Below are 144,179 nucleotides of genomic sequence, written 5' to 3' on the forward strand. Positions count from 1 at the left end.
AGTGAAAAGCTTTGCGGACCACACAAAATTGACCGCAACCCCACAGTCTCCACTGCGCACCGCACGAACCTCACGCGGACCGCACTGGCCCTTTTGCGGTCGCACACGATTTCTCGCGGACCGCACTAGCGGGTTCAGAGACCTGCAAATTTCTCTGAACATGCAACAACTGTGTTTTTAGACCTAAGGCATCCCGGAACCTACCTAAAACTCACCCGAGCCCCCGGGGCTCCTAACCAAACATACGTACTAACTCAATAACATCATACGAATTTATCCGTGCGATCAAATCGCCAAAATAACCTCAATACCAACGAATTAAACCTCAAAATCAAAGAATTTCTCTCAAACTCCGTCAAGTATCAATTTTAGCAATTTTAGCAATTTAAGTCTGAATCACGTCAAATTCGATTCCGGGCGTACGCCCAAGTCCATATTTTCCTATGGACCCTCCGGGACCGTCGAATCACGGATTTGGGTCCGTTTACCCAAAATATTGACCGAAGTCAACTAATTCATTTTATAACCAAATTTTATCATTTTTCACAGAATTTCATATTTAAGCTTTCTGGCTACGCGCCCGGACTATGCATGCAAATTGAGGTGACTCTAAATGAGGTTTTCAATGCCTCAAAACACAGAATTTCGCTTTTAAACAAGTGATGACCTTTTTGGGACATCATACTATGCTATTATTACACAGATTAAAGCTATAAATCATGGAAATTAAGGGTGAAAATTGGGGAAACTAGGGCTTGGAAACTTAGACCTTTGATTGGGGATTTGAAGGACCATTTCATATTGGATTTTAGAAATTTTGATATGTATGAACTCGTGATGAGATAAGGAATACGTTGATGTAAAAATTATCGAATTCTGAGACGTGGGCCCGGGGGTCGGGTTTTGGTAATTTTGGGATTTGTGTCATATTTTTATTATTTTGCTTGGGCTTCGTTTCCTTAGCCTATTTTGATGCTGCGATTTTGATTTTGGATAGACTCGACGCGAGTGGAGGCCAATTCGAGGGGCAAAGGTGTCACGAGCTAGAGATTTGATCGGTTCGAGGTGAGTAATGATTGTAAATGTTGTCCTGAGGGTATGAAACCCCGGATTTCACATCGGTGTGCTATATTGAGGCTATGCTCACGCTACATGACGAGCGTGGGGTCATGCACTGTTGGGGATTGAGACCTAGTCCATCCTGAATGATTGTTTTATCGCATATTTGACTGAAAATTATTTGCTATCATCATGTTTTGGGCTAAATGCCATATTTGGGCCTCGTGCCAACTATTTGAACCCTTAGGGGATTTTTACTTGTATTTCCTCACTGTTTTGACTTTATACTTGAACTCAGTCATGTTATATTTCATTGTTTTCGTACTTATCCATGTTTACTATGTTTTAAATACTTAAATGATCTTTTAAATGATAATTGAGCTGAGAATCACTGTTTTACTGTTGCCTGAGGGGCTTGTGAGGATTTTGACTGAGTAAGGCCGAGGGCCTATATTGTGAGGAAACATTTGATACTGATTATGAGGCCGAGGGCCTGAGATATGTATTCCATGAGGTGTCTTGATTGATACGAGGCTGAGGGCCTAGTGATGATGCCACGAGGTGGCTTGATATTGCGCTTGGGCCGTAAGGGGCCCTTCTAGGAGTCTATACACACCCAGTGAGCGCGGGTACCCATTGTGATATGAGATTGAGCCCTAGGGGCTAGTATTGTTCTGAGATGTTGCCCGAGGGGCTGATACTGTTCTGAGATGTTGCCCAAAGGGCGAAGTCGTTGATACTGTGCCCGAGGGATGAACCTTTATGTGTTTATTTTTTATAATTGATTGTCAATTACCTGCTTAATGGTAGAAAAAGGCTTTTCAGGAAGTAAATTTGAGTTAAAGGATTTTACCTATCTTTCACTGGTTTACTATTTTAAAAGGGTTTTCACTGCTTCATTATAGCATGCTGTTGTGCCTTACATGATTTCATGCTTTCAGTCTTTATTTATGATTATTACTCACTGAGTTGGAGTACCCACTTTACTCCGTGCACCCTATGTGCAGATTCAGGCGTATCTGGTCCCACTCCCGAGTGCTGATCATTCCGGCTCAGGCGGATCCGAGGGGTCTCTAGGTAGCTGTTGGCATTCGTAGCCAGGAGCTCTTCCCTATGTTACTTCTTCATATTCTTAGTTCCTGTATTAAATCTGCAGTTTGATTTGTAGTATTCCGGATTCTTTAGATACTCATGACTAGTGACACCACAGTATTGGGTTGTGCTGGGTTATTTTCCGCGAATTATGCTATTATCTGTTAACTTTGGATTATCTTATCATGCTTTAGATTTATTTCTTATGGTTTAACTGTTAATAATTGGATATGGGAAGTGTCGGCTGGCCTTGTCTTCACGAGATGCGCCATCACGACCGGGTTCGGATTTAGGGTCGTGACAAAAAACTTGCAATTAATTTTCATAGCTATCTCTTACAAACTTCATAAATCCTTCAAGGTTCGGAGGAAGTTCCGTTGGTGGTGGCAGAAAAGTAGCTTGTTTATCGCCACTTCCATTATTAGACGAAGCAGCATCCTCAGCAAGTTCAGCTAGCATTTCTTCATATGTTTCGTCTATCTCTGGTTGTGATTCAGCAAGTCAAATTTTTTTCTTTTTGAACGGATCCAATCTCTGAAAAGTACTGATTTTTCCAAGCTATCCCTCATAGACTATCTATGGTCACCTATTTGAAGTCTTGCTTGACTAAAAGCGCTCTCCGATGCCACTGTTGAATCTTGAATTATTAAAATATCTCGGGTTATCCTTGAAAGGACAGAAAAGTATTTTTCTTTGTCCTTCCACCGTTGCAAAATATCAATGGTGACGTCGGAATTCACTTCCTCGAACCTTTGCGACAAGTAAACTTCAAGCTCATTTTGTTGTGAAAAATTATTACTAATAGGACTAAAAAAATACTATCACGACCCCAAATACCGGTCGTGATGGCGCCTATCACAATACTAAGCAAGCCAACAAATCAACTAACCACGACCCATTTTCCATAAAGACTTAAGCCATTTTCTAACACAAGTTTTAAATACTGTAGTCATTATAAGCGTTAAAACAATAGAAATATGCGGAAGGTCAAAATAACAATAACTACATAGCCCCAACAATCTGGTGTCACGAGTCTAGAGTCTCTAATACAAGTCTGAATATCTAAACATCAATAGTCCAGGAAATGCGGAAAGATAATAAGATAAGAGGGAGAGAACAGGGCTGCGAACGCCATGCAGCTACCTTGAAGTCTCCGTCAAATACTGAAACAGCCGAAAGCCCTCACTCGGCCGCCCGGGCACCTGGATCTGCACACAAGGTGTAGGGAGTAACGTGATTACGCCAACTCAGTAAGTAACTAGAGTAAATAAGGACTGAAAGCAGTGACGAGCAGTTAAAAAAAAACTACATAACTGGATAATCAATAGAATATCCGGTCATCTTTACAGTTTAAAATCAGTTTTCGTTATAAAATCACATTTCTAGTTTAAACATTTGGAATCAAATACTTAGCGGTATATCAAACAAAGGATAATTTAAAAGAAGAGTAAAATTAGTGAAAACATCATAACGAGGCCTCTCGGGCAAGGAATCACTCAAAATATGGCCCCTCGGGCAGCCTCTCAGTCACTCGTGACTCGACTCTTATCACACAGTACTCACTCTCAGCACTCGACTTATTAGTATCTCATAATAATAGAAATCATAGTACCTGCTGCGGCGTGCAGCCCGATCCATATATAATAGTCGATTACGCTCACTGGGGGTGTACAGACTCCGGAAGGGCTCCTACAGCCCAAGCGTCATATTGCTGCGAAGCGCAGCCTGATCCAATATATATATATCGCTGCGGCGTGCAGCCCGATCCATATAAGTATCGCTTCAACGTGCAGCCCGATCCATAATATATACATATCATATCCTCACTATTAGGTTCTCAACCTCTCTTAGTCATTAACCTCACAGCCTCTCGGGCACAACAATAGAACTTAGGGATCTCAGCCCAAATAGTCCTCACAATTAAGACTAAAGGGATAAAACCTGTTTTAACATTTGAACAGGTAAAACATGACTGAGGATATGTTTTTAGCAAGTAAAGTGAGGAAAAACAGTCAAAATGCCCCTAAGGGTTTCTACAGATCGGCACAAGGCCCCAAGCATGGCATACAACCCATAATACAGTATAAATGACTGAAATAAGGGATAATATAAGATTTTCAAATCAAATACGCGGCTTAATAGTCGCTACGGGACGGACCATGTCACAATCCCTACCGGTGCACGCCCACACGCTCGTCACCTAGCATGTGCGTCACCATATTTATCAAAAACAAGTCAAATACCGAGGTTTTATACCCTCAGTTCCAGATTTACAATGGTTACTTACCTTAAACCAGTGAAAAACTACTCCGCGATGCCTTTACCCCTCGAATCGGCCTCCACGCGCGTCGAATCTATCCAAAATCAGAACGAGGACGTCAAAATATGCCAAGGGAACGAAGCTCAAGCGAAAACAATCAAAAAATACCAAAAATCTCGAAATTGGCCAAACCCGACTCCCGGGCCCATGTCTCAAAATTCAGAAATTTTTACATCAATAGATTCCTCGTCTCCCCACGAGTTCATACATATCAAGAACACTAAAATTGGAGTCCAAATGTCCCCTCAAATTCTCATTTAAAGTCTCTTAATCTCAAGCCCTAATTCCTCAATTTTAGGCTTAGATTCCATGATTTTCTAGGTAGAATTCACATAATATTGACTTTTAAGTCCGAAAATCTTACCTCCCAACGATTCCCCTTGAATCCCCCTTCAATCTCCTTCAAAAATCTCCCAAAATGGCCAACTATGGAGGAAATGAGCCCTAAAATCGCGGACTAGACGAGTTATAAACATTCTGCCCAGGTCTTAATTTCCTTCTTCGCGAACGCGGTAAAACCCTCACGTTCGCGAAGCACAAACTTACTTTGACCAACTTTTCCTCTATGCGAACACGACATGATCATCGAGAACGTGATGCTTCCTCTACCTTACCCTTCGCGAACGCGCTCACCATTCCGAGAACGCGATGAACACTTGACCTCAACTCATCTGACCCAAATTCCCCTACGCGATCGCGAAGACCTTCTCGCGAATGCGATGCACCACTTCCCAGCCCTCCGCGAATGCAAAGCCCTTCTCGCGAACGCGAAGGATTAATCATTGCCTTCCTCCACTGCCTCTTCGCGAACACGAGGCTCCACTCACGAACACGAAGGGTAAAATCTCTACAACAGCTGAACAGATTTTCTGCAATTTCCTAACTCCAAAAAAGATCCGATAGACCACCCGAAACTCACCCGAGGCCCCCGAGACCTCAACCAAAGGCACCAAAACATCTTAAAACCTTATTCAAACTTGTTCCAATCATCAAAACACCTCAAAAAATATCAAATCACCCAGAACATATCGGATTCAAGCCTAAATTTCTAAAATCTTAAAAAACCCAACCAAACCACGTCCGAATGACCTGAAATTTTGCACACACATCCCAAATAACACAACGAAGCTACTGCAACTCTCGGAATTCCATTCCGACCCCTATATCAAAATCTCGCCTATCAACCGGAAATCGCCAAAATCTCAACTTCGCAAATTCAAGATTAAATCTACTACGAACCTCCAAAATTCATTCCGATCACGCTCCTAAGTTACAAATCACCTCCCAAAGCTAACCTAACCATAGGAACTCACATCCGAGCCCTCTAACACATAAGTCAACATCCGGTTGACTTTTTCAACTCAAACTTCCTTAAAAGAGACTAAGTGTCTCAAACCTTACCAAAATCATTCCGGACTCGATCCGACCAACCCGATACTACAATACACGGATAACGAAGCATAAAAAAGCATAAATGGGGGAAACAGAGCGGTAATTCATGAGACGACTGGCCAGGTCGTCACATCCTCCCCAACTTAAACAATTGTTCGTCCGCAAATGAATTAAGAAACATACTTGAAGCCTCAAACAAGTGAGGATATCTGCTATGTATCTCCCGCTCGGTCTCCCACATAGCCTCCTCCACGAGCCAACCGCTCCACTGCACTTTTACTGAAGCTATATCCTTTGACCTCAACTTTCGAACCTACCGACCCAAAATAGCTGCTGGCTCCATATCATAAGTTAAATCATCATCCAACTGAATTGTGCTGAAATCCAGAACATGAGACGGGTCCCCAATATACTGCCAGAGCATAGAAACATGAAATATCGGATGCACACTCGACAAGCTAGGTGACAAAGCAAGCTCATAAGCCACCTCCCCAATCCTTCGAAGCACCTCAAAAGGCCCAATAAACCACGAACTCAATTTCCTTTTCTTCCCAAATCACATAACACCCTTCATGGGTGAAACCTTTAGTAGGACCTTCTCACCAACCGTATAGGACACATCTCGAACCTTCCTGTCAGCATATCTCGAACCTTCCTGTCTCCTGAATCACCTTCACCTTCTCCAACGCATCCTGCACCAAATCAGTCCCCAATAGCCTAGCCTCACCGGGCTCAAACCAACCAACTGGAGATCTACACCGCCTCCCATACAGAGCCTCATATAGAGCCATCTAAATACTCGACTGGTAGCTGTTGTTATAAGCAAACTCTGTAAGCGGTAGAAGCTCATCCCATAACCCTCCGAAGTCAATGACACAAGCACACAACATGTCCTCCAATATCTGAATAGCGCGCTCGGACTGCCCGTCCATTTGAGGATGAAAAGTTGTGCTCAACTCCACCTGAGTGCCCAACTCTCTATGCACGACCCTCCAAAACTACGAAGTAAACTGAGTACCACTATCTGAAATGATGGAAATCGGAACACCATGCAAGCGAACAATCTCCCGGATATAGATCTCTGCCAACCGCTCTAAATAATAGGTAGTACACACAAGAATGAAGTGCGCGGACTTGGTCAGCCGATCCACAATCACCCAAAATAGCATCGAACATCTTCAAAGTACGTGGAAGTCCAACAATAAAGTCCATAGTGATCCTCTCCCACTTCCACTCAGGAATAACCATCTACTAGAGCAAGCCACCCGATCTCTGATACTCATATTTCACTTGCTGACAATTGAGACGCTGAGCTACGAACCCCACAATATCTTTCTTCATCCTTCTCCACCAATTTTGCTACCTCAAATCCTAATACATCTTTGCGGCACCCGGATGAATGGAATACCGCGAGCTATGGGCCTCCTCTAGAATCAACTCCCGAAGCCCATCCACATTGGGCACACAAATCTGGCCCTGCATCCTCAACACCCCATCATCACTAATGGTCACATCTCTACCATCATCATGCTGAACTCTGTCCCTAAGGACAAGTAAATGCGGATCATCATACTGGCGCTCTCTGATGCGATCATATAAGGAAGACCGAGACACCACACAAGCCAATATCCGATTGGGCTCCGAAATATCTAACCTCACAAACTGATTGGCCAAGGCCTAAACATCAATTGCAAGAGGTCTCTCCCCAACTGGAATATATGCCAAACTCCCCATACTCACTGCCTTTTGGCTCCAAGCATCGGCCACCACGTTGGCCTTTCCCGGATGGTACAATATAGAGATATCATAATCCTTAAGCAACTCCAACCATCTACGCTATCTCAAATTAAGATCCTTTTGCTTGAACAAATGCTGAAGACTGCGATGATCAGTGAACACCTCACAAGATACGCCATATAGGTAATGTCTCCAAATCTTCAAAGCGTGAACTATGGCAGCCAACTCCAAATCATGAACGGGGTAATTCTTCTCATGGGGTTTCAACTGACGAGAAGTATATGCGATAACTCTACCCTCCTACATCAACACACAACCAATCCCAACTCTCGAAGCATCACAATACATGGTATATGAACCTGAAGCTGCTGTCAAAACCAACACTAGAGTTGTGGTCAAAACTATCTTGAGCTTCTGAAAGCTTTCCTCACACTCGTCCGACCATACAAATGAAGCACCCTTCTGAGTCAACTTGGTCAAGGCGATCTGATAGATGAGAATTCCTGAACAAACCGGCAATAATAGCCTGCCAAACCGAGAAACCTGCGAATCTCTGTGGCTGAGGATGGTCTGGGCCAACTCTGAACTGCCTCTATCTTCTTCGGATCAACCTGAATACCCTCGTTGAACACCATGTGCCCCAAGAAAGCCACTGAACCGAGCCAAAACTCACACTTGAAGAATTTTGCATAAAGCTTCTCCTCTCTCAATCTTTGCAATACAACCCTCAAATGCTCCGCGTGCTCCTCCTGACTACGCGAATACACCAAAATATCATCAATGAAGACTATGACAAATGAATCGAGATAAGGCCGGAACACGCTGTTCATCAAATGCATGAACGCTGCTAGGGCATTGGTCAACCCAAAAGACATCATCAACAACTCATAATGACTATAACAGGTCCTGAAAGCCGTCTTAATAATATCTGAATCCCTGATCTTCAACTGGTGATAGCCCGAACGGAGATCAATCTTGGAGAACACTCTCGCTCCATGAAGCTGGTCAAATAAATCATCAATGCGAGGCAAAGGATCCTCGTTCGTAATTGCTACCTTGTTCATTGCCTATAATCAATGCACATCCTCATTGTGCCATCCTTTTTCTTTACAAATAGAACCGGCGCACCCCAAGGTGACACACTAGGCCGAATAAACCCCTTATCAAGGAGTTCCTGAAGCTGCTCCCTTAACTCCGATGGTGCCATATGATATGACAGAATATAAATGTGTTGAGTGCCCGGCACTAGATCAATACCGAAATCAATATCCCTATCCGGTGGCATACTAGACAGGTCAACAGGAAACACATCTGGAAAATCCCTCACAACTAGGACAGAATCAATACTGGGAGCCTCAGCTCCAACATCCCTCATGAAGGCTAGATACGAAAGGCATCCCTTCCCAACCATACGCTGGGCCTTCAAGAATGAGACCACTCTGCTGGGAATATAATTGGTCAAGCCTCACCACTCAATCCATGGCATACCCGGTATAGCCAATGTGACTGTTTTAGCATGACGGTCCAAAATAGCACGACACGGAGATAGCCAATCCATGTCCAAAATAATATCGAGATCCACCATACATAATAGTAAAAGATCCACTCGGGTCTCTAGACCCCCAATAGTCACCACACACGACTGATACACACAGTCTATAACAATAGTATCGCCCACCGGAGTAGATATATGAACAGGTGAAACAAGAGACTCACGGGGCATATCCAAATAACGGGCAAAGTATGATGACGCATAAGAAAAGGTGGAACCGGGATCAAATAATACAGAGGTATCTCTGTGACAGACTGAAACAATACCTGAGATCATGGCATTTGAAGCAGCAACATCTGGTCTACCTGGGAGGGCATAGAAACGAGCCTGACCACCGCCTGATCGACCTCCCCCTCTAGGGTGACCCTAGCTGCCTCACCTCCACCCCTAGCTGGCTGGGCGGGTGGTGAAGTAACTGGAGCAGAAGTCGAGGGCTGACCCCTCTATTGAGATTGACTATCATAAAGGCGAGGGCACTGCCTCCTCATATGTCCAAACTCTCCACACTCATAACAACTCCCCAGTGCTGGAGATGCGGACTGAAGGGAACCCCTAGCACCGGAATGACCAGTAGAAGGACCTAACATGGAAGAACCCTAGACTGATGAGCACGAGATGAGCTATGAGCTGGAAGGGCACTAAGTGATGAGTGGCCCTGATGGGAACTATGAAAGCCATGACCTGATGATGCTCCACGGTAACCTGGGCGAGCTGAATAAGCCTACTTAAATAAATGGCCTCTGCCTTGCTGGAACTGACCCCTTGAAGGAGAACTACTAAAGCTACCAGATCCCCGAGGCCTCTTGGCCTCCCTCTCCTCTCGCTCCTGTCAGTGAACCGTCTCAATCTCACGGGCGATGTCAACAACCTCATTGAAGGTAGCACCTGCCACCCTCTCGCTAGTCATGAGAATCCAAAGCTGGTACGCGAGGCCATTAACAAACCTCCTGATCCTCTCTCGGTCTGTGGGAACCATCCAAACCGCATGACGGGCTAACTCAGAGAACCGTATCTCGTACTGCATCACCGTCATCTCCCCCTGACGTAGCTGCTCAAACTGCCTGCGTAGCTCTTCTCAGCGCGACTGTGGTACATACTTCTCCAGGAAGAGAACAACGAACTGCTACCAAGTAAGGGGCGCTGCACCAACAGTCCTACGCCTCTCATACGCCTCCCACCAAGTGAAGGCAGCCCCAAAAAACTGAAAGTTAGTAAATGCCACACCACTGGTCTCAAGAATCCCTGCTGTACGAAGCATCCGCTGGCACTTATCCAAGAAACCCTGGGCATCCTCGCCCTCTACACCGCTGAATGTCGGAGGCTGGAGACTACCAAACCTCTCAAGTTGACGCTGCTCGTCATCCGGCATAACTGGTACCACAAACTCCTGAGCTGGTGCAACTGGCTGGGCTGGAGGTGCCCCCGGTGTATGGAGTCCCTACATAACCTGCTCAAATGTGCGAGGAACGGGAGTTTGGGTGCCGCCCCCTACCTGAGAAGTAGCTACGACTATAGTAATTGAGACTGCCTGAGCCAAACCGGTACACACTGATAAGATCTGAGCTAAAGCCTCCTGAAGGCCTGGAATCACAATAGGCACAGCTGGTACCTGGGCTGGTGCTGCTGTAGCGTCCACAACTGGGACCTGATTCGAAGTTGGGGCAGTTGGTGGATTTGTCGGTGTTGCTCTAGCTGCTCTGCCCCTGCCACGGCCTCGACCGTGACCTCGGCCTCTGGCGGCCCCACCTAGTGGTACTAGCGGTCGTCCGCCCTGCCCAATAGCACGTGTCCTCACCATTTGTGAGATAATGGAATAACATAAGTTTAGTACTCGGATCAACAAATTCGCACGACAAGAATTTCAAGAATATGAAGTTTTTCCAAAAAGGTTCTGCAGCCTCTCGAGGACAAATATAGACGTCTTCGTATCAATCCGTGAGACTCTACTAAACCGGCTCATAACTCGCGAGACCCATGTAACCTAGGCTCTGATACCAACTTGTCACGACCCCAAATACTGGTCGTGATGGCGCCTATCACAATACTAGGCAAGCCAACAAATCAACTAACCACGACCCATTTTCCATACAGATTTAAGCCATTTTCTAACATAAGTTTTAAATACTGAAGTCATTATAAGCGTTAAAACAACAGAAATATGCGGAAGGTCAAAATAACAATAACTACACAGCCCCAACAATCTGGTGTCACGAGTCTAGAGCCTCAATAGTCCATGAAATGCGGAAAGACAATAAGATAAGAGGGAGAGAACAGGGCTACGGATGCCATATAGCTACCTCGAAGTCTCCGTCAAATACTAAAACAACTGAAAGCCCTCACTCGGCCGCTCGGGCACCTGGATCTACACACAAGGTACAGGGACTAACGTGAGTACGCCAACTCAGTAAGTAACTAGAGTAAATAAGGACTGAAAGCAGTGACGAGCAATTTAAAAAAAACTACATAACTGGATAATCAACAGAATATCAGGTCATCTTTACAATTTAAAATCAGTTTTCGTTATAAAATAACATTTCCAGTTTAAACATTTGGAATCAAATACTTAGCGGTATATCAAACAGATGCTTATTTAAAAGAAGAGTAAAATCAGTGAAAACATCATAACGAGGCCTCTTGGGCAAGGAATCACTCAGAATATGGCCCCTCGGGCAGCCTCTCAGTCACTCGCGACTCGACTATCGTCACACAGTACTCACTCTCAGCACTCGGCTCATTAGTATCTCATAATAATAGAAATCATAGTACCCGCTGTAGCGTGCAGCCCGATCCATATATAATAGTCGACTATGTTCACTAGGGGTGTACAGACTCTGGAGGGGCTCCTATAGCCCAAGCGTCATATTGTTGCGGCGCGTAACCTGATCCAATATATATATCGCTGCGGCGTGCAGCCCGATCCATATAAGTATCGATGCGGCGTGCATCCAGATCCATAATATATACATATCATATCCTCACTATTAGGTTCTCAACCTCTCTTAGTCATTAACCTCAAAGCCTCTCGGGCACAACAATAGAACTTAGGGATCTCAGCCTAAACAGTCCTCACAATTAAGACTAAAGGGATAAAACCAGTTTTAACATTTGAACAGGTAAAACATGACTGAGGATACGTTTTTAGCAAGTAAAGTGAGGAAAACAGTCAAAATGCCCCTAAGGGTTTCTACAAATCGGCACAAGGCCCCAAACATGGCATACAACCTATAATACAGTATAAATGACTGAAATAAGGGATAATATAAGATTTCCAAATCAAATACGTGGCTTAATAGTCGCTACGGGATGGACCAAGTCACAATCCCTATCGGTGCATGCCCACACGCTTGTCACCTAGCATGTGCGTCACCACATTTATCAAAAACAAGTCAAATACCGGGGTTTTATACCCTCAGTTCCAGATTTACAATGATTACTTACCTCAAACCGGTGAAAAACTACTTCGCGATGACTTTGCCCCTCGAATTGGCCTCCACGCGCGTCGAATCTATCCAAAATCAAAACGAGGACGTCAAAATATGCCAAGGGAACGAAGCTCAAGCGAAAACAATCGAAAAATACCAAAAATCTCGAAATTGGCCAAACCCGACTCTCGGGCCCATGTCTCGAAATTTAGAAATTTTTACATCAATAGATTCCTCGTCTCCCCACGAGTTCATACATATCAAGAACACTAAAATCGGAGTCCAAATGTCCCCTCAAATCCTCATTTAAAGTCTCTTAATCTCAAGCCCTAATTCCTCAATTTTAGGCTTAGATTCCATGATTTTCTAGGTATAATTCACATAATAATCGAGTTTTAAGTCCGAAAATCTTACCTCCCAACGATTTTCCTTGAATCCCTCTTCAATCTCCTTCAAAAATCTCCCAAAATGGCCAACTATGGAGGAAATGAGCCTTAAAATCGTGGATAAGATGAGTTTAAAACATTCTGCCCAGGCCTTAATTTCCTTCTCCGCGAACGCGGTCAAACCCTCGCATTTGCGAAGCACAAACTTACTTTGACCAACTTTTCCTCTATGCGAACGCGACATGACCATCTCAAATGCGATGCTTCCTCTACCTTACCCTTCACGAACGTGCTCACCCTTCCGCGAACGCGATGAACACTTGGCCTCGAACTCATCTGACCCAAATTCCCCTATGCGATCGTGAAGACCTTCTCGCGAACGCGATGCACCACTTCCCAGCCCTCCGTGAGCGCGAAGCCCTTCTCGCGAATGCGAAGGCTTAATCCTTGCCTTCCTCCACTAACTCTTCCCGAACGCGAGGCTCCACTCGCGAACGCAAAGGGTAAAATCTCTGCAACAGCTGAACAGATTTTCTGCAATTTCCTAACTCCAAAAATGATCCGATAGACCACCCGAAACTCACCCGAGGTCCCCGGGACCTCAACTAAAGGCACAAACACATCATAAAACCTTATTCAAACTTGTTACAATCATCAAAACACCTCAAACAACATTAAATCACCCAGAACACATAAGATTCAAGCCTAAATTTCTAAAATCTTCCGAAATATGCTTTTGAACAAAAACTCAACCAAACCACGTTCGAATGACCTAAAATTTTACACACATATCCTAAATGACACAACAAAGCTACTGCAGCTCTCAGAATTTCATTATGACCCCTATATCAAAATCTCGCCTATCAACCGAAAATTGCCAAAATCTCAACTTCGCCAATTCAAGCTTAAATCTACTACGAACCTTCAAAATTCATTCCAATCACGCTCCTAAGTCACAAATCACCTCCCAAAGCTAACCTAACCTTCGAAACTCATATCCGAGCCCTCTAACACATAAGTCAACATCCGATTGAATTTTTCAACTCAAACTTCCTTAAAAAAAACTAAGTGTCTCAAACCTTACCATAATCATTCCGGACTCGATCCGACCAACCCGATACCACAAAACACGAACAACAAAGCATAAAGAAGCATAAATGGGGTAAACAGAGCGGTAAATCATGAAACGACTGACCGGGTTATCACAAATACTAAACCCCGGCCAAACATTAAGTTTTCCTATTCCCGACGTTCTTTTAGAAGATTGAGAATCGGAAGAACAATGAGTTGGAACATTTGGTCTAGCGTGATTTAATGCAACTTGATAAGCATTATAAATAGTTTCAGTGTTCGTTTTAATTGAGGCTATTGCTTCCGGAAGTTTAGGCTCCTCATCATATTCAAGTGCTAAACCCTTATAAACAGTTTCATATCAAAATTGAGGACCTCCTAATTTCATAGAAAGATTTAATAAATTAGCAACACCATAAATAGCGGGAATAAGGAAAAAATATATATTTAACTTTTTTCTCATAGTGTTAAAGCAAGTTGATAAATTTCCCCAGCCTGTAATAAATGAGCAAACAAATTTGCAAGTTCTACAATATAAACCAAACAGTTAGAAATAGTATATAATATTGTCCCGAAAATTCTTTTGTAGCAATATGAATTTTTCTAAAAAAAATCAACAAGCATTTTAACAGTAGCCCAATCCTCATTCGTAAGGTAATCGTCATCATTACTTACATGTGCATTGAATGTTGAACTTATGGGGTTTCTATAGTCATATGCGACAACCAAACTTTCATACATGTAATTCCATCTAGTTGGACAAGGTTCAGAAACATTTCTTTCTCTTAGGCCACAATCATCGCACCTTCGAAAATATTCTCTAAGTTTACTTCTACGGTTAGAATGAAAAGTGAGTTAAGAGCCATTTTAACCTTTTCAATTTGAATATCTAAATTCTCATACCATCACCCATGGTTAAATGGTAAATATGACAAATACATCTAACATGAAAAATATTACTAAATGCTGCAGGATTTAGCGTAGTGGTAAGCAAGTCTACAATATTTGTGTTATTAGTAGCATTATCCATTGAATCCAACATTATTTTATCACTAATGAAAAATATCTACAAATATCCATAACTGTGCTAGTAATAAACTTTCGTGTGTTCTGTGAAACAATTATTCTATAAGTAATTATGTGCTTTTGCATTATCCAATCCTCATCAATCCAGTGACATTGTCACGACCCTAAACCCGAACCCGGTCGTGATGACGCCTCTCTTGAAGACAAGGCCAGCTGCCACTTCCCATTTTTCCAATTATTAACAATTTAGCATTTAAAAATAGTCTAAACATGAATAAATAATCCAAAGTAGCAGATAATATCATAAATACACGGAAGAACAACCCAACACAGCCCTAACCGGGGTGTCACTAGTCATGAGCATCTATAAAACCTAATACAAGTCTGAAAAGTCTACAAACTATTACAAATGTCTGATAAGAGATAGAAATGATAAAGAGGCAGAAACACGGGACTGCGGACGTGAAGCAGCTACCTCGTGGACTCTGATATCTGCCGGGAGCTCTCAACTCACACTGGCAGGATCCGCAATACCTGAATCTGCACACAGGGGTGTAGGGAGTAAAGTGAGTACTCCAATTCAGTGAGTAACAAATGCAAATAAAGACTGAAAGCAAGAAATCACGTAAGGCACAAAGCATTCTATAATGAAGCAGTAAATAATTAAAACAGTAAACCAGTGAAAGATAGGTAAAATTCTTTAACTCAAACGTAGTTTCATGAAAAGCCTTTTTCAATAATTAAACAGGTAATTAACAGTCAATTATGAAAAGTAAACATATAAAGGATTGCCTCCGGGCACAGTATCAACAAATCCGCCCCTCGGGCAACATCTTAGAATAGTAACAGCCCCTCGGGCAATCACATAGAACAATACCAGCCCCTCGGGCTCAATTTCACATCACAATGGGTACCCGCGCTCACTGGGGGTGTGTAGACTCCTGGAGGGGCCCCTTATGACCAAGCGCAATATCAAGCCACCTCGTGGTATCATCACTAGGCCCTCGGCCTCATATCAATCAAGCCACCTCGTGGCGTACATATCTTAGGCCCTCGGTCTAATAATCAGTGTCAAATGTTTCCTCACAACATAGGCCCTCGGCCTTACTCAGTCAAAACTCCTCACAAGCCACTCGGGTAGTAGTAAAACATGGTTCTTAGCCTAAAATATCATTTAAAAGATCATGTAAGTGTTAAAATAGAGTAAACATGGTTGAGCACGAAAATAGTGAAATATAACATGACTGAGTTTAAGTAACAGTCAAAACAGTGAGGAAATACCAGTAAAAATCCCTGAAGGGTTCAAATAGTTGGCACAAGGCCCAAATATGGCATTCAGCCCAAATAATGATGATATTAAATAGATTTTAGTCAAATACGCAGTAAAATCATTAATCGGGACGGACCAAGTCCCAATCCCCAATAGTGCACGACCCCACGCTCGTCATCAAGCGTGTGCCTCACTTCAATATAGCACTATGATGTGCAAATCCGGGGTTTCAAACCCTCAGAACATCATTTACAATCATTACTCACCTTGAACCGGTCAAATCTCTAGCTCGCGACGCCTTTGCCCGTCGAATCGGCCTCCGATCGCGTCAAATCTATCCAAAATCAGAACGAGGACGTCAAAATATGCTAAGGGAACGAAGCCCAAGCAAAGATAATCAAAATACAACACAAATCCCAAAATTTCCAAAACCCGACCCCCGGGCCCATGTCTCGAAATTCAATAATTGTTACGTCAATAGATTCCTTATCTCCCCACGAGTTCATACATATCAAAAGGTCTCAAATCCAACCCCAAATGGTCCTTCAAATCCTCAATCAAAAGTTTAAATTTCCAAGCCTTAATTCTTCAATTTTTGGCTTAATTTCCACGATTTTTCTAGATGGAATTCACATAATAATCGAGTTTTAAGTATGAGAATCTTACCTCCAAGTGATTCCCCTTGAATACCTCTTCAATCCCCTTCAAAATGCTCCAAAAACGACCAACAATGGAAGAAATAAACTCAACCTTCGCGAACAAGACGACCTTTTAAACCTTCTGCCCAGACCTAATTTCCTTCTTTGCGAACGCGGTCAACGCCTTGCGTTCGCGAAGCACAAAAATAACTTTGACCAAAATGCTCTTACGCGAACGTGACAAGACCCTCGCGAATGCGTTGATTCCTCAATCTTACCCTTCATGAACGCACACCCTCTCTCGCGAACGCGATGAACAAACTCGACCTCAAACCCAGCTGACCAAAAGACTCTACTCGAACGCGACTCCCTTCTCGCGAACGCGATGCACGAGCATCCAGCCCTTCGCAAAAGCAGAGCCTCCCTCGCGAATGCAAAGGCTAAAATTCCACTGACTTCTACTGACTCTTCGCGAACGCAATGGTCCACTCGCGAACGCGAAGAGTAAAAACCTGCAACAGCTGAACCTACAATTTCTGCAACTCTAAACTTCACGAAATGGTCCGATTGACCACCCGAAACTCACCCGAGGCCCCCGAGACCTCAGCCAAAAGCACAAACATATCCCAATACCTCATTCAAACTTGTTCCAATCTTCAAAACACCTCAAACAACATCAAATCAATTAAAACACAATGGATTCAAGCCTAAGTTTTCAAAAATCTTCCAAATTCTTTTGATCAAAAACCCAACCAAACCACGTCCGAATGACATGAAATTTTGCACACACATCCCAAATGACACAACGGAACTACTGTAACTCTCGGAATTCCATTTTGACCCCTATATCAAAATCTCGCTTACCAACCGGAAATCGCCAAAATATCAACTTTGCCAATTCAAGCCTAAATCTACTATGAACCTCCAAAATTTATTCTGATCACGCTTCTAATTCACAATTCACCTCCCAAAGCTAACCGAACCATTAGAACTTACATCCGAGCCCTCTAACACATAAGTCAACTTCTGATTGACTTTTCCAACTTAAACTCACTCTAAAGAGACTAAGTGTCTCAAACCTTGCCAAATTCTTTCCAAACTCGATCCGACCAACCCGATACCGCAAAACACGGGTAAACAAAGCATAAAGAAGCAGAAATGGGGAAAACGAAGTGGTAACTCATGAGACGACTGGCCGGGTCATCACAGACACATAACAATAAGGTAATCATAGTCGTTGTTACTTTTACAAATATCAGTTGTAATAGCAACATGACAATTTATACAAGTAAATAAGTGGCACAAATATTGTTCATATTCATGCTTATATTTATAAATATCGCTTTTTACAGTTGTGCGAGAAAAACCTTTATAAGTAGGATTATAATTTTTTATAATGTAATGCACAAACACATGGTCAGAAGGAAAACTATTGGGTAAGCACATAACAGTTATTAATTTTGCCAATTCTTCACGATCTTTTCTTGGATCATAATTTAAAATACCACCGGTAACAGTGTTAATTCTCGGTTGAAATTCATTTGAACTAATACCACTAGGGTCAGTCTGATTAGGACTAGGTGCACTTTTCCCCTCGGTTAGAGCTTTCATACGACGATATTTGGCGTTATCATTAGGTTGTTTAGCTATATGTCTAGCCAAAATTCCCGTCCTCGCCCCTACTGGTGCATATTTAAAGCTAACTCTTGACCACATGTTTTACACTTAGCTTTACCTTTTTCAACTAGTTGACTAAAAAATACCAAACAAGAGATATTTCTGTCCTTTTGGTAGGTTCTCTGGAAAACGTAGGGGCAGTAACGGGAGTATCAGTTGGGACATCATTAGGATTAGCAGCATTATCACAAGTTAGGTCAACATTAGAAGCATGACTAGTGGGTGTATCATCGTCCGGTTGAGTTTTATCAAAATCAATTTCCTCATCATTATTTTCATTAATAGTAGTATAATCATTAGTGTAGCGAGCATTCATTAATTTATGGTCTAAAAAATCATCCAGTGCAATTTTATGGCAAAGTTCAGTATCGATAAATTGTAATAAACTATTATCAGTATAAAAAATAGCAGGTGCATGACGGCTACGTTATTTGGATCGGGAAGCCGGTGGCGGGGGATGAGGAAGAGCAGTACCACTAGTATCGCATGTCTTAGATTTTGCCTTATGCTTACTTTTACCGTGCCCAAAAATATTTCTTAAGGAAGACATCTTAATTAATAAAGTAATAGAAACTAAATAAAACAAACAAAACTATAATATTAATACTTAAGAGTTGGAACAAGTTTACCGAATTGACGAACAACTTGTTGAAAATTAATTATCGTTGAAGACTTGAAAACTCCAATTCACCAACTTCACAATTGTTTCACAAATTCTAAAAACCTCAATAGTTTTTGACTATTTTTTTTTTGAATAAATTAAGCAATAGTAGCAAACTCACAATTTTTTCACTATTTTTGTTTTTGATAAAGTAAGAAATTATAGCAACCTCACAATTTTTTCATTATTTTTTTATAAAGTAAACAATTGTAACAAAGTATTGAAGTTGAGTATACTTTTTCGAATTCGGACCCTTCAAAACTGGCAGTGCGCCTGGAATGTTATCCATTCGGGCTTGAAAATCCTTTGCGTTCTAATCCACCCGCTCGTTCATTTCCCTCATAAATCTCATGAACTCAATTTTGAATGAGTCATTACCGTTATTATTACCGGATTCGATATCAGTCACACCGACACTCATTGAAGCCGATCTCACCCGTCGGGGTATTGTTGTGAACTCTTTGAGCCACCTGATTTGAAGGAACGTCAGGAGGAACCAGGCCTTTTCCGTTTGCGTTGTTAGAAGCGCTTGATTGCTTCAATTCTATCATGACTTGATCCTGCCTTGAGAGGTGGCCCATGATGGCTTTCTATTGCTCCCTTAAGATCTTTACCATTTCCGCAACAAGTTTATATTCTGCATTATCGGGATTTGGCTCCCATACATGTCAAGGGTACTGTCCTCCATAGGCCGAAGTCGCGTCGTCCCCCTCGTTGTGAGCGTCACTGATTGAATCCTCGTGTTGGGGCAGATTTTCATGTGCCCCAACGTTGTGTGTGATATTGACATCTTTAGCTTCCATATTCAATTTCTTGCTAAGAAACAATGAATCAAACGAGTTAGTAATAAACGTAAGGATCAACTCAATTACGCATCTGTCTAAGCCTTACGGCGAGGCCAAACTGTTTGCCGGTAAAATGGTACAGTTGAATTTGTTACGCGATTAATAGAAAAGTGAATTGATTCGATCCAAAATTATAAATAAACTAGATTAAAAATAATACCTAGTGATTAAAATCAAAGAAAATGACAAGCCTGATTCCAGGAGCAATGCCTCCGAGGACAGAAATAAGAATAGTGTAAAGAGTAGGTAAAGTTATTTTATTTAGTTTCAGAATAGAATAGCATAAGTTTTGTCAAAGATTTCGTGTCTTACAATAGCTGTTAAGTCTACTATTTATAGTTATACGTAGGGAAACAAGATCCTAGGATCAAGCCTCTCTTAAATCACAATAAAAGGGCCATTGATGAATATGTCACGGCATGTCATGAATGCAAATATTTCCTGCAACGGCTGTCCATTTAATACTAAGGAACGTTCTTCATTGAATGCCATCTGGTGGCAAATATTGGATCCGTTCATGATGATTGTGCTCCCTTCGGGGTCTATCCGATGGCAATTGCTGTTGTTGTTTATCAGTATTGGTTCTTACTTGATTTGTCTTCTACCTGTCTCCGATTCCACGTGTTGCACTATCATTTGATCATTTAATATAAATCAATTTTACTCCAGTGATAATCTTCGTAGACTTGAGTTTGTAATCTTGCAGTATTTCTATAAACTAGAGGAGATTCGTATAGATATTCTCACATTAAAACTGATTGAGTTGCATAATTGTAGCCCAGCTGCTGTCATTTTTGCAGATGAAATTTTAGAAGAGCAAGCTTATAAGTCTGTGCTTACAATTAGGGGAGTTCAAATCAAATCGAAAAACCACACCAAACCGAAAAGTCAAATGAAATCAATTAAACATTCGATTAGGTTTGGTTTTAGTTTGGTACTGAGTAAAAAATACGAACCAAACCGACATATAAATATATAATTTTATTTATACTTTTAAGACTTTATATAGAATTTTCTTCAAAAATATCTAGAAATATTTGTGATCCTCTCATGGGATGCAATATTTAATAAACAATGAAGTGCATCCTATTGTTACTTACTTTAAATAATGGTATGTATCATTACTACCTTATCAAGTGTTATTGAAATGCGTCAATTTTTTTCTTCCATATTCATATGTCAAGATCTATTAAACTCTTATATCTTTTCGAATTTGAAAAGGTATTTATCGGTAATTTAAAAATTAAATAGAATATATCATTTTTAGGATTCATATTGATTTTGTGTTTAATTATTGTATTCGGTAAACCTTTTTTTGGTAATTAACTTCTTTTGTATTAATCACCAAAGATCAGTCTTTACAAATCCATAGTCCAGCATAATACTCTGCTGACTATCTCATCATCAACTATTCTACTAGATTACAGATGTGATGACCCAAAAGGTCATCACTTGTTTTAAAAATAAATTTTGCATTCCGAGGCCTTAAAAACCTCTTTCTGTCTCACCTCGATTTGTGTGCGCAGTCCGGGCGCGTAGCCGGAAAGCCATTATGTGAAAATTTGTGAAAAATGATGAATTTTGACTTTAAAATGAATTTAAGTTGACTTCGGTCAATATTTGGGTAAACGGACCCAGACTCGTGATTTGACGGTCCCGAAGGGTCCGCAAGAAAATATGAGACTTGGGCGTATGCCCGAAATCGAATTTCGAGGTCCCAAGACCGAGAAATAAATTTTTAAAGAAAATTATTTTTTGGAATTATTTATGAGTTTTGGAAATGAAATGCATTTAAAATTTGATGGTATCGGGCCCGTATTATGGTTTTGGAGCCCGGTACAGGTCTTATATGTGGTTTAAGTTGAGTCAGTGAAATATGGTAAGAAACGGATTTGAAATGACTTGAATCGGACCATATTTGAGAAAAGTGGAAAATTTGAAGTTCTTAAGTGATTTCATGATTTTGATGCTAAATTCATAGTTGTTGATGTTATTTTTGGTGATTTGAATGCACGACTAAGTCCATAGGGTGTTTTTGAGGTAGTGTACATGTTTGGTTTGGATCCCCGAGGGCTCGGGTGAGTTTCAGATAGGTCTCGGAAGGTTTTTGAACTTAGGAAAATTGCAGAAACTCATGTCTGCTGGTGTCTAGGTCCTTGTGCTATGCGATCGCATAGGGAAGTTTGCGATTGCATAGTGTAAATCTTAGGGGGTCCATTTTGTAATATGTGATCGCATATCTTCTTCCGCGATCGCGTAGAGTTAAGTCTGGGGGGTCACCAGTTGTTCTATGCGATTGCATTACTTCTCCCGCTATCGCAATGGGTTAAACCAAGTCTGGAAAGGGAACCCATTTTTTCCTCTATGTGATCGCAATCCCTACTTCGCGATCGCGATGCCTAGTCCCCCTTATCCTATGCGATCGCTTACCCTTGTCCGCGATCGCAGAGACCAATTTTGCCCAGTCATTTAAACAGTAATAGAACACATACAACATTAAACCCAAAATTCATAACTTCTTCTTCCAAACTCCAAATTGGACTATTTCTGAAAGAGAACTTCACCACAAATCCATAGGTATGTAATATTAGACTCATTTCTTCAATTTCTATTAACATCCATTAGATTTCTAGGCCTAAATCATGTTCTTAAGGGTAGAAAATTAGGGATTTGGGTAGAGTTAGGGCTTTTTGTATAAATGGAATTTAGACCCATTTTGGGGTCGGATTTTGAAACTAAATACATATTCGGGCTCGTGGGTGAATGGCTGATCAGGTTTTGGTCCAAATCTCGTGTTTTGACCAAGCGGGCCCGGGGTCGATTTTTGATATTTTGGGAAGAATGATAGGAAATCTATAATTAAGCATTGGAATTGAATTGTTTAGCGTTTATTGATTTATTAAGTCAATTATGTCTAGATATAATTGATTTGGAGCCAAATTCAAAAGGAAAAGCGGTGTTTGAGGCTTGAGTTGGCCGTGGAAGTTCGAGGTAAGTATTTGGTCTAACCTTAGCTTAAGGGATTGGGAGTCGAATTCTATTTGATATATGGTATTTGTTGAGTACGACGTGTAGGCATGGTGACGAGTATCTATACATTGGTGTCAAGCATACCCGTGAGTCTTATATTGTGATTATTATGACTTCGTTGTATTATTCATGATTTGGTAATGATTTCTATTGTTGAGAAAAGTTTGTGGAAGTAATTATGACATTTGAACATTTGAGGAGCGTTGGCTTAAGTTGTATAATGAAATGTGAAAGTATAAGTGGTAATTGAACCTTTTAAAGCATTGACCTAAATTATGAAGTGAGTTGTGAAGTAAAAGTGAGAAAAAGAAGAAAATTATTACGTGGCCTCCCTTGCTGGGATATTGTTGCTTTTAATGTTATCTCCCTTGCCAGAATGTTGATGTTTCTTTTGATATTATTCCTTTGTCGGAATTCTTATTGTAATTTCATTTATTCTATTGCCCTATTATTTGTGATTGTTGTTTGGGTGAGGAAGAGTGTTAAAGCACAAAGGGTGATGCCGTGCATTATTTTAGTGAGTGAGTATTAAAGCACGAAGGGTGATGCCGTGTATGATTTGTGAGGAAGAGTGTAAAGCACGAAGGGTGATGTTGTGCCGCACGATGTACAATTCTATGCCGATTATATGGTGAGGACGAGAGTAAAAGCATGAAGGGTGATGCCGTACACATTTTCATTACTTGATTGCTTTGGTGAGGACGAGAGTAAAAGCACGAAGGGTGATGCCGTGCACTTATTGATTCCTGATTTATTTATTGATATCTAAGATATGTTGTTCCTTTTAATTACCCGTTGTCTTTCTATTCTAAATTGATAGTTCCCCGCAGCATGTCTCCCCTCCCATACTTGACTGTATATTATTGTTCTTCCGTTCCACTATATATAGTTAAATTGCACAGATTTATTTGGTAGTCTGGTCCGAGCCTCATCACTACTTCGCCGAGGTTAGGCTAGGCACTTACCAGCACATGGGGTCGGTTGTGCTGATACTACACTTTGTACTGTGTGCAGATCCCGGAGCAGCAACTTTTGGACCGTAGCTTGGGTGGCTACCTTCAGTCCACATGGAGATCTAAGGTAGTCCTGCAGGCGTCCGCAGGCCCTGTCGTCTCCCTCTATCCCTTTATCCTGTTTCATTTACTTATTTCAGAAATAGTGTTGTCACACCTCCTTTTTCCTACCAAACGGAAGGGTATAGGGGAGTTTTTTCCAATTTAAGTGACAATCGAAACGGGATTAATTATAAAAATCAGAGTCGCCACTTGGAATAATTTATGGTGTTCCAAGTCACCGGTAGAAATCCCGAATCGAGGAAGTTGACTCTAATTACGGTCTGCGAACGCAGAAATCCGGGTAAGGAATTCTGTTAACCTGAGAGAAGGTGTTAGGCACTCCCGAGTTCCGTGGTTCTAGCACGGTCGCTTTGATCATACTTGGCTTATCAAAATTATATAATTACTGATTTTAGAACCTATATGCCTTTACCACTTACCGCTTTTAAACTTAGAAAAATTATCTTGAAATGGGTCACGTGTACGTGTACCCATTTGTTTGGCACGTCAAGAATCATGTCACGCGGACGTGTCCACAATTAATAACACTTTATTATTATTGAGAAAAATTTGGCCAAAGTTGCAGGAATGCATACTCCGGTTTGGTTTTTAAAAATCACAATCATGTCACGCGGACGTGTGTACAACCACGATAGTATATTAAATGTGCCTAAAGCAAACTGCAAACATTTGTCACTTTTTATATCTAGGTTATTAATATGAGGGTCATGAATGATTAAACTTTAGATGGCACACCTCAAACTATATAAATTAAATTAAATTAAATTAATAGCCTATGAAAATTCATTTTAATATTACGAGAAGATTTGATCGAAGTTGCGCGAACGCATACTCCAAATTGGTATTAGAATCATAATTATGTTACGCGAACATATACATAATCACGATGATAAAATTGGAGCGCCTAAATAATCCTAACATTTTCAAATGCATTACACCCAATTAAAACCACAACCCACTTAATGGGGCACCTCTATCTTCTGCATCCATACAAATTAAATAAATTATACAAGAGAAAAAAAAACAAAATTCAACACTTATTAAGCACAAATGATACTTTAAGAAATATGAGGATGATGCTCCCCACCTTATTCATGTGACTGTACCAAACTTAAATCAATATTTTTAACATGTAAATTCATAAGTTTTCTAATTAAACAAGAAGTCAATAAATAAAACTCAAGCTAACTAAATAAAAATTAGCGAAGCTATGCAACAAAACTACTTAAGGCCTCAAACATTCAAAGGTAAAAAGAATAGCTTTAGCTCCAATTTCATCATTATTCATCTAACTCAAAAAAGCAGCTAACCAAATAGCATGAAAATAATGGCTTAACTAATGAAGATAACGACCAAACAACATGCTAATATATGATAACAATAATAGTGAATTCCCAAACTTCCTCAAATACTGGCAAAACAAAATTGAACTTGTAAGTAATCTCAGTTCGAGTTATGGATTCATCACTCGCATAGATATATAAACTTGATGAAATGATCATTCAAACAAAATCCATGAATCAGACTAGGAAGACACCATACATGTGTAAAAGAAACATACCTTTATTGCTGAATCCGAATTTTAAAGCTTTGCAACTCAAAAGACGGACCAAATGCCAACGACCACGATCGGAAACCAGTGACGGCGAACTCGACGACTCAGCCTTGGAGCTGCGATTTTTCTATGCAAAAGGGGACTGTTTGGTGTTGGTTTTCAGCCAGGTTTTGGCATGTTTTCGAGCTATTTCGTAGCTCGTTTCGCTGCAGATTTTTTAGCAGATTCGCAGCTGATTTTGCTGCTTTCTACTGCTGGATTTTGGGTGGTATTTTGCAGCTCTGTTTGCTGCGTTTTGAAGCTGTCGCGGAGTTGGATTTGCAGCTCTGTTTGCTGCGTTTTGAAGCTGTCGCGGAGTTGGATTTGCAGCAGCTTTAGGCTGCATTTTTTGGATAAAGAGGAGGTGGTTTAGGGTGGTTAAGGGGCTATTTTAATGGTGTTTTTAGAGCTGGACTTTAGGTGTTTCATTGTAGTTCTTTTGGAGTTCTTTTCAGCAGGAATTCCATGGCTATTTATGGAAGAAGATGGGGTTGTTCAAGGTTGCTTTATTGATTGGATTTATGGAGAAAATGGCTGCTTATTTTTGGAGCTTGTGAGGTAATTAATGGAGATTCAATGGCTGAAAATGGTGAGAAGCTGGTGTCCGTTTTTGGAAAAGGAAGGAGGAGTTTTTTTGTGGAGGGGGTGCGGCTGCTCTGGGGAGTGTCCTTCAATTTAGGGATTAGGTACTATTATATAGGGGTAGGGATTAGGTTAGTGTTATGGGCCTAGGAATTATGGGCTAGGGAATTGGGCCAAAGACTAAAAACAATGGACTACAAAATTTTTAAAGACGGGATAAACCAACCTAAAACTAATTCCTCCTCCTAAAATTATGTATAATTATAATATAAAAATATAAAACTAATTTTAACTAATCGAACTAAACTATAAAGCATAAAACTATTTTTTTTTGTTGCAAGATTATATAAAAATAAAGATAAGATACTATTTTCGTATATATGTTTTTTATTTAAATTTACGAAAGATACGTGAACTAAAATATTTTTTTTGTAATTTTTATTTTTTGTGACGAAATAAAGTAAAAGAGTCAAAATCAGCTGAAATAGAGATATTAGGCCTAAACCAAATATTTACATGCTAAAATGGGCGAAATTCGGGGAGGGTCAAAAATCACATGTCGACAAGTGTACCTTTTAATTTTCAGACTTTGTATGTAGTATTCTTAGACCGTCTGTGAAACTCTGACACCAGTTTTGGGTAGTCGATGCTCAAACAGTTGTATTGGATACATATTCAGATAGTTTATTGTTTTACTTCCACTTATTGTAAATTTCGCTGTCTACACGTTATTGCTTCATAACTGTTAAAGGATATAAAATGAGTAAAAAGGTAAATTGTTCAAACAATCGGTTTGCCTAGCTCACATTAGTAGGCTCCATCACGACTCCTACGGGCGGAAAATCCGGGTCGTGACAACAGAATAGCTAAACTAAGTTACTCTACTATCAAAAACTGTTGCATTTGTTTTCTAGCTCTAGGGACTACTCTAACATTACATATATAAGCTATTTCTCGTGCTAATATTTTACTGCTACGATATCTTTGTTCAAAAATACGTGTATTTCTTTCCATCCATAACGCATACTAAGCTTCAGTAAACACCATTCTGAAAATGATGGCCCTACTTGACTTCCCTTTGGCTTCGTTGATGATCCATTGAAGATGTTAATCCCAGTTGTGATTGCTCAATTGATCTTCTTGAATCCACCTTATTACTTGTTTCCACAATATTGTTGCATATGAGCATAACAAAAACAAATGGTATCTTGTTTTCATATGTCCTTGGCATAGAACACATTATTGATTAATGTTCAATCCCCAGCTAACTAACTTGCCCTTGGTAGGTAATCTTCCTTGTAGCAATAACCATAAGTTGAAGACAGCCTTTGGTCGAGCAGAGTTTTGGAATAGCAGACTCTTCCAACTCACTCTTGGTAAGTCTCCTAATAGTTGTAAGTATAGCTATCTGATGGTGCCAATGTGATCATTTGAACTTTGAGCTTGTTGTAAGATATCTCTTGAAGCAATTATCCTTCTGACCATCCAACTAGCCTGCTTTGGAATTGGCATGTCCTGCAATTGTTGCTGTTTAACATAGTAGGCATTAATTCATCTGATCCATAGTTTGTCTTCTTTATGAGCTAAATCCCGGCACACTTTTGTAATTGATGCCTTATTTCACAAGAGTAGGTTGATGAGATTCAAGCCACCAGCAGATTTAGGAGTGCACATTCTCTCCCAAGGCATATATGCCTTCTTAGTGATAGTGTTGCTGCCAGACCATATATAACTTCTGCATATAGCCTCAATCATCTTCAGCACTTTTACTGGTAGGATAAACAATTGAGCCTAGTAGGCTTGGATGACAAAAATAACAGATTGAACTAGCTGCACTCGACCAGCATAGGATAGCTTCCTAGTAGTCCATTAGGAGATCTTGGCTGTGATTCTATCAATTAAAGGCTTCCATTGGATCAATGCAATTTTCTTAGTAGACAAAGGAATGCCTAAATATTTGAATGGTAGTTCTCCTTGTACAAATTCAAGATGATCTAGAATCTGTTTCTTCACTTCCTGCTTTACTCCACCAAAGTAAATTGAGCTTTTACCTAGGTTAGCTTGTAGTCTCGAGGCCTCAGAGAATTGAGAGAAATACTGATACATAGTAACTATGGAAGGTAGGTCTCCTCTTGAAAATAGAAGGAGGTCATCAGCAAAACTCATTGAGTTATGCCAAGCCTTTTACATCTGGGATGATATTGGAATTTGTTCTCTTTTTCTAGCTCAGCAAGTGATATGCTCAAATATTTAATTACAATTGCAAATAAGAAAGGAAATATAAGATCTCCTTTTCTGAATCCCTTAGCAGTCTCAAAAGGTTCAGTAGATTCTCCATTTAGAAGAACAGTATAACTAACTGTTTTAATACACTCCATGATCCATTTAATGAATATGGTCGGGAAGTCAATCTCCTCCATCACCTGTTGTAGAAAAATCCACTCCACTGAGTCATATGCTTTCTGAAGATTAATTTTAACCATGCACCTAGGAGATATATGAGCTATAGTGTAGGACTTGGCTAACTCATGAGCCAGGATTACATTATCAGCTATCTTTCTGCCAGGAACAAAACCAGCTTGGGCTTCACATATTATACTTGGCATGACCTTTTGTAGTCTGGCAGCTAAGATTTTGAATATCATTTTATACAGCTACCACGTCCCGGACTTCCCACCCTCAGGAGTCGTGATGTCGCCTACTCGTGAAAGCTAGGCAAGCCGAGTGTTATAGATATTATTACCCTTTTTCCTTAACTTTTTAACAATTTCAAATTAACATGCGATTAACAACAGAATAATAATAATAATAATAAAAGTAATACGGAAGACGAAATCTAATAACTTAACCAAATACTAGTGCGAAAAATCCAAAATACAACTCTACCCAGAACTGGTGTCACAATATCACGGACCATCGATGAATACTACAAACAATGATCTGAAAAGAAAGATACAAGTCTATCTCTGAAGTAAATGAAAATAGAATATAAAAGATAGAAGGGGACGCCAAGGCCTGCGGACCTCTGCAGGACTACCTCGGGTCTCCGCTGGACTAAAGGCAGCAACCTCGCTATGGTCTAAAAGCTCCGGTACCGAGATCTGCACACAGTGCAGAGTGTAGTATCAGCACAACTGACCCATGTGCTGGTAAGTGTCGAGTCTAACCTCGGCGAAGTAGTGACTAGGCTAGGATAAGACTACTAAATAAACCTTTGTAGTTAAAACATATACGAAAAATAATAATAACGGGAACTAGCAGTTAAAGATGGGAAGGGAAAACATGTTGCGGAAAATATCAAGTACCAACAGAATCTTAGGGGAAAAGTATAAAGAACCTTTTAAATTTCACATCAATAAGAATAAGAAAAACAGTAACGAATCAATATCCACTTTTATTCTTTATTGTTGCGGCGGCAACCCGATCCAAATCATATAATACTATTGCGGCGTGCAACCTGGTCCAAATCATATAATACTGTTGCGGCATGCAACCCGATCCAAATCATATAATACTGTTGCGGCGTGCAACCCGATCCAAATCCTATATCACTGTTGCGGCGTGCAACCTGACCCCACTTGTCCTCCCTTATTACTCCTTGTTGGGGCGTGCAACCTGATCTCATATAATATTATTTCGTCGTGCAACCTGATCCGAATATACAAATCAACACCAATCACAAAAGAATCCTGGCATGAGAACAATAATGAAACAATAATATCCTGACAAGGGAACAATAATAAAACAACAATATCCCGACAAGGAAAATAATATCATAATAATAACATCCCGGCAAGGGAACCAACTACAACCAATCCAGTTTCAACAGTTAGTTCACAAAATAAACCTCAACCTGAGACAATACTTGACAATTTCTAATTACTAAGAACTCATCATAATTCTTGTACCACGGTTGCTAACCATTAAGTTAAGCATGATCAATACATAATAAAATCACAAAAAATCCGAATATAAGACTCACGCGCATGCTTTACACCAACGTATAGATACTCGTCACCTCACCTATACGTCGTACTTGACACTAACACATAGCAAATAAGATAGAACACCTATTCCCTCAAGCTAAGGTTAGGCCAAACACTTACCTCGAACTTTCACGACCAACTCAAGCCTCAAACACTGCTTTTCCTTTAGAATTCGCCTCCAATTTACTTGTATCTAGCCCAAATTAATTTAACAACATCAATAAATGCTAAAGAATTCATACCTAATGCTTAATTATAGGTTTTCTATCATTTTCCCCAAAAAGTCAAAAATCGACCTCGGGCCTGCTTGGTCAAAACTCAAGGTTCGGACCAAAATCCGATCACCCATTCACCCACGAGCCCGAATATGTAATTAGTTTCGAAATCCGATCCCAAAACAAGGTCTAAATTCCAATTATTCAAAAAGCCCTAACTCTACCCAAATTCCCAATTTCTACCATGAAAATTCTTGATTTTTGATTAAAAAGTGATGAAAAACGTTGGGTAATTGGAAGAGTAAAGTTTAGAATTGATTACCAATACTTTGGGGATGAATTTTTGTGAAGAAAATCACCTCTAGGTCTTGGTAGTTCGAAAATATGATAAAAATGAGTTCTGCCTGTTTTTGCTACTGTTTTAAAAGACTGGATAGGCCTTCATCGCGTTCGCGATGGGCCTGTCGTGTTCGCGAAGAGCTGCCCGTTGAGGACTTATGCGATCGCGAGTTCTCCTATGCGTTCGCGAAGGTTAAGCCCCCCCTAACCTTCGCGTTCGCGGACCGGCGTACGTGTTCGCATAGAAGAAATGACAACTTCCCAGCCCACCTCCAATTTACTATACGCATTCGCGGGACATGGATCGCGTTCGCGTAGAGCAGCTCCCAGTGCTCCGTGTTCACGTCCCTGCCTACGCATTCACATAGAGCAAATTCCACCCCCATCCCAATTCCCTTTCGCGATCGCGAGAATAGCTTCGCGACCGTGAAGCACAAAATGTTTGTGCACCTGTAACAATAAAACCTACAACTTTTCTAAGTTTAAAAACATCTTGTAGCCTATCCGAAACTCACCTGAGACCTCAGGGCTCCAAACTAAACGTGCACACAACCCTAAAATCATCATACGGACTTACCCGTGCGATCAAATTTCCAAGATAACACCTAGAACTTCAGGTATAACATCAAAATCAAAGGAAAATCTCAAGAACTCTTAAGTTTCAAATTTCACAACCGAGGGTCCGATTCACGTCATATGAAGTCCGTTTCTTACCAAATTTTACATGCACAACTTAAATACCATATAAGACTCGTATCGGGCTCAAGAATCAAAATACGGGCCCGATACCATCAACTTCAAACACATTTAAATTTCTAAAAACTCTTATAATTTCAGTTAAATAATTTTCTTCAACAATTCATTTCTCGGGCTTGGGACCTCGGATTCAATTTCGGTCATCGCCCAAGTCCCATATTTTTTACGGATCCTCTAGGACCGTCAAATCAAGGGTCCGGATCCATTTACCAAAAATATTGACCGAAGTCAACTTAAATTCAATTTTAAAGGCCAAATTAGCATTTTTATCAAATTTTCACATAAAAGTGTTCTGGATATATGCCCGAACCATGCACGTAAAACGATATAAGATAAAAAGAGGCTTTTAAGGCCTTGAAATACAAAATTAACTTGTAAATCAAGTGATGACCTTTTGTGTCATCACACCAGCACTGTACAACATGCAATTGGTCTGTATTCCTTGACTGTGGTGGGCTTAGGAACTTTAAGTACTAGAGTATTGGTGGAATAATTCACTGATTTATATATCTTGGAAGATAAAAAGAACTCTTTAATAACTTCTTTGACTTGGTTGCTGATGATGCTCCAGGACTTCTTGAAAACAACAACATTATAACCATCAATCCCTTGAGCTTTATCATCTCCAACGGCTTTCAGACTCTCTAGAATTTCTTGATCAGTTACTTCTGCACATAATTCCATTTTTTGCTGCTGAGATAGAACATGACCACTAGCCATATATAATCTATTTATGGTAGGAAGTGATGTAGCTGTTGAGCCCATGAGTGCCTTGTAGAATCCTAGAATACCCCTTTTAATAGTTGCATGATCAGTCACCCTATCTCCTAAACTATTTGTAATTTTTGTAATATGTTTTCTTTGTGACCTTTCTTTCATAACTGCAGTGCCGTACTTGGTGTTGGAATCACCCAGTTGAATCCATTTTGCTCTTGCTTTTTGCTGCAACACACTCTCTTCAATTAAAGACCACTTCTCAAGGTTGAGTAGTGTATCTTTCTCCTTATATAGTAAGCCATCAGAATAGATACTTGTAAGCTGCTCTTGTATATCTTTGAGTTCCAATCTGGCCTTTTTAATCATTTGAGTAATGCCCTTGAAATCCTTAGCATTCAAAGCCTTTAGAGGAGCTTTTAATGCTTTTAGCTTAACCCATACTGTTTTTAGAGAGCCAAAAGTATTTGAAGAGTTCCAAATAGATGCCACAATCTGAGTGAAATCTTCATGAGTAGACCATACATTGAAGAACCTAAAAGGAACCCTTCTTTTCCAAGAAGAAGCTGCTAATGTTAACATCATAGGATTATGATCAGAAATTTGAGGTAGATCATATATTGTCTCCACATGGCTCCAAGTCATCATCCACTCATTGTTGCCAAAAACTCTGCCTAACCTGCTACATACCCTATCAGCTCCAGGTTGTTTATTTGTCCAAGTATAATACTCTACTTTCCAAGGCAGTTCTGTTAGTCCTGCTTGCTAAAGGCAGTAGCCAAACTCTTGAATCTCTGAATAGCTAACAGGATTACAAGATAGTCTGTCATTAGGATATAAAACTGCATTAAAATCCCCTGCAACTAACTATGGACTTGTGATACTTGTTGAAATTTATTGCAAATTCTCCCATAATAATCTTCTTTGCTCTATCCCATTAAAACCATAAACAACAGTGAGATAGCAATCTATATCCCCCCTTATACTTCTTACTAGACAATGAATCATTTGAGGATCATCATTAAGTCCAGTAACAGTAAGATGATTAGTATCCCATAATAACCATATCCTACCATTCCTAGCTTCATTATAATTAGCTAGCATACCCCATCCAGGAACAAGATACTTTGAAATTCTTTAAGCATTATCTTCTTTCACCTTAGTTTCCACTAATCCTACTAACTTTATTTTATTGCATCTAATATACTCCCTAACTTCCTTCTGTTTATACCTTTTATTTACACCTCCAATGTTCCAGAATAACCACTTCATTATTGATTGTTGGTTCCACTTTTATCCCCAGGTGGCACTTCATATTTGCTATTAAACACTGCTTCAAATCTGTTTCTCACATGAATAGGGAAAAGGGGAGGAAAATTAATAAGGTTCAATTCTGGGCTTTGGACTGCTTTTCCTTTACCTTCATGCCTTTCAACATTTGGAACCACACTTGGTTGTACACTTCTTTCCTTAGATCTATGGATATTAGTTACTTTATTAATAGTAATTTGTTGTGACTCAGCTAGGGCTGTTTCACTTTGCACATGTTCTGCAGGTATTGGGGCCTTGGTTCCTTCCTGTGTAACTTTGGTTTTCTTCACTTGGTTAGGTTATTGTGTAACATGTCTCACTTAATTTGAGCATCTGTGTCCTACTACTTGACACTTCTCATAATAAGTAGGCTTCCAATCATAAGTAACATTTTGCAAAACTTTCTTCCCACTTGGATCCATCACCCAAACTTCACTTGGCAACTCTTTGGTAACATTAGTCTCAATAAGCGTCCGAGCATAGGAAACTCTAGTTTGCTTAGTTGTGCACTCATTAGCAAAAATAGGTCTCCCAATCGCAATGGCTATCCTACTCAATGATCTCACTCCCTAACAAGATATAGGTAGCTTAGAAAATTTAACCCATAATGGAATAACAGTAGGAAATTCCTCAGTGAAATCAAAATCAGGAGTCCATGGCTTTAGAATTATAGGTTTATTAGCTATGGAATAAGGTCCAGCATATAGAATTTCATGAGCATCTTCCATAGTTTTGAATCTAATTTTGTAGTAGCCTTCATCATGATAGAATAGATCTGGTTCTGGAACATGTGACCAATGTAAGTTGATGTATCTCTTCATCGCATTATACCCTGATCTATCTTCTAAGATGTAAGCAATCAAAGCACATTTCCACTTGTTCTCTTCCTCTTCCACCTCTAATTTTTCTAATTGAACCATAGGTTGCCCATCTACAATTAGTGGTGGAATATAAGATAGTGACATACCATTTGTAGCAAATCTGTTCTTCTGAAAAAGTGTTGCCCATGAATGTTTAGATTTACCACTGGTTTCATCTGCTGAGTTAACTTGATTCTGATCTGGATTTTGCATGGTCACTGTTCCATTAGTTGGCACTTTTATCATAGCTGGTATTGCCCCAGTTGATGCTAGAGATGCCAGATCCAGCTTCTTTGAGATGTTAGACTGGTGCAAAGTTGAGCCAATTGAACATGCAGTACCTCCAGTAGCTGGATCTATGCTCTGAACTGAAGCTGGAGGGGTGGTTAATGGAGCTACCTTCTCCATTAATGGTTGCTTAACTGTCGTCAATAGGTTCTCTAATGTTGTTAATGAATATTTATGAGGTCGTCCTCTACATCTGCCTCTTCCTTTCGCCATGGCTACAAGCTCGGCGTACGTTTAACTAACGTGCGCCGAGAGCATTTTCCTATTCGGTAAACCTTGCTTGTTTTAAAATGAAATTCTACGTTTTGTGGCCTTAAAAACCTCTCTTATCATCACCTTAATTTGCGTGCACAGTCTGGACACGTAGCCGGAAAGCCTAAATGTGAGAATCTATGAAAAATAATAAATGTTGACTATAAAATAAATTAATTTGACTTCGGTCAACGTTTTGGGTAAACAGACATGGACCCGTGATTTGATGGTTCCAGAGGATCCGTAGGAAAATATGGGACTTGGGCGTATGCCCGGAATCGAATTCCGAGGTCCCAAGCCCGAGAAATGAATTTTTGAAGAAAATTGATTTCTGAAATTGTTTATAAGGTTTGGAAATGAATCTTGATTAGAACATGTTGGTATCGGGCCCGTATTTTTGGTTCCGGTGCCCGGTACATGTCTTATATATTATTTAAGATAAATCTGTGAGGTTTGGTAAGAAACAGAATCCATTTGACGTGATTCGGACCTTAAATGCAAAATTTGATGTTTAAAGAAGTTTTGAGAAATTTCATTGATCTTGAGGTTTAATTCGATGTTCATGATGTTATTTTGGTGATTTTATTATAGAATAAGTCCGTAGGATGTTTTTGAGGTTGTGTGTATATTTGGTTTGGAGCCCCGAGGGGCTCGGGTGAGTTTTGGATAGTCCAGGGGGTGGATTTTTAGACTTAGAAAGTTGCAGATTTTAGCTGGTGTGCCCAGGCATGCAGGCTTCGCATTTGCGAAGCCTGGCTCACAAATGTTAAGGCTGGATTGCAAATACGAAACCATCCCAGGCCTGTCTTGCTCGCAAATGCGAGGATTCGATCGCAAATGCGAAATTCCCTTGTTCAGCCTTGGGTCGCAAATGCGAACCTTTCTTCGCAATTCCCAGCTCGCAAATACGAGCCTCCCTTTGCATTTCTCAACACAGCATAGGTCGGGGTTCGCAATTGCGAACCCCTGTTCGCAATTCCCATATTTGTGGCCTACAACTTTTATACTTAGACGATTTTAAACCCATTTTTCATATCCTCTCAAAACATAAACACACTAGAGCGAGTTTTCAAGGGATTCTTTTTCTCCAAATCAATTGTAAGTCATTTTTAACTAGTTTTATTCAATCATTAATATCTTTTAACATGATTTCAACGTAAAATCAATGATTTTCATGGGGAAAATTGAGTGTTTTGGGTAGAACCTAGGTTTTTAAAAAAAGAGAGGATTTGGACCTTGATTTGAGGTCCGATTTCAAAACAAATTATATATTTGAGTTTGTAGGTGAATGGGTAGTCGGGTTTTGGTTCGAACCTCGGGTTTTGACCATGTGGGCCCGGGGACAATTTTTGACTTTTTGGGTAAAACTTTGGAAAACTCATTTTTATTCATTCAAATTGATTCATTTAGCATTTATTGATGTAATTAAGTAATTTGTAACTAGATACGAGCGAATTGGTGGTGGAATCAAGGGGTAAAGCTATAATTGTATCTTGAATTGTGTTCGTGGCATCAAGGTAAGTGTTTGGTCTAGCCTTAGCTTGAGGGATTAGGATTCGAGTCCTATTTGCTATGTGGTAATTGTTGAGTACGACGTATAGGCATTGTGACGAGTATCAATACGTTGGTGTTTAGCATGCTCGTGAGTCTTTATATTGTGATTATCATGACTTCGTTGTATCTTTCATGCCTTGGTGATGGTTTCTATTTGTTATATCAAGTTTGTGGAAAGAATTGTGACCTATGAACATTGAAGAGCGTTGGCTCAAGTTATATAACGAATTGTGAAAGTATAAGTGACAATTGAACTTTTAGAGCAATGGCTCAAATTGTGAAATAAGTTTTGAAGGTATAAGTCATAATTGAACCTCTAGAGCATTGGCTCGAGTTGTGAAGTGAATCGTGAAGTAAAAAGTGAGAAAGAGAAGAGATCATTATGTTATCACCCTTGCCGGGCTATTGTTGATTTAATTACTCAATGGTTATTGTCTCAGCAGCCGAGGGCTTGTTACACTTGTGATGATATGGGTCACATTGCTAGGTTTTGCCCTCGAGCACCAAGTAGCTCTCAACAGCAGGGTTCCCGTGCCATGGTTCAGGCACCAGGTGTTCCACATCCCGCCCAACCAGCTAGAGATGGGGGTAGAGGTGATAGAGGTGGAGGTGGAGCTCAGGCCGCTAGAGGTGGAGGGTAGCCAGCAGCAGGCCGTCCCAGAGATGTAGTTCAGGGTTGTAGGACCCAGCCCCAATGTTATGCTCTATCATCCAGGCCTGAGGCTGAGGCATCAGATGCAGTTATTATAGGTACAGTTCTGGTTTGTGATAGAGATGCTTAAGTGTTATTTGATCCAGGGTCTACATACTCGTATGTGTCATCTTATTTTGCACCGTATCTGGTCATGCCTAGTGATTCTTTGAGTGCTCCTGTTTATGTGTCTACACCGGTGGGTGATTCTATTATGGTAGATCGAGTCCATCATTCATGTTTAGTTATGATTGGAGGTCTTGAGACTCGTGTAGATTTGCGTAGATTTGCTTCTTCTGGACATGGTCGATTTTGATGTCATATTAGGGATGAACTGGTTATCACCTTACCACGCTATCTTGGACTGTCATGCCAAGACTGTGACCTTAGCCTTACCGGGTTTACCTCATTTAGAGTGGAGAGGGACTCCTAGTCATTCTACCCGTAGTGTTATCTATTATGTGAAGGCTCGACGTATGGTCGAGTAGGGGTGTTTGGCCTATTTGGTATATGTTCGTGATTCTAGTGCTGAGGTTCCTTCTATTGATTCTGTGCCCGTTGTTCGTGAGTTTCCTGAGGTTTTCCCTTCAGACCTGCCGGGTGTGCCACCCGACAGGGATATTGACTTTTGCATTAATTTGGCTCCGGGCACTCAGTCCATTTCTATCCCGCCGTATCGTATGGCCCCGCCTGAGTTGAAAAAGTTGAAGGAATAGTTGCAAGACTTGTTTGAGAAGGGTTTTATTAGACCCAGTGTTTCGCCTTGGGGTGCGCCGGTTTTGTTTGTTAAGAAGAAGGACGGATCGATGAGAATGTGTATTGATTACCGGCAGTTGAACAAGGTTACAATCAAGAACAAGTATCCATTGCCGATGATTGATGATTTGTTGGATTAGCTTCAGGGTGCCAAAGTATTTTCAAAGATTGACTTGAGATCTAGCTACTATCAGTGGAGGATTAGGGCATCCGATGTCCCTAAGACAGCTTTCCGCACTCGGTACGGGCATTATGAGTTCTTGGTGATGTCCTTCGGGTTGACAAATGCCCCAGCAGATTTTATGGATCTGATGAACCGAGTGTTTAGGCCTTATCCGGATTCGTTCGTGATAGTCTTCATTGATGATATTTTGATCATTCCCGCAACTGGGAGGAGCACGAGCAGCATCTTAGAGTGGTTCTTCAAACCTTGAGGGATAGTCAGTTATATGCTAAGTTCTTGAAGTGTGAGTTCTGGTTTAGTTCAGTTGCATTCCTGGGTCATGTTGTATCAACAGAGGATATTCAGGTTGATCCAAAGAAGATTGAGGCAGTCAAGAACTGGCCTAGACTAGCATCAGTGTCACGACCCAAACCAATGGGCCGCGACGGGCACCCAGTACCTTACTTGACTGAGTACCAACGTAATGTACCTTTCTTATTACATCGTTATATACATGTGACATATGGGCCTAATAGGCTAACATAATCATTTATAAACTCAAACATAGGCCGATAGGGCCATACAATCTTTCACGTACACGACATATGTCTACAAGACTCTAAGAGTACATAAGTGTCACAAAGGTCGGGACAGAGTCCCGCCATACCAAACAATAAATGTCTAAATCATACTAACCAAATACACAACTCCGAAGCAAATGGAGCGCACCAACATCTCCTACTGAGCCGATAACCTACTTTGAGGGCTCTTGACCTGTCTATCAGGACCTGCGGGCATGAAACGCAGCGTCCCCAGGCAAAAGGGATGTCAGTACGAATAATGTACCGAGTATGTAAGGCACATAAATAAATACATAGGAAACATGTAAGACATATGGAGTACATGACTCACCCCGTAAGTCTGAATAACTTTGTAAATCATAAATTACTTTCAGCGTCATGCATATGCGTATGAATGTCATGTCGTGCATAGGTATATGTTTCATAACATCATCAGCCTCTGAGGGCATCACATCATATCATATCGGCCACTGTGGGCAAAGTCATAATCGAATACCAGCTGATCAGGTGGTGGTGAGTATATAACGCCATAACCATTCTCATATCCCATATACATATATATACATACATATATACGCGTATATAACGCCGTTTGAATACATGCATATATATATATATAACGCCGTTTGAATACATATATATATATATATGCGTATATAATGCCATTTGAATACATACCCATATATGCGTATATAACGCCGTTTGAATCATATTTCAGCCACTGTGGGCAACATCATAATCATATACCAGCTGATCAGGTGGTGGTGCGTATATAACGCCGTAACCTTTTCCCATATCCCGTATACATATATTTACATATATATGCGTATATAACGTCATCTGGTCATGGGTCAATGCACATGAATGCAATGCATAAAAAGTACGTCAATAAAATCATTCGGAATGTCATAAGACCATCTTGCCTCTGAGTAATATCATAAAGTAAACTCTTTTCAACTTTCGTATTTTTCTGAGACCCATGAACAGATGATAAGATATTGTAACACACGAAAATTCAAGAACACAAATATCTCTAATACTTCTATGAATAGAGTCATTCATGGAATTTGTGCATTTGCACGTTCCGTTCATATCGTATGGATCATGCCAAAAGAAAGAAGGGATAACCTTAACATACCTGAGCCGGTTCTCTTAATAATCTTTCAACACACATTAATTGCGACAAAACACGTAACGCTAGATCATAGTAGGGAAAACTCCTTTGTATAATAAAATTGCCACTAAGGTAAAATTTGCTCCTTCATTCCTTCCAATTAATTTCTTCTCGATATAGAGTTTAAGAAATAGAGCTAATTATTTAACTCTTGACTGACATTGTTAAGGATGATAAATCTATGAAAAATATCTAGTTCTCACTTTAACCGTAACAAAATAGGTCTCAAGACAAATACTTTTGACTCTTGAACAACAAATTTGACATCTAATGATCCTGAGTGTTTTAGTATTAGCACTCCAGTGTACTTGGAGACGGTTTGAAGCTTTCCAAAGGAAAAAGGATTTGCTAGGACCTAAGATCTTTGAAAGACAAAGATAGCAAATTTGTAGTACTTGCCATTTTCATGTACGCTAATTCCAATGAAATGTTACTCATCCATAATCCTTTGTATCCAAGAATTTGACTCCAGTGTACTTGGAGACGGTTTGAAGCTTTCCAAAGGAAAAAGGATTTGTTAGGACCTAAGATCTTTGAAAGACAAAGATATCAAATTTGTAGTACTTGCCATTTTCATGTACGCTAATTCCAATGAAATGTTACTCATCCGTAATCCTTTGTATCCAAGAATTTGCACGTGTAAACAAGGTATTTCATGACTTACGACTCATAAAGCCTATTATTGCCACTTTGGCTTAGATTGATGCCAAGTGGCAGCCTCAATAAGGATCTTTATTCAAATATATCACCAATTAATTAGGTAATGTCCCGTTATTCGGTAATTAATTAATTACCCGCAAAATTAAAAATTATTCTCACTTACTTATAATATTACTCACTTTTCACATACCTTATACACCTTACTATTATGGTCATGTGTTACCTCTTATGGTACTAGTTCATAAATACCGAGTATTTTAGCTCGAGTCGTATTTTAACCCAATATGCAAAACTTGGACGAAAATTCGTTTTCTTTGACGTGTTTCCCCTCTCATCTTCACGTATTTACTCATCACTTACAATCCTTATAATCTCCAAATAATCTTTTCTTTGTACTGATGTCAGTTACCTTATGACAAAATTCAACGTACAATACTACAGGGTGCAATATCGTCGTAACTTCTTACTGCAGGACGTAACATCAATCGTAATACATTACTGCAAAGGGTAACACCACCATGACATATTACTACAGAGCATAACATCGTCGTAATATAATACTACAGGACGTAATATTGATGTAATATTGCGGGGCATGACATCATTCCCCCCTTTGGAATATTCGTCCTCGAATGTTGACTGATGCTCTTATCATTTTTATAACTTATAGCTTTTGTGAATACTTTATTAGTCCTTTTGCCATCTAGGCAACTGTTTTGTGAATAAGTTCAAAGGCCAGGGCATTCCCCCCTTTAGGCCTCTTTCCCTCGCCATGACTTGTAGTCGGAATCCTTCCAACCTCATAACTGTTGCTGCCTTCCATTATGAAGTCTGTACGATTTTGAACTTGTATGCACGCCTATGAGACTCTTTCTCCTTATTCCCCATTCTTTAGCCAATATCTAGGCATCATATGTAGAGCTTGATAAGATGTCCCTTTGGGCATATATGAGTATACTGATGTTTTTCGTTTGGTACTTTATTGAATTTACGAATATTGCTATATCTCATTGCATAGGCCCGTTTAGCCCTCCGTATGAATTTACTGCCATAACTCTTACTTTAATTTATCGCTGCTGAGGTCTACTACCAAATCCCAGCTTACTCTCGTTGCTTATCCTATGCGTATAAATTTAAGTCCTTTAATGTTTCTTCATTACTGCTCATCTTTAGAATGACCACCTAATCTCTTCTCATACTTTGTAACTTTTGTCTATCTATTGTTGATTCACCTCAATATTGATCTATAATATACCACTAATAACTTGAAACTTCTTACATAATACTTTTCCACTAGGGCTTACGTTCCATCGAGGAATATTTGAAGTGATTTTCCTGATCCACTTAGGAGTAATACTATACTTCAATGACCGTATTTTATAGAGTCCCAATGTGATTCACTTATGTGGGTATTCTAATCTCGTACAATCCATGAAATCCTCTTCAAATCATTACTCATTCGAAAACCTAAACGTCATCCTCTATCCATCACAATTATACCCTTATTGTACTATCAGGGCAACATTCCACCTTTTCTAAATGCTACTAGTCTTAGACTCCTTTGAGTTCATTCAAGCTATACTGAGCTTTCTATAACTTTAGAGAAACCATCAGCTCTTCTTGTTTTCATGGGCTTAATCCCGAGGACATATCCATTCTCGTCACCTTCTCATTCGCCTTTTTCTTATCCTTACTCCTCTCTTCCTAAAACCTTGTCGCTCTACCATACTTTATATTGCAAACTACACATATCCATTTGTGCTACTTGCAACTTTTCTTCAACTTGCTTGCACCACAGATTTTCTTATGTTATCCTGGAATATCAAGCGAGACGTCACATCGTCTCTAACTCTTCTATACTCTTGTAACTACACCTCTCGTTACGTAGAAACCACAGGCTGGAAGATATGCTAGTGAAGATGCTGCTATCATTCCTGGACATTGAATCTCCGTGCGTTGTTCACTTTTACCTTACTTACCTTAAAATCTTGCATCGTATCCTCTATCTCTTTCGTGAACTCCCTTCCACCTAGATTTAATTCACATCCATAACTTGAATCTCTATTATAATACTTGCACCTCTGGTATATACACAATCCAGTAGGAGTTTCGTACTAAATTCTTATGAGGCTGGTACTTCTTCCAACTGGCTTCCTTGTAGAGCCATTATAGATTATAGTCGTTGTGTTGTTTCTCTTGAACGTCTGCTATTAAGAGCTATTCTGTCATCTTCTCCAACACAACTTCTATAATTTTTTTAGGTCCAATAATCAGACTCCTGATTTACTTCGGTGATGTAATTCTTTAGTTTCCTCTTCCTTCTGATTAGCCTTTACGTAGGCTTAAGCTATCTTCCGATCTGTGGCTCATGGTATCAGTTATTACCTTAGCCTTTCATGGGCATTATGGAATATCCATGATACAATCTTCTAACAATTCAATCCTTTGTCTATGCCCTGGGCTCAATTCTTTCTCTTAACTTATACCGGAGTCTTCTATGGCTGTATGATTGTCAGCAAATATGCTGCCTGGATAATGTTCCAAAATCTTGAGTGTATCCATAACGTACTAACTCTGGATCATTGATCAAATAATTTTTTCGTTCCGTCTTAGATTTCTTTCAACGTAAGCTATTACTTCTCCTGGTCTTTCTGCCCCTTGTTGCATCCATACTTAACTTATCTTAGTGCCTACACTTGCCAGAGTTTTCATACAACTCATATGATCTCAAATATTACTTTTAATTCTTACTTCCCGTATCATTAGCCACGGTAGGTGCCACTTTCCTTTGGAATGCTTACAATGTTGTTGCGAGACTGTTGTTACACGACCATTTCCTCTTTAGCTCACTGTGCTTAGGTTGAAGCCTTCTTCCTCATTTCCTCAGCTAGTCCTTCACTTTAGTACTTAGGGAGGATCCTCTGACTCCTGTAATGATGCGAGCTTATTACGGACCATTTTAATGTCCTTACTTGCCTATAATCATCTGTAATTGCTTATTTCCATGCCCTTGTACTTGTATGGTTGCTTTTGAACTGATATTTTGACTGCCTTCCCAGTGTCACTTTCTTCTATCTCCGTAACACTTATGTGGTACTTTAAACTACCCCAACTCTTGTTTGAATATATCTCAAGTATTATAATAATATTCTCCGAGGCTGAATTCTACATGTTGGGTCCTACTATGTTTATCTTACACGATCTGATGACTCATATATAACCTCATGTTTATCCATAACTGGGATATTCCTGACCAATTACTAACTACTTGTTGGCCCATTCTCATATCAATATTCCTCGTAATCTTTCTTGGGTTATTTCCTTTGTATTAACTTACATCTCGCACTGGCTCCTTATTTATTAATAGCAACTCGGGCAGGAACCTTTACTTTCTTTACCATTCCATAGTCACTAGAACCACTTAATTCTGACTTAATGTCACATAACTCCATATTCCCCCCTTTAGGGGTGCACTAAAAGTCGAAGCCACGAGGATATACCTATAGATGTTTTACCTCTTCATCCTTGGCGTTGTTTCTCAACATCAATGATCCTTACTCGCCTTGTGGCAATCCTTCTATACCAAGGATGACAAATTCTAGTACTCGTGAGGGTGACATTTAGCGTAACTGGCACATACAGTTCCTTAAGCTTAACTTTGCTCACATTTCTTGCTCTAGGGAAGCGTCTCCCTGAATGACCATTCTCTAAATTCATCATGAATCCTCTTATGTGGTCCATTCTATTACTGCCGGAACGAAATCTGAAATTTCCATGATTCCGGGTATTTTCCAATCATTCAGTCCCTAATTCATATTTGGTTTATCTTGTTTACCAGTCCATACTGATTTCTATTACTCTGGGGATTAACTCTCCCCTCTGATAGTTGCGTTGGAGTCACAAACTTATTTCTCGAAATGAGGATATAACCTTATGACCTATACTCTTCTGTTGTCTTAAGGCCCATCACCTTTCGTCTCTTTCTTCATTTGCCTATAGCTTTTGTAACACTCTACTGTTTTCATCCATGTATCAAACCTTATTCAAAATGCTTCCTTACCTCTCTTCTTATTATTTTGCTAATGTTTCTACACATCCCTTTTCTTGCGAAAACTTCAATATGACATTCTTTTGCTCTTACTTTCCCTTTGCTCTATCCAATGGCTCTTCAAGTTGCTTAACGTTCTTGCTTTACTAGGGGCGCGAGCCATACTAAGGTAATATTTATCCCTTCAGGGCTTATGGTGCATGTCTTTGTAGTACCCATATCTGAATGCACTATTTCAGAGTGCACCATTTGGTGTCTCATAAAGAGATCTATTAGCATATTTGCAATATCCTTCAGAAATATCAACTGACGCAAACAATTCATCCATCATATCTTCTTGTACTACTTTTGTTAATCCCAATAGGTCATATCTGAAATGGGTGCGACCAATTGTATATACCTCTGTTACATTTGAATATAACTCAAAAAGCTTATGTTCCTCTGCCTGAATTATAAACACTGTTAACCTTAGTTAACTAGGCGCCTCATACCCTTCTTCATCTTGCTTCCTTTACTTGCTGAAACTTGTACTTATCTTTTTAATCTCACATTGTCCATCACCATAAAGATGGATAGGTATTCTTTCCTTAAGGCTTCTTATCATAAAGCTTACACCTTTCAGTACACCCATGATCTGCTAAAGACCTCATATTTACTTATCGTAGGATCATACAAAAATCCAATTCCTCTTACTCAGCTCTTCCACAACTATCTCTCTTTCCAACCTTCTTTCCGGATGTAGGCATCGTGTTATTATGAATAACATAGAATTTTGGAACTTGAATTCTTATAAGTGAGTTCTACCACACGATCTAGAGTAAGAAGAAAGAGTGACAATCCTAAATGCCCTGTAGCCTTCTGCTTATAAGTGTGGTGCACGACACACCCATAAACAAGACTCTACTAGACACGGCTTGTAGACTCCCTAGGACATAACTGCTCTGATACCACTTTTGTCACGACCCAAACCGATGGGCCGCGACGGGCACCCAATACCTTACTTGACTGAGTACCAACGTAATGTACCTTTCTTATTACATCATTATATACATGTGACATATGGGCCTAATAGGCTAACATAATCATTTATAAACTCAAACATAAGCCGATAGGGCCGTACAATCTTTCAAATATACGACATATGTCTACAAGCCTCTAAGAGTACATAAGTGTCACAAAGGTCGGGACAGAGTCCCGCCATACCAAACAATAGACGTCTAAATCATACTAACCAAATACGCAATTCCGAAGCAAATGGAGCGCACCAACATCTCCTGCTGAGCTGATAGCCTACTTGGAGGGCTCTTGACCTGTCTATCAGGACCTGCGGGCATGAAACACAGCGTTCCCAGGCAAAAAGGATGTCAGTACGAATAATGTACCGAATATGTAAGGCACATAAATAAATACATAGGAAACATGGAAGACATATGGAGTACATGACTCACCCCGTAAGTCTGAATAACTTTGTAAATCATAAATTACTTTCAGCATCATGCATATGCATATGAATGTCATGTCGTGCATAGGTATATGTTTCATAACATCATCAGCCTCTAAGGGCATCACATCATATCATATCGGCCACTGTGGGCAAAGTCATAATCGTATACCAGCTGATCAGGTGGTGGTGCATATATAACGCCATAACCATTCTCATATCCCATATACATATATATATATACATACATATATACGCGTATATAACGCTGTTTGAATACATATATATATATATATATATATATATATATATATATATATATATATATATATATATGCATATATAACGCCATTTGAATACATACCCATATATGCGTTTATAACGCTGTTTGAATCATATTTCAGCCACTGTGGGCAACAACATAATCATATACCAGCTGATTAGGTGGTGGTGCGTATATAACGCCGTAACCTTTTCCCATATCCCGTATACATATATTTACATATATACGCGTATATAACACCATCTGGTCATGTGTAAATGCACATGAATGCAATGCATAAAAAGTACGTCAATAAAATCATTCGGAATGTCATAAGACCATCTTGCCTCTGAGTAATATCATAAAGTAAACTCTTTTCAACTTTCGTATTTTTCTGAGACCCATGAACAGATGATAAGATATTATAACACACGAAAATTCAAGAACACAGATGTCTCTAATACTTCTATGAATAGAGTCATTCATGGAATTTGTGCATTTGCAAGTTCCGTTCATATCGTATGGATCATGCCAAAAGAAAGAAGGGATAACCTTAACATACCTGAGACGGTTCTCTTAATAATCTTTCAACACACATTAATTACGACAAAACACGTAACGCTAGATAATAGTAGGGAAAACTCCTTTGTATAATAAAATTGCCACTGAGGTAAAATTTGCTCCTTCATTCCTTCCAATTAATTTCTTCTCGATATAGAGTTTAAGAAATAGAGCTAATTCTTTAACTCTTGACTGACATTGTTAAGGATGATAAATCTATGAAAAATATCTAGTTCTCACTTTAACCGTAACAAAATAGGTCTCAAGACAAATACTTTTGACTCTTGAACAACAAATTTGACATCTAATGATCCTGAGTGTTTTAGTATTAGCACTCCAGTGTACTTGGGGACGGTTTGAAGCTTTCCAAAGGAAAAAGGATTTGCTAGGACCTAAGATCTTTGAAAGACAAAGATAGCAAATTTGTAGTACTTGCCATTTTCATGTACGCTAATTCCAATGAAATGTTACTCTTCCGTAATCCTTTGTATCCAAGAATTTGCACGTGTAAACAAGGTATTTCATGACTTATAACTCATCAAGCCTATTATTGCCACTTTGGCTTAGATTGATGCCAAGTGACAGCCCCAATAAGGATCTTTATCCAAATATATCCCCAATTAATTAGGTAATGTCCCGTTATTCGGTAATTAATCAATTACCCGCAAAATTAAAAATTATTCTCACTTACTTAAAATATTACTCACTTTTCACATACCTTATACACCTTACTATTATGGTCATGTGTTACCTCTTATGGTACTAGTCCATAAATACCGAGTATTTTAGCTCGAGTCGTATTTTAACCCAATATGCAAAACTTGGACGAAAATTCATTTTCTTTGACTTGTTTCCCCTCTCATCTTCACGAATTTACTCATCACTTACAATCCTTATAATCTCCAAATAATCTTTTCTTTGTACTGATGTCAGTTACCTTATGACAAAATTCAACGTACAATACTACAGGGTGCAATATCGTCGTAACTTCTTACTGCAGGACGTAACATCAATCGTAATACATTACTGCAAAGGGTAACACCATCATAACATATTACTACAGAGCATAACATCATCGTAATATAATACTACAGGACGTAATATTGATGTAATATTGCGGGGCGTGACAATCAGCTACAGAGATTCGGAGTTTCTTGGGATTGGCAGGCTACTATCGTCGGTTCGTGGAGGGGTTTTCATCTATCGTAGCCCTGATGACCTAGAAGGGTGCCCAATTCAGATGGTTAGATGAGTGTGAGGCGAGCTTTCAGAAGCTCAAGATAGCTCTGACTACGGTACCGGTATTGGTTTTGCCCACAGGTTCAGGGCCTTATACAGTTTATTATGATGCATCCCGTATTGGACTTGGTGTAGTGGTGATGCAGGATGGAAAGGTCATTGCCTATACTTCGCGACAGTTGAAGATTCATGAGAAGAACTATCCGGTTCATGATTTGGAGTTGGCAGCCATTGTTCACGCGTTGAAGATTTGGAGGCATTATCTGTATGGCATGGCATGTGAGGTGTTCACGGATCACAAGAGCCTTCAGTATTTGTTCAAGCAAAATGAGTTGAATTTGAGGCAGAGGAAGAGGTTGGAGTTGTTGAAAGATTCTGATATCACCATCTTATATCATCCGGGAAAGGCCAATATGGTGGCTGATGCTTTGAGTAGGAAGTCAGCCAGTATGGGTAGTCTTGCTTATATTTCGGTCGGTGAGAGACCGTTTACTTTGGATGTTCAGGCTTTGGCCAATCAGTTCGTGAGGTTGGATGTTTTTGAGCCCAGTCGTTAGCTTGCACAGTCACTCGTTCTTCATTATTGGAGTGTATCCGAGATTAGCGGTATGATGATCCCTATTTGTGTGTCCTCAGAGACACGTTGCAGCACAGAGGTGCCAAACAGGTTACCTTGGGTGATGATGGAGTTTTGAGATTGCAGGGTCGAGTTTGTATGCCTAATGTGGATGGACTCCGAGAGTTGATTTTAGAGGAGGCCCATAGTTCCCGGTACTCTATTCATCTAGGCTCCGCTAAGATGTATCAGGATTTGCGGCAACATTATTGGTGGAGGAGATTGAAGAAGGATATCATTGCGTATGTGGCTCGGTGTTTGAATTGTCCATAGGTTAAGTACGAGCATCAGAGGCCCGGTGGTTCATTTCAGAGGATTGAGCTTCTCTAGTGGAAGTGGGAGCGGATCACTATGGATTTCGTTGTTGGACTCCCCCAGACTCGGAGGAAGTTCGACGTAGTATGGGTCATTGTTGATAGGCTGACCAAGTCAGCGCATTTCATTCCTGTGGCAGTCTCCTATTCTTCTGAGAGGTTAGCTGAGATCTATATCCGAGAGATTGTTTGCCTTCATGATGTTCCCATGTCTATCATTTTGGACAGAGGTACGCAGTTTACCTCATGCTTCTGGAAAGCAGTTCAGCGAGCGGACTATTCAGATTTTGGAAGATATGCTCCAAACTTGTGTCATTGACTTTGGAGGCTCGTGGGATTAGTTTTTGCTTTTAGCAGAGTTTGCCTACAACAACAGCTACCAGTCGAGTATTCAGATGGCTCCTTATGAGGCTTTATATGGTAGGCGGTGTCGGTCTCTGGTTGGATGGTTTGAGCCGGGAGAGGCTCGGTTGTTGGGTACGGACCTGGTTCAAGATGCCTTGGACAAGGTCAGGATTATTCCGGATAGGTTTCGTACAGCTCAGTCCAGGCGAAAGAGTTATGCAGACCGCAAGGTTCGTGATTTGGCATTCATGGTCGGTGAGCGGGTATTACTTCGAGTGTCGTCTATGAAGGGCGTGATGAGGTTTGGGAAGAAGGGCAAGCTTAGTCCTAGGTTCATTGGCCCGTTTGAGATTCTTGATCGAGTGGGGGAGGTGGCTTATAGACTTGCGTTGCCTCCGAGCTTATCAGTCGTGCATCCAGTGTTTCATGTGTCCATGCTTTGGAAATATCACGGCGATCCATCCCACGTGTTAGATTTCAGCACTGTCCAGTTGGACAAGGACTTGTCTTATGAGGAGGAGCCGGTAGCTATTCTAGACCGGCAGGTTCGTCAGTTGAGATCAAAGAGTTTTCCTTCTGTTCGTGTTCAGTGGAGAGGTCAGCCTCCTAAGGCATCGACCTGGGAGTCCGAGTCTGATATGCGGAGCCGTTATCCCCATCTTTTCCCCGACTCAGGTACTTCCTTCTTCTGTCCGTTCAAGGATGAATGGCTATTTTAGAGGTGGAGAATGTGATGATCTTTTGCCTCTCTTAGCATCACCTTGATTTGCGTGCGCAGTCCGGGCGCGTAACCAGAAAGCCTAAATGTGAAAATCTGTGAAAAATGATAAATTGACTATAAAATGAATTAATTTGACTTCAGTTAACATTTTGGGTAAACGGACCCGGACCCATGATTTGATGGTCTTGGAGGGTCCGTAGGAAAATATGGGACTTGGGCGTATTCCCGGAATCGAATTCCGAGGTCCCAAGCCCGAGAAATAAATTTTTGAAGAAAATTATTTTATGAAATTGCTTATAAGGTTTGGAAATGAATTTTGATTAGAACATGTTGGTATCAGGCCCGTATTTTTGGTTTTGGCGCCAGTTACAGGTCTTATATATGATTTAAGATAATTCTATGAAGTTTGGTAAGAAACGAAATTCATTTGACATGATTCGGACCTTAAATGCAAAAATTGATGTTTAAAGAAGTTTTGAGAAATTTCATTGATCTTGAGGTTTAGTTCGATGTTTATGATGTTATTTTGGTGATTTTATTACATTAATAAGTCCGTATAATGTTTTTGAGGTTATGTGTATATTTGGTTTGGAGCCCCGAGTGCTCGGGTGAGTTTTGGATAGGCCACGGTGTGGATTTTTAGACTTAAAAAGTTGCAGATTTTAGCTGGTGTGCCCAGGCCTGCAGGCTTCGCATGGCTCGCAAATGCAAAGGCTGGATCGCAAAAGCGAAACCAGCCCAGGCCTGTCTTGCTCGCAAATGCGAGGCTTCGATCGCAAATGCGAAATTCCCCTGTTCAGCCTTGGGTCGCAAATGCGACCCTTTCTTCGCAATTCCCAGCTAGCAAATGCGAGCCTCCCTTCATATTTCCCAACCCAGCCGAGGTCGGGGTTCGCAATTACGAATTCCTGTTCATAATTCCCATATCTGAGGCCTTCAACTTTTATAGTTAGACGATTTTAAACCCATTTTTCATATCCTTTCAAAACGTAAACACACTAGAGCGATTTTTCAAAGACTTCTTCTTCTCCAAATCAATTGTAAGTCATTTTTAACTAGTTTTCTTCAATCATTCACATCTTTTAACATGATTTCAACTTAAAATCAATGATTTTCATGGGGGAAATTGGGTGTTTTGGGTAGAACCTAGGTTTTTCAAAAAACAAGAAGAGGATTTGGACCTCGATTTGAGGTCCGATTACAAAACAAATTATATATTTGAGTTCATAAGTGAATGGGGAGTCGGGTTTTGGTTCGAACCTCGGTTTTGACCATGTGGGCCCGGGGACAATTTTTGACTTTTTGGGTAAAACTTTGGAAAACTCATTTTTATGCATTCAAATTGATTCATTTAGCGTTTATTGATGTAATTAAGTAACTTGTGACTAGATACATGCGAATTGGTGGTGGAATCAAGGGGTAAAGTTATAATTGAATCGTGAATTGTGTTCGTGGCATCGAGGTAAGTGTTTGGTCTAACCTTAGCTTGAGGGATTAGGAGTCGAGTCCTATTTGCTATGTGGTAATTTTTTAGTACGACGTATCGGCATGGTGACGAGTATCTATACGTTGGTGTCTAGCATGCCCGTGAGTCTTTATATTGTGATTATCATGACTTCGTTGTATCTTTCATGCCTTGGTGATGGTTTCTATTTGTTATATAAAGTTTGTAGAAAAAATTGTGACCTATAAACATTGAGGAGCGTTGGCTCAAGTTGTATAACGAATTGTGAAAGTATAAGTGACAATTGAACTTTTAAAGCATTGGCTCGAGTTGTGAAATGAGTTATGAAGGTATAAGTTATAATTGAACCTCTAGAGCATTGGCTCGAGTTGTGAAGTGAATCATGAAGTAAAAATGAGAAAGAGAAGAGATCATTATGTTGTCACCCTTGCCAGGCTATTGTTGATTTAATTGTTATCTCCCTTGCCAGGATGTTGATGTTATTGATGTTGTTCCCTTGCCGGGATTTAATTGTTGACTTGTTGCTCCCTTGCCGAGATTCTTCTTGCAATTTCCTTTATTTCCTTGTCATATTGTTTGTGATTGTTGTTTGGGTGAGGAAGAGAGTTAAAGCATGAAGAGTGATGCCGTGCATTATTTGTTTTGTGAGGAAAGAGTCTGAAGCACGAAGGGTGATGTCATGCCTCACGATGTACCATTCCGTGCCTATTATATTGATTTCATGGTGAGGAAAGAGTGTAAAGCACGATGGGTAATGTCATGCCACACGATGTACCATTTTGTACCTATTGTATTAATTCTTATGGTGAGGGCGAGAGTAAAAGCACGAAGGGTAATGCCGTGCACTTGTCCTTGATTTCCTTGATTCTTGCTGATAATTGAGTTATGTTGTCCTTTACGTTTATTTACTGATTTTCTGTTGTTGCTTGATTTTATTTTGAGATTATAAATTCCCTTACCCTATTTGCCTTGTGATTGTTGTTTGGGTGAGGAAGAGCGTAAAGCACGAAGGGTGATGTCGTGTATTGTTTTGGTGAGAGAGTGTTAAAGCACGAAGGGTGATGTCGTGTATTGTTTTGGTAAGAGAGAGTAAAAGCACGAAGGGTGATGTCGTGCACTTGTCTTTGATTTCCTAATTTTTATTGATAACTGTGTTACGGTTTCTCTACACTAAATTGCTGGTTTCCTGTTGATACTTGTTGTACCCCGCAACATGATTTCCCCTTCCTATTTTCAGTTGAACTGTGGTGACCCTCATATTTATTTGTTTCTCTTCTGTTACTGCTCAATGTTTACCCGCAACATGTTTTTCCCCTCCCATACTTGACTGTATACGACTGTTTCTTTCTGTACTTCTTTTTCGTTATATATAGTTAAATTGCACAGGTTTATTTGGTAGTCGGGTCCTAGCCTCGTCACTACTTTGCCGAGGTTAGGCTAGGCACTTACCAGCACATGGGGTCGATTGTGCTGATACTACACTCTGCACTCTTTTGTGCAGACCCCAATGTTGTAGACTTCGGACCGCAGTGGGATTGCTGATTCTTGCTCATCAGGCGACCCGAGGTAGTCCTGCAGGCGTCCGCAGGCCTTGGCGTCTCCTTCTATCTACTATTCCTAGTTCTTTCATGTATTTCCACAGACAGTGTTGTATTTATTTCTTTCAGGCCTTTAATTGTAATATTCTTAGACCGTCTATAAAACTGTGACACCAGTTCTGGATAGTCAAGACTCAAATAGTTGTATTGGATTCATGTTCAGCTAGCTTATTGCTTTTTCTTCCGCTTATGTTTAATTTCGTTGTTTAAATGTTATTATTTCGAAATTGTTAATGGATATAAAATGGGTAAAAAGGTAAATTGTTCACGTAATTGGCTTGCCTAGCTCATAATAGTAGGCGTCATCACGACTTCCGAGGGTGGAAAATCTGGGTCGTGACAGAAAGCATACATTAATGAAAAATTATTGTTAGACAACTAAAAAAATAACTATCATGTGTTACTAAAAAAATTCTCTCATAAGAATATTTTAATAGATCATATGTTTGTGTCTTTTTTATTTTTTATTAAATATATTCACTTATTAAAACTTTATCTATAACTTTAACAAAATAAGATTGAAATTATATTCATGTAACAGCCAAAACTCGAAAAATTCGATAAAGCCGAATCAATCCAATCCGATATAGTTGGTTTGTTTTAATTAAGACAAAGGCCTAACCAACTCTATCCATGTACATCCCTGCCTACCGTACCGGAGGTAAGTGAATAATATGAGCTTAAGAGGCACACAGCTGCTCTGGCTGCGTGCCTTGCATTTACCCACTTTTGATGATTCTCTTGTATGATACATACGACCAAAATTGGTGCAAGTCAAATACATTTGCCTTCATTTGTTTGTTTTTCTTTTCTAGTGCATATTTATGGTTGCCTCTTTTAACTAGTATTATTATCCGTACAGATGTGCGGACACTAATCATGTCAAATATTTAAGTTATCTGGATTGTATGTGAATAATTTTAAAATTAAAAAAAATAAAATTTACACTTTCTCAGTAAATATAGATAATCATTGAATATTAACTACATCAAAAAAATCAACCATTTCTTCTATTTTTCTTTTTTGATACCTTTCTTGCCAGTGTCATTGGATCCTAAAAATAGTCAGGAAGAAAAATAATAACTCATATTTATGGCAAAACAATCAAATGTTGAGACAATGAATGACTCTTTGGATGAGACTTAACTCATTTACTTCTACTTGAACTCTTATTTGGTGTGTTGATATCTCTTAAAAAAATATTTCTTTCTTAAAATTTCAGTTTCTAAAACATTATTTTTCAATAATAATTATTTTTATAATAATGTAATTGAAAATATTATTCTTAATTCAAAACTCATTTTAGTTGGCTATCTAAAAATATAAAAAATTCCTTAGGTGGTGAATTATTTTTACTCCATTTTGATATTTGACACTAACCATATTAAATATCTGAGTTATTTGAATTATATGTAAATAACCTTAACATATAACCCTTCTAAAGAATTATAGATAATCGTCAGATATAAATTAAGAAATACTACAAGAAAAAAGACTAATATTTTCTCAATTCTCGTAGTGATAATTTTATTTTTGCACTATTCTCATAGGTGTCATTGGAACCTATAAATAGCCACAAAGTGAAATAATAACTCATATTTCTGGCAAAGTGATGATAGGCTATAATTACGTATTTTAGTCGCTTATTACACTCAAATTTACTGCACTTTAATTGAGTTTGAGCTTTAATCGCTAGTATCTTGCACTAATTGTGTGTTTTATGCCTTGTAGGAGTGATTCTGAGCTATATAGATGTTATGGGATGGATTCAAGTGATTTGAAGCTTTGAAGTCTGAGTAAAAGCCCAAGGAATTAAGCCGGGATCGTATTCGGGGATCAACGGATGATAGAGCACAAAGCACAAAGGTTGACACGATATAAACGATTCTTTGATTACGACGTGACTCTTATACTACGACTTGAACTATTATTTGGTATGATTTTATCTTTCGAAAAATATTTTTATTTTGAAATTTCAATTTCTAAAACTTTATATATATTATAATAATGATTATCTTTATAATGATGCAAGTGAAGATATTATCCTTAATTTAAAAATCAGTTTAATCGGCTATCTAAAAATTTAAATAATTCTTTGACCGGATTTGTTTCAGTATGACTCCACTTTAATTTTATCGATATCTCTAACCCCAGAATTTAAATTTTTAATACTCTATATATACAAAAAATTTGTTCTTTGAATCATTAAATGTTAAATTAGTTGATTATTATTATAAAACATTGCATATATCTAAAATTGTCAAGTAGTTTATTTTTCGACCCCATACTTGGCTTAACCTCAATGCAAAATACTCAAATAGTATTCCAATTCAAATTCGAATATCATATCAATTTGTTAGTAATAGTGATTTTTTTAAAACGTCACATAATGTAAATTAAAAAAAATATTCGAAAATATCCTTATCTTATAATCTATGTATCTGAGTTGAAAAAAAATATTCGAAGTCGATAAGATTAACTTTCAAATTTTTTATACTCAACAAAGATGAAACATAAGAAGAAATTTGTTGTCATCTTTTATTTCTTGTTTTAAATCTTTCTAACATTTTTTTCAATACTTATTTTCTTTTATATTATTTTTTTAAGTCATTATTTCTTTTGTTACAAGAGATTAATTTATTTCACTATAAAAGGATGAGTTTTAATAAAAATTGTCTACATATGAACTTTAATTATATTTTTAGTCTTTTGTTGAAATTATTTCATATTTTTCTTTTGGCTTTATCTAATCAGCCTAAATAGGTGCTCATCCGAACACTTAAATTTTAAAAAATTGAATGATGTATAATTTATATATAATCCATATATAATATGTGTATAATCGTGTGTTGTCGGTATATCATCTATTTATATTAGCTATAAAAAATAAACAATAAATTTGGCCGGATATTATGTAAATATTCCATAGGATTCGGTTTTATGAGTTTATCTATCATATAACTTCTATTATAATAATTTTAAAACTCTCTAATAATAATATCTTATCTTTTTATTATCTTTGAATTTTAAAAAAGTAAAGAATTTTTTCGAAATAATTTGTTTACATTCTAAAAAAATATTTCACGTCATTCCAATTTTTTCTTTATATATACTCTTTGTTACACTTAAAAGTCACTACAGAAACTATCAATTAGAAACTAATTTACCTATTGTTGAGTTTGAAAAAAAAAACTTTCACATAATCTAATGATTCAAAACTAATATTCTTCAATGAAAAAAATATTATACCCTTGCAATATTGGCTTAACTACAGCTAAATGAAGGAATTTAAGCTTATACCCTTCAATTCCTTGAATGTGCTAAATTGAAATTAATGATAGCAATTGTATAGCCAAAATTTTGTTATTTATTTGATGTCCATCTATGCAAATTGACTCTTCAAACAATATACTTATAGGATTTTAAATATGAAAGAGTTTTATAGTTATATGGAGTAGTTTTTTTTTTATTTGCTATAAGCGAAGTAGTATTTAAATAAATATAAAAAATAACAAAAGTTGCTAACATGGTTGGATATGATCATTAACCGAATTAACTATTATAACATGATTAAAAAAAGATAAATTTTATTTTTAATTTAAATTCAAATTTTAGAACTTTATCTATAAATTCAAAATTATCTTTTAATTCAAATTCCGTATATATATATATATATATATACACATATATTTGTATTTAACTAAAATAGTCAAATATAGAATAAAGTTACCATATACTATTGACATTTATTAGCTTACCACTTGGCTTAACCATAATGTCAATTATATATGGTAATTTTCTTGCTTATATATATATATATATAGAATATATAGATAATAATTTTAAAACTCTCTACTAATGTTAAAAAATATCTTATCTTTTTATTATCTTTGAATTAAAAAGTAAAGAGTTTTTTCGAATGATTTGTTTACATTCTAAAAAAAAATTTCACGTCATACCAATTTTTTTCTTATATATAGTCTTTGTTACACTTAAAAGTCGCTATAGAAACTATCAATTAGAAACCAATTTATCTATTGTTGAGTTTGAAAAAAAAACTTTCACATAATCTAATGATTCAAAACTAATATTCTTCAACGAAAAAAATATTATACCCTTGCAATATTGGCTTGACTACAGCTAAACGAAGGAGTTTCAGCTTATACCCTTCAATTCCTTGAATGTGCTAAATTGAAATTAATGATAGCAATTGTATAGCTAAAGTTTTGTAATTTGTTTGATGCCCATTTATGCAAATTGACTCTTCAAATAAATATTCTTCAAGAAGAAAAAAGAAATAACTTTTTTTAATATTGACTAATTCTGTGATGTTTCTTTCTCCAGCATTTATGTTTACTTTATTATATATGTAAGTAAACTTTTATTTGGTTTTGTAAGCTTTTTTTTTTGTTATTTAGATAAACATAGACATGTACCCTATATATTACATTTTTTTTTAAAAACTATCATTTTATTCAAATCTAGCTACAATGTTTCAAAGAACTATACTTATAGAATTTTAAATCTGAAAGAACTTTATAGTTATATGGAGTAGCTTTTTTTTTTTTGCTAGAGGCGAAGTAGTATTTAAATAATTATAAAATATAACAAAAGTTCCTAACATGGTTGTCTATGATCATTAACCGAATTAAGTATGATAACATGATTAAAAAAAGATAAATTTTATTTTTAATTTAAATTCGAATTTTAGAACTTTATCTATAAATTCAAAATTATCTTTTAATTCAAATTCCGTATATATATATATATATATATATATATATATATATATATATATATATAATAGACTACAGAGGGGTTTTTTACTCTGGCTAATGCCTCCCCATTCTAAGTAATGAAATGATCCTTATATAATGGATCAGTTACAATCAAACAAAACTAAAACAGTCTTGTGGCCGACAAAATGATTTACACATGGCTGACTAAATACAAAGTAAAAGCACTTATAATTGCTAATGGACAGACTACTTTATAAAAGTAAATTCCTTGTGATAATGGAGGGGTCCGCTTCTTTATTAAAGTTGTTTGTTTCTATTACCCCGATAATTAATCTGTGGATAAACAAGAATGTCTTGTTCAGTTTTACTCGGGAAAGTGGAATGATTCCCAGAAAAATTATGCAACTGTAGCCAGAAAAATTCTTGCTATAGTTAAATGTGTTATAAAATTTCAGATTGATTTATACAATCGGAAATTTTTAATTAAAATTGATTGCCAAACTGCAAAGTTTATCTTTAATAAAGATTTTAAACATGATGTTTCCAAATAAATTGCCACACCTCCTTTTTTCCTACACCCCAAAAAGGGTATAAGAGAGTTTTTTTTTCAACTTAAAGTGACAATCGAAACGGGATTCATTTATTATTAAAAATTCAGAGTCGTCACTTGAGATAATTTATTGTGACGACCCGGCCAGTCGTCTCATGAGTTACCGCTCCATTTTCCCCATTTCAGCTTCTTTACGCTTCGTTATCCGTATTTTATGGGATCGAGATGATTAGTTCGAGTTCGAAGAGGATTTGGTAAGAAATGAGACACTTAGTCTCTTTTAAGAAGGCTTAAGTTGTAAAAGTCAACCGGATGTTGACTTATGTGTTAGAGGGTTCGGATGTGAGTTCCGATGGTTCGGTTAGCTTCGGGAAGTGATTTGTGACTTAGGAGAGTGATCAGAAGTGATTTTGGAGGTACGGTGTAGAATTAGGCTTGAATTGGCGAAGTTCGTATTTTGGCGAATTCCGGTTGATAGGTGAGATTTTGATCCGAGGGTTGGAATGGAATTCCGAGCATTTATGTAGCTTCGTTATGTCATTTTGGACTTGTCTGCAAAATTTGAGGTCATTCGGACGTGGTTTGGTTAGGTTTTTGTTCAAAAATGAAATTTGGAAGTTCTTGTGATTCATAGGATTGAATTCGATGTGATTTGATGATTTTGGTGTTAGTCGAGGTGTTTTGATGATTGGAACGAGGTGGAATAATGTTTAGGATGCGTTTGTGCTTTTGGTTGAGGTCCCGGGGGCCTCGGGTGTGTTTCAGGTGAGTTTTGAGCGAGTACGGACACCCCGGAACTTAGAAAAATGGAGGGAGCAGCAGTTTTGGCGCGGACCGTGCTCCTTTTCGCGCTGGGAGCGCTGCACTAGTGCTGGCCGCGTCAAAGGGGCCACGGCCGCGGTCGTAAAGACTGCAGGTTGCTGGTCCTACTTCGGAAGCTCTTATCTTTTGATCCACAAGGAATGTTGAGGTGATTCAAAAACAAAAGTTGTAGTCCTTCGTGTCTAGTTTCCGGAAAGGTAAAGATATTTGGACATCAGTAGCGAATGTTATGGTCAAAATACTAAGGCTTGTTCCTGCAGAGCAAGACCTGAGCGGTCGCGGTCGTTTTTGCGCGGACCCCGCTAGTTTTGCGCGGACCACGGTCATTTTTGTGCGGTCAGCGGTGTCGGAATCCGAGGAGTACTCTATAAATACGAGGTTTTGAGTTTTATTTGATATTTTGACCTAGAGAGCTCGGATTTTGGCGATTTTTCGAAGGTTTTTCAAGAAATTTGTCGGGGTAAGTGATTCTAACTCAGATTTGGTTAGAGTACATGAATCTATCACTGAATTCATCATTTAATTCGTGATTTGAGATAGAATTTGGGAAGAAAATTGTGGAACCTTTCAAAAATGTAAAATGATGATTTGAAGGACCAAATGGTATCGGAATTGGATAATTTGGGTATGGTTAGACTCGTGAGGGTATGAGGATTCTGAAAATGTAAATTTTACCCGATTCCGAGACGTGTGTCCGGGGCTCGAGTTTTGCTAATTTCGAGATTTTTGATATTTTTCGAATGTTTTCGCTTGGACTTTGTTCCCTTAGCATATTGTGACGTATTCGTTCTGATTCTGGATAGATTCGACGCGTGTGGAGGCCAATTCAAGGGGCAAAGGCGTCGTGAGCTAGAGAATTAGCCAGTTCGAGGTTAGTAATGGTTGTAAATGATGTTTTGAGGGTTTAAAACCCCGGATTGCACGTCGTAGTGCTATATTGAGGCAAGATACGCGCTGGGTGATGAGCGTGGGGTTTTCACTACTGGGGATTGTGACTTGGTCCATCCGGATTGATGATTTTACCAAATATTTGACTGAAATTCATTTGTTACTATCATGATTTGGGCTGATTGCCATAATTGGGCTTCGTGCCAACTATTTGGACTCTTCGGGGATTTTTATCACTGTTTCCTTACTGCTTGACTTATTATTTGAACTCAGTCCTGTTGATATCTACTGTTTTACAAACTCAGACACTTTTACTCAGATTTGAAACTTAAATGATATTTCTACATCATGTTTTGGGCTGAGAACTACTATTTTACTAATGCCCAAAGGGCTTATGATGATTTCTGGACTGAGTGAGGCCGAGGGCCATATGTGAGGATATGTTGAGTGATATGAGGCCGAGGGCCTGAGATACTATTTATGCCATGCGGTGGCTTAAGTGATGTGAGGATATGTTGAGTGATGATGCCATGAGGTGGCTTGATATAGCGGTTGGGCCGTAAGGGGTCCCTCCGGAGTCTGCACACCCACAGTGAGCGCGGGTACCCATGTGATTTGAAATAGTGGTAACAATGACACTGTTTGATGAAAGTTGGTCAGGTAACAATGGCTGACCATTATGTTGAGTGATTGTGAGGTAGCCCGCGGGGCTGATGCTGTACTAAGAGTGAGCCCGAGGGGCTGATACTATGCTGAACGATTGATACTGTGCCCGAGGGGCGGATTTCTACTTGTTAATTACCTGTTAAATTACTTGTTTTACTTGTTTTAAAAAGGAATATCATTTGATTTCTTCACTGATTTACTGGTTTAAGTGATTTTACTGCTTGATATGGAATTGCTTTTTGCCTTTACGTGTTTTCATACTTTCAACCATTATTTGTAATTATTACTCACTGAGTCGGAGTAGTCACATTACTCCTTGCACTAAGTGTGCAGATTCAGGTATATCAGAGTCCGCACCTGAGCGCTGATTCCTTCCAGGCTAGGTAGTGATTTGGAGTTACGAGGTAGCTGTTGACGTCCGCAGCCCCTTGACTCTCTTATCCTCTATCATTTATGTTTTCTTCAAACTGTTGTTTCGGATTCCATACTTTGTAGACCTATAGTAGATTGTGTAGTAGCTCATGACTTGTGACACCCCGTTTTGGGCTGTGTCGGGATGGTTCCTGCTGTTATTATCGTTAAATTCCGTAATTTATGAGCATTATATTATATGTTATTACTGTTTATGATGATTAACTGTTTAAAAGAGGTGTTCCGTTTTGGTCTGGATGGCCTTGTCTTCACGAGAGGCGCCATCACGACCGGGTTCGGGGATCGGGTCGTGACAAGTTGGTATCAGAGCATAGGTTACTTAGGTCTCACGAGTCATGAGCAGGTTTAGTAGAGTCTCGCAGATCGGTACGAAGACGTCTGTATTTACCTCGAGAGGCTGCAGAACCTTTAGGAAAAATTTCACATTCTTGAATTCTTATCGTGCGTCCTTGATTCAGCTTGAAAAGTAACTCTTGAAATTCCTTCCACGTGTTCGTATGCGCGTATGAGCACTCAGTATCAGATGTGCATCAACGGCTTGTGATTCCCCGATCGAGGGGCGAGATGTGATCTCTATGAGTTGATGTTGGGCCGGTCTGGAGGACTTGAGGTCGGATCTTTGCCTATGGCTTGAGCACCGAGGTGTTGATTGTGTGAGAAAGTGTTTTGAACTTATATGTTCGGTATTTCCCCTATTGGTTTGAATGACGGCTGGATAGCTATGTGGTGAGTATGTTAGTACTGCGAGATGTATCTATATGACTCGGAAGTGGCGAGGAAAATCTGCTGGATGATAGATGAACCATTAAGTGTTTGATTTCCATTGTAATTGGATGTGTATCCCCGAGTTATGGGCGCGTGAATAATCTTTTCATGTCTCCTATTTGGAGTGAAGTAAATTTCATGTTACGGTATGAGTTTAGACTCAGGAAGATTAAGTGACTGTGTAATGTGTATGACAGTGGAAGGTATACAAAATGTTAATTGGAGGCAAAACAAGTGGGTTATCTCCTGCGGAGTGTTCTAAGGTGGTGTGATCCTTATGTTGTCTATTAGAAGATCTCATTTACAAGTGAAGAATATGCGTTGAAATCTAAATTGTGCTGCCTAGAGAGTGGGCTTAACTGTTGTGTGAGTGAATGCAAGAATTGCAGAATAGTTAAAATTCCAGATGATTTGTGTTTCCACAAGCTTATGAAGGAGTGAGTTCAATCTCACTATGGTATTACATCAATAATAGAGTATGTGCGTTATGATTTACTGAGTGCGTTTTGTTATATGGCTTTGATCAAAGTTGGGGAGTTTGCTATTAATTAAGTTGATTGCACGGTTAAGAGCTATATTGTTCCAGTCTGCCATAGAGATGCCTCGGTATTATTTGATCCCGGTTCCACCTTTTCTTATGTGTCATCATACTTTGCTCGTTATTTGGGTACGCCCCGTGAGTTTCTTGCTTTACCTGTTCATGTATCTACTCTAGTGGGCGATACTATTATGGTAGACCGTGTGTACCAGTCATGTATGGTGACTATTGGGGGTCTAGAAACCCGAGTGGATCTATTGCTATTGAGCATGGTGGATTTTGATGTCATTTTGGGCATGGATTGGCTATCTCCGTGTCGTGCTATTCTAGATTGTCATGCTAAGATAGTCATTTTGGCTATGCCGAGTGTACCGCGGATCGAGTGGTGTGGTGTGACTGATTATATCCCTAGTAGAGTGATCTCATTCTTGAAGGCCTAGTGTATGGTTGGGAAGGGTTGCCTTTCATATCTAGCATTTGTGAGGGATGTTGGAGTTGAGACTCCTAGTATTGATTCTGTCCCAGTTGTGAGGGATTTTCCCGATGTTTTTCCTGCAGACCTGCCAGGCATGCCATCGGACAGGGATATTAATTTTGGTATTGACCTGGTGCCGGGCACTCAGCCCATTTCTATTCTTCCATATCGTATGGCACCAGCAGAGTTGAAGGAATTGAAAGAACAACTTCAGGAACTCCTAGATAAGGGGTTCATTCGGCCTAGTGTGTCCCCTTGGGGTGCACCGGTTTTGTTTGTGAAGAAGAAGGATGGCACGATGAGAATGTGCATTAATTATAGGCAATTGAACAAAGTAACAATTAAGAACAAGTATCCTTTACCTCGCATTGATGATTTATTTGATCAGCTTCAGGGAGCGAGGGTGTTCTCCAAGATTGATCTCCGTTCGGGTTATCACCAGTTGAAGATCAGGGATTCAGATATTCTGAAGACTGCTTTCAGGACCAGATATAGTCATTATGAGTTTCTTGTTATGTCCTTTGGGCTAACCAATGCCCCAGCAGTATTCATGCATTTGATGAACACTGTATTTCGGCCTTATCTGGATTCGTTCGTTATTGTATTCATTGATGATATCCTGGTGTACTCGCGTAGTCAGGAGGAGCACGCAGAGCATTTGAGAGTTGTGTTACAGAGACTGAGGGAGGAGAAGTTTTATGCAAAATTCTCCAAGTGTGAGTTTTGGCTCAGTTCAGTGGCTTTCTTGGGGCACGTGGTGTCCAGCGAAGGTATACAGGTTGATCCGAAGAAGATAGAGGCGGTCCAGAGTTGGCCCAGGCCGTCCTCAGCCACAGAGATTCATAGCTTTCTTGGGTTAGCAGGCTATTATCGCCGGTTTGTTCAGGTATTTTCCTCCATTGCATCGCCCTTGACCAAGTTGACTCAGAAGGGTGCTCCATTCGTATCGTCGGACGAGTGTGAGGAGAGCTTTCAGAAGCTCAAGATAGCCTTGACCACAGCTCTAGTGCTGGTTTTACTATCAGTTTCAGGTTCATATACTGTGTATTGTGATGCTTCAAGAGTTGGGATTGGTTGTGTGTTGATGCAAGAGGGTAGAGTTATTACTTATGCTTCTCGGCAGTTGAAGCCCCATGAGAAGAACTACCCCGTTCATGATTTGGAGTTGGCTGCCATAGTTCACGCATTGAAGATTTGGAGGCATTACTTGTATAGCGTATCTTGTGAGGTGTTCACTGATCATCGCAGTCTTCAACATTTGTTCAAGCAAAAGGATATTAATTTGAGGCAGCGGAGATGGTTGGAGTTGCTTAAAGATTATGATATCACTATATTGTACCATCCGGGAAAGGCCAATGTGGTGGTCGATGCTTTGAGCCGAAAGGCAGTGAGTATGGGGAGTTTGGCATATATTCCAGTGGGGGAGAGACCTCTTGCGGTTGATGTTCAGGCCCTGGCCAATCGGTTCGTGAGGTTGGATATTTCGGAGCCTAGTCGGGTGTTGGCTTGTATGGTTTCTCGGTCTTCTTTATATGATCGCATCAGAGAGCGCCAGTATGATGATCCGCATTTACTTGTCCTTAGGGATAGAGTTCAGCATGATGATGCCAGAGATGTGACCGTCGGTGATGATGGTGTGTTGAGGATGCAGGGTCAGATCTGTGTGCCCAATGTGGATGGTCTTAGAGAGCTGATTCTGGAGGAGGCCCATAGCTCGCGGTATTCCATTCATCCGGGTGCCGCGAAGATGTATCGGGATTGAGGCAGCACTATTGGTGGAGAAGAATGAAGAAAAATATTGTGGGATGTGTAGCTCGGTGTCTCAACTGTCAGCAGTTGAAGTATGAGCATCAGAGACCGGGTGGCTTATTTCAACAGATGGTTATTCCCGAGTGGAAGTGGGAGAGAATCACGATGGACTTTATGGTTGGACTTCTTCGGACTTAGAAGAAGTTTGATGCTATTTGGGTGATTGTGGATCGGCTGACCAAGTCTGCATACTTCATTCCTGTGTGTACTACCTATTCTTCAGAGCAGTTGGCAGGGATTTATATCCGGGAGATTGTTCGATTGCATGGCGTTCCTGTCTATATCATCTCAGATAGAGGTACTCAGTTTACTTCGCAGTTTTGGAGAGCCGTGCAGAGAGAGTTGGGTACTCAGGTAGAGTTGAGCACATCGTTTCACCCTTAGACGGACGGACAGTCCGAGCGTACTATTCAAATATTGGAGGACATGTTGTGTGCTTGTGTTATTGGCTTTGGAGGTTCATGGGATAAGTTTCTACCACTTGTAGAGTTTGCTTACAATAACAGCTACCAGTCGAGTATTCAGATGGCTCTATATGAGGCTTTGTACGGGAGGCGGTGTAGATCTTCGGTTGGTTGGTTCGAGCCTGGCGAGGCTAGACTATTGGGGACAGATTTGGTTCAGGATGCCTTAGAGAAGGTGAAGGTGATTCAGGAGAGGCTTCGTACAGCGTAGTCATGTCAGAAGAGTTATGCGGACCGGAAGGTTCGAGATGTGTCCTACATGGTCGGTGAGAAGGTCTTGCTAAAGGTTTCGCCCATGAAGGGTGTTATGAGATTTGGGAAGCAAGGCAAGTTGAGTCCTCGGTTCATTGGGCCTTTTGAGGTGCTTCAGAGGATTGGGGAGGTGGCTTATGAGCTTGCTTTACCACCCAGCCTGTCGAGTGTGCATCCGGTATTTCATGTTTCTATGCTCCAGAAGTATATTGGGGATCTGTCTCATGTTTTGGACTTCAGCACAGTTCAGTTGGATGAAGATTTGACCTTTGATGTGGAGCCAGTAGCTATTTTAGCTCACCAGGTTTGGAAGTTGAGGTCAAAGGATATAGCTTCAGTGAAGGTGCAGTGGAGAGGTCGGCCCGTAGAGGAGGCCACCTGGGAGACCGAGCGGGAGATACGGAGTAGATATCCTCATCTGTTTGAGGCTTCAGGTATGTTTCTTGACTCATTCGAGGACAAACGTTTGTTTAAGTTGGGGAGGATGTGACGACCCGACCAGTTGTCTCATGAGTTACCGCTCCATTTCCCCTATTTCAGCTTCTTTACGCTTCGTTATCCGTGTTTTATGGGATCGAGATGATTAGTTCGAGTTCGGAGAGGATTTGGTAAGAAATGAAACACTTAGTCTCTTTTAAGAAGGTTTAAGTTGGAAAAGTCAACCGGATGTTGACTTATGTGTTAGAGGGTTCGGATGTGAGTTCCAATGGTTCGGTTAGCTTCGGGAGGTGATTTTTGACTTAGGAGAGTGATCAGAAGTGGTTTTGGAGGTACGGTGTAGAATTAGGCTTGAATTGGCGAAGTTAGTATTTTGGCGAATTCCGGTTGATAGGTGAGATTTTGATCCGAGGGTCGGAATAGAATTTCGAGAGTTTCTATAGCTTCGTTATGTCATTTTGGACTTGTCTGCAAAATTTGAGGTCATTCGGACGTGGTTTGGTTGGGTTTTTGATCAAAAATGGAATTTGGAAGTTCTTGAGATTCATAGGCTTGAATTCAATATAATTTGATGATTTTAGTGTTAGTCGAGGTGTTTTGATGATTGGAACGAGGTGGAATAATGTTTAGGATGTGTTGGTGCTTTTGGTTGAGGTCTCGGGGGCCTTGGGTGTGTTTCGGGTGAGTTTTGAGCGAGTACGGACACCCTGGAACTTAGAAAAATGGAGGGAGCAGCAGTTTTGGCACGGACCGCGCTCCTTTTCTCGCTGGGCGCGCTGTCCTAGTGCTGGCCGCGTCAAAGTGGCCGCGGCCGCGGTCGTGAAGACTGCAGGTTGCTGGTCCTACTTCAGAAGCTCATATCTTTTGATCCACAAGGAATTTTGAGGTGATTCAACAATGAAAATTGTAGCCCTTCGTCTAGTTTCCAGAAAGGTAAAGATATCGCAATTTGGACATCTGTAGCGAAAGTTATGACCAAAATACTAAAGCCTGTCCCTGCAGAGCAAGACCTGCGCAGCCGCGGTCGTTTTTGCGCGGACCCCGCTGGTTTTGCGCGGACCACGGTCATTTTGTGCGGTCAGCGGTGTCGGAATCCGAGAGGTACTCTATAAATACGAGGTTTTGGGTTTTATTTGATATTTTGACCTAGAGAGCTCGGATTTTGGCGATTTTTCGAAGGTTTTTAAAGAAATTGGTCGGGGTAAGTGATTCTAACTCAGATTTGGTTAGAGTACATGAATTTATCACTGAATTCATCATTTAATTCGTGATTTGAGATGGAATTTGGAAAGAAAATTGTGGAACCTTTCAAAAATGTAAAATGATGATTTGAAGGACCAAATGGTATCATAATTGGATAATTTTGGTATGGTTAGACTAGTGAGGGTATGAGGATTCTGAAAATGTAAATTTTATCCGATTCCGAGACGTGGGCTCAGGGCTCGGGTTTTGCTAATTTCGAGATTTTTGATATTTTTCGAATGTTTTCGCTTGGGCTTTGTTCCCTTAGCATATTGTGATGTATTCGTTCTGATTTTAGATAGATTCGACGCGCGTGGAGGCCAATTCAAGGGGCAAAGGCGTCGTGAGCTAGAGAATTAGCCAGTTCGAGGTGAGTAATGGTTGTAAATGATGTTCTGAGGGTTTGAAACCCCGGATTGCACGTCGTAGTGCTATATTGAGGCAAGATACACGCTGGGTGATGAGCGTGGGGTTTTCACTACTGGGGATTGTGACTTGGTCCATCCCGATTGATGATTTTACCAAATATTTGACTAAAATTCATTTGTTATCATCATGATTTGGGCTGATTGCCATAATTGGGCTTCGTGCCAACTATTTGGACCCTTCGGGGATTTTTATCACTGTTTCCTTACTGCTTGACTTATTATTTGAACTCAGTCCTGTTGATTCTAATGTTTTACAAACTCAGACACTTTTACTCAGATTTGAAACTTAAATGATATTTCTACATCATGTTTTGGGCTGAGAACTACTGTTTTACTAATGCCCAAGGGGCTTATGATGATTTCTGGACTGAGTGAGGCCGAGGGCCATATGTGAGGATATGCTGAGTGATATGAGGCCGAGGGCCTGAGATACTATTTATGCCATGCGGTGGCTTGAGTGATGTGAGGATATGTTGATTGATGATGCCACGAGGTGGCTTGATATAGCGCTTGGGCCGTAAGGGGCCCCTCTGGAGTCTGCACACCCACAGTGAGCGCGGGTACCCATGTGATTTGAAACAGTGGTAACAATGACACTGTTTGATGAAAGTTGGTCAGGTAACAATGGCTAACCATTATGCTGAGTGATTGTGAGGTAGCCCGCGGGGCTGATACAGTACTGAGAGTGAGCCCGAGGGGCTGATACTATGCTGAGTGATTGATATTGTGCCTGAGGGGCGAATTTTTACTTGTTATTTACCTGTTAAATTACCTGTTTTACTTGTTTTAAAAAGGAATATCATTTGATTTCTTCACTGATTTACTGCTTTAAGTGATTTTATTGCTTGTGCCTTTACGTGTTTTCATACTTTCAGCCATTATTTGTAATTATTACTCACTGAGTCGGAGTACTCATATTACTCTCTGCACCATGTGTGCAGATTCAGGTATAGCAGAGTCCGCACCTGAGCGCTGATTCCTTCCAGGCTAGACAGTGATTTGGAGTTACGAGGTAGTTGTTGACGTCCGCAGCCTCTTGACTCTCTTATCCTCTATCATTTATGTTTTCTTCAAACTGTTGTATCGGATTCCATACTTTGTAGACCTATAGTAGATTCTGTAGTAGCTCATGACTTGTGACACCCCGGTTTGGGCTGTGTCGGGATGGTTCCTGCTGTTATTATCGTTAAATTCCACAATTTATGAGCATTATATTATATGTTATTACTGTTTATGATGATTAACTGTTTAAAAGAAGTGTTCCGTTTTGGTCTGGCTGGCCTTGTCTTCACGAGAGACGCCATCACGACCGGGTTCGGGGATCGGGTCGGGACATTTATGGTGTCCCAAGTCACCGGTTCAAATCCTGAATCGAGGAAAAGATTGATTCTGTTTTACAGTCCGCGAACACAGAAATTTGGGTAAGGAATTCTATTAATCCGGGAGAAGGTGTCAGGCATTTCCGGGTTCCATGGTTCTACGGTCGCTCAACTGTTATAATTGGCCTATTATCTGATTTTAATACATGTTTTAGCCTATGGTTCAATTTTAACTTTCTAACCGCTCTTATTCATTTTTAGGAAGATTGCAACGTCATTTAAAATATGTTTTGAACCACGTCACATAAATGCACCCGCGGTCCACGACACATTTTATTTAACGTTCTTGGGATTTGGATTTGGGTCACATGAAATGCACACCCTAGTTTAGGAAGATAATTTTAAATTATGCGCCTAAAGCAACTACGCATTTTTCAACTTTGCAAGGGGCATAGAAAATTCGTTAAATGGCATGCCTCAAATTCTAAGGATTTAAAATTAATTAAATGAGGGCCATGAGTTTTGAGGTTTTATTGTGGATGGAGTGGTATAAATTGATAAATACAAAAGGCCTAAATAAATGGGTTAGCTACATGTATATCACTGGAGCCTTTTGTTATAGCATACTACAATTCAGAAAGGTGGAGTTGACATTTATATGAATATAACAAAAGACAGGTGCCAGCTTTGGGTTCATCTCCATATCATCTTCAAAAGACCGACTTTCGTTTTCAAATTCTAGAAAGAAACTAACAAAATTTTATAACAAAATAATGAATCTTAAAGACCATATGAGCACAAAAAAAAACCACGTTGAGAACTATTCGGATGAACCAGAAGGAACAAAACAAACATGGACATACAAAAATGCATTTTAAACTTGATTATAACAAAGAACACTTAAAGTAATTAATTTATTTAACACTATGCTAAAGAGAAAGTTGTAGTATCACCACTATAACTTCTACAGTACCATTTTGAAGCAGAGGAAGTTGAATCTTCACATGGTTAATTTAAGAAAATATGCAGCCAATAACATAAATTGAAGATAAGATCCTTCCACTAACGCAATCTATTTTTTTTCCTACATCTTAATGTTGAAAAATTGTTCAACTTCACATACTTCTTTAAATTCAAAATATGAATATGGTGCTACATGGGCTTGAAATCTAAATGTAAATAAAATAATACTTGCTGGTTACAAGTCATGAGCCAAGAAAAATAAAAAAAAAGTAAAAAAAACAAAGAAATAAAAACAAAACCGAGACAGAGTCATGAACATACTAAAATAACGTTAACATTTGCAAATCTCAATTCACTCAATCAAAGAAACATCATTCATGCGAACAGATCCAATACGAAAGAAACTTTATCAAAAGAACCAAATCAATTTACTTCTGCTTCAATAAAGATGCTCCGATATTTTTTAACTCAAGAGCTTGAATTACATACCTACAAGAGAGTGAATTAAAATGAATAAAATCTGAAAGTTGTAGAGTCAATACAACAGCAACAACAAAATCTCTATCAACTCTTCTTCAAACCCAAGATTCAAGGCCCGAAATGTTGGAAGAAAAATATAATAAAAATTTTCGACCTGAATTTCTCTCCTCCCCCTCTTTTTTTTTTCTTCTTCTCAAATTTTCTCTTCTATTTATAGCAAAATTTTCGAGACTTTTCAGATTGTTTTAAAAAAATATTTTATTATTTTATTAATTTTTAATTAAAAGAAATCCCACTTACAAATTGCTTTTATTTTTTTATAAAAAGAAATCCCACCTTTCTTTACTTTTATTTTTTAAATTCCAACTTTAATTACTTTTATCTTATTAAAAATACCACTTTTTTTTTTGTTTTTTAAAAGAGAATTCCACTTATTTAACTTTTCTTAAAAAACAATCCACTTTCTTTTACTTTTCTTTTAAAAATGCTACTTTCTTTTACTTTAATTTTTTTTAAATTTTCAGATACCTTTATTTTTATTTTTTAATTCCAACTTTCTTTTACTTTTTATTTTTTTAATTTTCTACTTTCTTTTACTTTTTAAAAGAGAATTCCACCTACTTTTATTTTTATTTTTTTATTCAATAATTCCCTTTTTATTTTTTTAATCACTCCTAAAAATTAAAAAAATTAATATTTTTCGGAATTTTTTTTTTATTTTAAAATAAAAATAAAAATAAAATAATAGTAATAGTAATAATTCACCTTTTAAAAATTTGTATTTTTACCCTATAATAAAAAGTGTAACAAAGCTAAAAATTGTAGGTTAAAACCCCTAAAATATTTACATAGAAGAAGTGATAAAAAATTAAATATTGTCAAAAATTAGGTGCTCACAGCTGCCCTCTTTGTTTGGAAACATGAAGAGTTTTCAAGCAAAGATAAGGTGAGTCATGTGACTAATTTTTGAACATATTTTTATTCAAAAGGGAAGAAATAAAGATAAGAGAAAAGTGAAAGGGTGCAACCGAGTCTTGGTTTTGGACAACCTACATATCCCGGGTTATAAAGGGAATCAGTTCGCGTGTAGTTCAAGAAGTTTTGGTAGCTGGTACTAACGAAGAGCTGTTATTTTGCTGCTGATTCTGCTTACTGAACTCCTTATTACACCGTGACAAAATAAAAGAAGCCAGAGTAAACTATGATATATGAATTACAAGAATCCTATCTATATCTTCAAACTTGAACTTGCAGTTTCTGTTGCCCTGCTGACTTGTACTCTCTAAGTGAGATTCCTTTGTTACTGGCTTGAATTGCATTCTGAGATGCTTTCCCTTTGTTCTTCAAGTGGGCTCCTGATTGTTGTCTTCCTTTGAATCTTGTTGCTTCCCTTTATTCTCCAGGTGGGCTCCTGATTACCAACACTTGCGCTGCTTTTCCTCGAAACTTGAATTGCTTCCCTTCGTTTTTCAGGTGGGTTCCTGATTCCTGAATTCCTTTGAACCTTGCTGCTTCCCTTCGTTTTCCAGGTGGGCTCCTGATTGCCAATACTTGCACTGCTTTTCCTCAAAACTTGAACTGTTTCCCTTCGTTCTTCAGGTGGGCTACTGATTACCAACACTTAACTTGCTGATTCCCTTTGTTCTTCAGGTGGGCTCCTGATTACCAATACTTGAACTGTATTCCCTTGCTCTCCAAGTGGGCGCCTGATTGCCAAAACTTGAACTGTATTCCCTTGCTCTCCAGGTGGGCGCCTAATCGCCAAAACTTGAATTGTATTCCCTTGCTCTCCAGGTGGGCGCCTGATTGCCAAAAATGGAATTGTATTCCCTTGATCTCCAGGTGGGCGCCTGATTGCCAAAATTTGAACTGTATTCCCTTGCTTTCCAGGTGGGTGCCTGATTGCTGAAACTTGAATTGTATTCCCTTGCTCTCTAGGTGGGCACCTGATTGCCAAAACTTGAGTTGTATTCCCTTGCTCTCCAGGTGGGTGCCTGATTGCCAAAACTGAAATTGTATTCCCTTGCTCTCCAGGTGGGCGCCTGATTGCCAAAACTTGAACTATATTCCCTTGCTTTCTAGGTGGGCGCCTGATTGCTGAAACTTGAATTGTATTCCCTTGCTTTCCAGGTGGGCGTCTGATTGCTGAAACTTGAATTGTACTTCTTCCCTTCGTTCACCAGGCGGGCTCCTGATTACTGAAACTTGAATTGTATTCCCTTGCTCTCCAGGTGGGCGCCTGACTGCTAAAACTTGAATTGTATTCCCTTGCTCTCCAGGTGGGCTCCTGATTGCTTGACTTGATTTGTCTTCTTCTTGAAACTACTTTTCTTTGACTTGTCCTCCCTTGTTTCTCCAGGCGGGTTCCTGATTACTTGGGTATGAACTACTTTCTATTCTTTGAAACTAGTGTTGTCCTTCCCTGCTCTTCAGATGGGCACCTAACTTCCACAAAATAGACAAAACAAAAGAAAATTTGCTGCCCCAGTTTGGTAGTCGGGCATATCCGTGAGTGTTAATTGAATCATGCTACCAAATATCTATAAGAATTTGAAAGCTAGATCCCATTATCTAGGAGGGTCCTGAAAACTTCTAGTAAAATGCCTGTTTCAAAGCTATATTATATCTTCTAAAGGTATGACTTCTGCTGAATCTTGTTATCTAAGACAGACTTAAAACTCATCCCATTATCCAGGAGGGTCCTGAAAATCAAAATCAAGTTTTATCTTAAGAGTGACATTTTTAGGGCTAAATTATACTCCCTTACAGTAGAACTTATGCTAAATCTTGTTATCTAATGGAATTCTTAAACCTAGGTCCCATTATTCAGGAGGGTCCTGAAAATTTCTAGTGAATCCTACCTCAAGCATGCAAACTTCGAAGTTCCGCTTATATTCCTTTGGGGTACATTTATGCTAGATTCTGCTACTCATGATTATTTTGAATTTTAAACTAAGTCCCATTTTCCAGGAGGGTCCTGAGAACTTTGCGATCAAACCTTCTTGGTACTTGCTCTTTCTTCACGTAGGATTTCTCCGAAACAAATGAAATTTTTGCCCCTATTTCAAATCAAAGAAAAATCTTGTTAGTTTAAAATGTGTTGGTTAGTTGTGGTATTCTTGCTGAAGGTGGTTCTTCCTTTGCCATGCTTTGCTTTGACTGGCTGCCTTGAGCCGGTCGAGACTTGTTTGACCTTCTGATTTATCCTTAACCCCAGGACCCTAGATGATCTGAGTGCTCTACACCCCAATCGTTGTTTTTCATTTCTGACCTCTGCATCTCCCGCGACATCACTGAACCATTTCACCGATTTAACTTTTGCTTACACTCTATGTCCCACTTTTCATCACACCATCTCTAGCATGTCCTAGCCGCATTTTGCTTTGTGCAATTTTGAAACTAGTAGTAAACTTTGAAATTCCTTCTTATTTGTTGAAACAAGGCTAACCTTGGAAGAGCTTTAGAGGAGTAAAATTAATAGCAATGAAATACGACAATTTTGAGAATTATGAATAAAGAAGAAAATCCAAATTTGGATAACTGTTGGAGAGAGAAAAAGAAACTTATCTGAGTGGAGTAACTGACACCAATAACCATGGCATGTATTTTGGATTAATCAACCCGGTCTATTTAACCAATCACTTTTCCAATTGTTTTACTTTGTGCTCCAAGATCTCCGCAACCCGATGTTTACTTTCCGCCAGCTTACAGACCTTGTTCGGCTTGCAGTGCCCTGAAGGGCTTTCACCGACAAACCTCTCTCATTTATTCATTCCTCAATTTTTACCAATAATACTCTCTCATTTTTACTTTCTCTCAGTTTTCGTTGCCCCATGGTGCCCACGAGGGTTTTCACCAATAAGACTCTCTCATTTTTTTGATTTCTCTTGCTTAAACCGAAGTGTTGCCCCTGATATGAATCCTCTTTACTTGCTTGAATTGGCATCTCTCGAAGACTGATCGGGAGGTCTTTCTTTGGACGGCAATGTGGGTTCTTTGGATATGTTTGGAAAGAAAAGGGTATCAAAAAGGCTCAAAGCAACTTAAATGGGTCAAAATTACAACTTTTGGAATCTGATCTCTTATCACAATCACAACTTCTACCCAAGTTTCTTGCTTGGGGATTTTTTATTTTTATTTTGATATGATATGACCGAGCCGTGAGGCTGCCTACGTATCCTTAACAGGAATCAGGTCAAACGTAGTTCACACCTAAATTTCTTTATTTTCTTGTATTTTCTCTTTTCGCTTCTTTTCTTTTCTCTTTTTTTTCTTTTTCTTTTCTTTCTTTTCTCTCTTTTTTGTTATTGATTCCAAAAGAGGGGTATGAAATAAAATAAATAAGGCTCAAAAGAGGAAACAAAGGGTAGAGTGTTTAGATAGTAGAACAAATTGCCTTCGTCATTCCAATCTTCGAAACAATGCCAAGTACAAACAATCAACAATTGAACCAAAGAAATCATACATAATATCTCTTGACTGCATCAGAATTGATAGCTATGTCTACACATTTGCCTTCGATATCTATTAGATACAAAGCACCATTGGACAACACTTTTGTTACAATGAATGACCCTTGCCAATTTGGGGTGAACTTGCCCTTCGTTTCGGCCTGGTGTGGAAAGATGCGCTTTAATACTTGATGACCCACTTCAAACTTTCGGGAACGCACCTTTTTGTTGTACGCTCTCTCTATTCTCTTTTGATATAACTGGTCATGACACACTGCTGCCAATCTTTTTTCATCAATCAAACTCAACTGCTCCAAACGGGTTTTGACCCATTCATCATCATCAATATCAGCCTCAGCAACAATCCATAGGGACGGGATTTCAACTTCCGTAGGTATCACTACTTCAGTGCCATATACCAACAAATAAGGAGTTGCACCTACTGAAGTACGGACAGTAGTGCGATAACCCAGCAATGCAAATGGTAACTTTTCATGCCATTTCCTGGAACCTTCTATCATTTTCCGAAGTATCTTCTTTATGTTTTTGTTGGCTGCCTCGACTGCTCCATTCGCCTTGGGATGATATGGGGTGGAATTGCGATGTGCAATCTTAAACTGCTGACATACCTCTTTCATCAAATTACTGTTAAGATTGGCACCATTATCCGTGATGATCACCTTTGGGATTCCAAATCGACAGATGATATTTGAGTGAACAAAATAAACCACTGCTTTCTTGGTTACAGACTTGAAAGTTTTAGCCTCAACCCACTTGGTGAAATAATCAATGGCTACCAGAATGAACTTGTGCCCGTTAGATGCTGCTGGCTCAATTGGTCCAATGACATCCATGCCCCAAGCAACGAAGGGCCATGGTGCTGACATTGTCTGCAATTCCTATGGTGGAGAATGAATCAAATCTCCATGTATCTAGCACTGATGACATTTGCGCACAAAACTGATACAATCTCGCTCCATGGTGAGCCAATAATAACCTGCTCGGAGAAATTTCTTCGCCAACACATATTCGCTCATAAGTCCACAGACTCCCGAATGTACTTCAGACATGACAGTCGTAGCTTGTCTAGCATCTTAACAATCCAAGGTCTGGTGTTCTTTTATACAAAACTCCTCCACTGAAGAAAAATTCACTTGCCAACTGTCGAATTGTTCTCTTTTGATCCCCCATGGCTTGTACCGAATATACCCCCATTCTGATGTACTCCCTAATATCATGGAACCACGGTTCACCATTAGGTTCTTCTTCCACCATGTTACAGTAAGCATGCTGATCTCGGACTTGAATATGTAGAGGACCGACATAAGCTTTGTCCGGATGGTGCAACATTGATGCCAAGGTAACCAAAGCATCGACCACCTCATTATGGACTCTTGGAATATGCCTGAACTCTACTGATCGAAACCGTTGACAAAGATCATGTAAACATTGTCGGTATGGTATGAGCTTTAAATCCCGTGTTTCCCATTCACCTTGAATCTGGTGCACCAGAAGATCCGAGTCTCCCAAGACCAAAACTTCCTGGACATCCATGTCTGCAGCTAGCCTTAAACCCAAAATGCATGCCTCGTACTCAGCCATATTGTTGGTACAATAGAAACAAAGCTGAGCCGTAATAGGATAGTGATGCCCTGTTTCAGAAATAAGCACAACCCCTATTCCAACTCCTTTCATGTTGGCAGCCCTATCAAAGAAAAGTTTCCAACCTGGTTTTTCAATCTGCTCCAGTTCGTCGATATGCATCACCTCTTCATCGGGAAAATAAGTTCTTAATGGCTCGTACTCTTCATCGACCAGGTTCTCGGCCAAATAATCGGCCAATGCTTGGGCTTTCATCGCGGTCCGAGTCACATAGATGATGTCAAACTCCGTGAGCAATATCTTCCACTTCACAAGTCTTCCTGTGGGCATAGGCTTTTGAAAGATATACTTTAATGGATCCAAGCGCGAAATGAGGTAAGTAGTGTAGGATGACAAATAATGTTTTAATTTCTGTGCTACCCAAGTTAAGCGCAACATGTCCTTTCCAGGTGAGTGTACTTAACCTCATAAGCCATGAACTTCTTGCTAAGATATTAGATGGCATGTTCCTTCCTGCCAGTGATGTCATGCTGACCCAATACACAACCAAATGAATTTTCCAGGACTGTCAAGTAAAGAATCAAAGGTCTCTCTGGTTCTAGTGGAACCAGTACAGGTGGGTTTGACAAGTATCCTTTTATCTTATCAAATGCTTCTTGACACTCATCAGTCCACTTGACCGCAACATCCTTCTTCAGCAACTTGAAAATAGGCTCACAAGTTGTCGTGAGCTGAGAAATAAACCTGCTGATGTAGTTCAACCTCCCTAACAGACTCATCACCTCAGTCTTGTTACTCGAAGGCGGCAATTCTTGGATAGCTTTGATCTTTGACGGGTCCAACTTAATGCCTCGACGGCTGACTATGAATCCCAACAATTTTCCGGATGGAACACCAAATGTGCACTTGGCAAGGTTAAGTTTGAGGTTGTACCTACGAAGCCTCTAGAAAAATTTCCTCAAATCTCCGACGTGGTCGGCCTGCTGCTTCGACTTTATGATTACATCATCTACGTATACCTCAATCTCCTTATGTATCATATCATGGAACACAGTAGTCATTGCCCTCATGTAAGTTGCCCCAGCATTTTTCAAACCAAATGGCATTACTCGGTAGCAATAAGTTCCCCATGGCGTGATGAATGTCGTCTTTTCTGCATCTTTTTCATCCATTAAAATCTGATGATACCCTACATAGCAATCCACAAAATATCCAATTTCACGCTTGGCGCAATTATCGATCAAAATGTGGATATTGGTTAGTGGGAAATTATTCTTTGGACTTGCTTTGTTGAGAATGCGGTAATCAACGCATACTCTAATCTTGTCGTCCTTCTTTGGTATTGGCACAATATTAGCTAACCAAATGGGATATCGTGTGACCCAAATGACCTTTGTGTCCAACTGCTTGGTGATTTCTTCCTTAATCTTCACACTCATATCAGTGTTGAACTTTCTCAATATTTGCTTAACGAGAGGGAATGCCGGGTCAGTGGGTAATTTGTGGACCACCAAATCAGTGCTCAAACCTGGCATGTCATCATATGACCATGCAAAAATATCTTTGCATTCAATCAGTGCTTTGATTATCTCTTCCCTGATCTTTGGTTCAAGGTGGACGCTTATTTTAGTCTCTCTGATATTATCTGCATCCCCAAAATTGATGGCTTCTGTATCATTCAGGTTGGGTTTGGGTCTTCCTTCAAAGTGATTTAATTCCTTACTAATATCTTCAAAAGCCTCATCCTCATCATATTCTGATTCGTCATCACACTCTACTTCTTGAATTATTATTTCAAAATCAGATTGATGTTTAAGACTGGGCTGAGAATTCCTCATGTATACCATGTCATTAGAACCAGCGTAAAAAGAACTGTACAGAAAAGAAAAGAAAAACAAAAAGGAAAACCATCAGGAATGATGAAGAAAGGGAGATTGCATTTCATTGAATGATAAAAGACAACAAGGTTTGCACACTCAAACAGACTGAAAGATAACAATCTGGATTACAACCATGGAATAACCCAGACAAACTGAAGGAAAATCAAAATAAACTACCAAAACTCCTTATGAGTGGGGAGAAGAGTAGCCTTCCAATTGTTAAGCTTTGTTTTTGGCCCGACAAATTGCACTTCTGCGTTGCTAGAACCTTCTCCAATTTCTACCATGTTTACATCGTCGAACAATTTCTCAAATTTTTCAATTAATTCCTTGTTAGGATCAATCACAGAACTGGGAATTGCTGTACTGGGCGACTTCTGGTACCGGACTTGACAAATGATCTGGAAAGACGTGGGACCAGCTTTGGAAGGACCCATGCCCTCTGTTTCAATTTTATGGCTCTTTTTATATCTGTGGCTGTGGACTTGAATCTCAGGCCAAATGTTCCCAAGTTTTTAGGGAGGGACACCGGCTGTATGATGCCCTATAGAGATGAACCCAAACCTTTGCCTGGTACAAAACCATTCTTTAACATTTTAAAGGCCACCGTGACTGATGCGGCGGTTATCTTCGGATTTGGAATATGTTTCCCCTCAAAAACTTTCTCGACCAACATCGTGTCAAAAACCCGGTAGACCCACGGCCCATTGTCATCTTCCATTTTAATGAACGGCACAACGGCATTGCTATGAGCGTACAAATTTTATTCGTCGTGCACAACTATTTCCTATCTATCCCATTCAAATTTGACCATCTGGTGTAGTGTTGATGGGACTGCTTTAGCTGCGTGAATCCATGGTTGACCTAACAGCAGATTGTAGGAAACAGCTATGTCTAGCACCTGGAACTCCATTGTGAACTCAACTAGCCCTATTGTCAGCTCTAGCACTATATCCCCAACTGAATCTTTGCCTCCACCATCAAATCCCCGCACACAGATACTGTTCTTATGAATCCTCTCATCTTCTACTTTCAACTTGCTCAGAGTGGAGAGAGGGCAAATGTTCGCACTGGAACCGTTATCGACCAATACCCGGGTAACCACGGAGTCCTCACATTTCACCGTAAAGTAAAGAGCTCTGTTGTGCTCAGTACCTTCTACAGGCAATTCCTCATCAGAAAAAGTGACTCTATTCACTTCAAAGATTTTGTTAGTTATCTTTTCTAGATGATTCACTGAGATTTTATCGGGAACATGAGCCTCATTCAGGATTTTCATTAAGGCTCGACGATGCTCGTCTGAGTGGATTAACAATATTAATATTGAAATTTGAGCAGGCATCTTTTTCAATTGTTCCACGATAGAATAGTCTTGCAGCTTCATCTTTCTCAATAATTCTTCTGCCTCTTCTTCAATTACAGCTTTCTTCACTAATACTGGGTTATCTTTAGCTTTTCTTAACTCCTCGGGGGCAAAGCATCTCCCCGAATAAGTCAAACCCTGGGTCTCACAGACTTCTTCTTTAACTTCTTTCCCTTTATAAGTCACTATCACCCATTCATTATTCCACGGAATAGCCCTGTTATTGACTATCGGTAACTGGGTTACCAGCTTAATAATGACATGATCTGTGCGGGCACCCTCCACAATTACGATAGGACTGCTTGCCACTCCTGGCACAACCACTTTCACCCTTTCTTGTTTTTCTGCCACATCACTTGAAAACCTCTTCTTAACTGCCATAGATGGTTCAATTGGCTTGACCTCACTGGACCGGATCATCATGACGGTCTGTGAAGGCTTCCTGGACTCCCCTACCTTATGCATTATTTCAATCATATTTGTCTCTTGGTGGGTTGGCATCGGATTCCGGTTAATATTGGGCACCTCTGGAGCTTGAACTTCAATTCTATTAGTATCAATGAGCTCCTGGATAGCACTTTTTAGGATCCATCACTTCTCCATGTCATGATCCGGAGTACCAGAACAATATTCGCAGCTTACAGAATAATCCAGATTTTTTGGGGGAGGATTTGGTAATTTTGACCGTATCGGCCTTAGCATGTCTAGTTGTCTTAGCCTGTGAAACAGACTAGTATATGACTCTCCCAATGGAGTAAAGGTTTTCTTTTTCTGCAACCTTTCATACTTAAATGCTTGATTAGGCCGGAAACTTGATCCAGGAGGGTTTCAGTAGGCTCGTGGTGGTGGATAAGTGTTTTGGGGAATGGGCACACGCCATTGCGCGTGGGCAGGAGGTTGGTTGTATGTTTGGGCATGGTGGACAGAACAATGAGGTTCTGGTAGGGAGTAATAGTGTTGGGGTGGATTATACTGGGTGTGGGGGTAAGTTCGGTGGTGGGGTCGAGGCTGATTATAGTGGTAAGATGAGCCTCTGGGTCCGAACCAATTGTCGCCACATCCTCTCTCTTCTTTTTCCCAGTTATTCCTCCTGCGCCGCCCTGAATAGCCTGAGTGGTTGCCTTGATAGCCAAATAGCTCATGATTTTATTCTACTTGAGCCCTTCTTCTACCATGCCCCCCATTTTCACCACTTCGTTGAAGGATTTGCCTACAGCCGATACCAGATGACTAAAATAAGTGGGCTCTAAGGCCTGCAGGAAATAATCCACCATTTCACTTTCTTTCATCGAAGGGTCAACCCTCGCTGCTTGCTCTCTCCAACGGAAACCATACTCTCTGTAACTTTCACTGTGCTTTTTCTGAAGTTTTCTCAAGGACAGTCGATCCGGAATGACCTTGAGATTGTACTGGAAGTGACAAGCAAATGCCTGGGCTAGATCATCCCATGTGTACCATCTTCCATGATCTTGTCGGGTATACCATTCCAACGCTTAACCACTCGAACTTTGACTGAAATATGCCATTAGCAATTCATCCTTCCCTCCAGCTCCCCTCATTTTTCTACAAAACCCTCTCAAGTGCGCTATTGGATCACCGTGCCCATCGTACAAATCAAACTTGGGCATCTTAAACCCTGCCGGCAATTGCACATCTGGAAACAGACTTAGGTCTTTTTAAGCCACACTTACTTGACCTCCTAACCCCTGCATGTCCCTGAATGACTGTTCTAAGCTTTTAACTTTCCTGAACATCTCCTCCTATTCAGGATTTTTGGACGATTTCTCAGCTTCCACAGGAAGATCGAAACGAGGAGTGTAAGAATAGGGTTCTGGAGCTTTGAAAGTGGGCTCAGGGGGGTAATACTGGTTTTCATGAGCCTGGAATAAAGGCTCGCTGGAGGATCGGTGAATTGTAGCAGGCAGTGGTGCTACGAAGACAGGAGTGGCTGGTGGAGGAGGGTACGAAACTGGTTTAGGTGGTGGAGCTTGCAGGGTTTGGGAGGTGGTGCCTTGGTAGTGATGGTAAATAGGAAATCCTACAGATGAATCAATAGTAGGATGTTCCTGGGTTTGAGTCAATGGCGGGATGAAAGCAGGGTTGGCGGGGTAAGCTGGTGGTGGTTGCTCTTTTGCCCAGGCCTGGTACATTTCGGCCATCTGCTGCTTTAACTTATACATCTCTTCTTTTATCGAATTAACATCCAATTCTTCCACCTCTCTTGAAGGATCGATGCTACTCGCATCAAGTTCTTGGTTAGACATGATCAATTCGCCTTTGGACCTGGTGTTGTATGGATGGGTTGCCAGAATGCTCAACAAACTAACCACCTGCCTTAGCTCTACAACATCAACAACAAACTCGTTAGTGATTAGAGCTTAACAGATTGGTAACCGCATATTTGTGGAATGCATTGAACCTAAGTAATTAATCATTTCTATCATGTATTTGCTCGATTGCTTGTGTCATCCCGGCTTTTCCTTATTTCCATGTGCAACTTCCCTTTTTCTCTCTTTTTTTTCTTGCCTTTCTTTGTTTGACTTCTCTTTGTTTTTTTTATTCTCTCATTTCCCTTTCTTATTTTGTTTCCTTCTCAAGGTTTCTTATTTCCTTTTTCTTTTCTTTTGGTTATGGTCGAATCCTATGGAGATTGCCTACGTATCTTGATCCCCGCATGAATCAGACCGAGCGTAATTTTGGGGTACAAGTGTAAAAATAAATAATAAAACATTTATGGGATTTTCAAAAAGCAAATACTTTGATTATAACGACTCAAAAACTAACAGACTCAAAAGAAACTAACAGACTTTAACAGAAAGAAAATACTGACTCAAGTAAAAAAATCACGAATACATTAATGCCTCAAATGCTCGTAGGGCCCGCAGGACATCATTCGGTCTCGCCACGAGCCTATATGCAAGATCCCTTTGAAGCCTCTCCAAGTCACTCATTATCTGATAAATGTCATCACTGCCGCGAAGAAAGTGGTGCGAGTCATATCCTCACATGCTTGGCATTTCACAACAATGTAGTCTGCGATGAATCTGACCCACTCTCGGATTCTACCCTTTTCCTGAAGCAGATGCCCGACATGTTGATTCCGGGCTTCTAACACCTGAGTGTCGTGGAGATGTTGATTTTGCAACTGTTGCATTTCTTCCTCCATCTGAGCCATCAAATCATAACAGTGTTCCCTATCAGCCTTGAAGTCCTTGGCTTGCTTGGCTACTTCATTCTCGAGGGTAGTCATTTTTCTCTTCAGGCTGGTGATTGTCCCTTCATACTTTATTTGTTGCACAAACTTTGCCCGCTCTTCCGCCTCCTTTGCCCATTGTGCCCGAACTTTGGCTAGGATGGCCTCAGAACTTTCCAGGTCATCTTTAACTCAAGGGCTTTCTTTTTCAGACTGTTTATAAGCCTTTCATCCGCTCGGCTTCTTTCCGGGTTTCTAGCAATTGTTCTCATTTTCTGAATTTGGGCTTTGAGGGCTTCATTTTCCTGAGTTAGCTTTTTCTTCTCGCCTTCATCCGCGGTGGCTTGCAAACCATTCTCAAACTAAAGGTCCATGACTTGCTTTTCTAGCCTGCCTATGGTGGCTCTGTACTCATTTTCTTTGGCCAGCCAATCCCATTGCTCTTGTGATGCTCTGACAAATTCTTGAAGATGAGGTCTTTTGGTTGGCCTTCCAAACTCAACTTCCCTTTTATACCAGGCAAGATATCCTGGTGCAACTTCACCTCTGGATAGATCACGCACTCGAGTGTTCGACGTCAAGTACTGACATTCGCTCCAAATTTGGCGGACTGCTTCTTCATAAAACTGACCATCAGGACCAATCTCGACCATATGGTGACTAATGTCTTCATCCCTGGGAAACATTTGATATCTCTCTAATTGTCTCAAAACCCGGTATGAGGCATAAGACTGGATACTCCTGAGACCCATCAAAAGGAAATGAGGCCCGCTAGCTGGCATGTATATGATCTCATATACGGGAAGCCACCCAAACGTCCACTCTATTTGACTTGCACTGATGGAACGGAGATGTGATACCCATTCTATAACCTCTTCTGGCAAACTGATCCCATCAATCCTCGTATAAAATTCCTCTATGCAGGTTTTCTCTATCGACCCATAACTCAGGAATTGAGGACGATGGCATAGATGTTCAATCATCCACACCTGCAACAACAAGTTGCAACCCTCAAAAAAGTCTCCTCCGGCTTTGCAGGCTGTGAGAGCGCGGAAGATTTCAGCTACTATCATGGGTGCGAGGGTGCTTTTGGCCTGAGTAAGCAAAGTGCTGACAACCCCAGCTATTCGTATGTCGATATTTCCATCTTTCCTAGGACACTCCAGAAGTCCCAAGAAGACCACCATAAAGCAAAATAGATGTGTTCTTCCCATTTGAGGCGGTTCCCTTTGCTACAAATTTTGTTTTCTGGATTGTTAAATCCTCCTATGTGACCGTATCTTTGGTATATAAACTGCGGAGTGGAAAATCCTACGGCCAAATCTGGGTTATGGACCCCCTGCTTATCTTTAAGGAATCTAGGAATTTGTGCACAACGACGACTCTTAGAGCAACTAGATACTTGTGTCTCAGAGGAACTTCAGCGCTCCCAATATATCCGGCTATTTCTTCCAGAGTTGGGGCGAGTTCAAAATTTGAGAAATGAAAAACGTCGTGGGCCGGGTCCCAGAATGTAACCAATGCCTTTATGATGTCCCCTCTAAGCCTGATCTTCAACAACCCGGTGAGTCCTCCCAAGTATAGATTGACCTTATCTTGCCCTGATTTACCCAGATCTTCCTACCACATACACAACTCAAAAGGGATCTTGTTCTTGACTGTTATTGGAAAATTTTGACTCGTGCTCATTCTGCACATTTATTAGGGTGATTAAGCAAAAATCATGATTCATTTTGACTCAAACTCAAAGCTGACATTTCTTTTTCAAATTTTCATTTAAAAAATAAAACCGACTTTGCAAATACGGCCTTTCAGCACTTCCGGGGAGAAGGTTTTAAGGTTGTACTTGCTAACCGGTCAAAAATTCGAAAAAAGAGACCAAATGTGGTTGTTCTTGCTAAAACAGCCTTCCGACGTCCTTTTGGGAGCATTCGGCTTTTTTAGACAAAAATGGCATCACCCTACTTATTTAAAATAAAATAAAATTTTGTTCTTTTGGAGCTATTTTTGCAAAAGGGAAGTTGGACCCGATAGGGGTTGCCTACGTATCCCACATCCGGTGAGAATCAAACTGGCGCAGTTCGGCAATTCTGACAAACAAAAACCAACTCTTTTTTTCTTCTTTTTTCCCAAAAAAATTCTCTTTTTTTTTTCAAAATTTTGGCAGAGTTTCAGTATGATTTGGACAATGGTTTTCAAAAAACAGACAATTATCTCTCTCAGTCCACACATTTTCCTTTTCAACTTTTCCTCTATGAGCCAGCCAACATGCAAATCCGAAGCAAATGAATGCACAAGTAGCAAGTAAGATGCATCCGGATGATCTTTTCATTTCGGGTACACCTGTCCTAGACAGACCCAATCCCTGTGTTGAGTCTCCAAAGTCAAATGCACATGATGCAAACAAACGTTCCTACTAGGGATCCGGTATGAGGCTGAGTTATTCTATGTTCAAAACATGGGTATGTGTTCTAGACTGTGTACCCGAGTAGACAACTCGAGCCGAGGTAGGGGATACATACCGGGAACCAAAAGGTCATCCGGCTTAGTAACTTGTTTGAGCCTCTTTCTTATTTCAAGGTATGACACTAATAGAATAGGGAGTTTCGACCAGCGAGCACATCCCCGAAGATGAGAAGAGAAGGGTTTCGTAGCAGTTTATATACAACTCAAATAGTATCAAAGCGGTAAAAGCAATATTTAACACATTAGGCCCAAACATGTAATCAGATAATAAATAAAGCCAAATATAACAATTCATCTAAGCTCGAATTATGAACCCTGAACCAGAAGTTCTTGGTTCCAGTCCCCAGCAGAGTCGCCAGAGCTGTCACACCTCCTTTTTTCCTACACCCCAGAAAGGGTATAAGGGAGTTTTTTCCAACTTAAACTGACAATCGAAACGGGATTCATTTATTATTAAAAATTTAGAGTCGCCACTTGGGATAATTTATGGTGTCCCAAGTCACCGGTTCAAATCCCGAATCGTGGAAAAGATTGACAATGTTTTATAGTCCGCGTACACAGAAATACGGGTAAGGAATTCTGTTAACCCGGGAGAAGGTGTTAGGCATTCCCGGGTTCCGTGGTTCTAGCACTGTCACTCAACTGTTATAATTGGCCTATTATCTGCTTTTAGTACATGTTTTAGCCTATGGTTCAATTTTAACTTATTAATCGCTCTTATTCATTTTTAGGAAGATTGCAATGTCATTTAAAATATGTCTTGAACCGCGTCACATAAATGCACTCGCGGTCCACGACACATTTTATTTAACGTTGTTGGGATTTGGATTTGGGTCACATGAAATGCACACCCGAGTTTAGGGAGGTAATTTTAAATTACGCGCCTAAAGCAACTACGCATTTTTCAACTTTGCGAGAGCCATAGAAAATTCGTTAAATGACATGCCTCGAATTCTAAGGATTTAAAATTAATTAAATGAGGGCCATGAGTTTTGAGGTTTTATTGTGGATGGAGTGGTATAAATTGATAAGTACAAAATACCTAAAGAAATGAGTTAGCTACATGTATATCACTGGAGCCTTTTGTTATAGCATACTACAATTCAGAAAGGTGGAGTTGGCATTTATGTGAAATAACAAAAGACAGGTGCCAGCTTTGGGTTCATCTCCATATCATCTTCAAAAAACCAACTTTCATTTTCAAATTCTAGAAAGAAACTAACAAAAGTTTATAACAAAATAATGAATCTTAAATGACCATATGAGCACCAAAAAAAAAAGAAACCATGTTGAGAACTATTCGGATGAACCAGAAGGAACAAAACAAACATGGACATACAAAAATGCATTTTAAACTTGATTATAACAAAGAACACTTAAAGTAATTAATTTATTTAACACTATGCTAAAGAGAAAGTTGTAGTATCACCACTATAACTTCTACAGTACCATTTTGAAGCAGAGGAAGTTGAATCTTCACATGGTTAATTTAAGAAAATATGCAGCCAATAACATAAATTGAAGATAAGATCCTCACACTAACGCAATCTATTTTTTTTTTACATCTTAATGTTGACAAATTGTTCAACTTCACATACTTCTTTAAATTTCAAAATATGAACATGGTGCTACATAGGTTTGAAATCTAAATGTAAACAAAACAATACCTGTTGGTTACAAGTCATGAGCCAAGAAAAATAAAATAAAAAAGTAAAAATAAAAACAAAGAAAAAAAAACAAAAACGAGACAGAGTCATGAACATACTAAAATAACGTTAACATTTGCAAATCTCAATTCACTCAATCAAAGAAATATCATTCATGCAAACAGATCCAATACGAAAGAAACTTTATCAAAAAAAACAAATCAATTTGCTTCTGCTTCAATAAAGATGCTCCGACATTTTTAACTTGAATTACATACCTACAAGAGAGTGAATTGAAATGAATAAAATCTGAAAGTTGTAGACTCAATACAACAGCAACAATAAAATCTCTATCAACTCTTCTTCAAACCCAATAATCAAGACTCGAAATGTTGAAAGAAAAATTTAATGAAACTTTTCGACCTAAATTTCTCTCCTTCCCCCTCTCTTCTTTTTTTTATTCTTATTCTCAAATTTTCTCTTCTATTTATAGCAAAATTTTCGAGATTTTTCAGATTTTTTTAAAAAAACTATTTTATTATTTTTTAATTAAAAGAAATCCCACTTACAAATTACTTTTATTTTTTTATAAAAATAAATCCCATCTTTCTTTACTTTTATTTTTTAAATTCCAACTTTAATTACTTTATCTTATTAAAAATTCCACTTTTTTATTTTTTAAAAGAGAATTCCACTTATTTAATTTTTCTTAAAAAAACAATCCACTTTCTTTTGCTTTTCTTTTAAAAATGCTACTTAATTTTACTTTAATTTTTTTAAAATTTCCACAAAACTTTACTTTTATTTTTTTAATTTTCTACTTTCTTTTACTTTTTAAAAGAGAATTCCACCTGATTTTGCTTTTATTTTTTTTATTCAATACTTCTCTTTTTCTTATTTTTTAAATCACTCCTGAAAATTAAAAAAAAATATTTCGGGATTTTTATTATTTTAAAATAAAAATAAAAATAAAATAATATTAATAGCAATAATTCTCCTTTTAAAATTTTGTATTTTTACCCTATAATAAAAAGTGTAACAAAGCTAAAAATTGTAGGTTAAAACCCCTAAAATATTTACATAGAAGAAGTGATAAAAAATTAAATATTGTCAAAAATTAGGTGCTCACACAAATGTTTGCAAGGTGGCAAACTTTATTAGCCCCCTTTGGTTTCGAAATAATATACAAAAAAGGTTCTGAGAATACCCTTCCTGATTTTCTTACAAAAGAATATCTGAACTAATAGTTCTCTCTTTGACTTTTACAGATTATGAGGCCTACGTACAGACCTCCTCGACATCGAGGAAGAGGAAGGGCATCCAAATATGGTGGGATATTAAAACAATGCTAGCATTATTTTAATATCCCACCATAACCAATATCAGATAACCTGTTCACCCAGAATACTTACATACATATTAGTATAATTGTTTTGAGTGAGCATGGTATTCAGATTCTTGGCTGTTATCGCAGCAACATCATTTTCAAATATTTTTAAAAAAGCAGTACAATAAACAATTTTATCGTTTTCACCTATTTGAAATGATTGTTGTGGTGGGAAAATAGAATTAACAATTTTTCCACTAGTGAGCGTATAATCTCTTTCTAACACAGAAACATAGTTATAAACATGCTTAGACATAAACCAAGGAACAAAAGCAATAATCTTATTTTTCTTGCTAATATCCTCATAAAAATCATGTCTAAAGAATTATATTATATTATATTATATTATATTATATTATATTATATTATATTATATTATATTATATTATATTTGTATTTAACTAAAATAGTCAAATATAGAATAAAGTTACCCTATATTATTGACATTTATTAGTTTGCCACTTGGCTTAACCATAATATCAATTATATATGGTAACTTTATTGCTTTAATATATATATAGATTATGTTTACTTTATTATATATGTAAGTAAACTTTTATTTGGTTTTGTAAACTTTTTTTTGTTATTTAGATAAACATAGACGTGTACCCTATATATTACATTTATTTTAAAAGAATTTCATTTTATTCAAATCTAGCTACATTGTTTCAAAGAACTATATTTATAGGATTTTAAATGTGAAAGAACTTTATAGTTATATGGAGTAGTTTTTTTTTTTTGCTAGAGGCAAAGTAGTATTTAAATAATTATAAAATATAACAAAAGTTCCAAACATGGTTGTATATGATCATTAACCGAATTAACTGATAGACAGTTAACTATTCTCGTACATAGAATGCTTATGTACTCGACTATCTGTAAAAGTGTCAAAAATATAGATAGAACTATTTGCAAAATGATTATTGCATGCTTTACTGGCCAACTTCGTGGCTGGTGGGATAATTATCTATCCATTGAAGAAAAAGTCGCGGTTATAAATGCTACAGCCGCTGACGAGGGAGTTGATAACTTAGGCATGACTCTAGTCAAAAATAGAGAAGATGTTGTTTATACCCTTGTCCTTACAATTATAGAACATTTCAATGGTAGATTTACCAGTCAACATGAGACCGTCCGTACTTTACTAAATGGTCTTAGATGTAAAACCCTTAGTGAATTCAGATGGTACAAAGATACCTTTATGAGTAGGGTTACGGAATTACCCGAAAATAAATATGAATATTGGAAAGCTAAGTTTATAGATGGCCTTCCCTCCTTATTTGCGGAGAGAGTGAGAAAAGTATTAAGGGGTAGTTACGGCAAAATTCCGTATAAGAATTATACCTATGGTAAACTTATAAGAGTGTGTACACAAGAAGGATTAAACTTTTGTAATGAGCTGAAACTATCTAGACAACTTAAGATAGATAAGCTTAAGGAGAGATCCCAATTAGGAGATTTCTGTACCCAGTTCGGTTTACCCAGAACTTCCAACCATAGTAGGAAAAAGAAAAATAGATATCATAGGTATCCTAACCTTGATAGCCCGTATAAGAAAAAGAGGTCTAGATATAGATCTAAGGAAGAGCGTGATGCTAGAAAAGCTCATTGTAAATCTACTTGATTTGCGAAGAATAGATCTAAGCGAGATATTGCTGATATTAAGTGTTATAAGTATGGAAAATTGGGTCATATCGCTCCAAATTGCAAGCTTCAAAAGCTGAAGACTTTAGAACTAGATGATGAGTTACGTGATAAGGTTTATAGCTTGTTATACACTTCTGGATCAGAATCTGATTATTGTTCTAAGACTGAGTGTGAGGCTGAAGTTGATTTACTTGATTTATCTGATAGTGGTAAAGATATTGATAATACTTGCACTAATTGCAAAGGTGATAATTGTACTTGTGAAGATGATGAATTTTATAAATTGCAATCACAATTTCAAGATTTGAATATGAAAACCATTACATCTGATAATGTAATAGATATTTTAAAGGAAGTTACGATGAAAAACTCCGTAAAAAAGTCATTGATTTAGTTGCAAGTTCTAGTTCTAGTAGTTCAAAACCTCTTGAAAAACAAAAGAATGAATTTGAATATTTTACGCCTTATTCTTTGTCTGAAATTAATAAACATCTTCATAAGACCAGTATGCCAAGCAGAGATGCTTCTTTTGATGACTTATAGGTCGAAATCAAAAATTTGAAGAGAGATATTAAGTCTCTCAAACAAAATCAAATGATTTGTGATCACCGGATCACTCAAATTGAGAAAAATAATTCTCTAACTGATTTTTCGACTAATCTTTCGGCTAAAGAAAATCCTGAATTTTCAACTGAAAAGGGAAAAGAAATTTCTGACAGAAAATATCCGATTGATGAAAAATCTGATATGTTTTTAGGAATGATGCAAATTATTATTGCTCATAAAGTACATTAAATGTACTATTTTGATTGATAATAATTTTTCTATAACTGATAGCCATGATTGATAGTGGGCAGATGTAAGCTGCATCCAAGAAGGACTTGTTCCTACTAAATATTTTCAGAAAACTACTCATTTGGTAAAATCTGCTTCTGGTCATGCTTTAGATATAGAGTATAAACTACCGAATACTCGTATTTGCCAAAATAGGGTCTGTATTCCCCATTTCTTTTCTTTTTTGGTAAAAAACCAGTTATACATTCCAATTATACTTGGAACTCCCTTTATTAATGCTATTTATCCTTTTACTCGCATAGACTCGAAGGGTTTTGCTGCTACGTATCAGGATAAAGAGATAAGTTATTCTTTTGTTACAGATCCTGTAACTAGAGATATTAATACTCTGATTGATATGAAACAGAGAAATGTTGATTCTTTACAATTAGAAATATTGAGTATGAATATATTCGATACTCTACAATCTGCTAAAGTCCAGCAAAAGATTAAATTGATTGCTGAACAAATGGATGTTGATATTTGTGCCGATCATCCTAGTGCCTTTGGGAATCGAAAAGGGCATATTATCACTCTTCCTTATGAGGAAAACTTCTCTGAGGATGATATTCCTACTAAATCTCGACCTTGCCAGATGAACGCTGAATTGGTCGAATTCTGCAAAAAAGAGATTGATAGTTTGTTACAAAAGGATTTGATAAAACCTTCAAAATTTCCTTGGTCTTGTTCAGCATTTTATGTGAATAATGCTGCAGAAAAGGAACGAGGCGTTCCTAGATTAGTTATAAATTACAAACCATTAAATAAGTATTTGAAATGAATTCGATATCCTATCCCCAACAAAAGGGACTTGCTATCTAGATTATATGATGCCAATATATTTTCAAAATCTGATTTAAAATTTGGATATTGGAAAATTCAAATCTTTAAAGAGCATACTTATAGAACTGCTTTCAATGTTCCCTTCTATCAATATGAATGGATTGTCATGCCTTTTGGTTTAAAAAATGCTCCATCTGAATTTCAGAAAATAATGAATGATATTTTCAACCCTTCTCTAGATTTTATCATCGTTTATATTAGTGATATATTAGTATTTTCTAAAACTTTGGAGATGCATATAAAGCATCTGGATATTTTTAAAAAAAAATTGTTATACAAAATGGTTTAGTAATTTCTAAACAAAAAATGAGTTTATTTCAAACTAATGTTCGATTTTTAGGTCATAACATTTTCCAAGGAAAAATTACCCCCATACAAAGATCGATTGATTTTGCCTCAAAATTTCCTGATGTGATTACTGACAGGACTCAATTATAGAGATTTTTGGGAAGTTTAAATTACATATCTCCTTTTTATAAGAGTTTATCTCGTGATTTAGCCCCTCTATACAACAAGCTGAAAAAGAATTATAAGCAGCCTTGGACTGACCAGCATACTATGTTAGTCAAGAATATTAAACAACATGTTATGTTTTACCTTGCTTAACTCTTGCTAATCCTGCATGGCAGAAAATTATCGAGACAGATGCGTCCAATACTGGTTACGGTGAGATTTTGAAACAAGTAAATCCTAGCAGTAACTGTGAATATCTGATAAGATTTCACTCTGGAAAATGGACTGAAGCCCAGAAGAAATATGCTACTGTGGCTCATGAAATGTTGACTATCATTAAATGTGTTTTAAAATTTCAAGACGATTTATATAATCAAATTTTTTTAGTAAAAACTGATGCTCAATCCGTTAAGTATATCTTTGACAAAGATTTCAAACATGATGCTTCAAAATTAATATTTGCTAGATGGAAAGCTCAACAAGTGCCTTTTGATTTTGAAATTCTGTACAAAAAAGGAATTGATAATTCGCTTTCGGATTTCTTATCCCGGGAATACTTAGATTGATTATGAATTTCTACACAACTTTTCTTGATGAGGAATTATTAATCACTATTCTTAAAGTGGTTAAGTGTGACGACACAAAGGGTCATCACTTGCTTTCAGTTGATTTCTGTGTTATGCTAAGTTTTGATGTTAAAATGAATAAATTTGACTTCGGTCAACATTTTGGGTAAACGGACCCGGATCCGTGATTCGATGGTCCCGGAGGGTCCATAGGAAAATATGGGACTTGGGCGTATGCCCGGAATCGAAGTCCGAGGTCCCAAGCCCGAGAAATGAATTTTTAAGTGAAATTGTTTTAAGAAATTGTTTAAGGAAATTTGAAATGAAAACTGATTAGAAAGCAATGGTATCGGGCCCGTATTTTGGTTCCGGCGCCCGATACAGGCCTTATATATGACTTGAGTCATTCCTGTGAAATTTGGTTAAAAACGAACGTCGTTTGATGCGATCTGGACCTTAATTGAGAAATTTGATGTTTAAAAGAGTTTTGAAAAATTTCATTGATCTCGAGGTTTAATTCGATGCTCGTGATGTTATTTTGGTAATTTGATTACACGAATATGTCCGTAGGATATTTTTGCGGTTGTGTGTATACTTGGGTGGGAGTTTCGAGGGCTCGGGTGAGTTTCGAGTAGGTTCCGAGATGCCTTAGGCTTAGAAAGTCAGATGTTGCAGGTTCAGGAAGTTGCAGGTCTCTGAACCTTCTAGTGCGGTCCGCGAGAAATCACGTGCGACCACGGAGGGGACAGCGCGGCCTCGGTCGCCTTTGTGCGGAGCGCGGTGGAGGCTATGCGGTTCGCACAGGGTGCTGAACTGCAGGTCTTCAGGGAGGACTGGCGGCCATGGTCCATTTGATGTGGTCCGCACAGGGGGTACGAGAGGGGTATAAATAAACGGGAATTTCAGTTATTTTTCACTTTTCAAAACCCCAAAAACATAAGAGGCGATTTTTCAAACAACCTTTCTTCTCCAAAACGTTGGTAAGTGATTTCTAACTCATTTTCTTTACTCCTTAACATCCTTTAACATGATTTCAACTTCAAATCAAAGATTTTCATGGGGGAAATTGGGTGTTTTGGGTAGAACCTAGGTTTTTCTAAAATTAGGGGTTCGGACCTCAATTTAAGGTCCGATTTCAAAAAAAATTATTTATTTTGGTTTGTGGGGGAATTGGTAACCAGGTTTTGGTCCGAACCTTGGATTTCGACCACATGGGCCCGGGGGTGATTTTGACTTTTTGGGTAAAACTTTGAAAAACTCATTTTCATGCATTGGGGTTGATTCATTTAGAACTTATTGATGTAATTAAGTAACTTGTGACTAGATTCGAGCGGATTGGTGGTGGAATCGAGGGATAAAGCTATAATTGAGACTTTAGTGGTGTATAAGGCATCGAGGTAAGTGTTTGGTCTAACCCTAGCTTGAAGGATTAGGAGTTGAGTCATATTTGCTACTTGCTTCATGTTGAGTACGACGTATAGGCATGGTGACGAGTATCTATATGTTGGTGTCAAGCATGACCGTGAGTCTTAAATTGAAAGTTGTTGTGTTCTTAAATGACACTTGGGTACTTTACTTAATGATCTTTTATGATTGAGCATTTTCAATAATTGAACTGAGTACAAGCTAAGTTGAGATTGGTTATAGCTGATTCTCCCTTGCCGGGATAAGTATTTCAATATTGTTGTTCCCTTACCGGGAAGTTATTATATTGATTATTTTCCCTTGCCAGGATTCCTTGAAATTGTAAGATATTATGAAATGGGAGAGGGTGGTACGCCTACCACAAGATATTATGAAATGGGAGCGGGTGGTATGCCTACCACAAGATATTATGAAATGGGATCAGGATGCACGCCTGCAACAAGATGGAAACTGAAAGTGAAAGTTGTCTTTACTTTTCTTTATTTGTGTTAGAAGTTATATTGTCAGCTTCCTTATTTATTCCTTGTTATTTTGATTTATCCGCTATCCCCGAGGCATGTTCCCATTCCCCAACTTTAATTGTTTATTATCTGTTTACTTTTTCGCCATATATTATATAACTGCACAGGTTTATCGGGAGTCTGGTCCTAGCCTCGTCACTATTTCGCCGGGGTTAGGCCAGGCACTTACCAGCACATGGGGTCGGTTGTGCTGATACTACACTTTACACTGTGTGCAGATCCCGGAGCAGCTTTCAGACAGTAGTTGGAGGCTTCCTTCAGTCCATCCGGAGATCCAAGGTAGGCCTGCATAAGTTCGTGGGCCCTGGCATCTCCCTCTATCTCTATTTCCTATATCCTTTATCTCTTGCTCAGGAACAGTACTATGTATTTTCTTCAGACTTTGTATGTAGTGACTCTTAGACAGTCTGTGGTACTGTGACACCAGATTTTGGGGTATTGAAGTTTAAAAGTGGTAATAGACGTAGCTCTAAGCTTTATAAATGTTGACTTCCGCCTATTTCCTAACTTCCGTTTTATTTATATTATCGCCCTATGTTTGTTTTAAAAGAAGTAATATGAAAAAAGTAGTAGATAGTTAAGGGTTGGCTTGCCTAGCTCACATTAGTAGGTGTCATTACGACTCCCGAGGGTGGAAATTTTGGGTCGTGACAAGTTGGTATCAGAGCACTAGGTTACATGGGTCTCACAGTCCACAGACAAACTTAGTAGAGTCTGAGGGATCGGTTCAGAGACGTCTGTATTTATCCCCAGAGGCTATAGAGTTAGGAAAACTTCACATTTGTTCTTTCTTGTCATACGGTTCTATTTCCCAATACTGATTGAATTTCTACTCCGTTCTTTCGTAGATGGCGAGAACACGCACTTCCTCATCTACCGCTCAGTAGCCCGAGCCCCCAGCAGCAGCTTCCACTAGGGCCAGAGGGCGAGGCCGAGGCCGTGCTAGAGGCTGAGGTAGGGTCAGAGTTCAGCCTCGAGTAGCAGCACCAGTGGCGGAGCCTCAGGTTGATTTTGAGGAGGAGGTTCCGGCCCTAGCAGTTCCGGTGGGCCCAGCTCAGGTCCTAGAGGGGTTTATTGCTACCCCAGTTCTTCAGGACGCTCTGGTCCGATTGGTGGGCCTCATGGAGAGTGTCACCCGAGTAGGTTTGCTTCCTGTAGCACCAGCCACTTCTCAGACTGGAGGAGGGGCTTAGACTCCTCCTACACGCACTCCAGAGAAGGTAGCTCCCTAGATTCAAACTCCAGCGACTCATCCAGTTGGAGCAGTTCAATCGATTGTCATAGCTCATACCGGCGATAGAGCGGCTATGTCCGCCGATGCTTTGTAGAGGCTGGATAGGTTAACCAAGCTCTTTACTACTACTTTCAGTGGTGCTTCTTCTGATGATCCCCAGGATTTCCTATATAGATATCACGAGGTTCTCAGGAACATGGGCATTGTTGAGACCAATGGGGTCGATTTTGCTACATTCCGCTTGTCTGGATCCGCCAAGACTTGGTGGAGGGATTATTGCTTAGCTAGGCCAGTTGGGTCGCCATCTTTGACTTGGAAGCCGTTTACAGTGTTGTTTTTGGAGAAGTTTCTCCTCGTGACTCAGAGAGAGGCCTATCGGAGGCAGTTTGAGCGCCTCCAGTAGGGTTTTATGACGGTTACCTAGTATGAGACCAAGTTCATCGACTTAGCTCACCATTCTCTTGTCATACTTCCTACCTAGAGAGAGAGGCTGAGGAGGCTTATCGACGGTCTTATTCAGTCGGTTCATCTTCAGATGGCCAAGGAGGCCAGGAGTGAGATCACTTTTCAGGAGGCGGCCAATGTGGCCCGCAGAGTTGAAATGGTTCTATCGCAGGGAGGTGGTCAAGGGTCGGATAAGAGGCCCCGTCATTCAAGAAGATTCAGTGGTACCTCGTCTGGAGGTAGAGATTCATATGGTAGAGGCCATCCTCCTAGTCCCTTTCAGTCAGCTCTTCAGGTTTCTCACGGTGCTTTTGGTAGTCGTGGTCCTCCGATGCAGTATTCTGACCAGCAGTCCTTCAGTGCACCACTAGAACCTATCAATGCACCACCGCTTCAGAGTTTTCAAGGTCGTCAGCCCCAATAACCGAGAGCATATTTTACTTGTGGCGACCCGAGGCACATTGCTAGGTATTGCCCTCGAGCTTCAAGCAGTTCTCCGCATCAGGGTTCTCGTGCTATGGTTCAGGCACCAGATGTTCCACAGACCACCCATCCAGCTAGAGGTGGGGGTAGAGGTGCTAGAGGTGGAGGTAGAGGTCCTAGAGGTGGAGCTCAGGCCGCCAGAGGTGGAGGCCAGCCAGTAGCAGGCCGTCCTAGAGAGGTAGTTCAAGGTAGTAGGGCCCAGCCCCAATGTTATGCCCTTCCATCCAGGCCCGAGGTTGAGTCTTCAGATGCAGTGATCACAGGTACGGTTCTGGTTTGTGATAGAGATGCTTCAGTGTTATTTGATCTAGGGTCCACATACTCGTATGTGTCATCTTACTTTGCACCGTATCTGATCATGCCTAGTGATTTATTGAGTGTTCCTATTTATGTGTCTACACCAGTGGGTGATTCTATTGTGGTTGATCGAATCCATCGTTCTTGTATTATGGTGATTGGGGGTCTTGAGACTCGTGTAGATTTGTTGCTTTTAGACATGGTCGACTTTGATGTTATTTTAGGGATGGATTGGTTATCACCTTACCATGCTATCTTGGACTGTCATGCCAAGACCGTGACCTTGGCTTTGCCGGGTATGCCTCATTTAGAGTGGAGAGGAACTCCTGGTCATTCTACCCGTAGCGTTATCTCTTATGTGAAGGCTCGGCGTATGGTCGAGAAGGGGTGTTGGCCTATTTAGCTTATGTTCGTGATTCTAGTGCGGAGGTTCCCTCCATTGATTCTGTGCATATTGTTCGTGAGTTTCCTAAGGTTTTTCCTTCAGACCTGCCAGGGATGCCACCCGATAGGGATATTAACTTCTGCATTTATTTGGCTCCGGGCACTCAGCCCATATCTATTTCGCCGTATCACATGGCCCTGGCAGAGTTGAAAGAGTTGAAGGAGCAATTGCAAGACTTGCTTGAGAAGGGCTTTATTAGACCCAACGTTTCACCTTGGGGTGCGCCAGTGTTGTTTGTTAAGAAAAAAGGATGGTTCGATGAGAATGTACATTGATTACCGACAGTTTAACAAGGTCATAATCAAAAATAAGTATCCACTACTGAGGATTGATGATTTGTTCGATCATTTTCAGGGTGCCAAGGTATTTTCAAAAATTGACTTGAGATCTAGCTATCATCAGTTGAGGATTAGGGTATCCGATGTCCCTAAGACAGCTTTCCGCACTCGGTACGAGCATTATGAGTTCTTGGTCATGTCATTTGGGTTAACAAATGCCCCAACCGCTTTTATGAATTTGATTAACCAAGTGTTTAGGCCTTATTTGGACTCGTTCGTGATAGTCTTCATTGATGATATTTTGATATATTCCCGCAGCTAGGAGGAGCACGAGCAGCATCTCAGAGTGGTCCTTCAGACTCTGAAGGATAGTCAGTTATATGCTAAGTTCTCGAAGTGTGAGTTTTGGTTGAGTTCAGTTGCATTCATGGGTCATGTTGTATCAGCAGAGGGTATTCAGGTTGATCCGAAAAAGATTGAGGCAGTCAAGAACTGGCCTTGACCAGCATCAACTACAGAGATTCGGAGTTTCTTGGGATTGGCAGGCTACTATCGTCGATTCGTGGAGGGGTTCTCATCTATTACAGCCCCGATGACCAGGTTGACCCAGAAGGGTGCCCAGTTCAGATGGTCGAACAAGTGTGAGGCGAGATTTCAGAAGCTCAAGACAACTCTGACTACCACACCGGTGTTGGTTTTGCCCATAGGTTCAGGGCCTTACATAGTTTATTTCGATGCTTCCCGTATTGGGCTTGGTGCAGTGTTGATGCAGGATGGCAAGGTCATTGCCTATGCTTTGAGGCAGTTGAAGATTCATGAGAAGAACTATCCGGTCCATGATTTAGAGTTGGCAGCCATTGTTCACGGATTGAAGATTTGGAGGCATTATCTGTATGGCGTGGCATGTGAGGTGTTCACTGATCACAAGAGTCTTCAGTATTTGTTCAAGCAAAAGGAGTTGAATTTGAGGCAGAGGATATGGTTGGAGTTGTTGAAGGATTATGATATCACTATCTTATATCACCTGGGAAAAGCCAATGTGGTGGCCGATACTTTGAGTAAAAAGTCAGCCAGTATGGGCAGTCTTGCTTATCTTTCGGTCGGTGAGAGGCTGCTTGCTTTAGATGTTTAGACTTTAGCTAATCGGTCTGCGAGGTTGGATATTTCTGAGCCTAGTCGACTATTAGCTTGCACGATCGCTCGATCTTCATTATTGGAGCGTATCCGTGATCGGCAGTTTGATGATCCCCATTTGTGTGTCCTTAGAGACACGGTGCAGCGTGGAGGTGCCAAGCAAGTTACCTTAGGTGATAATGGAGTTTTGAGATTGCAGGGTCGAGTTTGTATGCCTAATGTGGATGGGCTCCGAGAGTTGATTTTAGAGAAGGCCTATAGCTCCCGGTGCTCTATTCATTCGGGCGCCGCGAAGATGTATCAGGATTTGCGGTAGCATTATTGATGGCTTAGAATGAAAAAGGATATTGTTGCATATGTGGCTCGATGTTTAAATTGTCAGCAAGTTAAGTATGAGCATCAGAGATCTGGTGGATTGTTTCAGAGGATTAAGCTTCCTGAGTGGAAGTGGGAGCGGATCACTATGGACTTCGTTACTGAACTTCCGCTGACTTGGAAGAAGTTTGACGCAGTTTGGGTCATTGTTGATAGGCTGACCAAGTCAGTGCATTTCATTCCTGTGGCAGTCTCCTATTCATCCGAGAGGTTAGCTGAGATCTATATCCGAGAGATTGTTCGTCTTCATGGAGTGCCTGTATCTATCATTTCGGACCGAGGTACGCAGTTTACCTTGCATTTCTGGAGAGCAGTTCAGCGAGAGTTGGGCACTTAGATTGAGTTGAGTACAACATTTCATCCTCAGACGGACGGGCAGTCTGAGCGGACTATTCAGATTTTGGAGGATATGCGTCGAGCTTGTTTCATTGACTTCGGAGGCTCGTGGGATCAGTTTTTTCCTTTATCATAGTTTGCCTACAATAACAGTTACCAGTCGAGTATCCAAATGGCTCCTTATAAGGCTTTATATGGTAGGCGGTGTCGGTCTCCGGTTGGGTGGTTTGAGCCGGGAGAGGCTCGATTGTTGGGTATGGATCTGGTTTAGGAGGCTTTGGACAAGGTCAGGATTATTTAGGATAGGCTTTGTACAGCTCAGTTCAGGCAAAAGAGTTATGCAGACCGCAAGGTTCGAGATGTGGCTTTTATGGTTGGAGAGCGAGTATTGCTCCGAGTGTCACCTATGAAGGGCGTGATGATATTTGGGAAGAAGGGCAAGCTTAGCCCTATGTTCATTAGTCCATTTAAGATTCTTGATCGAGTGAGAGAGGTGGCTTATAGACTTGCATTGCTGCCTAGCTTATCAGCCGTGCATCTAGTATTTCATGTGTCCATGCTTCGGAAATATCACGGCGATCCATCCCACGTGTTAGATTTCAGCACTGTCCAGTTGGACAAGGACTTGTCTTATAAGGAGGAGCCGGTGGCTATTCTAGACCGGTAGGTCCGTAAGTTTAGATCGAAGAGTTTTCCTTTGGTTCTTGTTCAGTGGAAAGGTCAGCCTCCTGAGGCATCGACCTGGGAGTCCGAGTCCGACATGCGTAGCTGTTATCCTCATCTTTTCCCCGACTCAGGTACTTCTTTTCTTCTGTCCGTTCGAGGACGAATGGTTGTTTTAGAGGTAAAGAATGTCACTTGCTTTCAGTTGATTTCTGTGTCTTCGAGGCCTTGAAAACCTCATTAGAGTCGCCTCGATTTGCGTGCATAGTCCGGGCTTGTAGCCGGAAGCTTAAATATGAAACTCTATGAAAAATGCTAAGTTTTGATGTTAAAATGAATAAATTTGACTTCGGTTAACATTTTGGCTAAACGGACCCAGATCCGTGATTCGGTGGTCCAGGAGGGTCCGTAGGAAAATATGGGACTTGGACGTATGCCCGGAATCGAATTCTGAGGTCCCAAGCCCGAGAAATAAATTTTTAAGTGAAATTGTTTTTCAAAAATTATTTAAGGAAACTTGAAATGAAAACTGATTAGAAAGCAATGGTATCGGACCCGTATTTTGGTTCCGGCACCCGATACAGGTCTTATATATGACTTGAGTCATTCCTGTGAAATTTGGTAAAAAACGAACGTCGTTTGACGCGATCCGGACCTTAATTGAGAAATTTCATTGATCTCGAGGTTTAATTCGATGCTTGTGATGTTATTTTGGTAATTTTGATTACACGAATATGTCTGTAGGATGTTTTTAAGATTGTGTGTATACTTGGGTTGGAGTTTCGAGGGCTCGGGTGAGTTTTGAGTAGGTTCCGGGATGCCTTAGGCTTAGAAAGTCAGATGTTGCAGGTTCAGGAAGTTTCAGGTCTCTTAACCCTCTAGTGCGGTCCGCGAGAAATCGCATGCGACCACGGAGGGGCCAGCGCAGCCGTGGTCGTCTTTGTGCGGAGCGCGGTGGAGGCTGTGCAGAGCGCGGTGGAGGCTGTGCAGCCGCAGTTGCCTTTGTGTGGTCCGCACAGGGTGCTGAACTACAGGTCTTCAGGGAGGCCTGTGCGGCCGCGGTCCATTTGATGCGGTCCACACAGGGGGTCCGAGAGGGGTATAAATAAATGGTAATTTCAGTTTATTTTCACTTTTCAAAACCCCAAAAACATAAGAGGCAATTTTTCAAACAACCTTTCTTCTCCAAAACGTTGGTAAGTGATTTCTAACTCATTTTCTTCACTCCTTAACATCTTTTAATATGACTTCAACTTCAAATCAAAGATTTTCATGGAGAAAATTGGGTGTTTTAGGTAGAACGTAGGTTTTTCTAAAATTGGGGGTTTGGACCTCAATTTAAGGTCTGATTTCAAAACAAATTATTTATTTGGGTTCGTGGGGGAATGGGTAACCAGGTTTTGGTCCGAACCTCGGATTTCGACCACGTGGGCCCGGGGGTGATTTTGACTTTTTGGGTAAAACTTTGGAAAACTCATTTTCATGCATTGGGGTTGATTCATTTAGCACTTATTGATGTAATTAAGTAACTTGTGACTAGATTCGAGCGGATTGGTGGTGGAATCGAGGGGTAAAGCTATAATTGAGACTTGAGTGGTGTTCAAGGCATCGAGATAAGTGTTTGGTCTAACCCTAGCTTGAGGGATTAGGAGTTGGGTCATATTTGCTACTTGCTTCTTGTTGAGTACGACGTATAGGCATGGTGACGAGTATTTATACGTTGGTGTCAAGCATGACCGTGAGTCTTAAATTGAAAGTTGTTGTGTTCTTAAATGACACTTTGGTGCTTTACTTAATGATCTTCTATGATTGAGCATTTTCAATAATTGAACTGCGTACAAGCTAAGTTGAGATTGGTTGTAGCTGATTCTCCCTTGTCAGGATGACTATTTCAATATTGTTGTTCCCTTGCCGGGAAGTTATTATATTGATTATTTTCCCTTGCCGGGATTCCTTGAAATTGTAAGATATTATGAAATGGGAGCGGGTGGTACGCCTACCACAAGATATTATGAAATGGGAGCGTGTGGTATGCCTACCACAAGATATTATGAAATGAGAGCGGGTGGTACGCCTACCACAAGATATTATAAAATGGGAGCGGGTGGTACGCCTACCACAAGATATTATGAAATGGAAGCGGGTGATACGCCTACCACAAGATATTATGAAATGGGAGCGGGTAGTATGGCTACCACAAGATATTATGAAATGGGATCGGGATGCACGCCTGCAACAAAATGGAAACTGAAAGTGAAAGTTGTCTTTACTTTTCTTTATCTGTGTTAGAAGTTATATTGTCAGCTTCCTTATTTATTCCTTGCTATTTTGCTTTATCAGCTATCCCCGAGGCATGTTCCCCTTCCCCAACTTTAATTGTTTATTATCTGTTTACTTTTTTGCCATATATTATATAACTGCATAGGTTTATCGGGAGTCTGGTCCCAGCCTCGTCACTACTTCGCCGGGGTTAGGCCAGGCACTTACCAGCAAATGGGGTTGGTTATGCTGATACTACACTCTGCACTGTGTGCAGATCCTAGAGTAGCTTTCGGACAGTAGTTGGAGGGCTTCCTTCAGTCCATCCGGAGACCCAAGGTAGACCTGCAGACGTTCGCGGGCCCTGGCATCTCCCTCTATCTCTATTTCCTGTTTCCTTTATCTCTTGCTCAGGAACAGTACTATGTATTTTCTTTAGACTTTGTATGTAGAGACTCTTAGACAGTCTGTGCTACTGTGACACCAGATTTTGGGGTATTGAAGTTTAAAAGTGGTAATAGACGTAGCTCTAAGCTTTATAAATGTTGACTTCCGCCTATTTCCTAACTTCCATTTTATTTATATTGTCGTCCTATGTTTGTTTTAAAGAAGTAATATAAAAAAGGTAGTAGATAGTTAAGGGTTGGCTTGCCTAGCTCACATTAGTAGGCATCATCATGACTCCCGAGGGTGGAAATTCTGGGTCGTGACATTAAGTTAAATCGAGACTTACAAAGTCTCATAATTGAAAAAATCATTGATAGCATGGTTGAAGATGAATTTTCTATTCATTATTATTCTGATGATATCAGAGATGATATGCAAGATTATTACTTCTCTGAATAAACTAAATTGTTATATGTGCAAAATAGACCCCCAGAGGCAGAGGCAGAGGAAAAGGAGGAAGATCATCCTCCTCCTCGGGAAGATCATACTCGCAAGGATCATCATACGAATCCTCATCTAATTCCCCAGTAATACAAATGGGAAAAAAGAGCTTGATTAACACAAAGTTTCCCCTCAAAGGAGAATCTTCCGCAACACCCTCTATCCATCTATAAGATATCCCAGAAAATAACCCGTTATATGGTCATCTGCAGGCATATTTGGCCGCTAAAAAGCAAAGTGATACATTTGCTTCAATTGCTAAAGAAGAAGACACTGATGATATCAGGTCTTACGAAAAGCTAGTAAACAAAGAAATGATATTTCTTTTAGAAAACTCTAAAATTCAGAGAAAAAATGAGCCATGGAAGATATTCCAACGATATTTGATCAATGGGTTATACTATCCAGGGGAGTCATACAAAACCCGTTCGTACTATGAAACTATTCTCATTAGTATATGCAGTGCAGAATTTCAGCACTTTTTTGGTTATAACACCAACGAGAATGTTTATAACTTCTCCAAAATTATTATTAAACAGGTTATATCTGTTGAAGATTGGGGAATCTCCACAATGAAAGAAAGGCAGATAAGCCTTAACAAATCCTTGATGAACTTTACGTACTGGGATTATATCCAAGCCTTTGATAAAGTGCTTTACTATAATAACGAAATGCATAAACATACTTGGTTTATAAAGGTATGTGCAAAGATATTTGCAGAACCGAATCCTAATTGGTTCATAAACTGGTGGTTATACCACGGTCCGACAGTGAAGATCTTACCTGACCCTTTTCTTAAGTTATACAAAGAATGGGCCAAGATTTTCCCAGATTTAAACAATCTATATAACGCGGATCATATCTGCCACCTGGAAAAGATTGACCAGATATATTTCTTTATTGAATTCTCTATCCCATGGATCTATAGATGGATTCCAAAACTAGGATTTATAAAGGAACAAATCCTCTTCTTATATAGGACATTTTACAATAATTTCTGGGATAAGTTAATGAAGACATATCCCAAGACTAAAGTGTTATATGGGCATGAACTCTTGGATTCCATTAAAGAAAAAATCAAAGAATATTCAACCAGTCCTCAAAAGAGGATGATCGATGATAACTCGGTCAAACACATTGCTAGGAGGATCTCAGTGCAAGAAGGAGATAAAACTGAAATGATAAATCAGTATTTAGAAGAAGTAAAAAGAAATTTGCTTCAGTCTTTAAACCAATATGAGAGATCCAACACTTCGATGCGAAGTGAAACAAGCGGCGATGATATCGCAGATGATGATTCCCAGCCTGTGCAACCAGAAAGAATAATATCTGGCAAAGCTATAGATCGGGTGGAAGATTTTCTCCAACAAATGAAAGGCTTGGACGAATGGGGACTGTGAGCATCTAGAAGGCTACCCCAGCACAATAGTAGATACACTGTATAAGGGACCCACTTTACTGTACATAGATTCCTTATGTTTTTTTTTCTTTCTATAAGTAGAGGCCCTCTCTCATTCAGGGAGACATCAGAAAAAATCCCCCTCTCTCTCTGTAAATCTATCTCTCTACTGTAAATCTCTCTCTCAATTGTAATTACTCTCTTGAAGTAAATAAAGATTTTCAGTTCATCATCTTCAGGCCTTGCTTCTCGGCCTTAAAGGTATTAGTTTCTTTTATTTTATAGTATTTTAAATACTTCGTTTCTCTCCCCAGTCGTGACTATGTCCGGCTAAACGGATTCATATCTATGTTGAAGATCTAACTTCTCTTGCATATTAACCATGAAAGATCCAGACTCTATCAAAAATAAAGGAATTTTAATATAGTTTCTTGACTTGGTTCCAAGATGGTGGTACAGTCGACTCTGGTACTACTCCTATTGGCTTTGCCTTAGTGGCTCCGTCTAGCCAGCTGTGACACTAAAGCCCGCTGAAGTTGTCAATATACCATGTACACCATGATCTAATTGGCGGGCGGTTGTCCGCACGGCCATCCATATCTAGCTGTTTTAATACCTTTAAAGGTGGGCGGTAGTCCGCACGACCAGTAAAGATTCGAAACATACGAGAATTTTATTATAGTTTTAATGACTGTATGGAAGAATCCATCCTTTTACCCAAGCAAGAGGCCTGTCTATTGTATTTTTATTTAACTAAAATAGTGAATAAAGTTACCATATACTATTGACATTTATTAGTTTGCCACTTGGCTTAACCATAATATTAATTATATATGATAACTTTATTGGTTTAATATATATATATATATATATATATATATATAAATTTATTCACATTTCTTGTGCTTTGCCAGTGGAGGCAGATAAAATAGGAAATACTTCGTTTTTTTGTTTTAATGTGTCCATTTAAAATATAATGTATACTCGAGTTTAATATGTGCATTATATTATGACAAGCGAGTTTACTTTTTTTTATTCCAAGTCCAAGTAGTTTGTATACCGCTATGATTTACTTCCATGAGGTTCACATTGTCTCCTAGGAAGATGGCCGTTCACATTTTTCTCATAGCATTTAGTGAAATGTAAAGATCGTGACTTATTTATCGAGACATTTTAAAGGTTTTAAAACGATTTAAAAAAAATATATATATATAGAAAAGAAACTGTAGAAATGGATAACCAAATAGAAAACTTTTATGCCGTTTAGGCTTTTGTTACTGTGATGATCATTTTGGACGTTGGTATTAGTATTGGTATTAGTCCCGCTCTTATCGGGGCACATACCTTATTAGGCTACCTACCAAATGTAGATATGTATTGGTCTTATATGGAAAGTGGTTCAAAATGCCCTTAAACTATTGGAAAAGGTTTAAAAATACTTTTTATTTATTTATTGGGGTAAAAATACCCCTTCATTCACCTTTTTGGTTCATTATGCCGTTAGGTCAATGCTGAATTAAAAAATATTATTTTTTTGTAAAACTTAAATAAAAATATTTTACAATTTTTTTTTATTTTTTTAAACTAATGCACCAGTAGTCCACTAATTTAGTAAAGTCGTCTTCTTCTTATTCTTCTTTTTTTCAATTTTTACAAAAAATAATTCACTTTTTACAAAAAAAAATATTTTTTTCAGCTTTTTTTAAAAGCATATTTTTTTGTAAAAACTGGAAAAAAATTGTAAAAATAGAAAAAAAATGTTTTAATAAAATATTTTCATTTTTTAAAAACTGAAAAAAATATTTTCAACAAATATTTTCGTTTTTGAAAAATATTTCTTTTTCATTTTTTTAGTTTTTTAAAAAACGAAAATATATTTTCTTTTAAAAAAAACTGGAAAACGAAATGCTTTAAAAAAACTGGAAAAAAAATTATTTTTCAAAAAAGAAAATATTTTGTTGAAAATATTTTTTTCCCAGTTTTTACAAAAAAAATGCTTTAAAAAAACTGAAAAAAATGATTTTTTTTTTTTGTAAAAACTAAATTGTGTTTTGTAAAAACTGAAAAAAATAAATGAGAAGACTTTACTAAATTAGTGGACTATTGGTGCATTAGTTTAACAAAATAAAAATATTTTGCAAAATATTTTTTTTAAGCTTTACAAAAAGAATAATAATTATTTTAATTTAGCATTGACCTAATAGTCAAAGGGCATAAGTGAACCAAAAAAAGTGAATGGAAAGGTATTTTTAGCCCAATAGGTAAATGAAGGATATCTTTAAACATTTTCCAATAGTTTAGGGTATTTTGAACCCTTTTCCGTTTTTTGTTTTTGCTCGACAAGTTATGAGTAGCATTGGGAAAAAAACTCAACAGTATTTACTTCTCATATTTCAACATTAAAATAATAAATAAAGAACGGAACAACATTTCTCGGAAACGTATATGTGAAGCTGTAGATTAGAATAGCGAAGGAGATAAAAGTCTAAACATTGTTTTTAAAGGTGAATTCACAGAGCTAGATATTTTACTTATCAATTATCATGATAGACCCGCAGTCATTTTTATATCTAATAGTAAATAAAAGAAAAATTATAAATTATTTATAGAAAAAAATTTAAAAATTTATATAAAACGTAAAAAAAATTGATTTAAATTTTTAGGCGCAATAATAATATATGCATATGAAGATGTAAAAGAGGACTCCAATACTTAAATGGTCACTTAACTATCAGAAATTATCTAGTAAAGTCATCTTTTTTCCGTTTGTAATAGAAAAGTCTAACACTCAGAAGGTCACTCGACCAAGTTTTATTTTTTTTGAGTTTTATATGTGTCTGCTAATGCAGAGATACGTGCGAAATTTGAACTATTATAATGACCAAGCTGAAAACTGTTTGACTCAAAAGATATTGGAATCTTTTTGAACAAATCAATTAAAGAAAGTGAAGGGGTAAATTTTAGTTAAACATAATAAATTACAGATCGATGAGCTAATTGAACAAATAGTACATAAGATGAAATAGAGGTAACCAATCTTATTGAAACTTTCGTTGTGACTCCCATTAATCAATGGGGGAGGTTGTTTTACATGTTTTCTTGGAGATTGCAGAAGAGGGAGGAGAGATGGAGAAGCCCCCCCCCCCCCCCTCCCGCCCGCAACCGAAGTTTTCCTTTACTATATATAGTCATGGGATCTTTGCTATTTACTTGGTCTGACTCTCTCTCGCACTATCTTTCTTGGTCGTCCCCTAGACGTTGTTTCTTCTCTCTCGCACTATCTTTGCTATTCACCATGTCGTCTTTCGATACCCTGTCGCTTGGACGGGATGCTGGTCAGCTTGACCGCAGTGGTCAGATTTTGACCAATACAGTTAGTCCCTCCATCTGTCGGGGCCGTCTCCTGTCGGGCCAGACAGACAGATAATGAGTGCTACGAATTCGAAAAAAATCTGACTTCTCGTTTCTTAGTTATGCTTCTTAGGTTTCAAGTGAGATGACGACGTTCTTTCGATATCCTTGGACCGTTGTTGTTGTTTCGCAACCGAAACGTCGTTTGGTATTAATGCGTTGTTTCGTGGTTGCCGCCATTATAACACACGTTCCTGGAGAACCGAAATATTTCGTGCCCTATCAGATTCGATTGGTGACTCTTGGATTTCGTGCTTGGGGGGGATTTATGTCTCTTATAAATAGAAGGAACACATCATTCGATTGACACACTGCTTCAAAGAATTTTGTGGATATACTTTCTTCCTGATACTCCGAATTTTCATTCGCCCCCATTTTGATTGAAAACTTTCATCCTTCCTTTCCATTGTCTTTTTGCCACACCATCTTGACAAATTGGCTGGCAATTCTTCTCGCATTGATCTCCCTGTTACAATTCCGGTGCCGGAAAATGTTTCTCTGGCCATCGGAGGAGTAGAAGTGGTGGAAGATGAAGAGGTTCCATCAGTAGTCGAGATCTTGCCTCGTCCTGGGAGAGAATGGAACGATTTCAGCGGTTGCGCCGGGGTGGAGACGGAACCTGACCCTTCTGTTATGAAAGAAGACATTGTAGAGTTGAAAGCTAGGTGGGGAATCCCCAATTACGTTGGCATGCGACCAGCGGTAGGGAACGACATAGTTCATTTTGACTGTCCCGGGTAGTGCGTGTTCTACGCCTACCCCTTTCTTATTGGATACACACTTCCTCTCCCTCTCATGGTGGTAAATTTTTTCCGTTTTTACGAGGTATGCCCCGCCCAACTTTTGCCGTACCTGTACAAGTTGTTCCTTATGTTGCTCAAGTTTGCGGAGCTCGCCGGTCGTGAGATCACTTTGGATCACATGCTCAATATATTCTCCCCTCAACTCATTAGCGGCACGATGCTTCATATGCGTCCACGGGGGTCGAAGAGTCTGGTGGTGAAAATGGACGACAGGGCTAATCGTCGTTTCTACGAGAATTATTTCTATGTGTAGACCGAGCAAATTGTGGAGGATCCAATGGGGTTCCCTGAGAAGTGGAACTTTGCACGTAAGTTTCTTATGTTTTTAGTCGTCAAGATATCCGATCGCTTTCTGTTACAGTACTAAACCCTGTTATGTCTCTGCAGCCGAGAAATTGTCCCCTACATCTGTCGAAGGTATCCGCGAGTGGGTGAGCACCATCTTTCCCCACACGGCGGGGCTTCGTACATGGTCGGCCTTTTATGACAAATTTGGACGCAGGCCCCTCACAAGTGAGATGTCGTTTCTATTTGCTATTTTTCCTCTCTTTTTACTTAGTTTCTTATGTGATGTTTGTCGATGACAGGGAGAGTGCAAGAGCGAGGGCTCCCCCATTAGCTTTTCGTCAACTGGCATTGTCTGCTCGCCTGGTGACAGTACCTACCGCTCGATCTTCGTCTAGGGCTGCTTCAGTTGAGTCTGCGACCGTGGTTATTCCTGCGGAGGCCACTTCTCAAACTGAGGTCCCGACTCGTATCGCTCATCTGACGGGAGAATCTCCCCGTGATGAGGAAGAGGAAGGACTATCCAAAAAGCGGCGAGTGGAGTTCGAGGTAACCCCTATAACTGTGATACACCTGGACGACTCTCCCTTGACAGGATCTGGGGCAAGAATTGATACCACTCCATCAGTAGAGATGGAGCTAGTCGTCGTATCTGCCCTACCGATGAAGATTCTTGCCACTGTCGTTGATCAGCAACCTGCCATAGCGGGGCGCCAGATTTCTGAGGCTTCCGTTGTGGTTTCGGGCATACCCTCGTCCTCCGTACCTAGTCGTGCTTCCTCCTTAGCTGCTAAAAAAGGAAAGGGCTTCATGGTCGATGATTATGAATCAGAGTCGGACCTCGACCCTGATGATGCTAGGATGTTTGAAGAGGTTATTACCCACTTGGTGGTTCACGCGGGAGGCCTGACCCATATTCTTGAGATCTATTCGGATGTTAATCTCCTGGGGGACATGAAGGATTTGGTACCGCAATTTGACATTGTGTGCTCCGCTGTCGAGAACGAGGCTCTCCGGAACGTTCCTGATAGCGACTTGATGAATGAAGTGGCCGCTATGGGCCTGAGGGTATATTTCACTTTTCTTTCATGTTTCTTTTATTTTTCTAGATGATACGATCTCAACTCATCTTTTCCTTTTTCAGACGTACATGTTGGAAATTGAGAGTGCCCGTAGGGCTGACATCCGAATGAAGATTTTCCTGAAGGCATTGGAGAAATATCGGCGCTATCGCAATAAGTGTCGTGAGTTGCACGAACGGCTGAGGGAGAATCCCGGTGCTTGATCCCTTGGCGAGGAACTGGAGAGGAGAGACCAGCAGTTTATTGAGGCCGTTCGCAGGAATAGTGTGCTCGAGGAGCAACTTCGCACGAAGGACGAATAGCTTGAGTTGGGCAAAGGGGTAGCCGCAGAGTGTGACTATCTGCAGGAGAAACTGAGGTCAATGCAGGCCGAGATGGATCAAAACCTTATCAAAGTTGAGGCGATGAGTGTGGAGTGGATGGGAAAATTGGCCGAATTGGAGAGAAAGTTTGTCGGGTTAGAGAGTATCGAGAGTGCCTGGTCTGCTGCTTCGGCAAGGGCGGCGGCCCTAGAGAACACTATCTGCGTCCTCCAGTCTGAGTAGGAGTCAGAGAGAGCGACATCCATGCTAATGGAGGCGAGGCTTTAGGAACGTATTGGTGAGATCGACCGGGAAGCTTCGACCTTAGGAGATCGAGTCGCCGCTCTGGAAGCTGAGAAGGAGCAACTGTTGGCTCAAATTTGAGTCCTCCTCCGTCGATGTTCCCCGCCGCTTACACGAGCTTTGGGTTCATGCTAAAGCTCAGCGGATATATACAAGAGTTTGTGGAAGGCGGGCAATGTTACTGAAGTCGCATATGAAGGAGCACAGGAAAAGGCGCGAGAGGCTCATTTCAACTATGGTTACGACTCTACAACTCCAGAGGCCGATGAGGGCGCGGATGATGATGGAGGGCTTCATTGAGATGATGGCGATGATGGTGGCGGTGATGACGTAGAGTGAAAGAATGTTGTCTTTGTCTGTTTTCTGTTTTTTGTTTTTTATACATTCGTTGTCGGTTTTCGTTGTTCCATTTTCCTTTTTTCTCTATTATTGGCTTGAGCCGTGTGCAATCTGCGACTGTTTGCGCAGTGACTTTGTATAAAGAATTTTTTGTTGTTATTTGCCTTGTAATTTGTCTTTGTTTTTGCTTTTCATGACTTTGGTGCGAGGTAGATTCCCGTATGGCAAGTCCCGGTTTTTCTTTCCCTTTATATTTTCTGTCGGCCGTTGGCCTTAGGGATATTTCGGATTTTCTCTTTGGCGATGGCTCGTGGCCTTGAGGGTATAATTTCGAACTTTCGTCGAAATGTCAACCCATCATTATTCTATCAAGGTCGAACCCTTCTTTTTGGCGAAGGCCCTTGGCCTTAAAGGGTGTTATTTCAAACATATCGAAATGGTAACCCGTCGTCGTTCGATCGAGGTTGAACACTTTTTTTTGGCGAAGGCCCTTGGCCTTAAAGGGTGTTATTTCGAACTTATTAATAGCAACCCGTCGTCATTCGATCGAGGTCAAACTCTTCTTTTTGGAGAAGGCCCTTGGCCTTAAAGGGTGTTATTTCGAACTTATTGAAATAGTAACCCGTCGTCATTCGATCGAGGTCGAACTCTTCTTTTTGGCGAAGGCCCTTGGCCTTAAAGGGTGTTATTTCGAACTTATCAAAATAGTAACCCGTTGTTGTTCAGGCGAAGGCCCTTGGCCTTAAAGGATGTTATTTCGAACTTATCGAAATAGTAACCCGTCGTCGTTCGATCGATGTCGAACTCTTCTTTTTGGCGAAGGCCCTTGGCCTTAAAGGATATTATTTCAAACTTATCGAAATAGTAACCCATCGTCATTCGATCGAGGTCGAACTCTTCTTTTTGGTTAAGGCCCTTGGCCTTAAAGGGTGTTATTTCAAACTTATCGAAATAGTAACTCGTTGTCGCTCAATCGAGGTTGAACTTTTCTTTTTGGCGAAGGCCCTTGGCCTTAAAGGTTGTTATTTCGAATTTTTTGAAATGGTAACCCATCGTCGTTCAATCGAGGTCGAACTCTTCTTTTTGGTGAAGGCCCTTGGCCTTAAAGGGTGTTATTTAAAACTTATCGAAATGGTAACCTGTCGTCGTTCGATCGAGGTCGAACTCTTCTTTTTGGTGAAGTCCTTTGGCCTTAAAGGGTGTTATTTTGAACTTATTGAAATAGTAACCTGTAGTCATTCGATCGAGGTCGAACTCTTCTTTTTGGCGAAGGCCCTTGGCCTTAAAGGGTGTTATTTCGAACTTATCGAAATAGTAACTCGTCATCGTTCGATCGAGGTCGAACTCTTCTTTTTAGCGAAGGCCCTTGGCCTTAAAGGGTGTTATTTTGAACTTATCGAAATAGTAACCCGTCGTCATTCGATTGAGGTCGAACTCTTCTTTTGTGGCGAAGTCCCTTGTCCTTAAAGGGTGTTATTTCAAATTTATCAAAATAGTAACCCGCCGTCATTCGATCGAGGTCGACCTTGGCCTTAAAGGGTGTTATTTCGAACTTATCGAAATAGTAACCCGTCGTCATTCGATCGAGGTCGAACTCTTCTTTTTGGCGAAGGCCCTTGGCCTTAAAGGGTGTTATTCCGAACTTATCAAAATGGTAACCCGTCGTCAGTCCCAATTTTTGGAGAATCAAGCATCTTCTGGGGGAGTCCCAGTTCGCTTGATATTGTTTGCATCAGAGAGTGTAATGTCAAAGAACACGAAACTTTGTTGTTTCACTTATGTTTGTTTTGCGCACATATCGAAATTTCCCTGTCTGATTCCTGCCTTCCAGCCTAGAGGTGTCATCGGGGGGTGATGTTTCGAATGTCTTGTAGTATTTTCCCATCCTCTGATTGAGATGTTTCTTTGCACCCTCGCCCGCGCGGGACTTGTGTTCCTGCTTGAGCATAGAGCAGAAGTTGAGTTAAAATGACACTTTCCTTACCCATATCCGATGAATCGGTGAATGAGAGTAGGTTTATGACGTTGCTCATTTTGTCTAGCATTTTGACGGTTGATGGGGCGATGATTCCTAAATTCGGTGGTTGTTTCCAGCTCTCTTTCCCCTCCTACGCTGCGCCTTTGCCCTGCGTGGGTTGGGATTTTTTAGAGCTTTTTTCGGTGGGTAATCGTGTTTCTTGTCTTTGATCTGGAAGAGACTAGGAAATTTCACTAAGAAATCCCCACAAATGGCGCCAAATTGTTTGACTCAAAAGATATTTAAATCTTTTTGAACAAATCAATTAAAGAAAGTGAATGAGTAAATCTTAATTATGTTGGGAAGCGTGTCAAGATAATAGAAGGAAAAGAATATTTAAGAGAGAAAAGCAATAAATTGCACAAGACACGATTTCGTGGTTCGGCAATTTTTGCCTACTCCACGGCCACACAAAGAATAGCTCTTTATTAATTGAAGAGAGAAAGAAGAAGTTTTGGGATGATCTACAAATGAAAATGTAGACCCCTATTTATAAGCATTTGAATGCCCTGCCGAGGTAAGCGCTTACATCATAAGAATGCCGATGTAAGCGCTTACATCATAAAAATATCGAGGTAAGCGCTTACATCACAAGAATGTTGATGTAAGCGCTTACATCATATTTTCATCTCTTTTTGATTTTTCTTTCTTTTGTTTTGTCTACTTTCACATACAATAATAGGTTTGGTCCTATCAATCTCCCCCTCAAACCTATGTTACATCAAGAAAGAAAATAAAAAAAAGATTTGCTATTCTCTGGTGGCGCCTTCACGCTATCAGTCTTGAAGGCTAACTGAGGCAGTGCACAACCTCAGTTTGTCAACACTGACAACTTTGGTCAACATGTCTAATGGGTTCTTTGATCTTGGTATCTTCTGCAGGGAAAGAGTTCCTTCATTTATCAACTCTCGGATATGATGATACCTCAACTAGATATGCTTCGATCTTGCATGAAACGCCGGATTCTTGGCAAGATGAATTGCACTTTGGCTATTGCTGAAAAGCTCACAATATTCCTTCTCTTTACCTAGCTTTTTAAGAAAATTCTTGAGCCAAATCATCTCTTTTCCAGCTTCTGAGATTGCCATGTACTCTGCTTCAGTGGTAGATAGATCAACACTTTTCTGAAGTCTGGACATCCAACTAACAGCAGTACCACCCAAGGTGAACACGTAGCCCATGGTTCTTTTTCGACTATCCAGATCGTCGCCTAAATTTGCATCAGCAAAACCTTGTAAGATAATATTGCTCTTTTTAAAACAAAGTACCATACCTGAGGTGCCTTTGAGATATCGCAATATCCATTTTACACCTTCCCAATGCTCCTTTCCTAGATCTGACATGTATCTACTGACAACTCCAACTGCATGGGCTATGTCAGGTCTAGTGCAAACCATAACATATATCAAACTTCCTACTGCTGAAGCATACAAAACTTTGGACATGTATTTCCTTTCTTCATCTTTCTTAGGTGATTGGTCCTTTGACAGATTTAGATGGCTTTCGAGTGGAGTGCTTCTGGTCTTTGCATCATGAAGACTGAACCTGCTTAGTACCTTCTGTATGAACTTTTCTTGAGACAACTTTAAGGTTCCTTCCAACCTGTTTCTGCTAATCCTCATCCCAAACATTTGCTTAGCTGATCCTAAGTCTTTCATTTCAAACTCCTCCGTCAGTTGTTGCTTGACCAAATTGATCTCATTTATGCTAGATCCTGCAATTAGCATATCATCAACGTACAACAGTAAAATGATATAGGATTCATCAAGATTTTTGATATAACAGCAATGGTCCATCTCACATCGTGTGAACCCATTTTTATGCATGAATCCATCAAATTTCTTGTACCATTATCGGGGAGCTTGTTTCAAACCATACAAACTCTTCTTCAACTTACACACAAGGTTTTCTTTACCAGAAACTTGAAAACCTTTAGGTTGCTTCATGTAGTAGTCTTCTTCAAGGTCACCATGCAAGAAAGCAGTTTTAACATCTAGCTGCTCCAAATGCAAATTTTCTGCAGCTATGACACTTAGCACCAACCTGATAGTAGTTAATTTGACTACAGAAGAGAAGATCTCGGTGTAATCAATTCCTTCCTTTTGCTGAAAGCCTTTTACTCCTAATCGTGCTTTTTATCTCTTATTACCATCATGTTCTTCCTTGACTTTGTTCACCCACTTGTTCTGCAATGCCTTCTTTCCTTTTGGTAACTCCGTAAGTATCCATGTTTTATTCTTTTGAAGAGAATTCATCTCTTCTTTCATGGCTAGCTTCCACTTATCAGAGTCTATCACCTACATTGCTTCAACAAAATGCTCTGGTTCTCCAGCATCAGTTAGAAGTAAATAGTGAAGAGAGAGAGTTAACCTATCTGGAGCATTCGTGACTCTTTTAGATCTACTCAATGTAGGTTCATGAGTAACAGAATCCGAATTTGATTCAGGTCCTGATTCTAGATTTGGTTCTGCATTTGATTCTATCTCTGGTTCCGGTTCTGGTTCTGATCCAGGTTCGGCTTCTCGTTCTTCTTCAAATTCAGCTTCTGGTTCTTCATCTTCAATTTCAGAATCAGTTGTAATCCCTCTAGCCACTTCATTTTCTGAGATCTCTTCTAACTCAACTGTTTCAGACATTGTCTGTTTGCTGGTGTTGGTTGGTTCTACTTCAAGCTTGTCCTCGTACATCACATTTTCATTAAATGTGACATTCATGTGTCTTAGGATCTTTCTATTCTGATCACCCCAGAACCGATAACCAAAATTATCATCAACATAGCCAATAAAGAAACATTTCTTTGCTTTAGGATCAAGCTTATATCTATCATTAGAGTTTACATGCACATAAGCAACACAACCAAAAATTTTCAGATGTGAGAGAGTTACCTCCTTTCCTATCCATACCTACTCAGGAATTTCAAAATCAGCGGTACAGAGGGTCCCCTATTTATGAGGTAAGCTTCCGTGTTAACAGCCTCAGCCCAAAAATACTTCGACAATCCAGAATGTATTCTCATACTTCTGGCTCGTTCATTCAGGGTTCTATTCATTCTCTTAGCAATACCATTTTGTTCCGGTGTTCCAGGAACTGTCTTGATCATTCTGATCCCATTCTTCGAGCAAAATGCTTTGAACTGTTGGCTATCATACTCTCCTACATTGTGAGATTTCAGACATATTAACTTTAGACTTGTCTGATTTTCAACTTCAGCTTTCTATTTTTTAAAGATAACAAACACATCAGATTTAATTTTCAGAAATAAACCCATATCTTTCTTGTGGAATCATCAATGAATGTGACATAATAGTGTGAGCCTCCTAGAGAAGTTACAGGAGCTGGTCCCCACACATCTGTATGCACTAGTTCCAGCTTCTCTTTCTTTGGCGTCCTTCCCACCTTTGAGAAACTAACTCTCTTTTGTTTCCCATAAATGCAATCTTCGCACAAACCTAATTCAACATGTTTTAGGTTTGGCAAATTTTCTTTGGATGCCAAAAGCTTCATTCCCTTCTCACTCATATGCCCGAGCCTCCGGTGCCACAATGTTGTATCACGACCATGATTAACTGTTGCTATAGTATCTCTTTGTATTGCAGTTGCATACAGTGTTCCCCTTTTGAAGCCTCATTCCACAACCAAATTCCCTTTGGTTATCTTCCACGATCCGTCGCCGAATGTTGTTGTATATCCTTCACCGTCAATCTGACCCATAGATATCAGATTTTTCTTGAGGCCAGGAATATGTCGTACATTTTGCAATTTCCATAGCGTGCCTTGTGAAGTATTTATATGAACTTCACCTTTTCCGGCAATGTCGAGAAGTTCGTCGTCTGCTAGATAAATTTTTCCAAATTTTCCAGCAATATAATTATGCAATAATTCTTTGCATGATATAGAGTGAAAGGATGCACCTGAGTCCAGAATCCAAGATTCGATTGGACTGTCTGCACAACAAATTAGTGCATCACCGACTTGTTCAGCAATTACATTTGCTGAATTTTCTTCCTTCTTCTTCTTTGGTTCTCTACGCTAGCTACTCTAGTGACCCTTTTTATCGCAATTCCAACAAGTAATGTCCTTGCGATTTTTGGATTGTCCTCTTCTCCTTGACTTTGGTCTGCCACGACCATAACTCTGTCCTCTTTGGTTGATTCTCCCCCTGCTTTCGGTACTAAAAGCAGATCCCCGGGAATCACTTGATTCTCTTCGGCGAATATCTTCGCTTAGAACCAAGTCTCTAATATCATTCAATTTGAGTTTGGTACTTCCTGATGAACTGCTAACTGCATTTAATGTTGCAGACCAACTCTCCGGTAGAGATGATAGTAGAATCAACGCCCTGATTTCATTATCAATTGTTATATTAACAGAACTCAACTGAGTTAATATTATATTAAACTCATTGATATGTTCCGTGACTGATCCACCTTCTGTCATCTTTAAGTTGAACAATCGACGCATCAAATAGACTTTATTTGAAGCAGATGGCTTCTCGTACATATTTGGTAACACCTTCATCAGGCCTCCAGTGGTCTTCTCGTTAATGATGTTAAACGCCACATTTCGTGTTAGCGTCAAACGAATCACACCAAGAGCTTGGCTATCTAATAGATCCCAATCCGTTTTGCACGTAGTCTCCGGTTTCACCTCGGTCAGAGGTAAGTGTAATTTTTTCTGGTACAAATAATCCTTTATTTGCATTTTTCAGAATCCAAAATCTTTGCCATTGAACTTGTCAATCTTAACCTTCTCTTCTTCCGATGCCATTTTTCACAAAAAAAATATGTGAATAGTGCCTATGAATAGTATGATGATCAATAGTGTCGCACTATTCTTGTGAATAGTACCTGCACCAGTACTGTACTTTTCTACCAGAATTACACTGTCTGTGCTCTGATACTTGTAACACTCCTCAAATTTATAAAAGTTTCGAGATACGCTAACTATAGAACTAAATTATTACTATTTTTATTATTTTTATCTTGCCTAAAGTGATATATATATATATATATATACAATTAGAGGAATATTAGTAATTTTAATATTGTTAATTATTAAAAGTGGGTATCATTAAGTATTAGTTTAAAAAGAAAAAAAAAGAAAAAAAAAACAAAAAAAAAACGTGACTTAACCCATAAAGTGGGTTTTCAAAAGGAAAACATAAGGGGCTTAATGCCCTGCACAAAACAGAACACCTTCTGTTTTAAAGCACAAGAACAAAATCAAAAGCCTTCTGTGAAACGAAGGCAGTCACAAAATCACGCACAGAAAATTTTAGGGTTCTTTACCAATCATTGATTCTTGAACTCAGGTAAGTAAATTTCCTTATTGTCAATTATCGTATAGTGGTAATACGTAAGAATTGAATAGCTAATCCCCTTCTTCCTCCATATGAACAATAAATTTCATATTTAAGTGTAGTACTTTAAAAATTGATTAGAATGCACTGGTTGTTGTAGAAGCGATTGTTTGACTGGTGTCAATTGGACAAGGGCCTACGTATTGGCTCGAGAAGTTTTGAGGTGAGTTGATATAACTCTTTACTAAAGTGGTTTAACTCACAAAAGCACGCATACAAGGCGTTTGATGAATTGCTTAAAAGAGTTTATCTTTATTTAATTAGAGCAAGTGAGTACCCATTAATTTAGAATTGTTCTAGCAAAAGTTTAGATGATCTATTATGTAATATGTGCTTAAATATTCAGATTTTTGTGTTATTCTTATATGCTATTTTTATGTTGAAAATTATGAAGAAGAAAGAATCTTTAGAAATATTTTTATATGTTTATTTCATTCTTATACCATGCTTTACATTTAAGGACACCAATATGAGCATGTACATAATGTTCTATAAAGAAAATATTTACACTTGAAAAGTCACAAGAAGAAGTTTTAGAAAGAAAAGATTTTTGGGGAGTATCCTTTATTCTGAGAAGGGGTCATCGTCCAGGCCGAGGGTCCAGGCCGAGGCGTTGACTTCCTGAAACTACTTGTGCCAAAGTAGGGAACACACGAGCCAAGGGTCTCGTTGCTGAGAATTTACTTAGCCATGCTAAGGTTTGATACATGAGCGCTAGGAACCATGAAGCGAGTGACACCTCGTGGATTGGGCCTATTCGATCAGGTTGGGATCGAACCCGTGCCGATCATACGGTGACTGAGACAGAATTAAGTCAGGATAGTTGGAACTCCCAAAGTATAAAGTGAAGTATTTTTTTTAAAGAAAGAAAAAGGAAAGAATTTCTTTTAGAATATTCATAAATTGCTATTATGCAATTATTTTAGAATCATTCTTATAAGCTTTATGTTTTACATGCATTTAGAACCTTTGCTCGTAATGCATATGTTATTAAAGTTTCTCCACCTGTTGTTGAGACTCACTGAGTACAATGGATGGTACTGACGTTCTCTTTTGGGAACCTACGTTGGTCTGCGGTACAACGTAGGAACCGGATTTGCAGGCGAGCAAGCTACGAGTTAGGACTTCTTTCCCTTCCAGTGATATTGGTGAGCTCCGCTTTGTTCGTGGAGTATTCTTAGAGTCATTTTTCATTTAGCTATTTCTTTGTTTATTTAGAGAACTGGCCAGGAAATCTCATGTCCTGAGCAGTGCGTCAGTTTATCAGTAGAGGCTTCATAGACATAGTCATTGGGTTGAGATTCAAATGTTATTTTATAATAACTTAGCAGTAATTCAGTAGTTACTACGAATAAAGCTTTGGAGTTGATTTATTTAAATATTTGAATTAATCAAAAGTATCTGTTTAGAGTATTGCTTTGTTGCATATAAAGTTTGGAGTTATAATAGGGTTGATAAGCAGAGATGGTTCGCTCGGTCATGTTTAGTGATCGAGTGTCGGTCTCGGCTTGTTCAGAAAATGGGTCGTGACATACCAGTTGTTGGGAAGTGTGTCAAGATAATAGAAGGAAAAAGATATTTAAGAGAGAAAAGCAATAAATTGCAGAAGACAAGACAAGATTTACGTGGTTCGGCAATTTTTGCCTACTCCACGGCCACACAAAAAATAACTCTTTATTAATTGAAGAGAGAAAGAAGAAGTTTTGGGATGATCTACAAATGAAAATGTAGACCCCTATTTATAGGCATTTGAATGCCTTGCCGATGTAAGCGCTTACATCATAAGAATGCCGATGTAAGCGCTTACATCATAAGAATATCGACGTAAGCGCTTACATCACAAGAATGTCGATGTAAGCGCTTACATCATATTTTCATCTCTTTTTTATTTTTCTTTCTTTTGTTTTGTCTACTTTCACATACAATAATAGGTTTGGTCCTATCAAGTTAAACATAATAAATTTCAAATCAATGAGCTAATTGAACAAATAGTACATAAGATGAAATAGAGGTAACCAATCTTATTGAAACTTTCGTTGTGACTCCCATTAATCAATGGGGTAGGTTGTTTTATATGTTTTCTTGGAGATTGCTTCATTCTTCTTTTTCTTAAGAAGATTGCAGAAGAGGGAGATAAGGAGAGATGGAGAAGCCCCCCCCCCCCCCCCCCCCCGCCCCCGCAACCGAAGGTTTTTCTTTACTATATATAGTCATCGGACCTTTGCTATTTACTTGGTCTGACTCTCTCTCACACTATCTTTCTTGGTCGTCCCCTGAACGTTGTTTCTTCTGACTCGATGGATGTCGTTAGTGCGGGATGTAGAATGGACCATGTCGTCTTTCGATACCCTGCTGCTTGGACGGGATGTTGGTCAACTTGACCGCAAAAATCAGATTTTGACCAATACAAAAACTGTTTCTTCATTTTTTCCTGAGCTCAGATTCTCATTTCAAGGACTTATTGCCAGGAAAATTTATTTGGATTGTTTTCGAGAAGATATTGGCAATTGAATCCCTATTAGTTGTCCTGTAAAGCAGTCAATACTTTCTACATTGCATATAAAATTTCAAGTTGGCTAGATGTTACAATTATTACACAACTCCGAGGTGTGACATATGACTATAAATATAAGATCCACCAGTCTTTTTCTTGAATAACTTATTCTTGGTGGACTTGCCCCTCTAATCCAAAAGTCGGTCAACCCCAATAAAAAATGACTTGATAGTAGCCCTTGTGCATTTTCAAGAGTTTTTGCTGAACAAAAAGTATACTAACAGATCTAGAAAGAGAGATGGCTTATGCTGTTGTAACTTCACTTATGACAACTCTTGAACAAATGTTGCAATTCAATCCAACTTTGATATCTGAAAGCAAGCTGCTTGTCGATTCTCTTTATGAAAGACTTTCTTCATTGCAAGCTTTTCTTGAGGATGCGGGAAAACAGATCAATGATCAAGAAACATTGACTATTTTGGAGAAGAAGATCAGAAATGCAGTGTACAAAGCAGAAGACACAGTTGATTTATGCTTAAAAAGAATCCATGTGGCTGACACTTATAGCAATCAAGACAACGCTCGTCGTATGCTTTATGACGAGTTGCAGCAAATAGGAAAGGTAATGGATTCCATACAGGAAGAAGTGATGAAATTCAAGAATGAGAACCAACATATCAAAGATCTCCCCGCAATAAAAAATTTCCTCTCCGCTCATCCGGACATGTCTTGGATGAGGAAAATACTGTTGGACTTTAAGCCATTGGGCTTTAAAGTGGAAGAAGTGTGAATTGGAAATGGAGTGAAATAAAATGGAGGGAAAATGAAAATTTGAAGAAGTGAACTTTTGTCTTGTACATTGTCCCTCACATTTGTGTGCTTATATATAGATTCACTTCTTAAAGCTCTTAAAAGGAGTTGAATAGAATGAACCCTTGCGCCGTCGTCGTCGCTCGCTCGGCTTCGGCTTCGGCAAATGATCGATAAGATTATTTTTTGGACAAAATTTATTAATTATTTAATAATTAATTAAATGCCAAATCACTGCTAAAAATACGCCAGAACTCTGCTGAAAGTTCAGAGGGCCTCGCTGGCCGCGGTTCTGCCGCGACCGCGGTAGAATCGCGGCAGTCAGATTCAGAGAGCCTCTCTGGCCGCGGTTCACAGGCCGCGTATTTTCTGAAAAGGCACCTTTCCAGACACCTCTTCCGATATTTGCCTATAAATTCTGAGACAAGGCTGCATCTTCCAAATACGAAAAACACTCCAGAACTTCTTTCTTTCTGAATATACTGCATCCTAATTCGCAGTCTCTCTCTCAAATTCGTAAGTGTGATTTTGCTCTGTTCTTTGAGTTCGTTGGTATTGTTTAACCAAAAATCTGAGTCTTTGGTCAAAGCTAAAAGAGAAATTCGGGTTACTGATAATCAGGAGACAAAAAATAAAATACTTTTGAGAACAATGGTAGAAGGTAAATAGATAAGTATTTCAATGAATTCTCAATAGTATTCCGTGTCCTTACAAATGATGATCCTTCTTCCTTTTATAGATCATTCTAGGTAAAGGAATAAAGCCTCAGCTTTAATGATATAATCATGAACAATAAATGACATTAAATAGGCCGTTATACAATCATTCCTATTAAATACCAACTTTATAACGTATCAGACATTTAATAATGAATTTGGGCTCCTTTCTGTCATCTGATCCTTGCTTTCAATGCCTTCTAATCCGTTGGCTGCAAATAATTTAAATTGGTACGAGACTCGTATCTATACGTCGTCTCGTGCTTATTTAAATTCTTCTTCCCGTGGCTGTTTTCACCGTGCCTCTTAGTCAATTGTTGTTCTTTGACCATTCAACTAATCCACGTGTCATGACACATCATTTTTAATATAAATTCAGTTTTTTCCCAATACAGGTATCCTGCAGTTTGTATTGCCACTGTTGCAGGAAGGTTTATTCCGTTTTATCCTGGGAGTATTTAATCCATTACCTTGGCAACGTGTGAGGGGGTTAAAATTCTTTAAGGACGCACAAGAAAAATTGTGGACTCGGAATATTTCTGATTCTTTACTATTTTATACATTTCTTTATTCTTCTAACAGTTTTCTGATTTTTTGTTTTAACACAGTTACGCTCACAAATACATTTGTCGGAATGGAGAATGTCTTCAACAAGGTACTCAATCAACTCATTGGAGGGAATGCACGGGAGCTGAATGTCGTCTCAGTTGTTGGTATGGGCGGTATTGGTAAGTCAACTCTTGCCGGAAGCATTTTTAGGAATCCATCAGTATTCTATCACTTTGATGTCTCATCATGGGTAACTGTCTCTCAAAAATATGATGTTAGAGAAATGCTTTTAGATGTTTTAAGTTTTGGTACACCGTCTCTAAAGGCAATGTATAGTAATTTGAGCAATGACCAACTATTAGAGCAAGTGTATAGAAAACTGAAAGGCAAGAGGTATTTGATAGTTTTGGATGATATATGGAGTATAGAGGCCTGGAACCTAGTCATAAGATCATTTTCCGATGATGAAAATGGCAGTCGAATCATGTTAACGAGGCTCTCAGAAGTAGCAATGTCTGCTGGTAATGGTTACACTTTTAACATGCCTTTCCTTAATCTGGAAAATAGTTGGAAACTATTGGCCGACAAGGTATTTGGTATCGTAGTCTGTCCTCTTCGATTGGAGTCAATGGGAAAGCAGATAGCACAACAATGTCAAGGATTACCTCTCTCTCTCGTTGTCATAGCCGGGCTTCTCCCCAAGATCAGTAGGACATATAAGGATTGGCAAAAAGTTCTTGAAAGCATGAAATCACATGAAGGTTCAACCTCTGAGCAGTGTTTAGCAATATTAGCTTTGAGTTATAATTACTTGCCTTGTAGCTTAAAAGCTTGTTTCCTTTATATGGGCGCTTTTCCTGAAGATAAAGAAATCCATGTGGATAAGTTGATCAAAATTTGGGTTGCTGAAGGTTTCCTGAAGCCAAGTAGTCATAAAAAGTTGGAAGAGGTGGCAGAAGAGTGTTTAGAGGATTTATTTAGCAGAAGTTTGATTATAGTTAGTAGACGAAGAGCGAATGGCAAAATTAGAAGTTGCAGAATTCATGATCTCCTTCGGCAATTATGCTTGAGAGAAGGAAAATCTGAGAAGTTCTTTCATGTCATGACTAAAAGCTTTGAAATGTCCGCAGAATGCATGGAGATTGAACATCGACTGTGTTTGCACACAGATGGTTTAGAAAATCAAAGTCTTGCACTGGAGAAAGGTAATTTTGATTCAGTTCGGACCATCTTGTGCCTCGGTGAGCTCCATTCTTTTTTGAACTCTGGATGCTATAAAATAGTAGATCCCCGTTTTGAATTGCTAAGGGTATTGGACGTGCAAAATATTCACTTTCCAAGTTTTCCCAATGAGATAACACAATTAGTACAGTTGAGATATGTTAGTTTTACCACTGGTAGTGAAGTTCCGGCGTCCATATCCAATCTGTGGAATCTACAAACGATGAGTGTTATTTCAGTTGCGGAAAATGAATTACACCCTGCCATTGGAAACTTGGAAGATGTCAAGTCTGAGACATTTCAATCCAGGGAGATTGTACATGCCTGCTCCTCCCAAGGCACAAAATTTTCTTGGTATAGAATACTTAGAAACTCTTCATTCGTTACGAACTGCTGATTCCAGTTGGAAGGAAATTTTTATGGCCGTCACTAATGTAAAGGCATTGGGAGTTTTGATTAATCCAGATCTTAATGAATGGTCTAATTTTAATGACAGTCTAATCTGTCTATCTGATCTCCGGAAGCTAAGAATTCATCTAGCACTTCCCCCTTATGTGCAGTTTTTCCCTAGGCTTCCTGCTCCGCAATGGAACTCTTTCCCTGAAAAACTAATGCATTTGACACTTGAAGCAACACATCTGCTATGGAAGGATATTAGTTTTCTCGGTAAATTACCCAATCTTGAGGTGCTCAAGCTAAAATATTTTGCATTTCAAGGGAGCAATTGGAATCTAAATGAAGGGGGTTTCAAGAAACTCAAGTTGCTACACATTTTCATGACAAACTTGGTGCAATGGAAAGCAACCAGTGATAGTCTTCCTAGCCTTGAGTGTCTAGTTTTAAGGCATTGCTATAAATTGAAGGAGATGGCTTCTGAGATTGGAGATATTCCCACATTAGAATTGATCGAGTTGCATCATTGTAGCCACGCTGCTGCCACTTGTGTAGAGGAAATTCTTGAAGAACAAAAAAGCATGGGAAATGAAATACTGGTCGCCCATGCCTACAATACCAACTTTAATAGGTCGCCCAATACCAATACCAAATGAAATATAATCATGAGCAATAAATGACATTTAATAGGCCGTTATACAATCATTCCTATTAAATACCAACTTTATAACGTATTAGACATTTAATAATGAATTTGGGCTCCTTTCTGTCATCTGATCCTTGCTTTCAATGCCTTCTAATCCGTTGGCTGCAAATAATTTAAATTGGTACGAGACTCGTATCTATACGTCGTCTCGTGCTTATTTAAATTCTTCTTCCCGTGGCTGTTTTCACCGTGCCTCTTAGTCAATTGTTGTTCTTTGACCATTCAACTAATCCACGTGTCATGCCACATCATTTTTAATATATTCAGTTTTTCCCCAATACAGATAGTCCCCCCACTTTCCATTTTTTTATCAATTAAATAATTGGAAAGTGGATCTTCATGTAAAAAGAACTTTTGCCACAATTAATGCTCATGACAGTACTAACGTCTCAGCAGTCTTTTCCATTTAATGCTCTGTCCATGTGTCATTTTATAATTGATTCCGCTATTCATTCCTTTCTTCGAGACTTCTTCATTCTCACTATTTACGAAGTGATAGCTGCCTTTATTATAGGCTTTTCATCATTATACTTAAAAAGTTGATGGTTCCCATTTTACACATAACTTTGTCTTCCTTTGTCTTCTTCACTAATCTTCAGCACATACTTTCTTCTTGATAATGTCTTCTTCAAACCCTAACCGTAAAAAATTTCCAATTCTAGATCAGTTCCCCAACGCCCCTATTAGACACAGAAGAGGCGGAGGAAGTAGGCCTCGAACAGGGTTAGAATCTACGCGAGGCGGTTCCTCTGGTTCTTCTTCAAGGAGTTTTGTTCCAAAAGCCCCTTCTTCTAAAAGTAGGGAAATTCTTGATACTTCTCAAGAACCCTCAGTTGATGATATAGTTCCCGGTGATTTGTCTTTTGAAAGTGACAAAACGTCTCTTCAAAAACAAATTAAAAATTTAGAAAGAGCCGATACTTACCCAACATTAGTAACCGAGCTTACAATCCCCACTATAAGAAGAGATTGTAATTGGAAGGATAGTCTTCGAATGTCAATTCCTTCCCCAAATCAAAGAATTTCTTCTTTTAGAAATGGGTATTCTTCTGTTTACACTTACCCCTTCACTTTGGGTTTTAATCCTCCGATTGACCCAGTTATTCTCGATTTTTGTCGTTTTCTTTACCATTTGTTTGGCCCAAATTGGTCCATTGGTGTGGAGAACAGTGGCTTGTTTGAGATATTTATCATCCAAGGCCAATGTCAATTTCACCTTTTCTCATCTCATTCATCTATACCATCCCAACTTAATACGCCATGGGGTTTTCACCTTAACTGCAAGGAGCAAAAAAGTTTTGGTAAACCCTGAGGATGACAGAGATCGTGGATGGTATATCCATTACGTTGCTGTTCGTACAGTGGATTTGATTGGTGAAACAAATATTCCCTTTCCTGAGAAGTGGAATTTTGAACGTAAGTTTCCTCTTGTCTACCGTACCTACTTTTGAGAATTTCAAAAGAATGTTGTTTTTTAACCTCGTCCCTTCTTGGTTTTTTGTAGCAATCATGGGAGATGTGGAACCTATTCCCAACTTTCGTGGTTGGGTAGACTCACTTTTGAAGATTGCTACTAGGGAGCAAAGAACTTGGAAATCAATTTCTTCCTTACGTGGCTGGAAAGTCAAAACACACGGTATCCCCTCTTTTACAAAATTTTGTTTTACATGTTAAGTACTTTTTCCTCAACTTTAATCATGTATATCCATTCTTTAATCAGGATTTGGCATTAGAGGAATGACAGCTGAAGTAGCTATGGTCATTCGCATGTCTGAGAATGCTGCTCTGGATTTAGATAAGGCTCGAACCTTGCTGCCTAAAAGAAAAGCTACAAAGGAAAGTTCTGAAGAAGAAGAAGAGGGTACCTCCCTAATTACCAGGCCAAGGGCCAGGAGACGAATAATAATTGATAATGAAATTGAAAACACTCCTGCTCGTACCTCCACCACCGAGCCTGTTTTGATTCAATCTGATGAGGATGCCGAACCAAGAGATAATAATGAATCAATTCAGCACCTTTTTGACAGTGGTTTCGGGAGTGGCGAGCTCGGACCTGTTTTTGATGAAGCTCCTCTTTCCTCACTTGTTCCTATTTCCTCCATTCCTCTGCCTACCGTAAGTGTTTCTTTACCAGCTTTAACACCTTCCATTTGTTTGCCAATTTCTACTGCTCCTATATCTGTTCCCTTGGCTGCTTCAACCGCACCTGCTTCTGCTCCGGTGTTGGTTTCTACATCTTTTCCCTCCATTCCTTCTATTCCCTCCGCTGCTCCTCTTCCTTCTGTTCATCATACAGAGACAGGTTCTAGCAGCGGAAATATGTCAATGAGAAGTGTTACTTTGGAAGTTCCTGCCAATCATAGCCTCCTGAGGAAGACTGGCAGAGCCGATGTTTGGCTCGAACCTCTTATTGGAGATATCGAGAAGAAGAAGATGGAGAGCCATAGCTGCTTAACTTTGATGAACGACGTAGTTCATTCTACTTTGAAGGTATTTCTACCAACAAGTTTTTTGTTTTTTAAATTATCTTCAATTTCTCATTTCCATGACTTACCTCTATAGGCTAACCTTATTAGCACGGAACTAATGAGAAGAGTTTCCTTACTGGAAAGAAAAGCTCGTGAGTCTGAAAAGTCTATCCACGAGGCTGAGGAAATAGCTAGGGGAGCCCAACTTGAAGCAACCAACTGGAAGGAACAGTTCAAAAATGCTCAAGGAACTATAGAAGAGTTGCAAGAAGATAAAAACCTCCTAGAGCAGCAAAACCGTGGTTTAACTTCTGAACTGGCAACAGTCAAAGCCTCTTCAAGCCAATTGAAAAGAGACAAAGAGCTTTTGGAATGCTCTTTGTCAGAACAATTATCCAGAGCTAGTGAAGAAGTTAGAGAGCTGAAGGCACTTTTGGCTAAAAAGGAAGAATATGCAGGAGAGTTAGTGCAAAGCTTGACTCAAGCTCAGGCTGACTTACAGACTTCTTCTGACGAGATTCAAGCCTTGAAGAGTTCTCATGCTTCTCTTGAAGCTTCCCTTGATTCCCATTTAGCTGAAAATCAAATTTTAAAAAACGATCTTGCTATGTGGGAAAAGGAATATGGACTTCTAGAGGAAAATTTTAACATAGAAGTGAGTTGGGCTTTTCTGAATTCTCGTCGTGATGCTTTGACGGAAGCTGCTCAAGAGGGTTTTGACTTGCAGTCTGAACTGGCTAAAGTCATAGATACCATCGAGAAAAGCCAACAGTCTACTGATACTCCTTCTCCTGCCCTTGAAGTTCCTGAAAATGTTGCTATTCCAGCTTCAGAGGGTGAAACTTCTACAACCCAGTCTGTGGAAGTTGAAGCTTCCGTGACAACCCCCTCAATTGAATGATGGTTTTATCCCTTAGTTTTTTTTAAAGGATTTTTTGGTAAAAGTCCCCAGTTATCATAATGGGGCACTTGTATAAACTTTTATTGACTAAGTTTCTACTTAGTCTTTTTAATTATATCAAGAAGTTTTATTAGTACTTCAATGTGTTCTACTCTTGCCTTTTCTTTACTTATTTAGGACTTATAGAATAGTTTAGCATTTTTATCCTTTGAAAATGCTTTATGATTCTTCCCATGACTTATTGACATGAGGCTTATAAAAGAGGGCCCTTTTATTTTATCGACACTTAATGAAGAAGACGTCTCAACTTCATAATGGTGTTAAAATACGATGAAAGTAATAGGAAAACACACGTTTTGTATGAAACAACTTTGGCAAGTTTTCATTCATAAACTTTTAACAAGTGTTTGACTGTTACATGTATTACAATACATCTACAACTTTTCTCGTAACTGTTTTTCTTGTAACAGATTTGTAAATAACATAAACTAAACAAGGTTTTTTTTATAACCTGTTTCAGTACATAGTCATGACCCTATCTTTACATGTTAAGAAGGGTTTGAGAGGTGACTTTGTTTATGAGTTTGAGAGATGACTCTGTTGTTCTCATGAATGCTGAAGACTTCGTAACTTCTTCTCAACACTTGCTTCTTTGTGGCCGATTTTTATTCGATACTCGTATCTGTTTCTTTGCACCTATCTGTGTATAATATGTAGTCCCCCAAGTGTTTGAGCGGTGAAGTATGAAGCCTCGAGCACTTGTTTATTTCTTTTACTTTGGCCCTTTTCCTGAAACAGAAAGATATACGGGACTCGACGGTGTGATTATAGATGAAGACTGCCTAACTCGTGTGTATTTCCATCAGATTAATTGTAACCCTGGGCTAGGAATTTAAGCATACTCCATTTTGCCTTGCAGGTTGTGACTCATCATTTGGCACGAGTTAGGATATTTAGCCTAGCATCTAAAATCGTTAGTAAAATATTAATAAACCAAGAGAAGAATTTTTACATGATGATACCTGACCGTAGGTACTTTCTAAAAAGTAATATCTTTTTAAGTGGACAACATTCCAATGTGAGGGTAAAACTTTACCATCCATTGTTTCCATCTGGTATGCTCCTTTTCCCGCAATGCCACGAACTTTGTATGGTCCTTCCCATGTTGGACTTAGCTTTCCTGAGTTAACAGCTTTTGTAGATTGGAACACCTTTTTAAGCACGAAGTCCCCAATTTTGAAAAATCTGAGGCGCGCTTTCCTGTTGTAATATCGTTCTATTACTTGCTTTTGTGATGCCATCCTTATCAAAGCAGCTTCTCTTCTTCCTTCAAGTAAATCTAGGCTAACCTGCATCTCTTCATTATTGGATTCCTCTGTTGCCTGATCGTACCGTGTGCTTGGCTCACCTATTTCAACTGGTATTAAGGCTTCCGTACCATAAACCATCGAAAATGGTGTTTCTCCAGTGCCTGTTTTGGTCGTTGTACGATAAGCCCATAGTACTCCGGGTAACACCTCAGGCCAATTACCTTTTGAATCTTGTAACCTCTTTTTCAAGTTATTGATAATAACTTTGTTAGTTGATTCCGCTTGTCCATTCCCCACTGGATGGTATGGCGTAGATGTTATTCTTTTGATCTGCCAACTTTGAAAAAATTCTGTAACTTGTGCTCCAATGAATTGTGGTCCATTGTCACATACGATCTCCTTTGGTACTCCAAAGCGGCATATTATATTGCGCCATATGAAGTCTTTAACTTCTTTTTCTCGTACCTGTTTAAATGCCCCTGCTTCTACCCATTTAGTGAAATAATCTGTAAGTACGAGTAGAAATTTTACCTGACCTTTTGCTTGTGGAAGTGGACCTACGATATCCATTCCCCATTTCATAAAGGGCCAAGGGGCTAAAACAGGATGTAGTAACTCAGCTGGTCTGTGCATATTATTGCCGTACCTTTGACATTTATCACATTTGGACACGAAACTGGTTGCCTCTTCTTCCATCTTAGGCCAATAATATCCTGTGCGAATTAACGTTCTTACCAGTGACCGTCCTCCTGCGTGATTCCCACAATGTCCTTCATGTACTTCTCTCATGACATATTCGGTTTGAGAAGGGCCGAGACACCTTGCTAGTGGTCCTCCGAACATCTTTCGATAAAGATTACCTTGATATAAACAATATCGTGCAGCTCTTTTGCGAAGCGAGTAAGCCTTTCCTTTGTCATTAGGCACGGTTCCGTGCTGTAAAAAGGCAACAATTTCATTTCTCCAATCCCATGTTAGATGATTAAAATTTACCTCGTTTTTGTTAGGTTCAAGAACGGAATGAAAGAGATGTATGACTGAAGCATCTGTATTGTTTGCCACGTCTGCTGCGGATTCAAGGTTTGCTAAAGCATCTGCCTCTACATTCTCATCTCTTGGGACTTGCACTACTTTCCAAGTTTGGAATTGCCTTATTAACTCCCGTACCTTTGCGAGGTATTCTTGCATTCGTGACTCTCTGGCTGTGTAAGTCCCCAGCATCTGATTAACCACGAGTTGAGAATCACTCTTGATTATAATCTGTGTTATGCCGAGTTCTCGTGCCAATTCTAAACCTGCAATTACAGCTTCATATTCTGCTTCATTGTTAGTTATAGAATGACATTTTATAGCCTGTCTAATGGTCTCACCCGCAGGTGGTACGAGGACTATTCCTAAGCCTGCCCCTTTTACATTAGATGAACCGTCAGTGTATAAAACCCAAGTCCCCGGGTTCGCACCATTAAAAACTAATAATTCTTTTTCTGCTTCTAAATGCATCCCCTGGCTAAAATCAGCCACGAAATCAGCTAGTACTTGAGACTTTATAGCGGTCCTGGGTTGATAAATAACTTCATATTCACTTAGTTCTATAGCCCATTTTGCTAATCTTCCTGAAAGTTCATGTTTATGCAAAATATTTCGAAGCGGAAAAGCAGTAACTACAACAATGGGATGACATTGAAAATAAGGTCTTAACTTTCTAGATGCCATGACCAAAGCTAATGCTAATTTTTCTAGCTGTGGGTATCGTGTCTCAGCTTCCAATAAGGACTTACTTACGTAATAAATAGGAGATTGTTTACCTTGGTCCTCGCGGACTAAAACAGCACTTACCGCGACTTCAGATACGGCCAGATAAATGAGAAGTTTTTCCCCTACCTTCGGTTTTGCCAACAACGGTGGTTTTGACAAATAAGTTTTCAAATTTCTAAGGGCTTGCTGACAATCTTCATTCCATTCAAAATGATCTTGCTTTTTAAGTGCAGAGAAAAACTTAAAACACCTTTCTGAGGATTTGGAAATAAATCTCCCCAAAGCTGCAATTCTTCCCGTTAATCGTTGTACTTCCTTTTTATTAGTAAGGATATCCGGGATTTCTTCTATTGCTTTGATCTGAGAAGGATTCACTTCAATACCACGGTTAGAAACAAGAAAACCCAAAAACTTACCTGATGCAACTCCAAATGCACATTTTTCTGGGTTGAGTTTCATATTAAATTTTCGCAAAATTTCAAAAGTAATAGATAGATGAGAAATATGATCATGAGATTGCTGGGTTTTGACGAGCATATCGTCTATATATACCTCCATTGTTTTCCCTAAATGTTCTTGGAACATTTTGGTGACCAACCTTTGATAGGTTGCCCCAGCATTTTTGAGACCAAAGGGCATTACTTTATAACAATAAGTCCCCCTGTCTGTGATGAAAGAAGTTTTTTCTTCATCACCAGGATCCATTTTGATTTGATTATATCCTGAGTATGCATCTAAAAAACTTAAAAGTTCATGACCTGCGGTCGCATCAATTAGTTGATCTATATGTGGTAAGGGAAAGGAATCTTTTGGACATGCTTTATTTAAATCAGTATAATCTACACAAACACGCCACTTACCATTTTTCTTAGGTACAACCACCGTATTAGCTAACCAAGTTGGATATTTTACCTCACGGATTGATCCGATTTTTAATAATTTTTGGACTTCATCCTGAATCACCTGGTTCTTGAAAGCACCTTGTTTCCGTTTCTTTTGCTTTATTGGTGTGAAAGAAGGGTCCTCGTTGAGTTTGTGAGTCATCACATTTGGTGGTATCCCTGTCATATCAGCGTGGGACCAAGCAAAGCAATCTAAGTTAGCTTTTAAAAATTCGATTATCATACCTCGCATGTTCGTGTTTAAATTAGCCCCGATATAAACCTTCCGTTCAGGTTGTTGATCAAATAACATCACTGCATCAAGCTCTTCAATCGTCGTTTTGATGCTTTCATTCTCTTCAGGTTCTTGAATTGTGTCAGGCCTTGAGTCCAAATCTGTTTTCTCTTGTTCAGTTGAAGTTTGATCTTTTTTACTTTCAACTGTTTCCTGTAATTGCTATTTTGCTTTATTTGCGGCGCTCGTACTTGTTACAGCGTTGACATTTCTGGCCATCTGTTGATCCCCACGAATTTGACAAATTCCCCATGGTGATGGAAATTTGATAACTTGATGTAGGGTTGATGGGACAGCATCCATATCGTGTATCCATGGCCTTCCCATGATCATATTGTAGGCCATTTCCATATCAACTACCTGAAATTTAGTTTCTTTCACAACACCCATAGCAAAAGTTGTTAGTATTACCTCACCTTTTGTTACTACGCTTGAATTGTCGAAGCCTGACAAGGTGTGCGCCTTGGGTAGCATTTTGTCTTCAGCTTGCATTTCCCGCAGTACCCTTAGTAATATAATATTTATAGAACTTCCTGGATCAATCAAAACTCGCTTTACATTAGTATCATATACAAGTAAAGATATTACCAGTGCATCATTATGTGGAGTTGTTACTCCTTCGTTATCTGCGTCATCGAACGAAATGCTTTCATTGTCAAGGACCTGCCGCACCCGTTTCCCGTGTGTAATCGTTACCTTAGAAACCTTGTTGGAAGCTGTGTAAGTTATGCCATGAATATCTTCTCCCCCGCTTATGACATTCACTGTCCTCTTGGGTGAAGGAGGTTGTGGTGGTTCTTGTCTGTTTTTCATATAAGCTTGTTTTCCTTTCTCACTAAATAACTCAGTGAGGTATCCTTGCTTCAATAAATGATCTACTTCACTTTGCAGGAATCTGCATTCTGAAGTTTTGTGCCCGTGATCGTTGTGAAATTCGCACCAATGATCCGGATTGTGTCTACTTGGATTTGACCGCATTTCTTTCGGCCACCGTACCTTATCTCCCATGCTTCTTAAAACAGCTACGAGCTCGGAGGTAGAGACGTTAAAATTATATCCACCGAATCGTGCCTTTAAACTCCTGTCATCATCACGTGAATCTTGTCTATTCCGATCATTCCTGAACTTTGAAGAAGAGCCAGAATCCCGGTTCCTTGACTTTTGATCGTATTGTTGGTTATCTTGCTTCGACCGTAGGTCTTTTCCTGCGGGTCCCATATATGGATCGTACCTGTTTTTACCTGATCTTTTTTCGGAATCTGACCTTCGGGTACTGCCCCTTTCTTCATGATGGAGCTTAGGTACGGTATCTTCTTCGATTCGCAACTTCGTGTTATACCTGTTGTAAACATCATTCCATGTGGTTGCAGGAAATTCTCTAAGACTTTCTTTGAGTCGTCACATGGCTTCAGAACTTTTGTCATTTAAATTACTTGCAAAAGCTATAGCAGCCCAATTGTCTGGCACACGGGGTAGAGTCATTCTTTCACGTTGGAATCTATCAACGAAGTTTCTAAGCAACTCCGAATCCCCTTGTTTGATTTTGAAAATATCTTCCATCCTTTTCTCAACTTTTTGTGCTCCCGAATGTGCTTTAATAAAAGAATCTGCAAGCTCAGCAAAAGAATTAATAGAATTTTCAGATAAAAGAGAATACCAGGTTAATGCACCCTTGGTGAGTGTTTCTCCAAATTTCTTGACCAATACTGATTCAATTTCTTGTTTGGTCAAGTCGTTGCCTTTCACGCCGGTTGTAAATGCAGTCACGTGGTCACGTGGGTCTGTAGTACCATCATATTTCGGGATGTCAGGCATTTTGAATTTTTTCGGAATTGGAAGGGGAGCAGCACTAGGCTTCCATGGCTGTTGTGAGTATTTGTCCATGTCTACTCCTTTTATTACAGGTGGAACTCCAGGGATTTGTTCTTTTCGCTCATTTTGTTCCTTCAGCTGTTTCTGCAAGGTTAGTACTAAATTTTGCAAATATGAATTATTTAAATTACCTTGTCCCCCTTCTTGTGGTTCACTGGGGGTTGCTCCGTTTCTAGAATTATCAAGACCAGAACGGGGGTTCTCCAATGTATTATTATTAGGAGTCGGTGTAGGTGGCGCAACAGGCAATCGACTAACAAGTGCCTGAAGAGCTTTGCCGACTTGTGCATCGATTAGCTTTTGCAAAGCTTCAGTTGTAACTCCTCAAAATGTTCAGATTGCTCTTGTTGATCAGCACGGGATTCAGTAACAGGAGTGCCTTCACGAGATTGACGTGGTGAATTTAAAGGAGAGGGAACCACGACATCTTGATTTTGATGTATTTGATTCTCATGGTTTCCCAATGTGTTGTTACTGTTGTTGTCGGCGTTATTGTTTGACATGGTGATGATAATAGATAAGATATAGCTTAAAAAGAAAGATTATCAGATTCCCGGTAACGGAACCAATTTGTTTAACCAAAAATCTGAGTCTTTGGTCAAAGCTAAAAGAGAAATTCGGGTTACTGATAATCAGGAGACAAAAAATAAAATACTTTTGAGAACAATGGTAGAAGGTAAATAGATAAGTATTTCAATGAATTCTCAATAGTATTCCGTGTCCTTACAAATGATGATCCTTCTTCCTTTTATAGATCATTCTAGGTAAAGGAATAAAGCCTCAGCTTTAATGATATAATCATGAGCAATAAATGACATTTAATAGGCCGTTATACAATCATTCCTATTAAATACCAACTTTATAACGTATCAGACATTTAATAATGAATTTGGGCTCCTTTCTGTCATCTGATCCTTGCTTTCAATGCCTTCTAATCCGTTGGCTGCAAATAATTTAAATTGGTACGAGACTCGTATCTATACGTCGTCTCGTGCTTATTTAAATTCTTCTTCCCGTGGCTGTTTTCACCGTGCCTCTTAGTCAATTGCTGTTCTTTGACCATTCAACTAATCCACGTGTCATGACACATCATTTTTAATATAAATTCAGTTTTTTCCCAATACAGGTATCCTGCAGTTTGTATTGCCACTGTTGCAGGAAGGTTTATTCCGTTTTATCCTGGGAGTATTTAATCCATTACCTTGGCAACGTGTGAGGGGGTTAAAATTCTTTAAGGACGCACAAGAAAAATTGTGGACTCGGAATATTTCTGATTCTTTACTATTTTATACATTTCTTTATTCTTCTAACAGTTTTCTGATTTTTTGTTTTAACACAGTTACGCTCACAAATACATTTGTCGGAATGGAGAATGTCTTCAACAAGGTACTCAATCAACTCATTGGAGGGAATGCACGGGAGCTGAATGTCGTCTCAGTTGTTGGTATGGGCGGTATTGGTAAGTCAACTCTTGCCGGAAGCATTTTTAGGAATCCATCAGTATTCTATCACTTTGATGTCTCATCATGGGTAACTGTCTCTCAAAAATATGATGTTAGAGAAATGCTTTTAGATGTTTTAAGTTTTGGTACACCGTCTCTAAAGGCAATGTATAGTAATTTGAGCAATGACCAACTATTAGAGCAAGTGTATAGAAAACTGAAAGGCAAGAGGTATTTGATAGTTTTGGATGATATATGGAGTATAGAGGCCTGGAACCTAGTCATAAGATCATTTTCCGATGATGAAAATGGCAGTCGAATCATGTTAACGAGGCTCTCAGAAGTAGCAATGTCTGCTGGTAATGGTTACACTTTTAACATGCCTTTCCTTAATCTGGAAAATAGTTGGAAACTATTGGCCGACAAGGTATTTGGTATCGTAGTCTGTCCTCTTCGATTGGAGTCAATGGGAAAGCAGATAGCACAACAATGTCAAGGATTACCTCTCTCTCTCGTTGTCATAGCCGGGCTTCTCCCCAAGATCAGTAGGACATATAAGGATTGGCAAAAAGTTCTTGAAAGCATGAAATCACATGAAGGTTCAACCTCTGAGCAGTGTTTAGCAATATTAGCTTTGAGTTATAATTACTTGCCTTGTAGCTTAAAAGCTTGTTTCCTTTATATGGGCGCTTTTCCTGAAGATAAAGAAATCCATGTGGATAAGTTGATCAAAATTTGGGTTGCTGAAGGTTTCCTGAAGCCAAGTAGTCATAAAAAGTTGGAAGAGGTGGCAGAAGAGTGTTTAGAGGATTTATTTAGCAGAAGTTTGATTATAGTTAGTAGACGAAGAGCGAATGGCAAAATTAGAAGTTGCAGAATTCATGATCTCCTTCGGCAATTATGCTTGAGAGAAGGAAAATCTGAGAAGTTCTTTCATGTCATGACTAAAAGCTTTGAAATGTCCGCAGAATGCATGGAGATTGAACATCGACTGTGTTTGCACACAGATGGTTTAGAAAATCAAAGTCTTGCACTGGAGAAAGGTAATTTTGATTCAGTTCGGACCATCTTGTGCCTCGGTGAGCTCCATTCTTTTTTGAACTCTGGATGCTATAAAATAGTAGATCCCCGTTTTGAATTGCTAAGGGTATTGGACGTGCAAAATATTCACTTTCCAAGTTTTCCCAATGAGATAACACAATTAGTACAGTTGAGATATGTTAGTTTTACCACTGGTAGTGAAGTTCCGGCGTCCATATCCAATCTGTGGAATCTACAAACGATGAGTGTTATTTCAGTTGCGGAAAATGAATTACACCCTGCCATTGGAAACTTGGAAGATGTCAAGTCTGAGACATTTCAATCCAGGGAGATTGTACATGCCTGCTCCTCCCAAGGCACAAAATTTTCTTGGTATAGAATACTTAGAAACTCTTCATTCGTTACGAACTGCTGATTCCAGTTGGAAGGAAATTTTTATGGCCGTCACTAATGTAAAGGCATTGGGAGTTTTGATTAATCCAGATCTTAATGAATGGTCTAATTTTAATGACAGTCTAATCTGTCTATCTGATCTCCGGAAGCTAAGAATTCATCTAGCACTTCCCCCTTATGTGCAGTTTTTCCCTAGGCTTCCTGCTCCGCAATGGAACTCTTTCCCTGAAAAACTAATGCATTTGACACTTGAAGCAACACATCTGCTATGGAAGGATATTAGTTTTCTCGGTAAATTACCCAATCTTGAGGTGCTCAAGCTAAAATATTTTGCATTTCAAGGGAGCAATTGGAATCTAAATGAAGGGGGTTTCAAGAAACTCAAGTTGCTACACATTTTCATGACAAACTTGGTGCAATGGAAAGCAACCAGTGATAGTCTTCCTAGCCTTGAGTGTCTAGTTTTAAGGCATTGCTATAAATTGAAGGAGATGGCTTCTGAGATTGGAGATATTCCCACATTAGAATTGATCGAGTTGCATCATTGTAGCCACGCTGCTGCCACTTGTGTAGAGGAAATTCTTGAAGAACAAAAAAGCATGGGAAATGAAATACTGGTCGCCCATGCCTACAATACCGGAGGTATGTAAAACTCATAAAGCTTAAGAAACTTTTGCTGTGTCCTTTTTTTGGGCTGTCTTTCCCATTTCTATTGACTTTGCCAATCTACAACTTGCAGTGCAATACTTCGACATGAGAGGTGAAGTTGATGAAGAAGATGATTATTCTTCCACCTACGGCTCAGATGTAACATATAATCATATGAGCAATATGCATGTAGGTGCAAATACATCTAGCTTGTCTGCTTTCGGATTCATTACTTTCATCCGTTCTCACAGTTGTTTTGAAATTCCTTCTGTATGCTGCTGGCAGAGAAAATTCCTTACCAAGGCGAGGGAAGAAGTACTCAATGTGGAACATACAAGTGAAGATATTAATTTTGATGTTGAAGAGCTAGCATGTAGTCGTTGGATCACTACATGCTTAAAATATGAGGAGAAGCCCAAACAGTTGAGGTTAGAATATGGATCAGAACGTGTACAGGGGGATAGTTCTACCAATAAATTAGCTCAAGGAGCGAGAGTAGCTCGTGATCTTAGTAGAAATCTTAGCCGAAGATCTGAGGAGAAGGCCAAACAGTTGATCTTAGATTATGCAGGATCAGAATGTCGACAGGGAAATGCAGATCTTGAAGTGAGTTTTTCGCCTCCATCCTCTCCAGGTGGTGAAGACATTGATATTACTCCGAATGATAGAAGATATCGCAATTCCAGTAAAAAATCCCAGTTTTATTCAAAGTTGAATAGATTAATTGGGCAAGAGTAAAGATGATTCCAGTTCCTGCTAGATCTTTTGTCCAAGCAAGACAAGATGATCAGGAATGCATGTTACACTGTAGCCATCACCAGTTCCGAAACAGCAGAACTGTCCCACATCAGAGTACAAGATTTTCTTGGATTATATAGGTTGGTTTTAGTTTGACTACTTGAATTAAATATTTTGAGTTGTGTGATATTCGAACTTCTGTGATACGCCCACTCATTCTATACTTGTTTGTGCCACTTAAGTTATGTAACGTACTTAAATATTGATTTTTTTATTTTTGACTGTGTTTGATCATATGAGATGCTCAATTCAGTGCACTGCAATGGGTGGAAAGTATTTTGATTTAGCTCAGAGTTAATTAGGATGATATTTGTAGGAAATATTGGGTCCACCATAAGGGGTGCTCTAAGATTAATTAACCATAATATTCCCTATATAAGTACACTTAGTGTGCAAGAGTACTCTAAGCAATATTTTTTCCTACTCTTAGTCTTCTCCCACAATTAAACTAGTGAGCGCTATTGCATTTGGACAATAGTGCCATAGTGGAAAGCAACAGTGGTTTTCAGCTAATTCCAGCGCTACAGCGCTGGCTAGGCACGGGCACTTTGGAGGCCGACGCTATGGTGCTAGAAACAAAATTAGGCACTGTTTGTGCTTAAATCCTATAATAATGTCTAATTAGTTGACTCTATAGCACTGAATTCCAGATAACTAAAAATTTTAAGAGCTTCATACTACTTGGGGGAAGAGGAATTGAAACCCCCTAGCTCCCGTCCAAGACCAAATCAGGTTTTCAAAGGATTAAAGGTCAAAATTTCCCTTAAGAAATATTGCCATTGAACTCCATTGTGGTTAGTAGTAAACCCTAAGTTGGACTAAGGAAGAGTTTGACATGAACTAATTGTTGGTAAGCGTGTTAGGCTAATAGATGAGGAAAAATATTTAAAGGAGAAAAGCAATAAATTGCACAACACGAGACAAGATTTACGTGGTTTGATAATTTTCGCCTACTCCACGGCCACACATAAAATAATTGTATTGATATTTAGAGAGAAAGAAGAATGTGAGGGATGTATTACAACTATTTGTAGGCAGAGGAATAGATGAAATCTTCAGCAAAATGTGAACAGACAGTAGGACGACACCAGTAAATCAATTTAATTCATTCACATTTTGCATTCTTTTCATTACAACTTCCTTTCTTCCGTTGTCTTTTTCACATATCTTTTTTCTCTTTTTTATTTATTTCTTTCTTTGACTTTTTCACTTTTGTTTCGTCTTCTCTTTTTTCTTTCTTTTACAAACAACAAGGTTTGCTCCCATCAATCTCCCCCTCAAACCCATGTTACATCAATAAAAAAAATGGTTTGCTATTCTCTGGTGTGGTGCCCTCACGTTATCAATCTTGAGGCTAACTGAGGCAGTGCACAACCTTTGTTTGTCAATAATGACAATTTTGGTTAACATATTTGACGGATTTTTCGATCCTGGTATCTTGTGTAGGGAAAGACTTCCTTCACTTATCAACTCTCGGATATGATGATACCTCAGTTGGATATGCTTCGATATTGCATGAAACACTAAATTCTTGGCAAGATGAATTGCACTCTGGCTATCGCTGAAAAACTCACAATTGTCATACTCTTTCCCTAGCTCTTTAAGAAAGTTCTTGAGTCAAATCATCTCTTTTCCAACTTCTGATATTACCATGTACTCTACAATAGAATTTTAATTGGATACGCATGATATCATTAATAAAGGAAAGATAAATAACTGTAGAATATAATACAAATTGAAATGGTTATTGTATGCGTAATAACTCCTTTGGTATTTTTAATTTTTGTATGGTCTTATTATCCGCTCTACATTATGGTCATTTTGATCGGTTGAATATGAGGTGGTTAGGCCCACAAAATAATAACAATATGATAACATATACTATATGTTATGTACTCTCTATTATGGTGAACATTTGTGTTTGATAATTTTTTAAAAATTAAAACATTAAACATCTTGTGCTGGCATTAGTTATTATTGTTTTAGTTAGTATATTGAAATAATTGTAGTATTACCAATTTTATGATTGAGTAATCTGAATAACCTGTTAAAAGAGTATATAAGAAATTTACGTAGGATGCAATATTTAACGACATAAAATTCATTCTAAAATATTTTTGCAGATTAGTGTACTATATAATTTAATAGCAAATGGTAATACTAAAGTTAGGAACATGAACGCATACACATCACATAGTATCATACCTGATGATTATATATGTGCAGTAAATCATCTTAGAATTTTTTTCCTATTAAAATCACAGTCAGTGAATGAATAAAAAATAAATATTCATTGACAATTATATCTCATTGATTTATTCCCATAAAAATACTACCAATAATTTCTCATGTGGAACCTTTGAAGCTTTCAATGAATATATGGTGAGCTATGATTTTTCCCCCTTCCTGCACAACGCTTAGTTTAGAGTCCTCCTGTTAATTTGAATTTTAATTTTGATCTTGGTCTTCAGCGTTCAATATTTTCCCATGTACAATCCATCTGTTGTTATCTTTCTATCCTCGATGGAAAAAAAATTGAAAGATATTTTTTCAAGAAAATCTTAGTATTGAAGAGAAAGAATCCATGGAAATAGCAATGTTGACTCTAGTTAATACTTAACTTCAACACCCATAAAGAAAATAAAATGAGAAAAAAATTCTCAGATATTAAAATATAAAAAATACTTAATTCAAATTTATTTCACTAACTTAAACCAATTATCAAAAATTATTGGCTGAAATGTTATAAGCCATATTGGAGAAAAGAAAATTATTCGCTCCTGCTTCTCTCTAGGCGCTGGTTAGTCTAACGTGCGCCCTGGAGTCCTATGGGAAGGGGACGAGGTCGGGGAAGAGGAGGACCTAAGTAGAGATACAAATTGCTTTTGGGAGTGCTATGCTCAATCCAAAGTGAATGCTTCAACATCCAAACAAACAACTACCATAATTCCAATGGAACAGTTACCCTTATCGGAACCATCCTAGAGCTCAACAGTCGAGAAGCGGCAGGTGGTGGAGCCGGTGGAAGAGGATAAAACACCAATACAAGTGAAAACTCATGCGGGGAGTGTAGCTCAATTAAAGATAGCTGAAGCTCCGGTGGTTAATTTACCTACTCAAACACAGGGTGATAAAGTCCTAACACAAAGCAACCTTGAAATTAAGGAGGCAAACCAGGAGATTCCTACGGAGCAAGAGGCAATTGTGAATAAACCTAAATGAAACTCGTTATTTGCTGGAAATAGAGCTGCGGAAAATGGTATGACCTTAACCTATCCCCCCCCCCAGATTGTTAATGGAGAAACAATAGTACAACTAAAAAAGCCGAGGTAGACAAGGAAGCGGAAAAGTGGAAGAATGCCCTTATTGCTTATGTGATGGGAGAAACACGAGGGTATTCCCTCATTTATAGGTACATATCCTAGATGTGGAATACCTTAGCTACACCGGATTTGCACCTTCATAAGGAAGGTTATTATGTGGTTCGATTTCATGATGTTAAAGATATGAATGAAATTCTATTCTTTGGCCCTTATACTATTCAAACTCGACCAATTATTACCATGGACTCCTGCTTTTGATTTTAGCCAGGAGTTTATGACTGATATACCACTGTGGGTTAAGTTCCCAAAATTATCTATGAGTGGCTGGGGATGTGGTTCCTTGGAAAGAATTGCTAGCGCATTAAGGAAACCTTTGTTTGCTGATGAGTGTACAATTAAGCAAACAAGGATCTCATATGCTAGAATGCTAATTGAAGTGAATGTGTCTAAACCACTGTCTGACACAATTACAGTTATGGAGCCAAATTGACAAAAATTTCAGCAGGAGGTAGAATTTGAATGGAAGCCCCAGTTCTGTCCTCAATGCTTAACTATAGGACATATCTGCTCTAAGAAGATACCTGAACAACACTTGATGAAAAGGCAAATACAGAACAAGAGAAGAGGAGATTAAAAGAAGGTGGTTCAGGAATGGAAGCCTAAGAGATACCATCAACTAGCCAAACTGTGGACAAACAACAACTGGATCATCTTGAGGTAGCTCAGCCTAGATTAACTATTAATGAAGGCAAACATCAACAACAAAAAACTAATTCACAAAGTCATGTAGCAACTCTAGATGGAACAGTGAGGAATGCCTCTAACGTCAAGGAGCAAGTGCCAAGCCCGGAATTGAACTTGATTAACTTTCCACAGTTGAGTGCTGCTATGGCTAGCAAATCAAAGACTGGGAAAATTTTGTCATTGCAAAGAGAGGATCAGAGAACTAGACAAGCAAAATCTCCTGATTTAGGAGGTAATACAACTTCTCAATGACTTGGCTTATATGGAACATTAGAGGTGTAAATAAAGTGTATAAACATAGGGGTCGTTTGGTTTGAATACGACTTATACCGGGATAAGTTATACTAGTATAAGTTATGCTGAGATAAGTTATGCTGGAATTAGTTATGCTGGGAT

The 144,179-nt window shown here is 39.2% G+C and overlaps 2 protein-coding genes across 2 annotated transcripts; both read left to right on the top strand.

Annotated features, from left to right (window-relative positions):
* Window positions 1-136,759: 136,759 nt before the first annotated feature.
* LOC138889514 (putative late blight resistance protein homolog R1B-17) lies at window positions 136,760-138,292 on the top strand. Its single transcript, XM_070172829.1, has one exon. It carries the CDS (start codon window positions 136,760-136,762, stop codon window positions 138,290-138,292), a length of 1,533 nt encoding a protein of 510 aa, XP_070028930.1.
* Window positions 138,293-138,723: 431 nt separating this feature from the next.
* Window positions 138,724-139,783, top strand: LOC104230143 (protein CHUP1, chloroplastic-like). The gene is made up of 3 exons (XM_009782880.2): window positions 138,724-138,912; window positions 139,010-139,107; window positions 139,204-139,783. The coding sequence occupies exons 1-3, from the start codon at window positions 138,762-138,764 to the stop codon at window positions 139,654-139,656; spliced, it is 702 nt and encodes a 233-aa protein (XP_009781182.2). The 5' UTR covers window positions 138,724-138,761; the 3' UTR covers window positions 139,657-139,783.
* The last annotated feature ends 4,396 nt before the right edge of the window (window positions 139,784-144,179 follow it).

Source organism: Nicotiana sylvestris, chromosome 4, assembly GCF_000393655.2.
Source record: "Nicotiana sylvestris chromosome 4, ASM39365v2, whole genome shotgun sequence".
Classification (NCBI taxonomy): domain Eukaryota; kingdom Viridiplantae; phylum Streptophyta; class Magnoliopsida; order Solanales; family Solanaceae; genus Nicotiana; species Nicotiana sylvestris.

Excerpts from the sequence above, each read along its gene's own strand:
- LOC138889514 (XM_070172829.1), top strand. The coding sequence starts at position 136,760 with ATGGAGAATGTCTTCAACAAGGTACTCAATCAACTCATTGGAGGGAAT.
- LOC104230143 (XM_009782880.2), top strand. The coding sequence starts at position 138,762 with ATGGCTTCTGAGATTGGAGATATTCCCACATTAGAATTGATCGAGTTG. Across the intron at positions 138,913-139,009 it reads CCATGCCTACAATACCGGAG|TGCAATACTTCGACATGAGA; the intron begins GTATGTAAAACT and ends TACAACTTGCAG. Across the intron at positions 139,108-139,203 it reads ATCATATGAGCAATATGCAT|AGAAAATTCCTTACCAAGGC; the intron begins GTAGGTGCAAAT and ends TGCTGCTGGCAG.